This window comes from Papio anubis, chromosome 10 (assembly GCF_008728515.1).
Source record: "Papio anubis isolate 15944 chromosome 10, Panubis1.0, whole genome shotgun sequence".
NCBI classification, from domain to species: Eukaryota; Metazoa; Chordata; class Mammalia; order Primates; family Cercopithecidae; genus Papio; species Papio anubis.
Window position 1 is genome coordinate 111,588,833 of NC_044985.1, and position 143,061 is coordinate 111,731,893.

The window sequence follows — 143,061 nt, forward strand, 5'->3', positions numbered from 1 at the left end:
TGGGTCTAGTGGAGAACTCTTCCACTGCCTTAGGTTAGGGAGTCATATTACATTATCATCATTAGTACTATTATTTGACATTTGTTTTGCTGACTAGCTACTGCTGGTAGGTTTTTCTTCAACCATTCTGAGGCTCTATATTGAGTTATATTAGTACATCATCATGAAGAGCTAAAGGCAGGTAAGGATTATTTTCTGAACTGCAATATTGATTAAACCCACGGGAATGTATAAGATTCTTAGAAGAGTTGACATTAAATCAAGATGAAGATGAGGTTTGAGCCTTACTTAAAGACTGACATTTTCCGCTCTAACTGTGGACAGTACTGTAGCACTGTTATAGTATCTGATCTGAATGTTAGTCTAGCAATTCAGCGTCTTCTTCATGACAGCTGAACATCAACCATGCGATGGTATATGCATACCAGAGTGTGCCTGGCATCCCACTTCCTCCTCCTCCCCGTCCTCCTTGACTGGCTCTGGAAAGCAAATAGGGTATAACAATAGGAGTGCTGGAATGTTCCTGTGTGGGGCTGACCTTTGTATCGCTGTTATTCCTCTACTTTCAGATGCAAAAAAGATTAAGTTGAAACTGAATGAAAGTCTTTTCTGGGCCACAGGGCTGAGCTGCTTTTGCTCTTTGCAAATCCAAAGAATTTAACAGGATTTCTCCCTTTCTCAACTTCCTATCCCCTACCCTGACCTTTGCATCTTCCCAATATGAGGAAAAAGGAGGAAGTTTTCCTTGCGGGTTTTTTTTTTATGATGACATGATGGGGCCGGTTGATCAACGGGGAAAACCCCATGTGGTAACACACCTTCTGTGTACATTCCCAATTATTTGCTATAAATAGAGCCATCCCAGGCTGCTGGCAGAACACAACAGCGCTCCCGAAGCACTGGGTACCCAGCACTGAGCACATCTGTTCTTTGAGCTAAAAAACCATGTGCTGTAGCAAGAGTTTGCTCCTGGCTGCTTTGATGTCAGTGCTGCTACTCTACCTCTGCAGTGAATCAGAAGGTAAGTGTCGCTGTTTCTGCTAGCACAGCAGAAAGACTGTTTTCATTTTCCTTTAAGCCTTGAGCTCAACTGGGGGTCCCTAAGGGGTGGAAAACTGAAAGTACACAAGAGGGAGTGATGGAAGTTTTCAGCCCATTGTGGAGTGGAGGAGAGAAGAGTTACGGCTGCGGATCAGGCTTTCCTCTCTGCTGTCAGTCTCAGCAGATTGGGGGAGTGCTGGGCTCTTAGAGACCCCTAAACTTCAGGACAAAGCCAAAGTGCTGTTTCTGGGAGTGATACAAAGTGTGTGATGTTACCAGTAGATGGGGCTGTTTTGAAATGTAGCGAATACTCCCACGTCCCCAACTTTCTTACCTCCCAACTTAATAGTTTTGGGAAAGTTCAAAACTCATCCTTCAGGAGTAGATTATAATACCTGTCATCAACATTCCCACAAGGCCTGGGGGACATTGCTTACCAGCTTTGAAATAACATTAATCCCTTACCTGACAGCATGTTGTTATCTGACTAGGGAATGTCCAAGTATTGCTTTATTGCTCAATAGTCACACATCACTTTTAGCAACAGGTGCATTCCTGAAGATGCACATCGAATTTTTTTTTTTTTTTTTTTTTTTTGAGGCAGGATCTCACTTCATTACCCAGGCTGGAGTGCAGTGGCATGATTACTGCTCACTGCAGCCTCAACCTCCTGGAGTCAAGTGAACCTCCAGTCTCAGCCTCTTGAATAACAGGGACCATGGCCATGTGCCACACACCCGGCTAATTTTTTTACATTATTTTGTAGAGACAGGGTTTCACTATGTTGCCCAGGCTGATCTCGAACTCCTGAAGGCAAGCAATCTTTCCTCCTTGGCCTCCGAAAGTGCTGGGATTACAGGCGTGAGCCATTATGCCCAACCACGTGTTGAACTTTTATGAACAAAATTAAACATTCCTATTAGCTAACATGACAATTTCAAAGCATTTTCACTCCTATAAATCGTATTTTCCTTTGTAGCTCTATTTCTCAATACTTAGTAGCCAGATAATAGATTAAGATCTGCCAATTTATTCACTTTCTGCTTTTGGAAGTTTATCTACGTAAGGGTTCTTTCAAGCAGTAAGGAAGGGGGTGCTCATATTCTTGAATGATTATAGTGAACTGAAATGAAATATTGTCATTTTGTGTTTCTTACTAAAGATATCCCACTTACGAGAAGTCATGTGTTTCTCAATTGTATTATCGAACCAAAACTTCTCAGCACACAAACTGTTGTTTCAAATAACTGTAAACTATGTTAAATTGGTTCTCAACGACCTTATAAAGGTTTCGAAGACATTGAAACTCTTCCACTAAGTGGTTTATTCATCATATACATGAGATTCACTAGATTTTTCACAACTTAAGGTAGTTTTATAATACCAGTCACAGGATAAGTTTGTTCATGTGGACCCAATACCTTTCACTTTTTTTTAGCAGCAAGCAACTTTGACTGCTGTCTTCGATATACAGACCGTATCCTTCATCCTAAATTTATTGTGGGCTTCACACAGCAGCTGGCCAATGAAACCTGTGACATCAATGCTGTCATGTAAGTTATTAATTGATTTTAATTCAATTGTATCAGGAATACCTAGAAACTTCAGCTTTAAAAAATGTTTGCCTTTTTAGAGTTTCATTCAGAAATTACTGATGTTTTGAACATAGGATCTTATCTTAAAAAGAAAGAAATGATGTGGCAAAGATAGCTTTGTCTTAGTACATATCTACTTCAAAGTTCACTTTAAACAGGACTGGAATAAGGCAAAAACTTCCTTTTTTAAAAATTGTTTGGTCAAAAGGAACTAGTATAGGGCAAAAATCACTTTCTAAGGCTGTTAAAGTGATATGTTAGGAAAATATAGAAGATACATATTTTGACATGAGCATCTTCTACCAGAAAATGTTTGAGACCAAAAGTAAAATCTCAGACTAATTATACTATCACATATAATTTTCTTGATTTATATAGGATATTATATTTTAGAATTATAGAAGTTATTGATCAGATACATACATATTCTATGCAACCACCAATAGCAAAATTATATGACAATTCTGGGACTTTGTCTTCTGCCATTGTACTATTATTTGTTACATTGCAGAGAAAGGGAGAATCACTTTCATTTAGCAGTAATCTTCGTCAGAAGCATTTTTTTTTTTTTTTTGGCATTTTATTTTACCTCGTCAACTGAAGTGTTTAGTGTGTAATGAACTGGAATATAAAGTCTCCATTGTACGTTCTGTGAAAAACCCATTTAAAAGCTCATTAAACACAAATCAAATGTTCTGATTTTTCAGCTTTCACACAAAGAAAGGGTTATCTGTGTGCGCAAATCCAAAGCAGACCTGGGTGAAACTTATTGTACGTCGCCTCAGGTATGTTACACTGACATTTAGCCTCTGCAAAGGTTTGAGGAAAGAGGAGTATTCAAAGGGGTGGACCGTAGGTTTTCTGAGATTCTTTAGTCTAACTATTGTGGAATTTTTAAAGGGAAAATTTGAGTTGGACCACAAAAACAAAGAATGCATTTTTCCACTTGTAGATCATCATCGTTATTATTATTTTAATTTACTGATTTCTTATATGATGTATTAGATTTCTCTATGCATTTGATAGTTACTAGCTGCCTGATTCTTGTTGCAAAGATGCCTCTTATTTATATAATGTAAAGGCAATCCAGCATTTGGTTGTTTGTTAAAAATTGAAAAATAAACATTAGTTAAACAGAGATCAATGGTTCTGATTTACATTGACAATAACAGACAGTAACACTTTATCAACAGATGGAAGGCACCTAACACCAGTGTGCCATAGCCACTGAACTTGGAGACACAAGAAATGTGTACATATCCTGTTTCTGTCATTAATGAGCTGAGTTAGGTTGGGCAAGGGCCATCCTCTCTAAACCTCAGTTTCCTCATCTGAACTCTGAGCTGCTTGACATACTGAGTTGAGATTAAGGGCAGATGAAGCAACCTTTAGGTACCAAAGTCATTCCTCCCATGCAGTCACCTCGTCATTACTTACACTTTTCTTCTTTTTCATTTTACAGCAAAAAAATCAACAAGATGTAAAAACTGTGGCTTTTCTGGAATGGAATTGGACTTAGCCCAAGAACAGAAAGAACCTTGCTGGGGCTGGAGGTTTCACTTGCACATGATGGAGGGTTTAGTGCTTATCTAATTTGCGCCTCATTGGGACTTGTCCAATTAATGAAGTTGATTCATATTGCATCATAGTTTGCTTTGTTTAAGCATCACATTCAAGTTAAACTGTATTTTATGTTATTTATAGCTGTAGGTTTTCTGTGTTTAGCTATTTAATACTAATTTTCCATAAGCTATTTTGGTTTAGTGCAAAGTATAAAATTATGTTTGGGGGGAATAAGATTATATGGACTTTCTCGAGAGCAACAAGCTATTTTTTTAAAAAAACTATTTAACATTCTTTTGTTTATATTGTTCTGTCTCCTAAATTGTTGTAATTACATCATAAAATAAGAAAAATGTTAATAAGACAAATATTGAAAATAAAGAAAGAAACAAAAAGTTATTTTGCTGATTGAGTTATATATCATTTTTATGATGTGTATTGAAAACATTTCCAGGCACAGAAAATGTAAGAATTGTCTGAGAAATTACAGTTGCCACTAACTTCTAGTTGTTCCCTTTATCTCGGCCCCTCATGGCCCTGGATTTGATTTTACACGAATTATAATGGAACAGTTGTTCTATTTTTTCTTTAATTCAAAGTCATCCAGACTAAAAGTTGAAAAAGATCCTATGTCTGAAATTCATAACCCAATGTTTATTGATTTTTTAAAAACTGTTTAAAATAAGAAACCATGCCCACACACCTTTTGACTACAGGGACACAACAACCATTTAGAATATACCTTCAGGAATCACTTCTTCCATCCTTCCGTCACCAGCCAGGATCTCAGCATACGAACATTTCTCCCTTTAAAAGTCCTCCCAAGTCATCTTTAAGCAGTTTCTGAAAGGAAAGTGACTATTCAGAGAGTTCTTAGTGACTGCCTTGCTAACCAGAGGGGAGCCCCCAAACGTGTGAAACCTGGTAAGAGCCCAGCAATAGGATGAGAAGACTCGGAACCAGTAGTTAACTATCACTACATTCATGCACCAAGGTTCACAGAGTGCCTCGAATTCCAAAGAACACACGGGATCACTGGAGGCAGGCACACTGATGATATGATGCAAAATCAAGACACATAAATCCATAAAATAGGGCAGTGGTGGGTCATTTGACGTGGAGCCAAAAAAGAGTAAGTGGCTCAATTGTCCCCGAGGGCGTCTGCATCCTCAGGAACAGCAACACTGAATCATCAGGGAAAGTATGCTCAACATCCTGTGTGCTGATTCATCACACATACGTTCAGTATGTGCTGGGCACTGTGTCAAGTGCTACAGAGATGAAGTGACTTAAAACTTAGAAACTTACTGCTAGATAATTAAGGTTGAGCAATGTGGCGAGAGGCAGGAAGGAGTAAAGCAGCTCTTACAACACTGGGTGGCAAGCACTTTAATAAGGAAAGTCACCGGGCATCGTTCCTGAGGGTTTCCAGAAGAAGTACTATGCAGTTGAATCATAGTAAATAGCCAATATTTGATGTTTTTGACCTGAGAAGATGGCAATGTCACAAGATTCAGGCCAGTGCTTGTGGTATGAAGAATCAGTAGGAAGTAGCCAGTTGGAAAAGGGACAGCAGGGAGTGTTTGGAAATATCTGGGGGCATGTGTAGTTGTCACAATGTCTGAGGGTGGGTACAATAAGCACGCAGTGGGCAGGAGCCAGGGATGCTAAATCCACTGGAATGCACCGGATGATTCCGCACAATGAAGAATTGTGCCACCCCAAACGCCAGTGACGCCACCATTGAGCAATACTGGATGAAGAGGAGTATATGCAAGTGGGTGCAGGGGTGGAGTAGCTACAGATTAAGTAAAACTGTTATCTCAACTAAGTGTGGTGGTTTGGGCTTGACCATGCAGCACTGGGAAACCACTGTAAAGGTCAAAATAGATGTTGTCTCTGCATGGCAGAGGAAAGGGAGGTGGGGTGGATGGAAAGCAGAGGTACCGGAGACAGCTGCAATGAGGAGGCTGAGAAATGGTGAAACCTCAGTCAGAGCCACAGTCCAAAAAAAAAAAAAAAAAAAAAAAAGTGCAGAAGAAGTGGGATTGTGAAGCCTGGGACTCATCCCAGACACCCCTCCTCTCCTCCCCGTCAGTCACTGTTGGAACAGCACAGCCAAAGCTAGGCATTGCCAGGAGGCAGCACATCTGTCTCATTGCCAGAAGGCCTCAGCAGGTAAGGCTTGTGGAGTCAGGAAAGCAGCAAAGTTTGTTAGACTCTGAAGCTGTCTGAATCTTTTGAGGCCAGGACCACTAATAAATATTAAGTGAGTTTCTGAAGACTGAAAGCTCCAGGCTAGAATGCCAATTTACTAATCAACAAGGAAAGCATCCAAGTGTCAAGTATGTGGACATAAGCACACGGCTAAATTAAGGGAGCAAGCTACCTGACCAGTCAAACTGGAATCACAAAGCTGGTTTATTAAGCCTGGGATCAGAGAGCAGGGCCTTAGCTATGTAATTTGAATATTTAATGCTCTAGTTTTCACTGGATTAAATATGATCTTGGATGAGGGATGCCACTCCCGATTCACAGCTCTCTCTCTCTCTCTCTCTCTCTTTTTTTTTTCCATTTTGGAAAAAAGCTTTTCTATTTACTTTTTAATTGAAGTATAATTTACATGCAGTAAGATACACACAATTTTTTTTTTTTTTTGAGATGGAGTTTTGCTCTGTGATCCAGGCTGAAGTGCAGTGACATGATCTCGGCTCACTGCACTGCAACTTCTACCTCCCAAGGTTTAAGCAATTTTCCTGCCTCAGCCTCCTGAGTACCTGGGATTACAGGCGTCCACCACCAGACCCGGCTAACTTTCGTATTTTTAGTAGAGATAGGGTTTCTCCATGTTGGTCAGGCTGGTCTCGAAGTCCTGACGCCATGATCTGCCCACCTCAGCCTCCCAAAGTGTTGGGACTACAGGTGTGAGCCCCAACACCTGGCCCAGATACACAAATCCTAATTGGGCAGCTTAATAAATTTTTGCATATGCACCTACCTGGGAAACAACCCTGCCTCAACACAGCAGAGGAAGGCGCTCTCATGTTCACTTCCATTTGTACAACCTAAGGGTAACAGCTGTTCTGGCCTGTTTCACAATAGATTAATTTGCCTTTTCTTGATTTCATATATGTGGAACGATCCAGCATGTACTCTTTGGTTTTTGACTTCTTTTACTAGAATCTTCGGTCTCTGAACTTATTTTTAATGACATGTATAGTACATGAATTCACTCTCATACTTAGATTCAAGCAATAGTGATACGGTGAAGGTCTCCTTTAAACTTTCATCAAGCCCCTTGACTCTCTGAGGTGACACCACAGGATGCCTTTGGTCTCCCCTGGGCTAAGTAGCCCTTTCTGTTTGTACAGTCTTCTTGAGAACCACTGTTAGTTTATGCAAGAGTCTAGTCCTGTCTCCTAAATACACTCTAACGATCTGAATGATTCTGAGGTTTTTGCTCATATATTTTCCAAAAGACTCTTGTGTAAGACTGCTGATGCCTGGCCATAGCCATAGGCCCTATAAGTGGATTTCGCTTGCTGTGTTCTCAGAGTAGTCTCCAAGTTCTTCGGTGCCTCCCTGGTGCCTTCCATTAGTGTCATCTTAAGAGGTAAGTAAGATAATGATGGAATAATATCTTGGCCCTGGCAATCTGTAGGTCATTGGTAACTATAGGAGTATTCAGTGAGGTAGTGTAGGAGAGAGAATCCCAATGATAGTGGGTTGAAGAATGAATGGTGACAAGTAGTTTGGCAATGAAGGTAAGAGGAAATAAAAGCTAGAAGGAGAGCCTTTTATCTTTAGATGGAAAAGTATTGAAAGAGTCAGGGAGAGGAGAGAGAGAGAATGAGAGAGAGATTGAATATATTATAAAGAGTTGAAGATTCTAAAAGAGTAACAAATGGTACCTCAACTTCTCTCAAAAAGCAGAAGTGGTTTCCAGAACACAGTTCAGTTGAGTCATCTCTTCTTTTGGAACAAAATTCACTCAGGAGTAGGTGGGGAGAATTTTACAATTTGTGAAGGAAGAAGTTAACAGACTTTGAATTTGGTGGTCTTGCTTTTCTTGGTGAAAGACTAGTCACCTTTTGAGAGTGATGAGTGACTTTTGACATGAAAGGAGATGCTTTGAGATAGTCAGTAGAGGACACAGGGGTACACTCAAGGTTGTTCCACAGTGTTGGGGTTCACTGAAGTTGGAGATAACTAAGCTGCTGTGATTTCCATTGGCATGCACTAGGTGGCCTACTGCCGTTTGGGTGTAAGAATAGACAGTGGTGACTAATTGGACTAGTGTAGGCTCAGGCTTCGCATCTAGGCACAGTGCAAGGACAAGAGGGCGAGAGAGTCAATGATAGGGATACAGAGAGGGGTCAAAGTGCTGAACTATGCAGTTTAGACCAGAGACAGGAGATGAAGTCCAAAGGTATCTGAGACACTGGGAGAGTATGGGGAGGCCTCAGATAAAAAGCCTCAGTGTGGTCAAAGAGCAGGAGAATGGGAGGGCTGGAGGGGCTGGAGCAGCTCCAGGAGCCAAACTCCAAGCATGTGACTGTGGGTGTGCAACTCAAGTGGTGGGGTAGCAGGGTGATGATTGGAAGGCTACCAGGATGGATGAGTCATTCCCATTGATTTTCCCTCTACTTTTTCCTTAAAAAAAAAAAAAAAAATAGAGATGGGGTCTCACTACATTGCCCAGGTTGGTCTTAAACTCCTGGTCTCAAGTATCCTCCTGCCTCGGCCTCCCAAAGAGCTGGGATTACAGGCGTGAGCCACCAAGCCCTGCTTCCTTCCACTTTTTATTATGGAAAATACAAAAGTGGAGAGAATCATATAAAAAGCCCCCATGTATCTATCATCTGGATTCAACTGACTAATGGCCAATCTTGTTACACCTACACCACCCAACTCACTTCTTCCCATCTATCCCCCCTGGATTACTTTGAAGCAATTTCTAGACATTAAGTTATTTTGTTTATAAGTATTTCGCGCTCTCTCTCTCTCTCTCTCTATATATATATATATGAACTTTTAAAAACATACAATTTCACTCACATGGATTTAAAAATCAACACTAATTCTCTAATATCATCCAATGTCAAGTCAGGGTTCAAATTTCTCTGCTTGCTTTAAAAAAATAAAGTTGCTTTAAAAAACATTATTTGCATCCATCTTTTCTTTAAATGAAGATTTAAAGATGTAGATGAAGGTGTAAATGAAGATCCAAAAGAGGTCCACACACTTCATTTGTTTTGGCTTTTTTTTTTTTTTTTTTTTAACTTTTAATCTGAGAGCTCCTCACCACCAGCCCCATCTCCTTTCCTTTTCCTTTGCAATTTATGCTTCGGAGAAACCAAGACGTTTGTTCTGTGGTTTCCCACCTTGTGGGTTTTGTTAATTGCATTCCTGTGGTGTTATTTAGCATGTACTTCGACCCTACTTAGAAACAGAGGCTGGGTTGGATTGGAGTTTACTATGCAAGGGGATAAGGCTACTGAATAAGTGGCATTGTGCCACATGGTTACAAAGTTGTCCACACTGATGTCATCAACAGGAATGAAAGGGAACACTGAGCTGAAGAACTGATTAAGGCCAGTAACTGACAGCCAGAGGGAGGGGAAGTGGATGGTCTAATGACATCCATATGCTTCAAAGAAGATGATGGGAAAGGTATGTAGGAATGAGGAAGTGCCATCATGGAAGCACAAGAATGCTGGTCTCTACCTGGCCCTGTGGTGGGAGAGGAGTGGGACAGGAGCCGCTTCATCTTGAGAAGACCCCAGGGAGAAGTAGTGTTCTTGCCATAAACTCGGATTTCAGATGAAGCCAGGAGATGAAGAAGTGGAAGACGGAAGGACAGGGAAGTTGCTTTACAATAGAAAAAAGTTTCCATTGAAGGTCATGGGGGACATTGTGGAGTTGAGTTGGAGGCACAATGGAGAACTGGGATGGAAGCACGAGCAGTATGAGAAAGAAAAGATGAATGCAAAAATTTGGGTGATAATCATGTCATTAATAATATCTAGATTATTTAAGCATTTGTATGTTAATATCACTTGCTAAGATTGTCAATGTACCTCATTGGAATATGAGCTCTGAACTCTAATTTTATGCCTGTTCTTGGATAAAGAAACCGAGGGTCAGGAGAATTTAGAACCTTACTGAAGGTCACACAGTCTTTAAAGATACAGTGGAGTCTAGAGTTGTTCTCAGGGCTCCCTCCTGGCCTCTGGCATAAGGTGTTTTTGTGTCAAGGAGACAGCAGCACTTCCGGTGCCTGATGCTCAGCCCTGGGGCTGCTAATTTGCAATCTTCTTGTACATCTGTTTGCTCTACTATTCTAGAAGATACCATCAAAGTATTAGAGCACTTTAGATTTTTTGGGGGGGATCAAAAAGGCTTCTAAATAAAAAGTTTGTTTCTCCAAGGAGTAAGCTTCAATTGTGATGTGGACACCGTCTTCCCTAGCAGTGCCAGACATACCTCACACTGTTGTACTTTTCTTTCTTGCTACATCTCTTCACAGTTTATTGGATAAAAATAATGTTTTCCACTCGTTCACTCATTTGTTCCTTCAACCAAGAGATGTTTATTGAACACTTACTATGTGCCAGGTGCTGAGGTGGTCACTGGGGATAAACAGGATAACCTTGCTGCTTTCTTGTGCCTCATGGTTTAGAAGAGGGGACATACAACACATATCACCAAATAAATGTATGAAATAGGAGGACAGTAAAGTTGGGAAAAGGGACAGAGGGTGGGGATGCAGAACTTCATATCTGTGTAGAGCCTGACACCATTTCCTGCCTTTCTCTCAGAAACAAAGCCTCCATCTTCCCCTTGGCTTAGAAAGGACCCTGGATAGGGCAAGGAAGACAGGTCTGATTAAACCTGTCCAAGAGTGTAGTCTTCTTTTTTTTTTTTTTTTTTTTTTTTGAGATAAGAGTCTTGCTTCCATCAGCCAGACTGGAGTGCAGTTTCCAATCACTTTGTTATTTTTTCATTCTCCTTTACTGATTTGTCCTCTTTTGCCTGACCTTTAGACACCAAGCATATTTAGACTTCAAGCCTAAAGATTCTTCTCCTCTCACCTTACATTCTTTCCCTATAGAAATTCATCAGTACCATGGTGTTTTACAATTTATTTATTTATTTTTTTTCAGTTGAGATGGAGTCTCCTTCTGTCACCCAGGCTGGAGTGCAGTGGTGTGATCTTTGCTCACTGCAACCTCCACCTCCCAGGTTCAAACAATTCTCCTGCCTCAGCCTCCCAGTAGCTGGGATTACAGGCACACACCACCGTGTCTGGTTAATTTTTTGTATTTTTAGTAGAAATGGGGTTTCACCATGTTGGCCAGGCTGATCCCGAACTCCTGACCTCAAGTGATCCATCTGCCTTGGCTTCCCAAAGTGCTGGAATTACAGGCGTGCACCACTCTGCCTGGCCCAAGAGTGTAGTCTTAGTTTTTGGAGATAACATAGGTCCATGGAAGACTGTTGTACTAGGCCTTGCTTTACTCTGACTAAAAGGGTAGCTCATAGGTTAGAACCCCTAAGATTATAAAATTTTCTTCACTGAGCTTACCAGGTGTCAAGTCTCCGGCTGGGGCCAACTCAAGTTAAGAAAACTTGAATATGCATTCAAACTGTGATTTGGGGATTGCATTAGCACACAGCAGCACTGACATTCCTCGAGTCTGGTGATTCTTCGAATTTGTGTTCTTTCTGTGGCTCTGGCTCAGTTAAAACAAACAATGTCTAGGAATAAATACCCTACAACGATGTGGTTACAGAAAATGCTGCCCGTTCTCCAGAATGGTACAACACAATTTGTATTCCTCTCGTTGTTGACATCAAGGCACTTCTAGCAGGAAATGCTCACAAGTTTGAAAAGCTACTGTACATTTTATTTTTTTCATTTTTCTTGTTTCTGGTTCCCCCTCCCTTCACCTGAAAAACAATGATTTTAAGAGATTGTTACAATTCAATAATCTAAAATCTTAAATGTAGGTGAATTAAAGTTTAAATACTTAATTTGAAGAAATTCGCCTAATTTCCTCATCACCTAAATTCCAGGTGATGAGGAAAGTATTGAATGTAGATTCGTTCAGACTCAGGCCATAATGAGCTTAGTGCTTCAGAGGCTTAAATCCAGGGAAGAAAGACTTGCTTATTACTGAGAGTTGAAATTTAGAAGAAGATCCACGTATGTAAAGGACCTAGAGACTAAGGAGCCTAGAAGAGCAAATGGGGGCTAATGCTGGGTCCTTTGGGATTTATTGCATGTATTCATACACTTTCTGTTTTTTTGTTGGAGATGGAATCTCCCTCTGCTGCCCAGGCTAGAGTGCGGTGGCATGATTTCAGCTCACTGCAACCTCTGCCTCCCAGGTTCAAGCGATTCTCTTGCCTCAGTCTCCCAAGTAGCTGGGATTACAGGCATGTGCCACCCTGCCTGGCTAATTTTTGTATTTTTAGTACAGACAGGGTTTTGTCATGTTGGCCAGGCTGGTCTTGCATCCCGACCTCAAGTGATCCACCCACCTCGGTCTCCCAAAGTGGTGGGATTGCGGCTATGGACCACCTCGCCTGACCAATTTATTTCTAACATTGTTCACCAAAACCATGTTTTTACACATTCCTCTCTTTTCTTATGTGAATTATTCCAGGAATTTTCCCACATCAATCTTAGCCCCATTTTGGGGGTAGAACTGTTTATCGAGTAGCGTAGTCCTGGAAAAACTTCTGAATTAATGAACATCCCATCTCACCTGAATTATCTGGCAGCAATTGCTTCACATCTCAAGCCAAAGGGTGACACACGTCTTTCTCCCTGAAAAACACACAGGGCAGCCCCGCATCCCCCTGCACCGCCCTCTGTAACAGCAGAGGCTCTTTGTCCTGTTTTGCAGCAGTTTGGTGGCCTTCCCTGGGCATTCTGTCAAATGCAATTAGAAAGGACATGTGGTGTCTGTCTCCTTCAACGCAGCCAAATCTGAGGTCACAGTGCCTGCCTCCATCCTCTTGTCACCTCGTTTCTTGGCTTCCTGGGTTTGGCGTGTTGGGTGCGGTCCCATTTGGCCTGAATGCTGTTTCACTTGTTGAAATGATTCCATTTCCTAAGTTTCCACCCCTAGGGCTCCCGGGGCAGGGCTTGCCCTTGCCACTTGCCTCTTCCTGCCACCACCACTCTACTCAGCTTGGCAGAGTTGGCTTGTCTAGGCCTGACTTGACTCACCCCTCCTCCCTGCCCTACCCTAAAAATCAGCTGCACTTTCTCAGTTTGGTGCAACCTGCCTGCCAATGAGCCTGTGTGGGTGAAAATATCAGCTTGAAAAAAGGGGTGTTTTCCGTTTTGCCGCAAAAAGGGGTAAAAATCTTCTCCAACTGAAAACAAAAAAGAAACTCAACACAAAACCTAAATTCTGTATTTTATGCACTGTCTGTAGTAGGAATGCTATAGGAGTTAAGGGAAAGGCCATGAGTTCTACCTGGGGCTGGCAGGAGGCCTCCAGGAGCTGAGGGTGTAAGGATGCCTTGGGAGTTGTCAGGTGGGGAAATTGAGGCATGTGCATAGAAGCTCGTGTGTGCATGTGTGTATGCACTAGTGAGTATGTGTGTAGGCGCACAGGCCGCAAAAGTGGCTGGAGATGAGGGCGGAAGAGGCAGCTGCCACCTTGAGGAGATCAGGAGAGCTCAAGAAGGAACTCAAGTGGAGGATGACAGGAACTGAACTGGCTGACTCCTCTCTGAGGATGGCTTCCTGTGTTCTTGGTAGTTAATTTCATTTCTTGATTTCTGCTTTGCTTTAGTTTTTAATCTCACGCAGTTCTCTAGTTTCTCGATTCCTCCCTCTTCTTTCAGTTTATCCGCAGGCTTTGGTTCTTTCCCCAGCCAGCCTAAATCCCAGGATGTGACACCCAAACAATTCTCCTGTCAAAATCCTGGTCTCTTTGTTCCCTTGTGCCGCGCACATGCTGCTGTGCCACACTCATGCTGCTAACGCAGTTCACCCTTCATCCTCTTGATTTACATTTGGCTCACCATGGGAGCAGAACTCTGCTTTTTATGGTCTGGTCAGTTGCAAATTCATGGTGTTCCAAATCAGCTGGGCTTCCAGTATGCCTGTAAGTAAACAAAAATCGCGCCGGACAAAGTCAGACAGGCAAGGAACTTACAATAGGGTAGAAAGGCCGGTACTGTTGTCTGGACTCAATTCCACTGAAACAGAGGACAGAAGGGCTTTTCAGAGCTGGGGTAGGGTATGGTCGGCCCTCTGTGTTCGCTGATTGGCTTTACCAAAGGAAAAGTACGCTTTATCATATCTTTGTGATGGAGTTAGTTTTACAGCTCAGAGCAAGGCGGCTGCCCACAGAGGTTAGGTTCCCACACTACTGCAGAGCTGGGAGATAGGGCAGTACCTTCTTTCGTGATTACATTTCAAATAGACAGCCCTCAAGTCCTTGAGAAAGACGTTCTTGTGCTATAAAATGGACAGGAGGCTTTTCCAAAAATATACATCTCAAAGGCATAGAGAAATGATTCACAAAGACAAGTTTTCCAAAGTATTAATAGATGCTCTAAGGAGAGGGAGGCCAGGTGTAGAGGCAGGAAGAAGCCTGTCTAAAGTTGGTCAAGATGAGGGGAGCAGTAAGGCCCGCTGACCTTAGTCGCCTTTTAGCTGAACTTAGCAGCTTCTCCTTGGTGTCTACTCCAGGCTGGACTTGTCTGGAGCTGCCACGCTGCCCCCACATACACACAGCTCCTTACAGAGCTGTCTTGTTAGGGGGCCTCACTTCCTGCTTCTCAAGGAGCACAGAGGTCATGGACACGTGTCCTCGGGCTTCTCTCCTGACTTCCAAGCAGTGCCCGCTTAGATCTCCCTGAATGCTGGAGGGGCTACTCCCTTTAGCCCAAGGCCATACTGTCCTCTCCACCTGGGTTCCACCTCCTTTTCATCCTTCTCATTACCTTGCTCCAAACATTACCCTTTCTTTGTTTTTTCTTCAATATTTTTCATTACATGGCTTGCTCGCTCTTTCACTCTTTTCCTTCCTTCCTTCCTTTCTTCCTTCCTTCCTTCCTTCCTTCCTCTCTCCCTCCCTTCCTCTTTCTCTCTTTTATTTCTTCTTTCTTTCTTTTTCTTTTTCTTTCTTTCCTTCCTTCCTTCCTTCCTTCCTTCCTTCCTTCCTTCCTTCCTTCCTTCCTTCCTTCCTTTCCTTTCCTTTCCTTTTCTCTTCTTTTTTTTTTCCCTTCCTCTCTCTCTCCCTCCCTTCCTTCTCCCTCTCTCTCTGGACAAACTATGAGTATTTCCTCCCCAGACCTCTCCCTGAGGTTGAGACTTCTCTCTGTCTGTCTCTCTCTCTGTCTGTTGTCTACCAGTCCGTCTGTCTCTCTCCACTTACCAATCATTCAGGTTCAAAACCACAAAGTCATCTGGCTCCTTCCTCACCCTTAGTCTTCCACCCCCACCACTAGTCAGGCACTCACCTGGCTGGTTATGGTTGGAAACAGTTTTCCTCCCTACTCTTTGTTTCCATTCTCACTGCCCTCATCTTTCTGTGGCTTTCACCTCTGAAGAGGTTTTCTAGCCTTTTATCTCTTCTTATTTGAACATGTTTTGCCAAATCTATGCCACAATATTGATTTTATCATTCTCAGGATTCTAAATAACTTCTGTGTACCCATTACTCATCAAGTCCTCAGCTTGGGCTGCAGGGCTTTCCATGATCCAGTTCTTATCCCGCCTCTTAGAGTAATTTATGTGTTTCACATACTCCAGGCACGTTGGCTTCTTTACCATGGCGTGGGCATACTTTGCCATTTTCTGTCCACACATCTTCATACAGAACTTCACCAAGAATGCTGCCCAATCTCCATCTAGATTAAGCTCCAGCTTGAGTGGTTGCGCTCCTACGTGGACCACTCCCAGATCAGCCAAAGCTCCTCCCTCATTCCTCTGAGCGTCCGTAGCATGTTGCATTTCTCCCACTGATGGAGCTTGTGCCTTGTTCTCCCATGCGCTGTACTTCCTCCATGAGCTTTCTCTCCACAATGCTGTGGTTTTCTTTGGGTGAAGAACGTTGCATAGCTTCTACCTCTTTGCATTTCTTGCAGTGCCTAACACGAAGCCTTGCAGCTAGAACATGCTTTTGGGATGACTTGGAATGGCTAGAAAAACTACCTGATAATTCCCAGAGGAAACCAGTGCTCTAATACATAATTGGTAGAAGTATAATTCAGTAGGAATTTTCTGAAGACACGTTTTCAGGATGCATCAAAAGCCTTAAAAATATGTATCTATTTCACAGTACAGTATTTCTATTTCCTGTGAATTTATTCTAAGGAAATAACTGCATAAGAGCATAAATATGCTCATAACAGGGCTGGGTGTGGTGGCTCACGCCTGTAATCCCAGCACTGTGGGAGGCCAAGGTGGGTGGGTCACCTGAGGTCAGGAGTTTGAGACCAGCCTGGCCAACATGGTGAAACCCTGTTTCTACTAAAAATACAAAAATTAGCCAGGTATGGTGGTGGGCGCCTGTAATTCCAGCTACTCAGGAGGCTGAGGCAGGAGAATCGCTTGAAACTGGGAGGTGGAGGTTGCAGTGAGCCAAGATCACGCCATTGTGCTCGAGCTTTGGTGACAAGAGCAAAGCTCTGTCTCAAAATAAATAAATGAATAAATAAATAATACATATATACATACACACATACATAAAATAAAATAGTATTGTCTAAATTTTTGATGTAATGTCTAGACTTAATAAAATTCTAGGATGCCTAAAGAAATATTTTTGAATCTAAAGGACAGGAATGTTTCAATCTCAGAGAAAACTGAAGCACCAGGGACAGTTTTAACAAGGTACCACATGCCATTTCTCTTTCTTCATATCCTTTAATTAAAAAAAAATTTAGGCTTATCGTGGTGGCGTTAAAAGAAATTAGATGACTACCATTTCTATTAGCCCCTTGGGAGAAAAGTTTCTCCTATGTTTAGCAAGCCACCTGGCTTCATCTCTTAATTAGATTTTGTCCAGGGCTATAATCCTGATATAGTGTTTCTCCATATTGCTTGTTAAAAATAGAAATTTCTGGAGATTCTGACTTAGTAGGCATAGAGTCTAAGAAGCTATACTTCTACAAGTGCTAGGCTGATTCTCATGGTTAGGTGTGTTTGCTTTCTGGTCAAAGTTCATGAGAGAGAAAACAGGTCTGCTTATCTCTGTGAAGGTAAGGATCAGCCTGAAGAGGTCCTCTCTGGATGGATCCTTGAAGCTGGAAAGTTGATTAAGAGGGAGTTTGCAGGGAAAATGTCGTTTGCTTCCTCCAAGAACTGGCCTTCCTCATCTGAAGGACATGGGTGAGCTTTCTCTCTCTACACCATGGGACCAGGTCATTTCCCATTCCATCATGGTGCTGTGTTGATGGACATGTAAACCCTGGGGACCAGGAGGACAGGAGAGATAGTAGGTGGAACAAGCACCCAGGCTTACATGTTCAGCAAGAGGGGAGGTCCAGGTCCAAGTCCAGGTCAACTTGGCTGTAAAGTCCATGCCTTACGAATTCTGAGCAGAATGAGATCATCGGACCATTGGTAGCATTCCAGGTACACTGTAACATGCCCAGAATGTAAGCTCCCTGATAACAGAGACCCTGCTCACCACTCTATCCCAGGCTGGACAGAGTGTCTGTCACATGCTAAAAACTCTGTAAATATCTGACAAGTTAATGATCTTGAGGTCACTTGCCCAAATACAACACAATAAATACGTTTGATTTTCTTTATGTATTTCAAGTCGCTAAATTAAGTTTTTCCTTTCTTCTATGAGCTTATTGGCAATCACTGCAAATAAGGACTAGTGAGAATTGGTAGCATTGGGTCCACCTTTTACCCTAAACTCTGAGATCCTGATACTCTACTTATCAAATGCAGAGTCTATATGAAATTATTAACCGTGCACTTGCTTCTGAACAGGCCCAAATGGGTTTCAAAATGTATCTCATGTGTATTTATTTACTAATGTCAATTCTCCACCTTGAAAATCAGGTCAGAATATTTCTGCTATTGAATTAACAGTTAGCCATTCAGTCTTACAATTTTCAAAGAACTCAATGTAACTGATACCCAGAAGAGAGGTGAGGAATTGAAAGCAATCCGGGCACAGCTGTGGTCCACTTCTGCAACCAACAGAAAGCAGCACTCCCTCAGCGCTCTTGTCAGACTCAGAATATTAGAAGTGGATGGGTATTTATTCTCGATTATTTCTCAGGCTTTTAAAGGTGATGTTGGAGGAAAACTTTGCCCCTCTGCCTTCATTTTCTGATTCAAGTACCTTGTACACATTTCCACAATCACTTGCCTCTTTCAATATTGCAGATTTTGGTTACTTTTTTATTACTTTGCTTTTCTTGTTCATCTTTGAGCAACTCTCCAACTGTTTGCACATTAGTGCAGGATCAACAGAAGGGATTAGGTTAGGAAACACCTCAAGGTAAGATTTCAGGGAAAATTAAAAAATGATTAAGTAGGGTAGTGAACACAGTTTGGCATTTATTTGAAAAGCGTCCTATATGTCCCATTAAACACTGTGTTTGTCGTTCAACCAGCGACTCAGTAAAAGATCAAGGTGAAGGACCTCTGAATTCACTTTTTTTCAATTTCTTTTTTCTTTTCTTCTTTCTTTCTTTCTTTGTTTTCTTTCTCTTTTCTTTTTTTTTTTTTTCTTTTTTTTTTTTTTTGGCATAGTCTTGCTCTGTCACCCAGGCTGGAGAGCACTGGCACAATCTTACCTCATTGCAACCTCTGCCTCCCGGGTTCAAGCGATTCCTCCCTCTGCCTCCCAAGTAGTATTACAGGTGCCCACCACCACACCCGGTTGATTTTTATATTCTTAGTAGAGACGGGGTTTCACCATGTTGACCAGGCTGGTCTTGAGCTCCTGACTTCAGGCAATCCGCCCACCTTGGCCTCCCAAAGTGCTGGGATTACAGGCTTGAGCCACCGCGCCTGGCCCAATGTCATTATTTTCGGACTATGCTTTCTACTATAGGTTCCTGTTGTGAATAATTATCTTGAAGGTTGCTTCTAATCTTGTAATATCATGTTTCTGTGATATACTACTTTGAGATCTTGTTTTAGTATACTAGTAAAATCTGGAATGTGTTTTGAGCTATTAAAATATCTTTAAAGAGCTTAGTTGTATATCACATACTACTATAAGTTCATTATATATTTTGTAAAGTAAAATGTGGATTTTTAAGTCACAGTTTAGTCTGTGAATTTACTTTGTTATGTAGTTTTGAAAGAAGTGATTTCATTTTTTTTCTGCAAAGGTGGCTTTCCTTAGAAGACTGTCCCTGCCAGGCTAATAAATTACTGCAGATAATAATTTGTAATCTGTGGGAGGGGAAAATTGGGAAATAACAAAATGTTAGCCTTGAGAGTCTTGCATCAGATTGGGTTTCATGACATCTACGAGACTTGACGTCTTTAAGTCTTACGTATGAGTCCACGCACTTCCATGCTAAGTAGGTTGCATCATTATCACCTGGGGATTTAAAAATGTATTCCAGACTCCGCCTTGAGAGGATCTTATCCTATAGGTCTGGGATGGAGTCAGGAAATCTATTTTTTTCCCAAGTGTCTAAAGGTGGTTTGATGTTCCAGATTTTGGAATCCTTGCCCAAGTGTAAGTTCCTGTCATTTCAAAATATTATTATGATTGTTATTATTGTTATTTTGAGATGGAGTTTCACTCTTGTTGCTCTGGTTGAAGCACAATGGCACGATCTCAGCTCGCTGCAACCTCCGTCTCCCTGGTTCAAGAGATTCTTCTGCCTCAGCCTCCCAAGTAGCTGAGATTACAGGCACCCATCACCACGCCTGGCTAATTATTGTAGTTTCAGTAGCGATGGGTTTTCATCATGTTGGCCAGGCCTGTCTTGAGCTCCTGACTTCAGGTGATCTGCCTGCCTTGGTCTGCCAAAGTTCTGGGATTACAGGCATGAGCCTCCATGCCTGGCACAAAATATTATTTTTTTAAAAGATATTTATTTCTTAGATTCATAGAGCTTTATCAGAGTTCAGAGTGGAAAATGAAAATCACTGCGAGTAATTTAATCAAGAAGGGATTTAACACAGGAAATCTGGTCATAGAAAATTACTGGAAAGGCTGAAAGGATTGGTTCATAATTGGTCTTCTAGGAATAATTCTAGAAACAGAAAGAAGTGACCCCCCCTGGGAGCTATGCTGGAATTAAGAATATTGATTGGAGTCACCAACTGCTGTGCTGGCAATGTGACCACCACTTCACCCACACCTAGACTAGGAAGAAACTAGAGACTGGACCCCCCATAGCTACAATCCAGGGATTAGAAAGCCTCATCAAGAAGCTCTGACAGCTCATTACCCTTGAAGTTGGTGAAGGATATGGAATGCTTGCAGAAACACTTCATGATCTGCAAAGACTAGGAAAAAACGATATAAAGACGACCCTAGCCTGGCATAGTGGCTCATGCCTGTAATGCTAGCACTTTGAGAGGCTAAGGCAGGGAGATTGCTCGAGGCCAGGAGTTCCAGACCAGCCTGGAAAACAGAGGAAGACCCTGTCTCTACAAAAAAATTAAAAAATTAGGCTGGGTGCAGTGGCTCATGCCTGTAATCCCAGCACTTTGAGAAGCCAAGGCAAATGGATCGCTTGAGCTCAGGAGTTTGAGACCAGCCTGGGTAACGTGGTGAAACCCCATCTCTACACAAAATACAAAAATTAGCTGGGTGTGGTGGTGAATACCTGTAGTCCCAGCTACTTGGGAGGCTGAGATGGGAGGATCACTTGAGCCCAGGAGGTGGAGGTTGCAGTGAGCTGAGATCGTGTCACTGTACTCCAGCCTGGGTGACAGAGCAAGACCCTGTCTCAAAAAGTTAAAAAAAAATTAGCCAGGCATGGTGGTGCATGCCTATGGTCACAGCTTCTCGAGAGACTGAGATGGGAGGATCGCTTGAGCTTGGAAGGTTGAGGCTGCAATGAGCCATGGTCATGCCATTGCACTCTAGCCTGGGTGATAGAGCAAGATCCTCTCTCAAAAACAAGACGCTTCCTCATTTCTGCATTCCAAATCTTTTACTAGTTCATCTAATAGGCAGACCCCATCCACATCCAGCACTTTAGCTGAAAGGCAGTTTGCAAAAACGTTGCTTTTAACTTTCTAACCTCTCCAGTTAGAAAAAAAGACTGGAAGTTGAGTGAGCCAATCTATGATATCCATCACACTGAGAGAGCAAAGAAAGCTTTGGTACAAAAGGCGTTTTTATGGGTCAGGTGTGGTGGCTCACGCCTGTAATCCTAGCACTTTGGGAGACCAAGTGGGTGGATCACTTGAGGTCAGGAGTTCGAGAAAAGCCTGGCCAACGTGGTGAAACCCCATTTCTACTAAAAACACAAAAATTAGCTGGTAGTGGGCACCTGTAATCCCAGCTACTCGGGAGGCTGATGCAGGAGAATCGCTTGAACCCAGGAGGTGGAGGTTGCAGTGAGCCGAGATTGTGCCACTGCACTCCAGCCTGGGCAACAGAGCAAGACTCTGTCTCAAAAAAAAAAAAAAAAAAAAGGGGAGGGGGCGTTTTTATGAAGAAGAGCAAGTCATTTTTTGGCTGTTGTGGAGAATGTGAATGGGGTATGTCAGGAGTCTTTCGAAAGAAGTTAGGATTTGATCCTAAACCATCAAAGGAAGAACAACATGATCAGATCTTTTGTTTGAAAACGAATTTTGGCAGCAAGTCGTAGGATAGATTAGAAAAGACCAGCACTGGAAGCCAGATACCCTGGTGTTACTCATGGTGAACAGAACCCTGGTTTTGTTTACTTTATTCAAATATTTCATAATTTTATTTTAAATTCATTTTGATTTGATACTGTCCTATTTTCAAAACACACTCTCCGTTATGAGCTTATAAAAGATGATCTTATTCATTGCTCTCCTTTTTGTTAAAACATTTTATTATGAAAGATTTTCAGATGTACAAATAAATTGAAAGGCTGGTACGGTGAGCACCAGGCACCCACCCACTAGTTTCAACACTTGTTTACTATATTGTTCTCTCGTTCTTGCTCAGTCTCTCTCGTCTGAATTTTTCAGCTGAAGTATTCCAAGTAATTTGCAGACACAATGCAATCTCACCTCTAAGAATTTAGCATGGGTATCCTAAAGAAATTCTCATCCATCATCAATGTCAATATCACACCTCATAAAGTTACCAATCATTCTCTAATACATCTATTGTCCAATCCACATTACAATTCCCTGAATTGTGTTCCACATGTCTTTTTCGGCTGTTTTTTCTCCCTTCCAAATTAGGTTCTAATAAAGGTTTACACCTTGCTAGTTAAATATTTTTTAATTTAATAAATTTTTTTCTTTTTTTTTTTTTTTTTTCTGTAGAGATGGAGTTTCGTCATGTTACCCAGGCTGGTCTCAAACTCCTGGGCTCAAGCAATCCTTCCTCCTCTGGCTCCCAAAGTGCTGGGATTACAGGCGTGAGTCACTGTGCTTGGCCAGTTACACCTCTTTTAATCTAGAAATTTACAGGTTTCTCTAGTTATCTTAAAAAAAAAAAAAAGTCAACTTTTTTTTTTTTTTTTTGAGACCAAGTTGAGCTCTGTCGGCCAGTGGCATGATCTCAGCTCACTGCAGTCTCTGTCTTGCGGGTACAAGCCATTCTCCTGCCTCAGCCTCCCGAGTAGCTGGGATTACAGGTGAGCACCACCATGCCTCGATACTTTTGGTAGAGATGGGGTTTCACCATGTCGGCCAGGATGGTCTCGAACTCCTGACCTCAAGTGATTCACCTCCCTCGGCCTCCCAAAGTGCTGGAACTCACAGGCACGAGCCACTATGCCCAGCCCATGTTGACTTTTTGAAGAGATATGTGGGTCAGGTATGGTGGCTCATGCCTATAATCCCTGTGCTTTAAGAGGCCAAAGCAGGAGGATTGCTTGAAGCTTGTTCAAGACCAGCCTGGGCAACATAGTGAGATTCCTGTCTCTACAAAAAAAAAAAAAAATTAGAAAAAGAATTATTTGTTACATTTTACATTCTGCATTTGGTGGTTGCTTCTTTTAATTTAATATTTTCTCTGACCTCTACATTTTCTTCAAACTGAAAGTTAAGTCTAAAAGCTGAGGAAATTTAGGTAAAATTGACATAATTTTATAGGTGACATTTGGATTACATGCCTCACTTCACAAGGCAAATAATGGTAGTTTGTTGCATAATTAGTGAAGCTAATTTGATCACTAGGTGAGCATCGCAGGATGCCAGCCATACCTCTCCATTGTAAGGGAGGGATTCCCTATGCAAATAGTAAATAATCCATGGGGTGACATTTTGATATATGCCAATATCCTGTTCCCCATTATGGTTTTGAATAGTAATATTTTTAAATCCATGGATGATCCTTGCCTGAATCAATTACTTCTTTGGTGGTTTAAAAAAATCTCTTATTCCTTCTGCATTGATTAGCTAAAATTCCTTTGTAAAGAAGAGCTTTTCCTCAGTCCCTGAGGATAGAGTTAGAAAAATGTAACAATTTTTCAGAGTAAGCATTTGATGTGACAGCAAATGTATGTTTCCCTTCCTCTTTCTATATGGTATGGGTTTTTATTTATTCAAAGTTTTGCAATCACTTACTGTTGTGGAGCCCATGTTAACCCATGTCACTCACACCCTACCTCCCCCTTCCTTACACCTTATAGAAAAATGAACTTCAGATGGATTAAAGACTCAAACGTAAGTTAGGGTTAGGATTAGAGTTAGGGTTAGGGTTAGGGTTGGTGGAGCCCATGTTAACCCAAATGTAGCTCCTGTGCCCTTTTGACATGTGCCCACTAGTCTTTGAGCATTCGTGGCTTTCTGTCTCAGAAAGAGCAAGATGTCTCAGGCTTGCCTTTGGCCTTCTCTACCTCAGACCTGGAATCAGCTATTTCTCCAAGAAGCCATAGTTATGTTGTGGGTGGCGGGTGATGGCACATCGAAACCAAAATCTAAATTCTAAGGTACTTATTGCAAACAGGTGTTATAACTCCTAATATTATCCATAAGGGAAGAACTAGGAAATATATTGGAAAATGTGTTAGTTTATATTGATATTTCCAAACATTTAATGTTACAGAGTTTTTACTTAATTTCTTGGATTTTAGTTTTACACTGATTGATTTGCATATGTTGAACCAGCCTTGCATTCCAGGGATGAAGCAGACTTGACCATGGTAGATAAGCTTTCGGATGTGCTGCTGGATTTGGTTTGCCAGTATTTTATTGAGGATTTTTGCATTGATGTTTGTCACAGATATTGGCCAGAAATTTTCTTTTTTGTTGTATCTCTGCCAAGTTTCAGTATCAGGATGATGCTGGCCTCATAAAAAGAGTTAGGAAGGAGTCCCTCTTTTTCTATTATTTGGAATAGTTTCAGAAGGAATGGTACCAGCTCCTCTTTGTACCTCTGATAGAATTCGGCTGTGAATCCATCTGGTCCTAGGCATTTTTTGGTTGGTATACTGTTAATTACTGCCTCAATTTCAGTACTTGTTATTGGTCTAATCAGGGATTTGACTTCTTCCAGAATTAGTCTTGGGAGAGTGTATGTGTCCAGGAATTTATCCATTTCTTCTAGATTTTCTAGTTTTTTTGTGTAGAAGTGTTTATAGTATTATCTGATGGTAGTTTGTATTTGTGTGGGATCAGTGGTGATATCCCCTTTATCATTATTTATTGTGTCTATTTGATTCTTTTCTCTCTTCTTCTTTATTAGTCTGGCTAGTAGTGGTCTATCTATTTTGTTAATCTTTTCAAAAAATCAGCTCCTGAATTCATCGATTTTTTCAAAGGGTTTTCCATGTTTCTATCTCCTTCAGTCCTGCTCTGATCTTAGTTATTTCTTGTTTTCTGCTAGCTTTTGAATTTGTTTGATCTTGCTTCTCTAGTTCTTTTAATTGTAATGTTAGGGTGTTGATTTTAGATCTTTCACGCTTTATCCTGTGGGCACTTAGTGCTATAAATTTCCCTCTAAACACTGCTTTAGCTGTGTACCAGAGATTCTTGTACATTGTGTCTTTGTTCTAATTGGTTTCAAAGAACTTATTTATTTCTGCCTTAATTTCGTTATTTATCCAGTAGTTATTCAGAAGCAGGTTGTTCAGTTGTCATGTAGTTGTGTGGTTTTGAGTTTCTTAATCCTGAGTTCTAATTTGATTGCTCTGTGGTCCGAGAGACTGTTTGTTATGATTTCCATTATTTTGCATTTGCTGAGGAGTGTTTTACTTCCCATTATGTGGTCAATTTTAGAATAAGTGCAATGTGTTGCCAAGAAAAATTTATATTCTGTTGATTTGGGGTGTAGAGTTCTATAGATGTCTATTACATCTGCTTGGTCCAGAGCTGAGTTCAAGTCCTGAATATCCTTGTTAATTTTCTGTCTCATTGATCTGTCTAATATTGACAGTGGGGTGTTAAAATCTCCCACTTTTATTGTGTGGGAGTCTAAGTCTCTTTGTAGGCCTCTAAGAACTTGCTTTATGAATCTGGGTGCTCCTGTATTGGGTACATATATATATTATGATAGTTAGCTCTATTTGTTTCATTGATCCCTTTACCATTATGTAATGCCCTTCTTTATCTGTTTTGATCTTTGTTGATTTAAAGTCTGTTTTATCAGAGACTAGGATTGCAGCTCCTGCTTTTTTTTGCTTTCCATTTGCTTGGTAAATATTCCTCCATCCCCTTATTTTGAGCCTATGTGCGTCTTTGCACGTGAGATCGGTCTCCTGAATACAGCACACTGATGGGTCTTGACTCTTTATCCAGTTTGCCACTCCATGTCTTTTAATTGGGGCATTTAGCCTGTTTACATTTAAGGTTAATATTGTTATGTGGGAATTTGATCCTGTTATTATGGTTCTAGCTGATTATTTTGCCTGTTAGTTGATGCGGTTTCTTCATAGTTGTGATGGTCTTTACAATTTGGTATGTTTTTGCAGTGGCTGGTGCCGGTTTTTCCTTTATATATTTAGTGCTTCCTTAAGGAGCTCTTGTAAGGCAGGCCTGGTGGTGACAAAAATCTTTCAGCATTTGCTTGTCTGTAAATGATTTTATTTCTCCTTTGCTTATGAAGCTTAGTTTGGCTGGATATGAAATTCTGGGTTGGAAATTCTTTTCTTTAAGAATGTTGAATATTGGCCCCCACTCTCTTCTGGCTTGTAGGATTTCTCCAGAGAGATCCACTGTTAGTCCGATGGGCTTCCCTTTGTGGGTAACCTGACCTTTCTCTCTGGGTGCCCTTAATATTTTTTCCTTCATTTCAACCTTGGTGAATCTGACAATTACGTGTCTTGGAGTTGCTCTTCTCAAGGAGTATCTCTGTGGTGTTCTCTGTATTTCCTGAATTTGAATGTTGGCTTGTTTTGCTAGACTGAGGAAATTCTCATGGATAATATCCTGAAGAGTATTTTCCAGCTGGGTTCCATTCTCCCCGTCTCTGTCAGGTACACCAATCAAACGTAGGTTTGATCTTTTCACATAGTCCCATATTTCTTGGAGGCTTTGTTCGTTCCTTTTCATTCTTTTTTCTCTAATCTTGTCTTCATGCTTTATTTCATTAAGTTGATCTTCAATCTCTGATATCCTTTATTTTGCTTGATCGATTCAGCTTTTGATACTCGTATATGCTTCACGAAGTTCTCATGCTGTGTTTTTCAGCTCCATCAGGTCATTTATGTACTTCTCTAAACTGGTTATTCTAGTTAGCAATTCCTCTTACCTTTTTTCAAGGTTCTTAGCTTCCTTGCATTGTGATAGAATATGCTCCTTTAGCTCAGAGTAGTTTGTTATTACCCACCTTCTGAAGCCTACTTCTGTCAATTCATCAGTCTCATTCTCTGTCCAATTTTGTTCCCTTGCTGGCAAGGAGTTGTGATCCTTTGGAGAAGAAGAGGCGTTCTGGTTTTTTGGAATTTTCAGTCTTTTTGCACTGGTTTTTCCTCATCTTCGTGGATTTATCTACCTTTGATCTTTGATCTTGGTGACCTTTGAATGGGGATTTTGAGTGGATGTCCTTTTTGTTGGTGTTGATGCTATTCCTTTCTGTTTGTTAGTTTTCCTTCTAACAGTCAGGCCCCTCTGCTGCAGGTCTGCTGGAGTTTGCTGGAGGTCCACTCCAGACCCTGTTTGCCTAAGGTATCACCAGCAGAGGCTGCAGAATGCAAAGATTGCCGTCTGTTCCTTCCTCTGGAAACTTCTTCCCAGAATGGCACCCATCAGATGCCAGCCGGAGCTCTCTTATATGAGTTGTCTGTTGACCCCTGCTGGGAGCTGTCTCCCAGTCAGGAGGCATGTGGGTCAGGGACCCACTTGAGGAGACAGTCTATCCCTTATCAGAGCTCAAGCACTGTGCTGGGAGATCCACTGCTCTCTTCAGAGCCAGCAGGCAGGAACGTTTAAGTATGCTGAAGCTGTGCCCACAGCTGACCCTTCTCCCAGGTGCTCTGTCCCTGGGAGATAGGAGTTTTATCTATAAGCCCCTGACTGGGGCTGCTGCCTTTCTTTCAGAGATGCCCTACCAGACAGGAGGAATCTAGAGAGGCAGTCTGGCTACAGAGACTTTGCGGAGCTGTGGTGGGCTCTGCCCAGTCTGAACTTCCCAGAGGCTTTGTTTTCACTGTGAGGGGAAAACTGCCTACTCAAGTCTCAGTAGTGGTGGACGCCCCTCCCCCCGCCAAGCTCGAGTGTCCCAAGTTGACCTCAGACTGCTGTGCTGGCAGCAAGAATTTCAAGCCAGTGGATCTTAGCTTGCTGGGCTCTGTGGTGCTGCGATCCACTGAGCAAGACAACTGGGTTCCCTGGCTTCAGCTCCCTCTCCAGGGGAGTAAATGATTCTGTCTCACTGGCATTCCAGGCACAACTGGGGTACGAAAACAAACCCCTGCAGCTAGCTTGGTGTCTGCCCAAAGGGCAGCCCAATTATGCAATTGAAACCCAGGGCCCTGGTGGTGTAGGCATACAAGGAAATATCCTGGTCTGCAAGTTGTGAAGACTATGGGAAAAGCTTAGTATCGGGGTGGAATGCACCATTTCTCATGGCACAGTCCCTCAGGGCCTGCTTTGGCAAGGAGAGGGAGTTCCCTGACCCCTTGCACTTCCTGGGTGAGGCAATGCCCCACCCTGCTTTGGCTTGCCCTCTGTGGGCTATGCCCACTGTCTAATAAGTCCCAATGAGATGAACTGGGTGCCTCAGTTGGAAATGCAGAAATAACCCACCTTCTGTGTTGATCTCACTGGGAGCTGCAGACCAGAGCTGTTCCTATTCGGCCATCTTGCTGTCCACCCTGTCCCACTAAGTTATTACAAAGCATTGTGTTAAAAAAATGACTTTAAATAACTTTTTTTCTCTATGGTATAGTATCATTGTGACAAATAATCAGGTTCACTTCTTTCCTTTTCACTTTAATTTTTGATTTGTTTTCCTAACATTTTATTGTATAAATTTTAAAATGTAAAACATATAGAAATATTGAAACAGTTGTACAGTGAACATACCCCCCCACTAACCAGACACTGTGATTAATATATGTAATCCCAATTTGCTTCATCTCCTAATTCTATCTATCATCAACCCAACATAGTTTTTGAAAAAGTTCAAAATAAGTTGCGGACATAGTGTTCTCTACCTCTCCCTATTTCAAACTACTTATCATTAATTATGGTTCAATATTTGTTTATCATGCTTAAGGTAATTAACCTAAAATGCAATGCACAAATCTTAAGTGTACCATTCCATCAATTTTGACAAATGCCTACACTTGTCAAAGTGCAAATCCAAGCCCCAAAGATACATGGTGTTATCGTCACCCTAGAAAGTTCTCTCACACCTTTTTTCATCAATAGTTAACAACTATCCCAAAGGCAAACATTGTTATTAATTTTTCCACTGTAGATTAGTTCTAAAACTTGATATAAATGGAATCACACAGTGATATGGTTTGGATCTGTGTCCCTACCAAATCTCACATCAAATTCTAATCCCCAATGTTGAAGGTGAGGCCTGGTGGGAGGTGGTTGAATTATGGGGGTGGATTTCTCATGAGTGGTTTAGCACCATCTTCTAGGTGTCGTTCTCATAATAGTGAGTGAATTCTCCTGAGATCTGGTTGTTAAAACATGTGCAGCACCTCCTGCCTTGCTCTCTTGTTCCTGCTCCTGCCATGTAAGACGTGCCTTTCCCCTCTTCGCCTTCTGCCACAACTGTAAGGTTCCTGAAGCCTCCTGAGAAGCTGAGCAGATGTCAACATCATGGTTCCTATATAGCCTGTGGAACGATAAGCCAAGTAAGCCTCTTTTATTTATAAATTACTCAATCTCAAGTATTTCTTTATATCAATGCAAGAACCAACTAAAACATACAGTATGTGATTTCTTTCACTTGGCGTGATTTTTTAGATTCATCTATGTTGTAACATGTATTAATAGCCCATTTTGTTTATTTCTTTTTTTTTAGCAATGCTACTAACTGAATGGTGTATTTCCTATTTTATTGTTGAGTAGTGGAGTAGTGGTTCATTGTATATATATACCACAGTTTGTTCATTCATTCACCTGTTGATGGGCATCCATGCTATTTTCAGTTTTGGATTATTATGAATAAAGCTGTTGTTGACAAATAAAAAGCTGAACTTTGTAAAATATTTGAAGAGGTTTATTCTGAGCCAAATATATAAGACCATGGCTCAGAACACAGCCTTAAGAGGTCCTGAGAACATGACCTCAAGGTGTTGGGCTACCACTTAGTTTTATGTCTTTTAGGGAGACAGAAGTTACAGGCAAAAATGTAAATCAATACATGTAAGATATACATTGATTTGGCCCAGAAAGGTGGGATATCTTGAAGAGGGTAGCCATGGGTCATAGGAAGAGTCAATGATTTTCTGAGTGACAATTGGTTGAAAAGGTTAAGTTTTGCCTAAAAAGTTGAAGTTAGCAGAAAGAAATGCTTGAGTTAAGATAAGGGGGAAGCCAAGGTTCTTGTTATGTAGATGAAGCCACCACGTAGCAGGCTTCAGAGAGAATAGATGATAACTATCTCTTATTAGACCTTAAAAGGTGTCAGTCTCTTAGTTAAGTCTCTCCTGACTAAGGAAAAGACCTGGAAAGGGAAGAGAATTCTCTACAAAATGCAAATTTTCCCCATAAAAGATGGCTTTGCAGGGCCATTTCAATACATATCAAATAAATATATTTTGGGATGAAATACTTTGATTTCCTTCAGGACCTGCTATACTTCATGTGATGCTATATCAGGGGTAGGTTGGAGTACAGTATCTCATTACTACAAAGAGTTTGTTTTGTCAGTCTTAGGATCTCTGTTTTAATATTAATGCTGGTCAATTTTGCCTAAACTTCAACAAGATGGGATATAACGAGGCATGTTTGACCTCTCCCTTCCCCTCATAGCCTGAAATAGTTTTTAGGTTTTCTTTAGGATCCCCTTGGCCAATCAGGAGAGAGGATCCATTTAGTCAGATGGGAGGCTTAGAATTTCATTTTTGTTTCACACTGTTACGAACACGCTTGTACAAATATTTTTGTAGACATATATTTTTATTTCTCTTGGGTACATTAGAGGTGGAATTGCTGGGTTGGGGGTAAATATATGTTTAGTTTTATAAGAAAGCAATGGACCTTTTTCCTAAATGGTTATAACGTTTCAAATTCCCACCAACCATACATAGGTGTTCCAGTTACTCCACATACTTGCCAACATTTAGTACTGTTGTTTTTAAATGTTTTAAAGCCATTTTGGTAAATGCGTAGTGCATTTTTTGTTTAATTTCTGGAGTATGTAAAACATTATTGAAACCATGTTTGTAAAAATTATGACAATGAGAAAAATATGACCTAGGACAATTATGACAGTGAAAGAGGTCTGACCTAACTGACCCTATCTTACCTTTAACCTCAGAGCTGCCCTTGTTCATTCCTGGGCATAGGCTGAGCTAACTACAGGAGGAATTTAGTTTATAGTTTAACTTTAAAACAAAGATGGTAATAGTCCTTCCCCAAAACAAAGCCCTTTCTTGCTTGGGGAAAAGACTGCCTTTGTAAAACTAACAAATTAGCCACAAGTTTAGAAATTATGGCCCAGGAGTCATGCAGCCAGAGGCCACCAGATTCCTAACCTCATCAATTGCTCCTGTAGATAACATCACTATTGTAAGACCTAAGACAATTGGTGTTCAAAGTATTTTTATGACTGCATTCTGATGAACCAGCTGCTGCCACCCAGAATGGTAAACTGGCTCATCTGGTCTTGTGCCTCCAACCCAGGAACTGACTCAAAGCAAGAGGATGGCTTTCTATGATTTCATCCCTGGCCCAACCAATCAGCATTCCCCATTCCTTAGCCTCTGTTTGCCAAACTATCTTTAAAAACTTCCTAGCTTCTATTCCATGTGTGGTGGAGCATGCCTGCTGTCCTAACACTTTGGGAGGCCAAAGCGGGGTGGATCACTTGAGCTCAGGAGTTTGAGACAAGCCTGGGAAACATGGTGAAACCCCATGTCTACAAAAAATACAAAAATTAGCCAGACGTGGTGGCATGCATCTGTAGTCCCAGCTACTTGGGAGGCTGGAGTGGAAGGATTGCTTGCACCCAAGAGGTTGAGGTTGCAGTGAGCGTGATCATGCCACTGGACTCCAGTCTGGGAGACAGAGCAAGACCCTGTCTGGAAAACAAAACAAAACAAAACAAAAAACAATAAAAAATTTTTTAAAAACCTGGCCTCTGAATTTTCAGGAGGCTGAACTTAGTAATAATAAAACTCTGGTCTCCTGTTTAGCCGGCTCAGTGTGTATTAAACTCTCTACTGCAATTCTCTTGTCTTGATAAATTGATTCTATCTGGGCAAGAAGAAACCACAAGGTGGTTACATTGTGATCTTTCTATGATTAAAATGAAAGTTTTACTTTCTCATTATTTCTGGGCCTTAGTATCAATCACTCAATCACATAAACTAAAGCCTGCATGTGATTTTGGATATTATCTAATTTATCTAATTTTACAAGTGAAGAAATTGGTGCTCAGGGAATTTTCAAGTACACATCAAGAAGGCTACAGCTTAGGAAACCTCTTAGCCCCAGCTCATTGCTCTTTCTACTCAGCAAAGTCCCTGTCATTTGATGATATGTTTTCCCCCTTTGCTGATGACAACCTCTTTTTGCAAAAAGTTCTTTATTTCTGACTTCAAAGAAACAATATGTCTGACTGGGGGGCAAATGTGATTTTTTTTTTTTTTTTTTTTTTTTGAATCAGGGTCTTGCGCTGTCACCCAGGCTGGTGGTGTGTGATGGTGTGATCATAGCTCACTGCAGCCTTGACCACCTGGGCTCAAGTAATCCTCCTACCTCAGCCTCCTGAATAGCTGGGAACAAAGCCATACACCACCACCCCTGGTGGTTAACTTTTCTATTTTTTGTAGATACAGTATCTCTCTATGTTGTCCAGGCTTCTGTTGAACTTCTGGCCTCAAGCAATCCTCTTGCCTCAGCCTCCCAAAATGCTAGGATTACAGGTGTGAGTCACTATGCCAAATCAAATGAAATTTTTTTTTTTTTTTGAGATGGAGTCTCGCTCTGTCACCCAGGCTAGAGTGCAGTGACATGATCTCAACTCACTGCAACCTCTGCCTCCCAGGTTCAAGCAATTCTCCTGCCTCAGCCTCCTGAGTAGCTGGGACTACAGGTGCACACCACCATGCCCATGCCCAGCTAATTTTTTTGTATTTTTAGTAGAGACAAGGTTTCACCATGTTGGCCGGGCTGGTCTTGAACTCCTGACCTCAAGAGATCTACCTGCCTCAGCCTCCCAAAGTGCTGAGATTACAGGGGTGAGCCACTGTGCCCGGCCCTAAAATACAATCATTTTGAATAAAGTTTTAATCTTTTTTTTTTGTTCTATTGATTGATGACTGTAACTCTCTAATAAGGATTTATCCATCATTTAGGAAATGACTTGATGAAGTTGGTAGGGACTGATAATTGGATAAGATGAAGCCCCGGGGGGTTCTTCCTTTCTGTGTCTCAAACATTATTTTTTGAAGTGTAACAGTTTACACAAATTTTCTAATGACTAATATTCTCTTTTCTTATCAACTTGTTAAAAGTTCTTTATAAAGGGAAATAATTTCTCTCATAGACTTGTGTTCTATTTGAAGAACATTTTCAAATGTACATTGTTTTAAGGAAAAAATTTTAAAGGTCGAAGAGATTTAAAGATGAGAATTTTAAGCTACCTTATCACAGAGACCCTAACCAAATGGCATTTAAAAAAAAGTAGAGCATTACCTCGGACACTCAATTAACATCTGAATTAAGGGAAACATTCACTTCTAGGTGGGGAAATTTTTATTAGCAAAACTTCACTGACATTTAAGAAAAAATCCTGGAACATGTGTTTCAGGATTTCTGTGCATGAAGTTTCAGCTTTCTGAAAGCTTTTTTGTGCATGAAGCTTTCTGTGCATGAAGCTTTCTGTGCATGAAGTTCACTTCATCTCATTCCTAGTAAATGATCTCCAGAAAAGTATGAAGATACAATGCTAGGTGCGTCCAAATGTATCTTCTTTGACATCTTTTAATAAAAATCCATACATAATGACTTGTAATTTTACAACATTTACTAGGCATCTATTTACTTATTAGAGGTGAACGTTTAAGGATATGTTCCATGAGAAACATAGCAATACAGGCCAGGCATAGTGACTGACACCTTTAATCCCAGCACTTTGGGAGGCCAAGGCGAGTGGATCACCCAAGGTCAGGAGTTCGAGACCAGCCTGGCCAGTATGGTGAAATCTTGTTTCTACTAAAAATACAAAAAAGTAGCCGGGCGTAGTGGCAAGTGCCTGGAATTCTAGGTACTCGGGAGACTGAGGCAGGAGAATTGCTTGAACCCGGAGGTAGAGGTTGCAGTGAGCTGAGATTGCGACATTGCACTTGAGCCTGGGCAACAAGAGTAAAACTCCATCTCAAAAAAAAAAAAAAAAAAAAAATTTCCAGAGTTGATGTTTTTCACATTCTCTTGACCATAAATCTCCCTAAGATGGATCCTTGGAAAATTTTAGACTTGGACTAAGTCTATAATGATTCATAAACATAAGGGAATTTTATAAAATAATAACGAATGAGAGCATCTTCTACATGCCAGTCAATCTGGTAGGTCTGGGCATATAGAGACGGAGAATACCGTGTCTGCCCATCAATTGAGCAAGGGTTTTGGCAAGGCCATGGAGCAAAAGGAATTCCCAGACACTGCTGCTGAGAAAGAAAACTGTGGTAACCCCACTGGAAAATAGTTTGTCTTAAACATTTTTTTTCATGACACAGTCTCACTTTGTTCCCAAGCTGGAGTCCAGCAGTGTGATCATAGCTCACTGAAGCCTCAAACTCTTGGGCTCAAGTGATCCTTCTACCTTAGCCTCCCAAGTTGCTGGGACTATAGGCACATGCCACCACGCCTGGCTAATTTTTTTCTTTTTATTATTTTTAGAGACAGGATCTTACTATGTTGGCCAGGCTGGTCTCGAACTACTGGGCTGAAGCAATCATCTCATTTTGGCTTCCCAAAGTGCTGGGATTACAGGTGTGAGCCACTGTGCCTGGCCCAGTGTGGCATTTTCTACTAAAGCTGAACACGTGTATACTCCTTGAGTCAGCAGTTCTTTCTCATACATGCCCGTGAGTAAACATGTATACATGTGCCAGGATTCTTGTAAAAGAATGGTTTCAGAAGCATTGTTTATTGTAGCTCCAAACTGGGCCATCAACTTTAAAATGAATAAATAAATTGTAGGACATCACAAGCAATGGAAATCTAGACAGAAGAGAAAATAAACTGCAGCTGAATGCAATAACATCCTGGAATCTTAAACATGGTATCTAGTGAAAGGAAGATGACAAGAGAGAACACTCACAAGGTGACGCTATTTCTTTAAAATTCAACACCAGGAAAAATTAAACTTTACTTTTAAGCGTGCATACAAAGGTAGTGAAACGATAAAGAAAAGTGAAGAAGTGATTATCAGAAGGGCAAGGACAGTAGTTATTTCCAGGAGCATGTGAGCAGGGTATGGCTGAAACAAAACACATGAGGTTTCAGGGAGTGCTGATTTGCACGCAGGTTCACAGATTTTCAAAACGTAATGATTTAATATACTGTATATTTATTTCATGCGTTCTTCCATATGTTGCTATAACTGAAAAATTTTTTAAAAGATCAAATTTACAATCCCACCTTGAATTTAGAGTGATAATGAGGTTAAATGAGATTTGGCCAGCAGGGCTAGGAAGGTGAGAATAAGTCCTCACTCCGTGGATCAGTCTTGGAGGGAAAGAAGGAAATTAGCAGAGAAGGAAGGAGCTTTCTAGGCAGAGGCAAGACTCACACTAAAGTCTTCTTTGCCTATTTCACCCCTTTGGCGCTGCAATTCTTCCCTCTAGTCTGGCACTCCAGGTGAGTGTGAGGGTTTAAGAAATGGGGCCCCCAAGGCAGGTCAGAGGCCAGAATATGTCCTGTTCATGTTTAGATTTACTAGAGACTTTTTGGAAGCAAGAACATTTTTGTTATGAAGTAAAAAGGAATATCTAAGATATCTTTCCTTCTCCCTTAAAACAAGGAAATACAAACCAATGGAAAAACCAAGGAAGATGTAAAGAAAAGAAGAGAAAACGAAGGAAAACTTGAGAAAATTCAGGCACAGATACAAAGGGGAAGAGAGAGAAGGGAATGAGTCAGGAGGGAAATAGAGAAAAGAGATTAAAGACATAAGAAGATAAAAGTATAGGGAAGCGTTGCACTGCAAAAGGGAAGAAATAAACAAAGAAGACATTGGAAGCTGTGTTCTTAAGATCTCTCTTAGATGAAAAAGGGGAGAGATAAATGAGAGAAAAGTAAAAAAGTTTTAGCAGAAAAAAAGAGAAATGATCAGAAATGTTTAATAGAAACATAAAAATTAGAAGTTCATGGGGCAAAAATAAAATGTGGCTTATTTTTATTTCTCTTTCTTAAAAGAGCAAACATTTGCAGGAAATCAAAAGGGCTCGAATTTCAAAGATCAACAGAACCAAGTGATGGGAAAAATCTTTGTTAAGAGAAACAAGAATGGCATAAGAGGAATCTTAATAGTTTGATCATTTAAAGAGGCTAAGGTAAATACTCAAGCGAAAGAACCAAAAACTATGTAAGAGTTATGATGCCAGAGAAAATAAGGAAGAAGAAAAAAGATAAACACTGTTAGGTTTTCTAACTTGCAAGTCTCTCTCCCTCTTACTCTGCTAAGAGTAAAAGAAAAGGCGGAAAGAAGAGATGAAAAATACCACAAAGCCACCCCTTTTGGGTCATTCCAACTCATTAAAACAGGGAAAAACCAACTATTGCAGAAAGGAATGGTGAGCCTGGTAAAAGGTGGGAGGAGGATGGGAAAATGCAAGAAGAGGGTTGCTAAAGTTATGAGTTCATTTTCCCTCGCCCCCTCAGGGTACCATACTCACTCAGCTGGAATGGCAAGTTTCACTCCAGCAAATGAAGCAGCAAGGAAGTGACTTCATAAAAATCTTCCTCTGCTCTAGGGTAATGTGAGCCTTTCACGATTTAACTCAGTCTACCACATCTTGACCTAGTTGAAAACTGGGTCAGACTATTTTTCTTGAACGGAAGCCTAAAAACCACCCTACCTTAAATGAATTTCTATTTTTGCACTATTTTCTATATTCAGTTTCTCTTTTACCTTTTTGGAGATGCTAACAAAAATTACTCAAGCCAGTTAAAGACCCTGGACTCAGAATCCATAGACAGAGGAAAAGGAATCAGGGATTTCACAGGGAAGTCGGAAGACTTGCTTCGGACCTCCTCCTGGTGCGGCCCTGGGTGTTTATTTAAGTGACAATCAGCCCATTTCAGTCATGACTTTCCTCCCTCTCTGAGCAATTATTGAGGCACAGATGAACTCTATTTTGGCTCAAAGAGTTTGTAAACCAAAAATAAAATTGCAAGGCCCCGCCCACCATCTGAATGGACCCCTCTTCTCGGACAAGGGCATTCCAAAGTTGGTTCAGCCCATGATGGGAAGGGAGGATTGGACTTGCCTCATTACACCCTCCTCCCTTTTGGATTTCAGGAAAAGCCAACCAGCATTAACATCGACACAGACCTTAAAGTCTGGTAAGAAACACTTACAGTCTATTCTCTTGGAAGACTGCTACTTGGAGGCTTCATCTGCATGATAAAACTTTGATCTTCACAACCGCTTATTGTCCTAAACCAGACACTCGTTTCTATTGATTCCAGGTCTTTAGATAGTAACTCTTTCAACCAATTCTCAATCAGAAAAATTTTAAATCTACCTATAACCTCGAAGCCCCACTGCTTCGAGTTATCCCGGCTTTCCAGACTGAATCGATGTACATCTTACATGTATTGGATGAATGTCTCCTGTCTCCCTTGAATCTATAAAACCAGGCTGTGCCTCGACCACCTTGGGCACAAGTTCTCAAGATCTCCTGAGGGCCATGTCACAGATCATTGGTCCCTCATATTTGGCTCAGAGTAAATCTCTTCAGATATTTTAGAGTTTGCCTCTTTTCCTCAGCAATTTCTATGAGGCATGGAAGAAAGGTGTCAGGAGTTGGGGAAGAGAAGAATGAGGAATAAATGAGGCTGCCCACTTGGGTTAGGGGCAGGGACTTCCAGGACACATTGAGGAGTTTGGGAGGCTGATAAAGAGAGGGGCAATATGATTAAAGCAGATTAGAAGAAACATGTGGCTGGTGGAGGGATGTAAGAGAAACCTGGCTAGAGTGGGAAGCAAATTGATTCTTGATGAGTAAATGCATCCTGGCTAGGACCATAAATATTCCCTAGAGCACGATTACTCATGATCTTTTCCCCATCTGGCTGGTTGGAATAGGTATAATCCCTAAGGAAACATGCCAGATAAAATAAAATAGAGGATGCCTCATTAACTTCAAATTTCAGATAAAAAACATATATATTTTTTAGTGCTATTATGTCCCAGGCAATATTTGGAGCCCACTTAAAAACAAACAAACAAACAAACAAAAACCATGTACTGTCTAGCTGAAATTCAAAGCTGCTGGGGTGTCCTGTATTCGATTTGCTAAATCTGGCAACTCTATCCCCAGGGCAATCTTGGCAGTCATGAGAAAGTAGAACCCAAAGATGTTGCTGGATCTCAGAGCTGCAAGAGAAGTGCACAGGAAGGCTGCCTAGATGTTAGGACTTCTGACTTCCAAAACTATAAAAGAATACATTTGTATTTTAAGCCATTAAAATGTGGTAGTGTGGTACAGTGACAATAGGAAACTAACACATAATCTAACACATTTTTTCCTTTTTCTGTTTCTTTGTCTACCCCATAGATAGAGACAATGCTACACTTGGAAAGCAGAACCTTTTTGTTCATTTTCAGAAAAGAAAACTGAGGACATAATTAGTATTTTCATTTGTAGAGTAATTCTCAGCATTCTTTCCTTGACGCTATCTATACACTTTCTTATATTTCTCTTCCTCTTCATCTAATTCTCTCCCTCTTCCCAATTCTTTCTATTCCTGTTTCCATTGCTTTTCTTTTCTCTATCAATTACCCAACCATCATCATCCATCCATCCATCCATCTATCCATCCATCCATCCATCCATCCAACATCCTCTTCCATGCTTTGTTTTCATATTTCATGTAAAAGAGTACTTTTCAAGTTCACTCATATCCACTTTCCCAAAATACTTGACACATTTTGTCCTTCATCCTTCCTTTCATTATGTTGTGTCACTAGTTATAAATCCATTTGAGTAAAGAAACTTTCCTTTTATAAATACAATACCGGCCAGGTGCAGTGGCTCACACCTGTAATCCCAGCACTTTGGGAGGCTGAGGCGAGAGGAACACAAGGTCAAGAGATCAAGACCAACCTGGCCATCATGGTGAAATCTCTTCTCTACTAAAAATACAAAAATTACCTGGGCATGGTGGTACGCATCTGTAGTCCCAGCTACTCGAGAGACTGAGGCAGGAGAATCGCTTGAACCCGGGAGGCGGAGGTTGCAGTGATCCGAGATTGTGCCAGTGCACTCCAGCCTGGTGACAGAGTGGGACTCCATTTCAAACAAACAAACAAGCAACAACAAAAAATGCAATACCTCCGGTTTGGGTGTCAAATTTCAGCATGGGTCTGGGGCACTTGTTTAAAAGCCAGTATTTGGGAGATAATCATTTTGTAGGTCTGCGTGGGGTTCAGGTGTTTGTACATTGGTTAAGTATTTTGAAAAGTGATATGCAGAGACCACCTGTTTGCAAGACTCTGGGATTTCACAGATTGGTTTTTAAAAAGTTGTGGGGGATGCAGAGCAGAGGGCTGTTTACTAACATACAGTTCCCAGTTCTTTATCAGAGCAAAGTCATTACAAACCAATGAAAAAGCAAATGTGCCACCATTTCACTAAAGAAAGGACATTTTAACACCATAAATATGGGAAGAACAATTTTGCTATAATGAAAAATGTATCTTAAGAAAGCCCAGGAGGTAAACTTATGTTGATATATAAATTTTTAAAGAGACTATATTAAGGAATTCAGATATTTTACCTTACTTGGGCTTATTTTTTGTTTCTTTGTACAAGCTTGTCAATTTGCACATATATATTTGGTGCAGCGTGAAATGAAGTGACAATATCCTACTTCTTCCTGGATTTCATTTTTATCAGTTATTGTTAAAAATCTGTTCCCGCATGCATATGTTGGCAGAAATAGAAACAACTTTCTTAAAGCTATTTCATTCAATCCAAAATATTGTGAATAAAGATGAAGAAGGAACCCCATGGTTTCAGCCATTTCTCCTGCTTTTCCTCATTCTCAGTAAAGATGAAAGCTGCTCTGGTTGGTGATCTGCCTGATTAGCAGGGAGAACAGCCAGGGCTGGCCCCAAGGAGCTTAGGGTTGAACATCTGAGGCCAGAAAAGAGAAGCCTGGCAGAAGAAACCTCATCCTAGGTAGATACCACACCATTGACTTCTGTTAGGGAGCCACTGTTTTTTTTTTTTTTTTTTTTTATGTTTGGAAAATGTGATGAAAACTTGCCAGCCAGTGGTTCTCTGGAGCATATCAGAATTGAAGCAGGGTTTTTCTCAACCCCTTCATCAGACTTGCAACAGGGGTGACCCATTTATTTGGCCTGTCGTGCTCAACCTCTCGTGGGAGGAAGCACATGAGCGAGTGAGTGTAGGATCTGGCTGGCCACTTTGGGCGCTGGAAGGAGCAGACTTCATGTGGGCCCCGCAGTGGTACCCAGGTGGGTGTTCCTGCAACCCTAAAGCCCCAGAGGGCATGTTATAATGCTCTCATCGCTCCACCAGTGACAGCAAAGGGCCATTGTGATGGCTTTTTTTGGTTTCCTGCACTAGATGGGTACCAAGCTCTCGTCTGGCATCCAAGGAGAATGAGGCCGCATGGCCACCTGAAGGATGGTGAAAGTGGAGAATTTTATTTAGCGATGAAAATGGGTCTCAGCAGAGAGGGAAGCTGGAGATGGGGCAGGACAGACCAATAATCTCCTGAAGTCCAAAGTTAAGCCATCTCTCCTCTGAAGTCCAGCTGTCCCTCTGAAGCCAAGTAACCTCTCTCCAGTCAAGTCACTTCTCTCTTTCTACCGACTGAGTCTGGGGTCTTTATAGGCACAGGATCGGGGGTGGCACAGGCTCTAGGTAGTTTTGGAAAGGGCAATGTTTGATTGATAAAAAGACATTATTCAGAAAGAACCAATTGGGAGAGAGCAGGCAAAAAGGGATAGAAGTTCTCAGTTTGGGCAGTGGGTTTCAGGCTTTTCGACTCGAAGGTGGAGTTTCAGTGGGGTCCTGCCCCTGTCTGCCTAGAATTTATCTGCCTCCTGCCTCTATCCAAATCACCTGTATTGCTTTTAAAACAGTTACTTGATCCTAACTCAGACCTATAGGGTCTGAGTTTCTGGGAGGTTTGGCATGGGTAGTTTATTTTTCTTAGACCACACAAGTGACCTGATGCTCACCTTTGTTAAGAATCTTGCCATGCATGCATCAGTGGTTCTCACCCCTGGCTGCCTGTTACGTTTACTGGGAGAAGTGCCTGGGCCTTACTCAGGAATGCTTTGCATCGGAATATCTGGTTGGGGATGATGGGGCTGGACATCAGTGGTTTCTAAAAGCTCCCCACATGACTCTACTTTGCACCTGGGGTAAAGAATTTCAGGGGAAAGACATTTGGATTCACATAATTGTGCATACAGTTTCAGGAGCTCAGTGTAAGGAACCCTGCACATGACAGTTTGAAGCCAGTCTTTAGTGTGACTGAATAAATCACAGGGCTTCCTCAGGAGGCAGACCCAGGACAAGCACTGTGATACTAACTAATGCTTCCTGAGGACTTTCTGGGTCCCCGGCCCCATTTGAGGGGTTTCCACTTATTGCTATATCTCTCAGGAATTCAAGAAGCTCAGCATTTTTATTATCCTCATTTTACAGGAGACGGAATGAAGGTCAAATCAATTGTCTGGATTCATGCCCCTGAGTAATGATGTAACCTGGCTCAGCACTTGTTCCCTTAACCAGAATTATGGGCAGGAGGAAGAAGAGCTTGGCTGGGAAAGGATTTGGAGGGGATTGTTGAGAAGGGAAGTTAACAGAGAAGCCCCCAGCATGCTGGCAAGTAAGGGTGAGTCAGCTTTGCTAAGTGCAGAAACTGAAGGAAAGGCACTTGGGAACACCCCTGGGCGGGAAGGAGAGTTGGTGCACGAAGTTTGTTTGATCAAAGACAAACTTCCTTGTCCTATTTCAAACATTTCCCAGAGCTTTGTACCCAGAGGAGAGGATGAAGACTGTTTTTCAGTGTGAGGCATGAGGCATGTAAACTGTAAAGTGCCCTTCAGTGGTGAGCTCTTCTTATTACCATGCGACCGCTCAAAGAAAAGTAATTTGAATTGAAGGTATAGTATTATACCTGCAGTCTCTAGAATGAAGGCAGTCATGGCCCCTTTCCTTTGTATTGTTCCAACCACACCAAGAGAAGCAGCCATGCTTTGAAAGGAGAAAAGAAGATCAGGAAAATGCTCTTAGAGGATGGAGTCATAAAGACGAGGGCATTGGAAACTGTGGTGTGAGGAACCAGTGGGGATTCGAGGTGATCTTGAAGGCCACATAAAGCTGGCTTCCGCTGGGCTGTCCTATAGAAGAGAAGTTAGATATGCCAGATACAGTTCCAAGGGCTAAACTGGTAGGCAGAGGCAGGAGGTTTTATCCTATTAGAAGAAAGCTATCTATCTCCAACTGTCTTGAGAAGAGTATTGTTTGTTACCAGAAAGAACCAAGATACGGTGAACAATAGCTTCAAAGAGAGTGTATCTTTCAAGGTCTTTGTAACTAACATTCAGTAGTTCTATGATGATTCCTCAACCTCACTCAGTTACGGAACAAGAGTTTATTGGCGTTGTGCTGAACTTGAGTGATGCAGTGGTGAATTCGTTGACTTGGCAAGTAAAGGAGACAGAGAAATAAACAACTCCATTCCTACACTTATTCCAAGACCTAGGTGTTGAGTTCAGATTCTTTAGCACTGTGTTTCCTATTTACATTTTATTTTATTTTTTGAGACAGGATCTGGCTTTGTCACCCAGGCTGGAGTGCAATGGCACCATCTTGGCCACTGAAATCCTGCCTCCTGGGCTCAAATGATCCTCCCACCTCAGCCTCCCAAGTAGCTGGGACCACAGACGTGCACCACCACGCTCAGTTAATTTTTGTATTTTTTGTAGATATGTGTTTTTTCCATGCTCCCCAGGCTGGTCTTAAGCACCTGGGTTCAAACAATCCTCCCTCCTCGGCCTCCCAAAGTGCTGGAATTACAGGCATGAGCCACTGTGCCCAGCCTTCTATTTATATTTTAGAGTTTTCTCTCTCTCTCTTTTATTTTTGTGTCCCTCTTTCTTTACATTTAATATCTTCTTTTCCTCTTCTGTAGCCATCTGTCTCTTAGTTGTTTTTCCTTGTATTTCCTATTCTTTCACTTACTCCATCCCTATTACCATTAATATGTGGGTGTACTCTATCCTATATATCTAAATATCTGCTCATTGTTTCTATATTCCTGGTTACAATAGAAAAATCAAGTTAGTATAGTCTTCAAATATTTAAGCATCACACATAGCTTTCACCAAACCCATGACATATTTCAATAAAAGAGAAAATAATCCCTTCTCTCCTCCAAACCTGTTCTCTGAAAGGGGAACTTCTTTCCTCCACCTTAGTCATGGGAAGTACTGAGAAGTTTATACCAGAAATGATATCTAACACTGTATATTTTGTTACTGGATAATGAATAGCTTTCTTGTTCTGCCTAGGGTTATCAGGTGCCAAACATTTCTAGAACAGTAGCCTCAGTAGGACAGCCAACCCTGACACTTCATTGTTTAAAAAGTGGGGGTTTCCACTGTGAAGAAACAATTTGAAGTTTTATTCTTTTCATATCTATAGGTTAAATCATGCGTGAATTTGGATAATAAGCATTTCAATATAGTTCTGCTTTACCGTGAAAGTAGAGAGCATGTAACAACATATTTTAGGAACATTAACATTAACTTGAAGAATACTAAAAAAATAAAAATAAAAATACAATTCCTGTAGGCAATAGCACTTTCTGCTTCAAGAGAGAAATAAATCAAGATAGTAGTGGAAGCAGAAGGCTGCATATGAACACAGTTCTGTTACCTGTAAACGATGTGTAGGTACGTTTAACCGTATGTTTAAACAGTGATATAGTCCAGAAGTTTTAATATGATATTGGCCCTGTATTCTAAAGGAGGCTTTTGCCCAGATAACTTTCTACCTCCAAAAATAAATCAGACCCCAGTGAGGGTAAGATTTTCTCTGGCTTTATGCCCTGCTAGATAATAGAAATTCTTTTCTTATCATTCCTGTAATGTTGCACACTTTTTGCTCATTGTATCGCTGAAAAAGATATGGCCAGTTGCCTGACTGCCAAAGAGATTATCAATTGTTAAGGGATAGGGAAATGACATTTCATGATTTGTGCCAGGTACTTTACAAGGTGGTTTATACTTATTTCTTGGGATAATTCTACTAGGTACAGATAAACATTTGACACATGGGGTACCGAGGCTTGGCTCTGAGAAGGTCAGTACATTGCCTACATTCTCATAGGGATTAGGTAGCAGAGTAGGAATCGAACTCCCGCCTTTCTGACCCTAACCCCTCCCTTTTTTTTTTTTTTTTTTTTAGTAGAGATGGGGTTTCACCATGTTGGCCAGGCTGGTCTCAAACTCCTGACCTCAAGTGATCCACTTGCCTTGGCCTCCCAGAGTACTGGGATTACAGGCGTGAGCCACCACTCCCGGCCTCCTAACACTCTTGAACTTTTCATCACGGCTAAGAACATGGCCCAGATTTGGGCTCAAACACCCTGCTCCCATCCTTTCTCACAGCTCAGAGAGGGCTCGGGTGGCAAGGTCACATAAAAAACTTGAGCTGGAAGGATGCCTCAGAAATGTAGTCTTTGGTTTCTCAGCATCCAGCTTGCAGTGGAGCCAAGTCCAAGGGGGTTGGGATGGAGCTGATGAAGCCAAAGTCCAATTCTTGCCATAGACCAAACCTTTGACCACTTGACACCCATGTGTCCCCATCTTCCCACACTTAAACTTTCAAACCACAACAGCAACAAAAAATGCTCTCACGATGGCAATAAAACCATTCCTCATGCAAATGAGAATACTTTTTTCCCAAAGCAGGGACCGCAAATGTCATCAGTTGCAGGGTTCATCTCTGGGAGTTAGTCCTTCTTTCTTTTGTTTAACCACAATCCTGTATGGTTTTATGATAACCTGTGGACAAAATTATGAAGTTAACACCCACCAAAGAGCCTTATGTAAAATTGTGTTGCAGGACTTTTCCTTAGTTCAGCTAAAGATGGGGTTCTTCCTCCCACGGCCATGAAAATGCAGGCTCGCAGACAATTTGAATGGTGAGTAAGACAAGAGTTTTATGGCCGGGCACGGTGGCTCATGCCTGTAATCCCATTACTTTGGGAGGCTGAGGTGGGTGGATCACTTGAGGACAGGAGTTCAAGACCAGCCTGGCCAACAGACTGTCTGTATCTCTACTAAAAATAGAAAAATTAGCTGGCGATGAGGGCGGGTGCCTGCAATCCCAGCTACTTGGGAGGCTGAGGCAGGATAATCACTTGAACCTGGGAGGCGGAGGTTGCTGTGAGCCAAGATCAAGCCATTACACTCCAGCCTGGGCGACAGAGCGAGACTCCATCTCAAAAAACAAACAAACAAACAAACAAACAAAACACCAAAAACCCAGGGTTTTAGTGGGTAAAAAAGTTAGAAAATATGGAAATAGGAACTCTCAGCTAGGCCAGGGTCCCTGTTAGAGCACTTCCTGCCTAGCCATTCGAATCCCAGGTTCCACACAGGAAAAGGAGGGGCAGGCTCCTCCCTGCTGCAAATGGCATGAACTTGTGTGGCTCCTTCCAGTGTGTAGGCCGGTTGGAGAGGTTGGACTCCCTCCCACCTGGCTGTCTCAATGGCAGAAAAATGGGAGAGAGAGAAAAACATGACACAGTGTGGAAAGAAGAAAAAAGTTTGCTATAACAATGAACAGTGTTCATTTCCGCAACTGACCATGAGGTTTATTTGGTATTTATTGTGTCCATTTCTTACTCCGCTGCCAATTCTGTGTTCTCTTTGCCTTGAGCAGGCTAGAGTCTTTATTTAGGGGGGTCATCCAAACCTTCCTTTGTGAACGGCATGAACCCTAGGAAGGTCCTTGTCATGTTGGTTCCCATGGTCTTCCATTGACTTTTACCACCCTGACATGACAAAATTTCTGGGTTTGAGGAATATTCTCCCATCAACGGCATGATTTAACAGGAACTCAATTTCCCCTTGATAATCAGTCTACTCTTCTCAGCCAATGTGGTAAATCCCTCCTCCTCTCCCCGCCCCCCCTTTTTTTTTTTGGCCTGTTTATTCAGGGACAAAAGGAACCTGAAATGGCCAAAGGGTAGTTTTCAGTTATGGGAACACGGGTGTGTCTAATGGTGGAACAATTTTGTTCTTGCGATCTCAGACGTCTAAACAAGCAGAATCACAGTCAAATAGATCATGATCAAACTTTTTTGAGTAAATCACTGGGTGGAATGTGAAGAGATGCCGCTCACATCCCCACCCTTGGCATCCAGAACAACGTGTTCTGACCATAGGAGAGACAGCACCCAAGATGGTCAGGTGCTGGTTCAGAACCAAAAAACCACATCAAGAACAACACACCCCAACCTAACAAATGTTGCTTTTCTTTTCTTTCTTTTTTTTTTTGAGATGGAGTCTCAGCTCTGTCGCCCAGGCTGGAGTGCAGGGGCACGGCCTCAGCTCACTGCAACCTCCACCTCCTGGGTTCATGCCATTCTCCTGCCTCAGCCTCCAGAGTAGCTGGGATTACTGATGTGCACCACCACGCCCAGCTAATTTTTGTGTTTTTGTAGAGATGGGGTTTTGCAATGTTGATCAGGCTGGTCTTGAACTCCTGACCTCAAGTGATCCACCTGCTTCAGCCTCCCAAGGTGCTGGGATTACAGGTATGAGCCACCACACCCGGCCAAGTGTTGCTTTTCCACTCGGCCCTGGAGCTGAGTGTTCTATAGGCCAGTTGCTCAGGCAAGGTATGTGGTAAGAGAAGAGACCCATTTGACTGCCTTGATTCTTGTGAGAAACAATATTGTTTGGATACCAGGATGATGGACAACGCAGATTGTGTTGCAGGAGGGAGCACAGTAGGCAGACACAGAAAATTCTTTTTTTTTTTTTTTTTTTTTTTTTTTGAGACAGAGTCTCGCTCTGTCGCTCAGGCTGGAGTGCAGTGGCGCGATTTCAGCTCACTGCCAGCTCTGCCTCCCGGGTTCATGCCATTCTCCTGGCTCAGCCTCCTGAGTAGCTGGGACTACAGGCACCTGCCCCCATGTCCAGCTAATTTTTTATAATTTTAGTAGAGATGGGATTTCACCGTGTTAGCCAGGATGGTCTCGATCTCCTGACCTTGTGATCTGCCCGCCTCGGCCTCCCAAAGTGCTGGGATTACAGGTGTGGACCACCGCGCCCAGCCAGATATGGCAAATTCTTATCTAGCATAAGTCTTTTTCACTGTGGGCAATTTTCTGTCCCCTTAGTGATGAGCAGTTCCAACATGATCAACCTTCTGCTGGGTGTCAGCCTGGTTCTCCAGGGATGGGAGAAGAATGGGCTGCAAGGTTGATTGCTGCTGCAGGCAATTTAGATACGTAGCACAGCAATTGGCAAGCCAGCCCAGCAGCAACAGATAGGCCAGCCTTGGTGACAAGGAATCCTCTATGGGCCGTGCCTTACCTTTATACCTGCCTCTTACACCACTTTATTCATGAACCCATTGAGCATAAACTGGGGTTGCTGGGGAGGAGGCTGACTGACAGCCAGTGTGGATTTTTTTTTTTTTTTTTTTGATACAGGGTCTCATTTTGTCGCTCAGGCTGGATTGCAGTGGCACGATCTCAGCTTACTGCAACCGCTGCCTCCTGGGTTCAAGCGCTTCTCCTGCCTCAGCCTTCTGAGTAGCTTGATTACAGGCATATGCCACCATGCCTGGCTAATTTTTGCATTTTTAGTAGAGACAGGGTTTTGGCATGTTGGCCAGGCTGGTCTTGAACTCCTGACCTCCTTGAACTCCTGACCTGCCTTGGCCTCCTAAAGTGCTGGGATTGCAGAGGTGACCCACTGATCCCAGTCTCTAATCACTTCTTTTACTAATTAATGATTGGGTAGGACTCAGTGGTAGTTTCAACTAAAGTGATCGAAACAGGAAGTACGTTTTCCAAATCATTAGTGGGTGAGAACAGATTCTGAGCAGAATTTTCAGGTGGGCCTGCCAAAACAACACTGCAGAACTGTTCAACTAGGTCTGTGGCCGACTCTGCTGTGATCAGGGAGCAGGGAACTGGGACGCCAGCACACAGCTGACGGCTGTGGGACCACAATCTCGCTGGCATTCCGAATGGCCTGCACATGGCTTGTCACCATCCATGATGCTAGAGCCTAGCCGTGGAGAGCTCTGTTAGAGCTGCTGCACAAGGAAACAGGCTACCCCCATGATGACCGGGCCGAGCTTGCCTGCGGCAGCTCTGGCTCTACCTGCCAACGTTGCTTCTGCTTCCAGATGGCACGGGCATCACCTGGGTGCCGCCTGCTTGATGGGAATCAGGCCCCACGTGGAACCTGGGCTGTGAAGCTGTCTGGGGTCTCCAGCAGGCACCAGGCCCACTGGCAGGGGAATGAAACAGAACTGAGTGAGCCAACCCACCAAATCTGCCAATGTGGCCGTGTCAGAGTTCTGGAAATAAAAGGACTTAGCTGATTAAATATGAGGAAAAGGGAAAGGGATGTTCAGGAGGGCTTTGAAGAAGAAAGAGCTGGTTTAGGAAAAGAAAGGGCTACGTGTGTGGAGGTGGAGACAGAAATGTGGAACTAAAACATAAGAGAGAGAGAGAGAAAAAAAAAAAAAGACAGAAAGGCGGGAAAAAGCGAAAGGAGCTTCGAGACAAAAGGGAGTGCCAACAGAGTCCGAGAAAGAAAGAGGAGGTGGAGAGGATCTGGAATCCCCCTTTGGGAGAGTAGCCAAGGTTTGCGCAGCTACACCTTCTCCTCGTTACCTACTACTGTTGCTCTTTGGAGATGCTGAGCAGTCTGTGAGATTTATGTCCTGAGAACAAAGATAACAGTGGCAGTAACAAGCATAAAACCATAGGCTTCAAAAGTTTTTATCGTTGTAAGTATTTCCTGTATATATTTCCATTGAACACAAGAAATAAGGACAAGCTGATCTTCCCCTTTCTGCTTTAAAATGTGACTTTTCAGCAAGCACATATTCAGTTCAGTTGACACACACAAAGTCAAAATCCTGGCTGAGAGGCATTCAAGCTATTATCATCTTGGAATTTGCTAGACATTACAGGAAGTCCTGCAGGGACCGTGTGGTGTTGAGCCAGCACAGACACACCTCAGAGAAGCAGCGGTATAAACAGTTCTGTATTTGTAAAAGGCAGTAAGAAAATAATTTAAAAAGTAAAAAATTTAGACCAAGGCAAGTAAAGTTGGCTAAACAAAGAACTATTGCAAAATGGCCACAAACAGAGAGGGCGTATCAAGCTGTGCTCTTCTCTCAAAGCCTCAGTTTGTCATCTGTAAAATAGGAACAATGGTCCTAACTGGGTAGAGTTTTTGTGAAGATTGAAGCAGATGATTTGGGTGATACAATTAACCCAGAGCCTGGTACAAAGTAAGCATTCAATAAATGTTAATTATGATCACTGTTACCATCGCTAGCATGTTTGTGTGTCATGGCAAGGAGCAAGCGAGCTTGCTTGCTTGCTTTCTTTTCTTTTCTTTCTCTTTCTTTCTTTCTTTCTTTCTTTCTTTCTTTCTTTCTTTCTTTCTTTCTTTCTTTCTTTCTTTCTTTCTTTCTTTCTCTCTCTCTCTCTTTCTTTCTTTCTTTCTCTTTCTTTCTTTCTCTCCTTCCTTCCTTCCTTCCTTCCTTCCTTCCTTCCTTCCTTCCTTCCTTCCTTCCTTCCTTCTCTCTCTTTCTCTCTTTCTTCCTTTCCTTTCTTTCTTGGAGTCTCACTCTGTTGCCCAGGCTGGAGTACAGTGCAGTGTAATTTTGGCTTACTGCAACCTCTGCCTCCTGGGTTCAAGCGATGCTCCTGCCTCAGTCTCCCAAGTAGCTGGGATTATGAGGCATCCCACCGCCACACTCATTCATTTTGTATTTTAGTAGACACAGTGTTTCACCCATGTTGCCAGGCTGGTCTCAAACTCCTGACCTCATGTGATCTGCCCGCCTCTGTCTCCCAAAATGCTGGAGGTACAGGCGTGAGCTACCGCGCCCAGCCAAGTTATTTCAAAGATAATTTTGAGGTAGCTAAAGGAAGGAGTTTGCTCAATATGTAGGCTCTTTTGTCTGGCAAAGGCTCTGGCCTCGCTCCCTCCTCCCTCCCTCCCTCCCTCACCTCCCTCCCTTCCTTCCTTCCTTCCTTCCTTCCTTCCTCTTTCTTTTCTGAGTATGTTGTTTTATTTATTGCTTATTTTATTATAAAAAGTTTTATTTTTATTATTTGTAAAATTTTGTGGGTACATAGTAGGTATATATATTTACAGGGTACATGAGATATTTTGACAGCATTCAATGCGAAATAAGCACATTTTAGATGTCTCTGAGGATTGGAAAAAAAAGCACATCATGGAGAATGGGTTATCCATCCCCTCAAGCATTTATCTTTTGAGTTACAAACAACCCAATTACATTATTTAAGTTATTTTTAGATATACAATTACGTTATTATTGACTGTAGTCACCCTGCGGAAAGAATGTAAATGCGCTTATAAAACAGGTGTACACTGCTGCCCCCTACTGGCAGTGATCCATTTAGCAGATAAATAACCTTGACCGAATTGCAACAGTCCCTCGATGTGATATTTTATTTGAAATAGACGGTTAGATATATTTTGCATATCAACATGTATTCCAGAGTCAAACAATTTAGTGATAGATGTGGTTAATTTCTTTATGATAATGTTCAAAGAAAAAAGATTTTAGGTGCTAGAAATTGGGTATACGGCATACTGTATATGTTTTACATCATTTGTTTCATAAAATAGCCCAATAAGGCAGATAGTATTATTATCCCCCTTTTGATTTAAGCAAATCGAGGTTCTAAAAGGGACTCTGCTAGTAAGTGGCAGAACTGGCATTCAAACGTCAGGATCCTCTGACTCACATTTGTGTCCTTTCTAGGCCATCAGGCCTCCCTAAAGAGGACGAACTCATTAGCAACATCAGAAGTCTGACTCTTGGCAGGTGTGATGTCATTACCCAATACACCATCTTTCCCCACTTCTTTTTCATTGAAAAACAACTTGCAGGTAAGTACACCAGAGGAGAGTATAAGCTCATGAGGAGTGTGGAGAGGTGAAGGTGTTTTGTGAGCAGGCCTAGTCTAGCAGGTGTTTGCAAGGATCAGCTGCTCCCTGCGCACCTGTGCGGGGCTGGGTGGCCCACTGGGCAGTCTGAGTAGCTCTCAAAGCCCTGCCAGTGAGTGGGGCAAAGCCTGGCCCTTGCTCAGCTTGGGTCTCCTGGCCTCGGGAATGCCCCCATTAGGTCTGGAGGTCCTGGCAGTGTGAAGGAACACCTCCAACCCAGAGCTGATGCCTTTTCATAATCTGCCCAAAGGCATGGCTTGTGCTAGCGGTGGCACCATAAAAAGCATGACAGGATGTCTTTACCTGTCTGCATGAAATTCACAAGCCTAACCAGGGCCTTTTTCTCTGGCAAGGCAGAGGGCACCAGCGATCTGATTCCAGTCAATCCCCAGTGCCACTACCACCAGCATATTTAGAGAATGGCTCATTTAACTGGGTAGAAGGGAGAAGGAGGGAGACAATTAGTCACAGTTGGAGGTAGTCACGGTTGGAGGTAGAAGGGCAGGAGAGAACTTCTTTGGAATGTTGGGATCCGAGAACAGAGATAAATGATGCCAAACTTCTTTGAGGTGATCCTGGAAATCCAGCAAGTCTCACAAAGCAGCTTTCATGCATTGCAGAAAGGCGTGGGCATTGAGTGGAAATGGCAGCCTGATGCAGGCTGGAGCGAGACGACTAATTTATCTGTCAAACTGGCAAGTTTAGGTATTTAGAAGTTCACTGGACCCCAGAGTGGGACATGGAAGTCACCAAGAACTATAGGTTCTTTAGAGGATCCAGGGCCAAGAGGAGAGACTCCAGAAGTGGCACACAGCAGACTGTCCTCTGGGGACTGAAACAGGGTGCGGTGACATTTCAGCAAGTTGCTGCAGTGAGGTGGTAGGAGGCACCCTGACAAGCTGAGGAGGGCATTGTAATGCAAGTGGGAGCATAGAACCAATGACAACCAAGGCTGATAATTTCAGACCTTTTCTCCATAATTTCGCAAAGGGCTGTTGTATCAGATCCTTCGGGAGTTTAGAATAAACCCTGTAAGAGGAAGAAAAATCAAATAAACAACACCGAATAGAATGCAGTTTTCAACACAAAATGAAAGAACCATCACTAGGGTCCCGTGAGTTTACTTGAAAGTGGCCAGATGCAGTTGTTGGCATAAGGATTGGAGGCAGGCATCGTATGGTAGGGACATCTTGGAGTGCGTGATGTGAACTCCACACCCAGCACACACTGTTGCAGAAAATCGAATTGAGCATGTGGGCAAGGTGATTCTCGCTGGGTGAGGCTTTAGAACAGCTGACGTGGGAGGCTCACTGGGTGGCAGGAACGACAAGAATCAGAGCCAGAGCAGGAATAAGTGAGTCGTGGTGTGTGAGCGCTGAATGGAATGAGTGAAAATCATTTGCAGTTGAGTAACTGAGGATTAGAAGGACAAATGATTTGCTTAAAGTTCATTGATGAAAGGGTAGGATTAGAACTTCTGTCTTCCAAAGAGCAACCCACTGTTTCATACCTTTCCACCTTTATCTTTTTGTGAAAACACACAGACACACAGAGAGCACAAGATCATGGAACCACAGAAATGAAAGGAAAATTTTATCTAGTCCTGTCTGTCAGACGACTTAGAATCGTGTTTTAAAATCATCTTGGCAACTGGTCAAATGGCCTCGGCTAGAACATTTTCAGTGCTGGGAAATTCTCATACTTTTGGACACAGCTTAGTCTATTCATTCATTACTGGACAAACTGGCAGGAGTTCTTTATGGGGAGCCAACATCTGCCTCCATGAATCTAACTCTCTTAGCCCTGCCCTCTAGTTTCACACATAATCAGTGACTTCCTCTTCCAGATCATAATGAAAATCACTCACTAATTAAGGATCTATGGTGTGCCAGGCACAAAGGGTGGCATTATGCCCACCCCAGGGTCTCTGGTTCATGTTCCAGATATCCCTGGTCTTTCTGCACCTGTGTCGTTCTTCTCTGGACTATCTCTAGCTTGGTAAGGTATAGAATCCATTCTTCCCTTCTAGATCCTCTAGGGCATTTGTTTAAGAAGGTAAATCTATATGGGTCCAAAGAGAAAGTAGTTATGTTTTAAAAAATGTAAACTAATTTTAATATTTAAACCAAGTATACTAACACTAATTGACATAATTAGCAAGGTATACTTGTCAAGGATCACACAAAAGATTCCAAATTGCAATTGGAGCAACTGTTGACCTAGATTATCAACTGAAATGGATATGATATGTACATACCCTTTCCTCAGTTTCAAACAAATTTAGCATAATCAGGCTTATTTATTACTATCATCACCGTCCCTAATTCTTACAGAATGTTTCAAGTGAATCAGGCTTATAGTGACAACTCTATGAATTGAACACCATGATCATTTCTAGCTCTTTGAATCTGAGATTTAAAAAAAGACTTGTTGAGTTCCAGCTCTGCCATTTTCTTGCTGTATAACCTTGGCCAGTTGCTTAACTTCTCTGAAACTCAACTCTGTGAATTGGATACCATGATCATTTCTAGCTTTTTGATGAGGAAACTAAAGCCCAGAGAGGTGATGGACCTTGGCCAAGATCCCATGTCTAGAAAATGGTAGGCTTCAAGTCAGGCATTCTGCTCTAATGCCTCAGTGGCAAAGCTGTTTTATCAGCTGTGCTGGCTGTTTATCAGCCTGCCATGTACTGGCATTGACCCATCAGTGAATGTAAATTTGGTCACATCTAGAGGTCTGTCTCCCATTGACCTACAATCATTTCTTTCTTTCTTTCCTTTTTTTTTTTTTTTAGATGAAGTTTCGCCCTTGTCACCCATGCTGGAGTACAATGGCGTGATCTCAGCTCACTGTAACCTCCACCTCCTGGGTTCAAACGATTCTCCTGCCTCAGTCTCCCAAGTAGCTGAGATTACAGGCACATACCACCACACCCAGCTTATGTTGTATTTTTAGTAGAGACAAGGTTCCACCATATAGGTCAGGCTGGTCTCGAACTCCTGACCTCAGGTGATCCATTGCCTCGGCCTCTCAAAGTGCTGGGATTACAGGCGTGAGCCACTGCGCCTGGCAACCTACAATCATTTCAAACTCACCCGAAGTCTGATTCTTTCTGTGAATAACTCCCTTGCAATATTTTTCAGAATTAGATCTATAAGAGCAGCATGGCTGGTGCTAGCAGGTCCTTAAACATATTTATTGAATGATACAATTAGTGGCCCTGGCCCTGTCAGTTTTCAAGTCCCAGGTAAGATCAGATGCTTTTGAGTCCTGCTGTGGGGATGGAGGCAGGCAGACGAAGAGGGTAGATGGCGATGTCTGGTCCATAGGCCTCCACCCTGATGCAGTTCCTCTGCGCTGGGGCCTGCTGTGATGAGGCTACCTTTAAACCCTGTGCACAGCAGACTGCTCCTGCCTGGCTATGAGCATCTGTGTCTTTTTTTTCTAGGAGAGGATTGCATCTCTCTTTTTATGTGCTACTCTCGGTGAGGCCCCCAACAGCAGTGATGCAGTCATCTCATTGATGTCAGCTTTCTCCAGGAGAAGCTGAGCCAAATGGAATCCACCAAGCCTAGCCGCAGCCGGAACTCTTCCTCCCTTACCTTGCCCAGCCCCAAAAATATAGACTCTGGATCCCCCAGACTGACTCCTTCCTCCCTCTCTCCTCCTCCTCCTTCTCTCTCTCTCTGTAAATATAAATACATGTATGTATAGATATACTACATCCATATAGATATGTATGTATAGATATACTACATCCATATAGTTTATCTATGCTATATAGATATACTAGAGTGCAGTGGTGTGATCTCAACTCACTGTAACCACCAACTCCTAGGCTCAAGCCATCCTCCTGAGTAGCTGGGACTACAGATAAGTGCCACCACACTGGGCTAATTTTTGTAGTTTTTGTAGATACCAGGTTTCGCCCTGTTGCCCATGCTGGTCTCAAACTCCTGAGCTCACGCAATCTTCTTGCCTTGGCCTCCCAAAGCGCTGTGATTACAGGCATGAGCCGCCACACCCACCATACATATTTTGATTTTAGAGACTACATCCCTCCCCAACTCCCACCCTCCCAGGTACCTTCGGATTCCTCCCTCAGCCTGATGTCCACTGTCCTCTCTCAGTGCATTGGAACATCTGAAACCCAATTATGTAGAGAATTCCAGCTTCTTCCCACATTGTTTCTGGGTCTCATTTACATTGGAGCATGTGACTGAACAACAAGTTTACTGTTCCTGACAATCAAGGAAGACTGCCCGGAATACACAGAAATACCTGATCATGGGAGACGAAGCCCAATTTCACTTGCTTCATTCTGTCCAAGTCAGTGTAACCTATTAAGCTGGCACAGTGGCTCTCAAGCTTTCCTGGTGATTAGAATCACCAGGAAAGCACATTTAAACATGGGTTGTTGGACCTTACCATCAGTGTTTCTGATTCAGTAGGTTGGAACTCGGGGGAGGTGAGAGTGTACATTGCTAATGAATTCTTAGGTGATACTGACCCTGCTGGTTTGGGGACCATACTTGGATAACTGAAACCCAGAGTGACTTCACTGTGTTAGACTGGATTGGCTTAGCAGATTAAAATTACTGCTATTCATTATTTAGTTTCTGGTTGTTCAAGGCAAGTCCTGGTGGGAATGTCTTAGTTCAGGCTTCCATAACAAGTACCACTGACTGGGTGACTCAAAAACTACAGAAACTTCTTCCTCACAGTTCTGGAGACTGGAAGTCTGAGATCAGGGTGCCAGCATGCCCCTTTACTTTGAAATAAATCAGTATGCTTTTCCTAAGAACAAGGACATTCTCTTACATAACCAGTACAATGATCAAAGTCAAGAAACTTAACATCGATATAACACGATTATCTAAACCACAATCCCTATTCAGAGTTCATCCATTGTCTCAATGATGTCTTTTGTAAGTACTTATTATTCTGGTTCAGGATCTATCATCACTCAGTGCATTTAGTCATCCTCTTTAGATTTATTTAATCTCAAATATTTCTTCAGACTTTTCTTTCCTTGACTGTCAACGATTATTTTGTACAATTTCCTCAATTTGGTTTACTCTGATGTTTCCTTATGATTTGAGTCAAGTAATTCATTTTGGGCAGGAATTCCAGAGAATTGCTGCTTTTTTTTTTTTCTTCAGAGTCTTGCTCTATTGCCAGGCTGGAGTGCAGTGGCATGATCTCGGCCCATTGCAACCTCTGACTCCCTGGTATAAGCGATTCTCCTGCCTCAGCCTCCCGAGTAGCTGAGTTTACAGGCACGCGCCACCACGCCCAGCTAATTTTTGTATTTTTAGTAGAGATGGGATTTCACCATGTTGGCCAGGATGGTCTGGATCTCCTGACCTCGTGATCCGCCCACCTTGGCTTCCCCAAGTGCTGCGATTATAGGCGTGAGCCACCGCACCTGGCCTTGCTGTGTTCTCTTCAGTGCATTGTAATATCAGGTAATATATGTCAGTTCATCCCACTATTGGTAATGTCATCCCTGACTCAAGTGCTCTCTCCCTCAGCCTCCTGAGTAGCTGGGACTGTAGGGGCGCACACCACACCCAGCTAATTAATTTTTTTCTAGAGACTAGATCTTGCCTTGTTGCCCAGGCTGGTCTTGAACTCCTGGGTTCAAGCAATCCTCCTAACTTGGCCTCCCAAAGTGCTGGGATTATAGGTAAGAGCCACCATGCCCCGCCCAAAGATGGCATTTTAAATGGCATGAGCACAAGCAATAAATAGGCGACCAAAATCTACCAAAGACTTTCTCATTTCTATAGAACAAACTCTTTGCCCCTCCCTCCATGTGTCCTTCCGGAGTGTCTTAATGGCTAGGAGAAAGTTTGAGCTGGAAGAGAGCTTGGATTTCATATGGTTTGCTGTTTTCCAAGTATGGGATGCTTACTACTGGCGAGAAAAAGATGATTTTTCTTTTTTTTTAAATGTGTTGCATGTTTATATTAGGTTAAATTGTGTCACTTAGTAGCAAAGGCTTTGCCATCTCAATGATCTTTTCAATCTTCTGAACACATCAAGTAGGAAGGCTCAGTTGGGTGCTATTCCATCTTGTAGCCTGTCTTAACTATCTCAAACAGTTGCTAATTTCCCTCCCTCCCTCCCTCCCTCCCCGCCTCCCTCCCTCCCCGCCTCCCTCCCTTCCCCTCCCTCTCCCCTCCCTCCCTCCCTCCTTCCTTCTTTCCTTCCTTCCCTTCCTTCCTTCCTTCCTTCCTTCCTTCCTTCCTTCCTTCCTTCCTTCCTTCCTTCCTTCGTTTACAAAGAAAGGAATGGTTTTGGGTTCAGAGTCTTTGTGGCAGTATATAGTAATTAGTATATAGTAATATAGTAATATATAGTAGTATAGAGTAATTCAATGCCTTTAGATCAATATATTTTCTATTTTTACTGTGCATACACATATATACAATGTATTTTAAGGTGAGCACGCAATATGTAGTTTTATCACTTGGTTTACAACTAAATATATTGTGAACATTTTCTATAACAGTTAAAAGAATTGCATAGCTTGGAGGAGACATAATTTATTAAGCAATCTTGTTGGGGACATTGAGGCATAATTTTATTTTTATAAGGAGACTTCATTCTTTTTACAACACCTTTGAGAAAAAAATGGGAGTCCTTGTCTCATATAGCTTTCTATAGACGATGGAAACTTGCCCTTCCATTTAGCCTTTTAATTTGCTTCTCTACACCCACCTAATCACCATCAAGTAACCCATTTTATGTTTTCCAACTTCTCTCTCCCATTTGCTTCCTCTTTCCTACCCAGTCTCCCTGCATACATGCAGATGAACTTCCATTCCTTCAACCCTCTGTTTCCTCTCCTTAAAGAGGCTTTCTTTCCTTTTAAAGAGACTATTTTAATTGATTTTTATCAACTCTACTCAAAACTGTATCCTGAGGTCCACATTAGGATTAGTCTTTAATAATCTGGAGATATAATTCAATTGTTTAAAATAACATTTTAAGAAGACCTTGGTAGAATTATATGTATCAAGAAACACTGGACTTAGGCACAATGGAGATATGGCTGACTTCCTTTTGACAAAAGAAGTAGTCTTTGTGGGGAGGGCAGGGCAAAGAGGTAAGAAGTAGTTGGCATTATAAGGAAATGTTAGAGACCATTTTGGAAATGTATTCATTATTTTAAGGCAACTAACAAATGATCATCTTTCAGTTAGGACGTTGTAGCAGCAGCCTTTACTGGTCATGAAATTTGCATGATATCTAAAATCGTATTTCTGGAAATAGGTCAATGGCAATTAATAGTAACTTTGTGTAGAAAGGCAGATGCCAACTAGCATAAAAGTTGTACATGCAGACGGTGGTAGTTCTGGAGTCCTGGAAGCCATGAGATGCTCATCCATCACAAGGCCAGCACAGCCAGGTAGAAATGCCTGAAGAAAGCAGCAGAGCTGGCTGTGCCAGCATTTACACATGGAACACTTCTTGGACAGCCGGTGTCATGGGGCACAGACCCACAGTTCTCTTTGCATATGTCGTGCTCACAGTTCCATCCATAGAAGGAGTGGGGGGCAGGCACAAAAGGACCCCAGCATGCAGGTTCCCCCATTCAGGCAGCAGGTTCTGTTTAGCTCCTTACTGTCCTGTATCCCCACGGGGGGCACAAGCTGGGAAGACGGAGGACAGATTGCAGGCTCCTCCTAGGGCCGAATGCTGTCATCTCTGAAGGCCAGGTCTCCCTGAGAGGGATGCACAAGTTCCTGATGGCCCAGCCCTTAACGACCAATTCAACACCTTTAAAAAATTGCCTTTACTTTTACGGTTACTGGCTGTTTACTGAACATTTCATATAATTTTAAATTTAGAAATGAAAACTTCACAGGTGGAATTGAATTTCATATAATTTTCAGTAAACAGCCAGTAACCGTAAAAGTAAAGGTAATTTTTAAAATTACATTTTACAAAGTGAAGTAAAATAAGTGAGTCAATCTAGAGACATTTTAAGAACTTAAAGAAAACTTAGGTATGGATCTCTGGAAGAGGTAAGGCGAGATATGGCTCATAGTTGTGCAGATAACACAGGAATTACTTAAGTTTGGGAAATTCCGATTTAGGCCAAATTTCTTAAAGGAAATTGACAAGCTGACTGGCTGACTCTTTCTCTCCACAGGTTTCCTGATGGAAACGTGGCAGGCAAACAACGATGCTGGCAAGAAATAGGACAGGCCGCATGAAGGCCTGGAGAGTTTTAAGCCCAGGTTGAGAGTACAGGTGCAGGCTTTCTGGTGTAGGTTCCGACGCACCTGCCTTCAATTTCTGCCTCTACTATCCATTTAGGCTGTGACCTCTGGTAGTTCTCCACTTTCTCTAATGCTCAGTTACTTCATCCTTAAGAAGTGGTACATAACTCACACCTTGTTCGGATTATATGAGTATATGTGCATACAGCGTTTAGTGCAACGTATGGCACAGAGTCAAGAAACGCAGGAGATTAAGTTGAGGTCATTTTTCTTTTGGGAGGACAAGGACAGGGCACGGGCTGGGGCTCTGAGTGGTAACCAGCGCGGGCTTTTCCTCCTGCCCTTCCTTTTGGGAAACGAATGTGCTAAAATAGTGCATGCAGCCCAGGCTCTGGCCTAGGCCGTCGGTTCCCGGCCATGTTTAGCTCCTCTGAGGTCGCCCTTAGTGAGAACACGAGGTGCCCCCACCCCGTTCACTCTAGACACCTCCAGAACACTCGCCTCCCGAGCACTGGAGCCCCGGGACACCCGCAACGGCCAGCGGAGACCGATTTCCCGGCTCTGCGTCCCAGGACCGCTTGGGGCAACCTGCGCATGCGCGCCCGCGTCCCTCTGCTGTTAGCCGTTTCCATGGCTACGAAGCCCATCAGCCGGGGATAGGAGAGCAAGAAAATGAAGCTCAAGAGTTTCCTGCTCCGGTATTATCCGCCAGGTACGCGCCAACCCGGCCCATCAGCCCCACGTGGGACCCTGGGCTCCCAGACTGGGAGGGTTTGGGGCGGAGGAGGGCACGGGGACTGAGGGGCGGCGGGGTCCCCAGGTGGGACAGGAAGTCGGGCACTTCCCAACCTGTGCCCCTCATTCCTTCAGATGCTGGACTCTTCCTCAAAACATTAACAATTACTCTTTTAGGAATTTAAAGAGTTTAGCTTGACTGTGCATATCAGTCCTTCTGAATTTATTGAGTGCCTAATGCTTACACGCTTTGTGCTCTGTGCTATGAACCTTTAACGAAGTTCATAGTCCTTGATTTCAATGAGTGAAGTAATTATGGAATAAATTACTTAACTATTACTTAGTAACATAAGCAATACATTAATTACCTAATCCTTGCCTAACTCTAATTTTAGGTGAGGACATGTTCACCTTTAAAGAATAAGTGACACCCATTGATCACCCAGCTTGTTAGGGACAGAAATGGAAGTGGAATTCTTGGGTTCTATTTCGGAACTCATTTTCTAAATTAGAAACATCTGCAAACAAACAAACAACCAAACAAAAAAATTTGCAACACATGCCACAAGGCAGAAGATAACCAAATACACTTGCCCAATGAAGTTTGGATAGAAGTGTCATAAAGATTTCAAAGGAGGGTAAGATACTTTGGACCTGTTTGGTTTAGCATAGCTTTATGAGGGATGGGACTTGAATTTAAGGTTGAATGTCTCACTTTTCCCAGCAACATATCCAACATCTCCGATGAGGTATCACACAGAGATCTCATGATTTCTTTTTTCCAGTCCCATCCCAATCCTGCTGCTTCCTCACACTGTGCCCTGCCAGTAGAAGGCATCATCACCCAGCCTGTTTTTTGCCAGAAACCTAGGTGGTCACTTTTTGTTTCTCTCTTGTGATCATTAATTCCACCCCACCCCCACCCCCACCCCCGCATTGCTTTATCCATTCTGCCAGCTCTAAGTCCAAAATATTCTGTGAATCCATCAGATTATCCCTCTTTCCATAGCACAGATTTCTTGGTCTAACATCCCTTCCAGCTGCCAGCCTAGTCCAACCCTCCATTCCAGCCACCATTCCCTCTGGCTGGGCCATTCCAGTGGCTTTTCAACTAGATTCCTGGTTTTCTCCCTCATCTCTTACAATCCATCTGCCGCTAGGAGCCAGTGGAATCTGAATTCAAGATCTCCAATAGTTTCCTACCATGCTGAGAATACAATCCGCACCCTGTGGGACTTGGCTTATCCTGCACTGTTAACTTCTAAAACTTCACTTGTGTACCCTCACTGTACTTCCAACTTCTTTAGCTTGTTCTTCTAAGACTTAAGAGAGGGTCTTTTACTCATTTGTTTTGTGGACCCAGCTTTCCCTAGAGCTAGGAAAAGCTGCTTCCTTTTCTTTATTCAGTTTCGATTGATGTCAGCCACCTGAAGAGACTTTCCCACCTATTTGAAGTAGCCTGTGCTGATTTTACTCTACGCCATAAAGTGCTTAAAAATTACATTTGTCAGCATCCAAAACTCTACTTGTTATGTTTCAAATGTCTGCCTCTTTCTCATTTAATGTAAACTTTGTGAGAACTAAGATCTTAGTGGTTTTTTTTTTATCATTGTAGCATCCCCAGCTTCTAGAAGAGATTTGGGGACACAGGAGATCAGGAATGTTTGTTGAATGAATGTATGGATAAATGGATGTGTTTGATGACAGGTCAGGTATGGAAATTACTGAGAATAAATACTGAAAATCTTAAGGGATGCTGCTTCTGCCTCCCTGGAAGACCAATCCTGGACAGCTACTTTCTCCAATGGCAAGTTGACATTTGTAGAAAACACACTCATTTTCTCCATCATAGAATTCCAGTTAAAATAACATGAGAAAGATATATATATATATATATGAGAGTGTCTAGAGAAATTTATTTTATGTAATTAAGTAATTTATTTAATTTTTGAGACAGAGATTTGCTCTGTCACCCAGGTTGGAGTGCAGTGGCACAATCTTGGCTCACTGTAACCTCCACCTCCTGGATTCAAACGATTCTCATCCCTCAGCCTCCCAGGTAGCTGAAATCACAGGTGTGCACCACCATGCCCAGATAATTTTTGTATTTTTAGTAGAGACGGGGTTTCACCATGTTGGTCAGCCTGGTCTTGAATTCCTAACCTCAAGTTATCCACCTGTCTTGGCCTCCCAAAGTGCTGGGATTACCGGTGTGACCCACTGCACCAGGCTGAGAGTATCTACAAAATTTAAAATAGGCATAGGTATATAGTATATAGAAAATTTTAAATTAAGACTAATATTCTGTTTCCTTTAAGTATTCCATAATTTTCTTTTGGCTCTTTTTGCCCATAGGCCTGTGCTGGTTCCCATAGGTGTACCAATAAATGAAGTTCTTGCTTTCATCCCTTTGTTGTGGAGCGTAGGTTAAGAATGTGGGCTCTGGGTTCAGAATAACTGATTCTCAACATATACCATAATAAAAAAAAAAAAAAAAACAACTTGGGCAATTTGTTTTATTCTATCAAAGCGTGGGTGCATGGTGACAACAGCACCACTTCACAGGTCTACTAGACCCTTCCAGATGCTTATCTTATTTGATTCTTTCTCTTCAGAGTAAAGAAACCTTTTTGGAAGAATATTCTCCCCAAGTGCTGTCCTCCCTTCCTATCATGCTTTCACCCTCATTGCCCCACTGAAACTGCCCACTCCAAGATCTCCAATGACATTCCCATTGCTAATCCACTGGCCAAGCCACAGTCCTTGCCTGCCTTGACCTGACAGCAGCATTCGACCCATTTGACCGCTCTGCTTTTCTTTGGCTTCCAGGACACATACTCTATTTTCCTTCCTGTCTCACTGTCACTTCTTCTGGGTCCATCTTGTTGGTTCCTCTTCTTCTTTTTGATTATTTAATGTTGGAGTGCCCCAGAGCCCCAAACTTGGATTTCCCTTTTCTATCTACGCTCATACACTAGCCAATCTCATCCATTCTCAAGGCTTAAAAACTATCCTGAAGCTGGGCGTAGTGGCTCACGTCTGTAATCCCAGCATTTTGGGAGGCTGAGGTTGGCAGATCACCTGAGGTCAGGAGTTTGAGACCAGCCTGCCCAACATGGTGAAACCCCATCTCTACTAAAAATACAACACAATTAGCCAGGTGTGGTGGTGCGGGTCTGTAATCCCAGCGACTCAGGAGGCTGAGGCAGGAGAATTGCTTGAACCTGGGAGGTGGAGGTTGCAGTGAGCCAAGATTGCACCAGTGCACTCCAGCCTGGGTGCCAGAGCGAGACTCTGTCTCAAAAAAACAAAAAACAAACCATCCCACATAGTCCTGAGTACCTAACTGCCCACCCGACACATTCATTTGAATGTCCACCATACATCTCAGATGGGGGTCTCCCATGGTCTCCCCCATCTCAGCAAATTGCAGCTCCATTTCTCCACTTGCTCATGTCAGACATTTTGGACTCTTCCTTGTCTCCTCTCTCTCACCTCCACATCCACTAACAGATCTTGCTGGTCCTGCCCTCAAAATATATGCAGAATTCAACAATTTCTCCTACCTGACTGGTACCATTCTTTTCAGCTTGAAAGCTTCCTTCCACCTTTGCCCCTCTTCAGTCTATATGGCAATGGGGTCATTCTGTTAGAGCATAAATATGACCATGTCACTCTTCTGCTCCAGCCCTCCAGTGGCTTCGCAGCTCGCTTAAAGTAAAAGGGCCGTGATCCCCAAGGCCCTGCAAAATCTCACCCCCTGTTGCTTCCCTGACCTCACCACTTTCAACTTTTCCCTCCAGCAACACTCCTCTCCTTGGTGTTCCTTGAATGGGGCAGAGGTGTTCCCACCCAGGGTCTGCAGTTGCTGTTCTTTCTGCCTTGAATAACCTACCCTTGGACATTTGTATCGCTAGTGCCCCAACTTTTTAAACTCTTTCCTCAACAGTGTGTAAAGTGAAGACTTAGATGACTCCTTTCTGAACATTTCTATCTTCTTCCCATGATATTTCACAGCCCCTTTCCCTGGTTTGTCTTTTCTCCTTGGGGCTATCTTTTTCCAACTCATCATTATTTTACTCATTTATTTTGCTTACTGAGAATAAAAGATTGATGAAGGTAGAAACTTTGTCTATTTTGTTTACTCCTTATCTCTAGCACCCAGAGGAGAGCCTGGTGCATAAAATGACATTAATGTTTTTGTTGAATAAGGGAGTTTAATGAGATGATGTGTGTTAAGCAGAATGCCTCAAACTCTTCTTGAAATGTGAAAGGGCCAGATAAGCGATCTTTGATCTACTTCAGCTCTAAAAGCCTAGGATTCTTTTTTTTTCTTTTTTTTTTTTTTTTTTAGATCTGCCTTCTGGCTTCATGCCAAACTCCTGCCTCAGCCTCCCAAGTAGCTGGGACTACAGGCACCCACCACTACGCCTGGCTAATTTTTTTTTTTTTTTTTTTGTATTTTTAGTAGAGACGGGGTTTCTCCATGTTAGCCAGGATGGTCTGGATCTCCTGACCTCATGATCTGCCCACCTTGGCCTCCCAAAGTGCTGGGATTACAGGCATGAGCCACCGGGCCCGGCCAAGCCTAGGATTCTTGTAGCGATCTTAGGCTCACATAATTCTCTTGACTCATGCTTGCGACTATTGCCTTAATGCCTATCTTGTAATGAGGTCATATTACTTAGCGTGCTTGACATTTAATTTCTGAATTCCAATCTTTGGTGAGCCAAATCATACGCAAGTTTCCAAGATACTACTGAATAGAAGGTGGGTGTTTCAATAATAGCATTATCAGATAGGAAAAAATCGTTCCACTGAATCATTCCCGTGTTACCTTTATCCCTTCTGCATATGGAGCAGTTTTGTTTTGCCTCCCAATCCTCTAATTTTCTCCCTCCCACTTTCTTTTGGATAACGTATAGGTCAGGGGCATTGTCTTGCTGCTATCTACTGAATTATCCCTCTCCCTACCTACACTCCCAAAGGGTAAATGTACATGCCAGTAACATGGCTAACCAAACATGGGACATTCCTTTCCATCTTGGTCACATTTATTAATTCATAAGCTCTTTGCTTTGGGAAAAGTGGGTGTTGACTATGTGCTTTTCAGCTGACTCAGTTGTGACAATTTTTGTATTTTGTTTATTGTGTGAAGTCCATAGTTCTTTGACCAGGAGAAGGAATTAAGTCAACATTAACTAATCTAGTTAACATTCTGAACACTTTAAGGATTTCTGTTGATTGAATATATAATCTAAGTAAAGAATACTAGTATCATTTGAAGCATGCCCTTTTAATGTATTGAAGAATTTGAGGAATAGAAGCTTCGTTACCTAAGTGTTTTGGGAATTAGATTTGTTGAATAATGCACAATCAAGGGAAAATCAAGATTATTAAGATACGATGGGAAACAATCACTGAAGAAAAGCATGTATTTCTGGCAGCATCTTTGTTTATTTTAATTTTTAATTTTTATTTTTGAGACACAGTTTTGCTCTGTCACCCAGGCTGGAATACAGTGGCACAATCTTGGCTTACTGCAACCTCTACCTCTGTCTCCCGAGTAGCTGAGATTACAGGCATGTGCCATCATACCCAACTAATTTTAGTATTTTAAGTAGATACGTGGTTTTACCATGTTGGCCAGGCTGGTCTCAAACCCCTGACCTCAAGTGATGCACCTGCCTTGGCCTCCGAAAGTGCTGGGATTATAGGCGTGAGCCACTACTCCCAGACTCTTTGTTTTCTGTTTTTATTCTTCATGACACATATCACAGCCTTTTGCTCATATTGGAGCTCACTAATCGTGAGAGGGATGAACATATTGCCTAGATCAAAATTCCACAACGTTTTTGGCACTAGGGACTGGTTTCGTGGAAGACAATTTTTCCACAGACCAGGGGTATGGTTGCGGGATGAAACGATCCCACCTGAGATCGTCAGGCATTAGTTAGATTCGCATAAAGAGTGTGCAACCTGGATCCCTGTATGCACACTTCACAATAGGATTCGTGCTGCTATGGGAGTCTAATGCTCTGCGGATCTGATAGGAGGCTGAACGAGCTCAGGCGGTAATGCTCGCTCGCCGGCTGCTCACCTCCTGCTGTGTGGCCCGGGTCCTAATAGGCCACAGACTGGTACTGGTCCACGGCCCAGTAGGGTGGGGGGACCCCTGGCCTAGAGGTTTTGTCACAGTGAAGCAGTCAAATGTACATGTTTAAATTTTGTACTTTATTTTCTAGATCTATTTGTACAGCATCCCAAAGAATTTTTAGTAGTCAGCTTAAAGACTTTGAACTTTTTTACAAACAAGTAGTGAATAAAGAAAGCAGACATTTGTTAACTTATCTGCTAAAATGTTAAAAATGCATTTCCTTAGGGTATTAGATCATACTCTGTGTACTGCCAGGTGCTAATTCTTTCCAACCTTTCTCTGCGTTACAGATTATTATTATATTGCTTATTCATTGTGTACATCATTTATTTATGCAAGCATTTATTTCCTCAATAATTAATAGCACATATTAAATACCCTCATATATAATGCAAAAAATCTAAAATTATAGTACAGAAAGAAACACTCCCTTGATGATAATGGTGTCTTGCATTGATACAGACTTTGTATGTTTAAAGTATGTATCTTTCTTGAATTTTCAAATAGCTTTGTAGCAATCTTGATCTTCAAGGATTTATCTTCTGATAATGCTGATCAACTGGGCATGGTGGTGCATGCCTTCAATCCCAGCATTTTGAGAGACTGAGGCGGGAGGATGGCTTGAGCCCAGGAGTTGAAGACCGGCCTGAGAAACATAGTGAGATCTTGTTTCTACAAAAAATTAAAAAATTAGCTGGGCATAGCGGCATGTGCCTGTAGTCCTAGCTACTCAAGAAGATGCGGCAGGAGAATGGCATGGGTCCCCAGGAGTTCGGGGCTACAGTGAGTGTTGATTGTACTACTGCACTGCAGCCTGGGTAACAGAGCAAGACTCAGACTCTAACAAAATGAAAAAGAAAAGATGTCGATCCCTATCATTTTTTCTATTTTCTTATTTTTCTCTTACTTTTTAAATTTAAATTTATTTCTATTTATTTATTTATTTATTTTTGCCTAGGCTGGAGTGCAATGGCACAATCTCAGCTCATTCAACATCTGCCTCCTGGGTTCAAACGAGTCTCGTGCCTCAGTTTCCCAAGTTGCTGGAATTACAGGCATGCCACCACACCTGGCTAATTTTTTCCATTTTTTAGTACAGACAGGGTTTCACCATGTTGGCCAGGCTTGTCTTGGAATCCTGTCCTCAAGTGATCTGCCTGCCTCGGCCTCCCAAAGTGCTGGAATTACAGGCATGAGCCACCGCGCCTGGCTTCTCTTACTTTAATAAAATATTTGTGTATAGCCAAATAATGGAAAATGCATCAAGGAATAGCTAAGATCAGCCTCATCCCCCTGAAGATGCGATCATGACTTGAAAGGAGCCACCTGACATGTTAGAGTGCCCGTGTCTTCAAGCTGCTGATGTTGAATATTATCAGTCTTTGTGATCTTTGCTAATTTGATGGGTAAAATTTATGTCTATTCTGTTTTGTATTTTTTCTTAATAATGAAGTTAGGGATTTTTTGTTTTGGTTTGTTTATTGACCATTTTCTGTCTTTGTAAATTGACTGCTCCTGACTTTTGTCCAATTTTCTTTTTAAAAATCATTTTTGGAGTTCTTTATATTAAGTTTTTAAAGCTTTGTGTTTATGGTTCAAACTTCTTTGCTGATTATTATTTGCCTTTAACTTTGTGGCATCTTTTATTGTACAGAAGCTTACAATTTATTTTAGACAAATTTGTCAATTTTTTCTTTTATAGCTATTGTATTTCATGTACTTACAAAGGTGATTACAGACACTAAGAGACAAATACATTGTATTATCTAGAATATTTTATATTTTATTTTTAATATTAAAATTTGTAATCAACCTGGAATATTTTTGTACATTGTATGTGGCAGAAATCTATTTTATTAAGTTTTCAAAAAATCCAACTGATTATTACATCATTTATTGACCAATACATTCTTTCTCTATTAATTTGAAATATTATCACATCATTTATTGAACAATACCTTCTTTCTCTATTAACTTGAAATATACTTTCATTATATTTTTAAATTTTGATGCATAGATGATCAAAATTGATGATTATTATACTGATCTAATTTTGTATCAAAAGCACACTTTATTTTTTTATAGTTCATTGTAATATCCGATCGAGTAAATTTTCACATTTCAAAAAGTAAAATCATTTTAATTACATTAACTTCATAAATTTGACATCTTTACAGCATTGGGTTTTCTCATCCAGAAATATGTCTCCTCATTTATCACAATTTTCTTTTACATTCAATAGTACATTTAGGACTTGCACATTTCTTGTTAATTCTATATTTGGATATTCAGTAATTTTCTTTGCAATTATAAGTGTGATCTTGCCATTAACTGCATCTGCAATGGGTACAGTATCTCTTTCTTATCTTCTTCTAGTCTTAGCTTTTTGTATTCTATTCATCTTTTGTAAGCACCTTAAATCTTTTTTATAACATGTGGCATACAGTTAGGTTTAAAAATATTTTAACAATGCTATAATGTCCATATTTTGCTGAAAAGTTTAATGTGACATGAACAGTCTTTTTTTTTTTTTTCACTCTAAGGAAATAAGTACTGGTTGACTCTCCACAGAATCTTTCTTTTTTTCTTTTTAAGTTTGCTTTTGAGAGTAGAGTTTGGTTTCAGGTCTTTGGTACAAAGGAACTACTTCTTGGGGGGAAAAAACCAAAACAAAATTATGCCAAACTATCCTCTAAGTAGCATTTGCTTGCTGTGTTGTAGTATTCTGGACAATTTCTTGAGTCATTATAAGCATTTTGCATTATTTTTCTGTTCTAAAATCTTGCCATTCGTTACACAACAGCTGCTTGGATTTCCTGTTTAGGTTTCAGCACATCCGTGCAGCAAGACAGGGTTGAGAAACATTCCTTCCGAGAGATCATAGCTGTGCAGCTGAGTGGGTAGTGATGTCCGACTCTGAGGTAGAAACTCCAGAGGAGAAGCAGTGTTGAAGGAGAAGATCCTGAACTCTTTGAGGTGGTAGGGAGACATCTATGTATCTGGAACTCAGAGGAGATATAGACTGGAGATTTGCGATTAATAGTTAGCATGTTGATGGTAATTAAAGTCATGGTACCGATGAATGTATATAGGGAAAGAATGTAAGGTGAGAAGAGAAGAATCTGTAGACCTGAAGTTTAAAGATGCTTAGTGTTTAAAGGTCAGGCAAAAGAGGACAAAGGAGAACAAAAAATAACAAAGTGATTGGAAAAAGAGAAAGAAGAGATTTTATAAAAAACCTAAAGAGGATATATTTGAGGAAGGAGGATATATTGTTTATAGCATTAATTATTTCTGAAAGGCCACATGTTATAAGGACAGAGAATGTCAAATGCATTAAGCAATTTAAGGACGGTCTTCCTGTCATCTACCAGTTAGTTCAGGTATTCAACAAGCACTGCTAGAGCATTTTGAAAGATCATGAAGACACTGGATAAGGGCAGGCACTTTTGATAGAGAAATGGAATCCAGAGAGGAATCTGAGTGTGTTGCTTGTACTTGAACCTAAACAAAAATCACAGGCCTGCTGTGCTTAAATCATGACTTGCCCTGAGAAGGATCTTTTTGGGAATATAGGGAAGCATAGGACATGGATATGCTTCCTTCTTCAAGATGTTACAATCTCACTGGAAAGAGAAGGCATAAATGCAATTTAAGTAATACAAGGTGACCATGTAGGATATGCCCCAAGGTAGCATTTGATTAACAGCTAGAAAATAAGCACTGTTCATTAAGACTTTATTCCAGGTGCTTTATATACATCTTATTTAATCTCAACGAGCAAACTGTAGGTTCATAGATGAGAAAATTGACATTTGCTAGATCATGGCAGAAGTAAGGGGTTGAGGATCTATCTGATGCCAAGTATACACTTTTCAACTCTGCCATGTTCTTTTTCTTTTCTTTTCTTTTTCTTTTCTTTCTTTCTTTTTTTTTTTTTTTTGAGACAGAGTTTGACTCTGTCACCCAGGCTGGAGTGCAGTGGTGTGATCTTGGCTCACTGAAACCTCCGCCTCCTGGGTTCAAGCGATTCTCCTTCCTCAGTCTCCCAAGTAGCTGGGATTACAGGCGCCTGCCATCGTGCCCAGCTAGTTTCTGTATTTTTATTAGAGATGGGGTTTCAGCATGTTGGCCAGGCTGGTCTCAAACTCCTGACCTCAAGTGATCTGCCCACTTGGCCTCCCAAAGTGCTAGGATTACAGGTGTGAGCCACTGCACCTGGCCTCTGCCACATTCTTTCTTAATGGCTCAGAGCTTTTGAAAAGTAAATAGAGTGTTTTGGCAACATTTCCTATTTTCCCTTGATCTGAAATACTGCTGGAATTATATCTGTTATACCAAACTATGGTCTATAGCAGTGATTCTCAAACTGTGGAGGACTCCCGGGCACCCTTGAACACTTTCAGCAGGGTCTCAAGGTCAAACTTATTTTTCCTAGTAACAATAAGATGTTACTTCCTTTTCTACACTGTGCTGACGTTGTCACTAATGGTGCAGAAGCAATGGAAGGTGAAACTGCTGGTGCCTTACTACAAATCAAGGTAGTGACACCAAACTCTAAGAGTGGTCACTGTATTTATTCTTCACTGACACACACTCACAATAGGAAAAAACAAAACAAAACAAAATTCCCAACAGAACAACCTAGTTTTGCTTGAGGATTTCCTTGATGAAGCAGTGAAAATTATTAATATAGCAAAACATTAACATGGGAGTGCATGTATTTTGAGTATTCCAGGTGATCAAATAGGAAGTACTAAGAAAGCACTTCTGCTCTAGTGTGAAGTCTGATAGATGTTGATATGGTTAGGCTTTGTGTCCTCACCCAAATCTCATCTTGAGTTATAATTCCCACAATCCCCACATGTCAAGGGAGAGACCAGGTGGAGGTAATTGGATCAAGGGGAGGTTCCCCGATGCTGTTCTCATGATAGTGAGTGAGTTCTCACGAGATCTGATGGTTTTATAATTGGTAGTTCCTCCTGCATTCATTCTCTTCCTGCCACCTTGTGAAGAAGGTGCCTTGCTTCCTCTTTTCCTTCCACCATGATTGTAAGTTTCCTGAGGCCTCCCCAGCCATGAGGAACGGTGAGTCAGTTAAACCTCTTTCTTTTATAAATTACCCAGTCTTGGGAAGTTCTTTATAGCAATATAAAAACAAACTAATACAGTTGTCTTAAGGAAAATGTAGGTGGTCACTTGAGTTCCGAGATGAGCCAACATTTTTTCATGGAAAAGCATTTTTACTTGAAAGACTGAGAAACAACATGGTTTTCAGACTCAGACATTTGGTAGACGTGTTCTTGAAAATGAAGAATGGGAGCCCACAACTTTCAAGCAAAAATACCAGCATTTCTTGCTAGTGATATATTTTAGCTTTCAGGCAAAAAGTATAAGTTCAGAAAACTTTTGTTTACCACCATAATCTTGACAGCTTACCAACAGTAAGAGTTTTCTTATGATAAAAATTGGTAGTGACAGTGGCAAATGTTACTTTTGATATTGTGTGATGAAATATGTCAACAGTTACAAGATATGCATAACTTAGTAGATCAGTATTTTTCAAATGTTCGGTGCACGATTATGCATGGATCATGCATGAATAAAAGATCCATTGAAAGTGTGAAATAGACCAATGGGGTTTAATACAAGTATATGGAAAAGTTCACTAACATGGTTTCAGATTCTATATCGCAACTAATTTTAAGAAGTTACCATTTGTTGAGTTTTAATATAATATAAAAAATGTTCACAATGATATAAAAGGGCAATTATAATACTCCTTCATTTTCAACTACGAATCAGTGTCTGAATACATTCTTTTCTTATACTTTTCTAAAATATTTAACAGCAGCTTGAATGCAGAAGCAGAGATGAGAATCCAGTGTCTTAAGCCAGATATTAGAGATTTGCGAAAGTATAAAACAGTGCTACTCTTCTTACTCTTTTTAGGGTCATGAAAATATAGTTATTTTTACAAAAATTTTATAAAAAGAACATGCTATGAATTATTGTTATTTTACTTAATACATATTTAAAAATTTCTCAATTTTAGTTTTTAATAATGGAAAAAACCCAAAAACTCTCTGGTGTCCTAAATAATTTTTGAGTGTAAGGTGATCCTGAAGCCAAATTTTTGAGATGTACTAGTTTATATCCACAGACAGAGGTAGTAGAATTAAAGTGGTTAGGAGGCTCTGTCCAGTTTTTATTAGTGCTGGGCTGTTCAGATGGAATATATTCTATGGATCCATCTTCAAGTTCACGGATTCTATTCTCTGTCATCTCTACTTTTGAACTCACTTAGCAAGTTTTTTTCTTTTTTTAAAATTAATTTATTTTTTTTATTATACTTTATATTCTAGGGTGCATGTGCACAACGTGCAGGTTTGTTACATATGTATACATGTGCCATGTTGGTGTGCTGCACCTATTAACTCGTCATTTATATTAGGTATATCTCCTAATGCTATCCCTCCCCCCTCCCCCCACCACTTAGCAAGTTTTTTATTTTTGTTATCATATTTTTCAGTTCTATAATCCTCATTTGGCTTAATAAATATTTCCTGGGATTTTCCATTTTTTCATTTGTTTCAAGTTAAATTGTAAATGATTATTGAAGGATTTTTATAATATCTTCTTTAAAGTCCTCGTCAGATGATTCCAACCTCTGATTCATCTTGGTATTGGTGTTTGTTGATTGTCCTTGGTATAATAGATGATTTTCAAAAAATTGGCATGGTGGTTCATGCCTGTAATCCCAGCACTTTGGGAAGCCGAGGCGGGCAGATCACCCGAGGTTGGGAATTCGAGACCAGCCTGACCAACATGAAGAAACCCTGTCTCTATTAAAAATACAAAATTAGCCGGGCATGGTGGCGGGCGCCTGTAATCGCCAGCTACTAGGGAGGCTGAGGCAGGAGATTCGCTTGAACCTGGAAGGTGGAGGTTGCGGTGAGCCGAGATTGTGCCATTGCACTCCAGCCTAGGCAACAAGAGCAAAACTCCGTCTCAAAAAAAAAAAAGGCCGGGCGCGGTGGCTCACGCCTGTAATCCCAGCACTTTGGGAGGCCGAGGCGGGCGGATCACAAGGTCAGGAGATCGAGACCACGGTGAAACCCCGTCTCTACTAAAAATACAAAAAATTAGCCGGGCGCGGTTGTGGGCGCCTGTAGTCCCAGCTACTCGGGAGGCTGAGGCAGGAGAATGGCGTGAACCCGGGAGGTGGAGCTTGCAGTGAGCCGAGATCGCGCCACTGCACTCCAGCCTGGGCGACAGAGCGAGACTCCGTCTCAAAAAAAAAAAAAAAAAAAAAAAAAAAAAAAAAAAAAAAAAAAAAAATTGTATCCTAGACATTTTGATTATTACAGGGATCCTTGATCCTGTCTAAACCTTCTAATTTGGCGAAATCTGCTTAGATTTGGCATATGTGTTCTTGGGCTACTTTTGCGGGCGTTAGTTCCAATGGTGTCGGTGTAGTTTCCTAGGCCCTTGCAACGTTACTGTCCTTTGTTTTTTCGGGTACTGCTGAGGCTCCTGCTCAGTCACTGCTGGCGCCACCTGCAGGGGGCAGAAGGTACTTCCCTAGTAGACCTGGGGTCACTGAGTGATCTTCGTGGTCACTTTGTGGCCTGATTGTGCTGCTGGCTGGAAGACAGGGAGACGCAGAGCTTTGCTAAGGCTGCCTCAGTGCCTAGTTGTGGAGTGAGGTCTGAGACATCCCTGGATGTCACTGTTGCCCCTTTTGCAAGTGGAGAGGACCATCCATCAAAGGTCTGGCTGTGGAGCGGGGTCTGGGAGGTCCCAGGACTTTCTTGATGGGGCTGCAGCCAGATCCGACTGCCTGCTGGGGCCCAGCATGTGCAATGGGAACTGGACCAGCTCCAAGCTTCCACTACGGGATCAAACTGCTTGCAGGGGCCTCATTTGTGGGGCAAGGATTAGGGCCCTCTTGTCCTAGTTTTGGGGTGTGGTGTGCAGTGATAAAAAGAAAATCCAGGAATCTCACCATGTAGTCATTCCTCAAGCCCTGAAACCCATAGCCAGTCTACCTTCTTCCATTCGTCTTTCTATTATTTTATCATTGTCTGCTGGACAATTTCAAGGGTATTTAGTTAAATTTAGAGGGAAGGACCAGGGAAAAGTGTGTCTACATGATCTTGTTTTAGAACTAGATATCACTGCTTATGTTTTGTTAAAAAATTAAAAATTTAAAACATAAAAATGGAAAAAACTGGCAATGTAGGTTAACTTTTGACATAGGTGGTCATCGTAAGTGTTTTTATAACATGTTTGTTTATTTCTATAGGAATTATGTTGGAATATGAAAAACATGGAGAATTAAAGACGAAGTCGATAGATTTGCTTGATCTTGGTCCCAGGTGAGTTAGCTGTAGGATTCAACAAGTAAATGTTCACTGGGAAAGCCTTGACACAGAGTGATGTGTGGATGAACTGCATAAACTGCAGATAATACATTGTTTTTAAAAAATTGTTCTTCTGTGGTGTATCAGTTTCTGTTTGTTTCAGGGAGTTGTACCTGAGGCTCTTGCTGAATGAAGAGGAAGTGGGAAAAGGGTCATCGCTCTTTTCTTTTTTCTAAGGTCTTAAAAAAATAAATCTTTTAGTTTATAATTTTAGAGAGGCTGTGAAGGTAGAGTTTCCACACCCCATTTCCCCTGATGTTAACATCTTAGATTAGTGAGGTACATTTATTAGGATTAATGAACCAGTGTGATACATAATTATTAGCTAAGGCTCACTTTATTCAGTTTTTCTTAGTTTTTCCCTAATTCCTTACTTCTGTTCCAGGATTCCATCCAGAGTCCCACATGACATTTAGCCATCATGTGTCCTTAAGCTTCCCTAAGCTGTGACTGTTTTTCAGACTTCCCTTATTTTTGCTGACCTTTACTTTCTTCTTTTTTTTTTTTTTGAGACAGAATTTTGCTCTTGTTGCCCAGTCTGGAGTGCAGTGGCATGATCTCGGCTCACTACATCCTCTGCCTCCTGAGTTCAAGCGATTCTCTGCGCCCAGCCAGTGACCTTTACATTTTTGAGAAGTACTTGTTACTGAGTTTTAAGAATATTACTGAGCCTGTTATTTTCTTATTAAATACTTCTTTGGGCTGACTGCATATGTTCCTCCTCATTAATTGCCATGGGGCAAAAACAAGGAGCCCTAATCGCTATTACTGAAGCTTGATATGAGCCCAGAGGAAACCCTTGTGATGTAATAATGCCCAGAGTTCATTCTCTTTAGGAAGTCTAATGCAAATAGCTGGGCATGGTTGCTCACACTTGTAATTTCAGCACCTTAGGAAGCCGAGGCAGCACAGTCACCTGAGGTCAGGAGTTCGAGACCAACCTGGCCAACATGGGGAAAACCTGTCTCTACTAAAAATACAAAAATTAGCCAGGCATGGTGGCGCATGCCCGTAGTCCCAGCTCTTCAGGAGGCTGAGGGAGGAGAATCGCTTGAACCCAAGAGGCAGAGGTTGCAGTGAGCTGAGATCGTGCCACTGTACTCCAACCTAGGTGACAAAGTGAGACTCTGTCTTCAAAAAAAAAAAAAAAAAAAAGAAAGAAATCTCATACAAAACTCCACTTCAAGGCCAAGGCCAACTGTGGTGGCTCACACCTGTAATCCCAGCACCTTGGGAGACCAAGGCAGGAGGATCACTTCAGGCTAGGAGTTTGAGACCAGCCCAGGCAACACAAAATAGCAGGACCCTGTCTTTGTAAACAAACAAACAAACAAACAAAAATCCTACTTCAAGAGAGAGTCAGACTAGTGATTATCCTGTGAGAGCCTAAGTTCAGATAAGGTGAAAATAATCTCAATGGGTGAAAATTGCAAAAGAAACAAAACAAAAATGTTGTGTTTTAGGTTTGTGGCCTGAGACTGTAAGCAAAAGGACCTGTCTGATATGGGCTACTCTCTAGTTTTATAATGAGTCCACTTGGCACCATAGCTGATGAGACAGGGGCTCTCTCAATCCTGGAGCTGCTGCCACTTGAGAGGTTTGATGATTCTGGGAACACTTGTCTAGGGTGGGGATGGGGCATGGCTCAGAGGATGGTGGTCTATGTAGGGTCCAAGTCTTATTTCAGGTGCTTGGCACAAAAAAGGTAGTCAATTGATTTTTTTTTTTAAAGTCAAAGAATAAACAGTGGCACAGATAGTGTCATTGAATACAACAGTCTTTGTTATTTTCAGGAACAGTGAGGCCTAATATCAAACCCAACCTGTAATTTTTATAAATGGAACATGTTACTGATTTGTGTGATTATGCTAGCATGCAGAAAGTTTCTTTGTTAGACATTTGTTTATTTAGTCAGCAATTATGTACATGTGCCTTCAACATATATTTAAGAATCTAATCTGGGTTAGATTCTATAAGAGGCTATAAAGGTATTAATCATAACCCCTAGACTTGATAGGCTTTTTGTCTAGTTTGAGAAACAACTTGTGCAGCATCGGATATCACACAAGTGGTACAGATAAGCTTCTATATGAGAGAATAACCTCCAGCTAGACAGTCCGCAAAACCACAGATTTTTATATTTTAAAAGTACGAATTATTAGGTGATTTCAAAAAGGACTTGTGGGCTCTGATTCCAGGCACTCAACACTTTGAAGGGCTTCATATTAGCTATAGTCACTCAATCGTGCTATGCTTTCCTGAGGAGATGTAAGGCATTAGCCACTCATAAACATGACCTTTTGGTGATAGGAGAAAGTAAATAAATGTCTCAGAAAAGTATGAATTTTATTTCTAGTTTTTGCAAGAATCTGGAAGTATTGTGCCTATGAAAACACTGGCACCGTAGATGACATGCTGGAATTATTGCATGAAAATCCTACAGAGTTGGAGTGTTTAGGTTATCTGGTTAATTTGGATCTTGCAAGGAAATCTGTTTTTATACAAGTGATTAAAAACTTTTCAAAGGAGCATTTTTACCCTTTTAATTCTTGTGAAATTAATTATCATTTTGACGATGGAATATCTCAGGGTTTATCCAAGTCATTATTATGGACGGTCCCTGGTTCATTTTTGTTCAAAATATTCACTCTTACGCTAATAGATTATGTTTCTTGAGAGCTGGGACCATATCTTTTACACACCCAGTGCTAAACCAATAGTACCAACTCAATAAATGTCAATTGAATGAGCAGGTTCCTAGCTCAGTGCCTTGCACAAAACTGGAGCTTAATGTTTGTTGATGGGGTGAAGAGGGGGATATTTATCAGGGGCCACATTCATGGGAAGTGGATACTGAGACAGAGGTGGGTGAGTCAAAGGTTTATTGGGCAGTGACACTTGTGACAGTCCAGGGCATGAAGCAGAAGCAGTATCAGGCAGGAGGAGCCATCTGACCTCGATGAAGGAGGCGGGACAACAGAATCTCTGCCAATCTGGAGGAGCTCAGGAGCAAGACTTGCCAGCTAGAGGAGTGCCTCATAGGGAGAAAAGGCCAGGCTCTTGCTCTGCCCCTGCTCAGCGGTGGATGGAGAGCCCCAAGAGAAGAGGCAGCCCTGGCCTGGAATGCCAAGGTGCAGCCTGAAAGAGCTGCAGCTAGAAGCTGTCAGGCAACAAAGCTCCAAGCCTGACGCTGGGCCTGAGTTCTTTCTTAAAGGTGGGGGAACCTGCATAGTGCATCTTCTAGACACGTGTGTGACGGGACTTGTAAAATGGCTCTCTTTTGGATGCTTCATGGTGTATATACATTGAAACCTTTTTTGAACGAATATTATTCTGCACCAGCAACATTTTCAGAATGTCTGTGAATTATTTGAATACTAGAGGAAATTTGAATCTATCTATATATTTTTCAGCCCAGTTATCTTTCAGGGAAATAATATTTTAGTCCATAATAAATATTAATATTAGTCTTATGATTCTTTAAATTTATGGGTTAGGCATTTTTCTCTTTTCCTAAAAATATTTTAAATCAGATCTTTCTGAACCTCAGTTTCTTCATCTCTAAAATAATTACGATAAAAGCATTATACTAGCAAATTGTTACAGGATTAAATAAGAGAACATGTGTAAAGTGAAAAGTATGATGCTGGGAACATTCAATACATGTTCATTCAAAAGAGACAGGAAAGAAGGAAAAAGAGCTCATGTTCAGAACTAGTACGGACTAGGCCTTCCTAGGTGTCTTCATTCGTTTTGTGCTGCTGTAACAAAAAAGACCTGAGACGGGATTATTTATTTCTCACAGTTCTGTCTTGGAAATCCAAGATCAAGGCCCCTACAGGTTTGGTGTCTGGTGAGGGCAGCACTCTGCTTCCAGGATGGCATCTTGATGCTGTGTCTTCACATGGCAGAGGGCAGAAGGGCAAAAGGGATGAACTCTCTTTGTCAAGCCTTGTTATCAGGGCATCTAATCCCATTCAGGAGGGCTCCACCATTGTGACTTAATTACCTATTCAGGCCCCACCTCTTAATGCTGTGACATTGGTGAACATGTTTCAGCATGAATTTTAGAGGGGACACAAACATTCAAACCACAACACTAGGTGAGAACATTAGACTCTTGGCACAGCCTCCGTGAAATAAGCTTTAGCTTTGGAAAAATGTGTTTTAGAAATTCCAAGCTTCTTGCTTTCCTGCCATCATCTATTTACTGATTTATGTGATCCCCCGCTCCCCCCGATATCTCTTGGGAAAGATAATGATGTTTTTGACATTTTATAAGTGTGCTTCGTGAAACAATACAATCAATTCTTCATGTAATAAAGATATATGCAAATTTTGACATAAAATAAAAGAAACTTTTGTTTGGGTGAATTTCAGTACTGATGTCAGTGCTTTAGTAGAAGAAATCCAGAAGGCAGAACCTCTAATCACAGCTTCACGAACAGAGCAAGTCAAACTTTTGATACAGAGATTACAAGAGAAACTTGGCCAGCACAGCAATCACACATTCTATCTTTTTAAGGTAATGGATTTACAAAAATATCAGATAGAAGAATTTCAGTGAAATGATTGATATTTTATTTATTTTTCTTTCCCTAAAAATATTTTTCCATGAAAAATGCATGTCAGTGATTGACTGTAGTGCCTCACATGTTTGCTAAGATTGTCCCAATAATTATTTGTTAAATGAATGAGTGAAATCCAAAACACTTATTTCTTGAGAGATTAAATAAAGATTTCAGCTCCTCATGTAATGATAAATTTAAAGGGTTATTATTATTAAGATACTTTTAAGTTATGGAATAAGTAAAGCTTTTTTCTAGTTAAAGTAACATTAAGAAGTTGTGTTTTATGACAAATCAACATTTCATATTTTCTGCTTTCATGTGAACTAAACCATATTTCAGTAAATTATTTATTTGTATGACATATAATTTTAATGTGATGTAAATATGCTTTATAAATAGTTTTTTTGATGATTAAATGTAGCAAATATAGTCATTTAGTACTTCAAGAAAAGCTTTTAATTTTCCTTTGTCATTATCTTAGAATTACTTCATATTACACTGCTTTTATCTTTTATGATTTAAATATAATTATGATAATAAAATATAATTATTAGTTATATACTCACCTGATACAAAATATCCAGGCATTTGCTTCTGGAAGAAGAAATTATAGTCGTGTAACATTTCTTTGTCCAGCAGGTGGCACTGTTTAATTTCAAATATGAGCTATATAACAAGCATGTCTCATAATTTATTCTCCAAAGGGAATATTTTTGATAGTGAAAGTACATGCTATTAATGGTAACATTTTGGTAACAGACGTAACTTGGACTGTCCCAGCCCAGCCAATCACTCTTAATAGACTGTCCAATCTATGTATATGCGTTCAACAAATATTCATGTAACATTCACTGTGTGTTAGATGTTGTAGGGATTGAAAGATAAAGAAGACATATTCTGACTCTAAAGGAGCTCCAGGATTCATAAAGTAATAATACATTGTCAAATCTTTATTGAAACATATTTAGTGTATTGCCTATATACCCAGTCTATACATATGTACAAACCACATGCCATATGTAAAAGAAAATGTTACCAATTAGTGCCATCAATAAGATACCACATAGCACTAATTGGTAACACTTAGTGCTATCAATAAGATGCCACATAGCACTGTCTAAAGGTAAATCTGATGTATAATTAAGACAAAATTGAATGTCTTCATTGGTTTGAAGTTATAACTAACAAATTAAATTTAATTTGGCTTGAGTCTAAAAAATGGTGTTTTCTTTCACTGAAGGTTCTCAAAGCACATATATTGCCACTGACTAATGTTGCACTTAACAAATCCGGCTCATGGTAAGATTCTCTTTTTGTATCTAATTTTTAGCAATGAAACAAATTTCTGTGTTTATCAAAGATTCCAGTTTGCTAAGTACATAATACATTCATTTCTCTGATTTCAGTACCCTCTTGGATATTGAGAAGAAATATAAGCCCTTTCTCCCACTATTCTAATCCGAGTTTTCTGTCATATTCGTGCCACAGTGATTGGGAGGCATATTGGATTCTCAGCCAATGTAGCTTGTGAAGAACTCAACTCAGGAATGAGTCGGGCAGGGTGGCCTCATATCTAACTTGATTGGTTGTGATCAGTCTATTCAGAGCAGGCGTTTTCCATCTAGGTCAGTAATTTGGGGTATGGCGAACAGCAGCTTCAAGTCTCTATTGAGAGCATGGCTGTGATCAGCTTGGGAGCTGACGTGCTTGGTAGCAGAGATGAGGGAGAAGCCTCCTCTTGACCTACAGACATAAAATAAACATAAAATAGACATACAATAAGCAGTTTGCTAGGGCTTCCATAATAAAGTAGCACAAACTGAGTGGCTTACACAACCAAAATTTATTGTGTCACAGTTGTGGAGGTTAGAGGTCAGAGGTCAAGGTGTCATCAGGGTCAGGTCCTTCTGAGGCCATGGGAAAGAAGCTGTTCCACAGTTCCTGTAGCTTCTGGTGGTTTGCCGGCCATCTTTGATGTGGAGAAGCAGCACCCTGAGCTCTGCTCTGATCTTCACATGGTTTTCTCTGTGCGTGTCCGTGTCTATATGGCCCGTTCTTATATGCACGTATTGAATTAGGGCCCACCCTACTGCGGCATGATCTCATCCTAATTTAACTAACTCTTTTTTTTTTTTTGAGAGAGAGTTTCACTCTTGTTGCTTAGGCTGGAGTGCAATGGCGTGATCTTGGTTCACTGCAACCTCCAGCTGCCAGGTTCAAACGATTCTCCTGCCTCAGCCTCCTGAGTAGCTGGGATTACAGGAGCCTGCCACCATGCCCAGCTAATTTCTTGTATTTTTAGCAGGGATGGAGTTTCTCCATGTTGGTCAGGCTGGTCTCGAACACCTGACCTCAGGTGATCTGCCCGCCTTGGCCTCCCAAAGCACTGGGATTACAGGCGTGAGCCACCGCGCCCGGCCCTAACTTAACTGTTAATAATTATATCTGTAATAACCTTATTTCCAAATAAATTCATATTCTAAGGTTCTGGGGGATTAGGACTTCAACATATAAATTTAGAGGGCTTATATTTCAACCCATAAAATTTAGAGGGCTTATATTTCTATAGTATATATGTGTATAGTTGCAAATGTGAGTTTGCATCTATCCAAAGGTAGAGAAAGTCTGTGGGAGAAGATGGTAGAAGGAAAATACCTAGGTAGAAAGAAAATACCTTGTCTTGTCAACCTGCCTGTTTAGTTGAGTTTTGCTATTAGACTTTTCTTCACCTTTTCTTATTACCACTTGACATTCAGACTGGCTTTTCAATGTTGTGGATTGTTTTCTGTGCTAGGGAAATATATTTTTGTTATACTTTTGAAGCAATATTTTGATTTCAGAGATATTTTAAAAAGAAAGTCTCTTTCCTAATTGAATATTGAAGGAATGATTAAGATGCTGCTATTATACATTATACTCGACTCACTATTCCTGTAGGAAAATGTTAAAGGAACCATTCATTTATTAAACAGAATATAGGCCAGGTGTGGTTGTGCACACCTGTAATCCCAGCACTTTGGGAGGCCGAGGCGGGCAGATCACGAGGTCAGGAGTTGGAGACCAGCCTGGCCAACATGGTGAAACCCCATCTCTACTAAAAATAAAAATAAAAATTAGACAGGCGTGGTGGTGTGTCTCTAATTCCAGCTATTCAGGAGGCTGAGGCAGGAAAATTGCTTGAACTCGGGAGGTAGAGGTTGCAGTGAGCTGAGATCGCGCCACTGCACTCCAGCCTGGGCAATAGAGCAAGACTCTGTCTCGGGGGTGGGGTGAGGGTGGGGGTGGAACAACGGAATATATCACAATTTAGATATTGTTCTCAATTTAACTTTTTATTCTGCACACATGATTTCCATTGTAAAAAGCATAATAGGCCAGGCATGGTATGTCACACCTGTAACCCCAGCACTTTGGGAGGCTGAGACAGGCGGGTCACCTGAGGTCAGTAGTTCAAGAGCAGCCTGGCCAACATGGCGAAACCCCATCTCTACTAAAAACAGACACAAAAATATAGCCAGGCATGGTGGCGGGTACCTGTCATCCCAGCTACTCAGGAGGCTGATGCAGGAGAATCGCTTGAACCTGGGAGGCGGAGGTTGCAGTGAGCCGAGATCATGCCATTGCACTCCAGCCTGAATGACAGAGCGAGACTCCCTCTCAAACAAACAAACAAACAAACAAACAGCATAATAAATAGAGTTATTATCCTGCAGGTAAAACATGAAGTGTTTATTAACACTCTGCCATTCTTCTCTGCAACACGTTTATATTCCTTGTGTTAGCTTTATCACAGGAAGCTACGATCGGACGTGCAAGCTCTGGGACACTGCGTCTGGAGAGGAGCTGAATACCCTGGAGGGCCACAGGAATGTGGTTTATGCCATAGCATTCAACAATCCTTACGGGTGTGTTCATCCTTTCACATATTTGTTCATTAATTCATTTATTCATCCCTCCATCTGCTTGGGGAGAAAGGGAAGCAGACAAAAGGTCTAAATTGACTGAGTGCTTGGTATGTGCTTTGGAAGCCTTTTAAATACCTCCTTCAATGCTTAAAGCGGTCTTTGGGTTACCTGTCACTATCCTCATACAGAATACAAGGTTTAAGGCCAGGCGCGGTGGCTCATGCCTGTAATCCCAGTAATCTGGGAGGCCGAGGCGGTGGGTCACTTGAGCTCAGGAGTTTGAGACCAGACTGGCCAACATGGTGAAACCCCATCTCTACTAAAAATTCAAAAATTAGCTGGGCTAATGTATGTACTATATGGTGGCGCATGCCTGTAGTCCCAGCTACTTGGGAGGCTGAGGCAGGAGAATCATTTGAACCCAGGAGGCGGAGGTTGCAGTGAGCTTAGATTGCAACACTGCACTCCAGCCTGGGCAACAGAGTGAGACTCTGACAAAAAAAAAAAAAAAAAAAAAAAAAGAATACAAGGTTCAAGTATGCTTCCAAGGACCGCATGGTAGTAAAGAGGAGAGCTGGAATTCATGCTCAGCCAAGACTTGACCCTCAACCCTTGGAAGTTCTGTCAGGCACTGCATATTGATGTTCACGGCCCTGGGCTCGTCCCTCTGGGGGAATGTGACATACACACACAGCATGGTTTACTTCATTTAGAAGTTAATTTACAGTCTTGCCAGGCAGGAAAAAAAGGTGTGTGGCAACATGCCAACATGCTAAATAACAGTACCAAGTACAACAGAAGTATTTTTAAACCAACCTCTAGATAATTGACAGGAGATTACCCAGTGTCCTCTATTCTTCCTCACGACACACTGCTGATTCCCACGGCACCCTGAGCATCTGTAGCAGTGAAGATACCCACTGGAATGGGCATTCTCCTCCCACTGGTTAGGTTCTAAACTGATCAAGAGTTAGTTGTATTTGTCGACCAATGTGCTTATGTTGGTTGTGCTTTCAATTGTAATTGTGTACCATAATGTGTAATTTAACTAAATATTACATAAACTAATAAAATATGAGTGGAAAAGAAACCTGGTCTTTTCTAGGGAAGCACAGATAAGGCAAATCTTGGCAAAATTGTTTCACAACTAAATGAAGTTGTGGATGAGATCAATGTTCAGTTGGAAAGCATACTGTCAAAATCTAGAAAACTTCTGCACTCAGATTGTTCTGCACGTATGTTTAAGTTCTTTAAGTTCTCATTCCATTTGCAAGAAAAGAAAACTAGATATTGTAGAGGTTTGATAACATTTCTGAAAGACAAATGGTGAACTCCACTTCGCTGACACATAATCAAAGAGAGACAGTGCCCTCTTGTGAAAAGATTGGCAAATGAATATATATTTATATCTAGTGGAGTATACATTTTTTAGACAAGCATGTATGTTTTCATGATTGCACCTGCTAAATGAATTTTTCCATAGATGAAGCTGGTTCTATAAATGTGGCTCATTTACTATAGTGTTATGATGACTAGAACAAAACAGTAAATGATTTAACAATTAAGAGGAGAGGTCACTGTGATTTCTCCTGGTGAGAGTCTTTAGAGATGGTGTGAGCTGAAAGCGGAAGCCAGAAGGACGAAGGTGGTGAGCAGTGGAGAGGACGCATGGAGCAAAGAGACCTCAGCAGCTCAGTGTTTCAAGGAGGGGATTCATCAGGCACACTCAGTGGCCAGTCTCTGCAGCAAGCATTTCATGTTGAGAAACAGAAGTGTGTGAGGTCAGAGCATTCAGTGGAGTTTAAACTCTGTCCTGTAGGACTGAGTTGCCATCAAGGGTTTAGGAACAAAAAGTGGAACAATGAAAGTGATGTTTTAAATGGAAGGATAGCTCTGGCAGAGAGAAGAGGTCAGAGGGTTTGAATGTGAGAAGAAACAGGACACAAGGAGGTCATTTAGGATGCAGATGCGACAATACACTCGTGTTAAAGTAATACACTCATTGCCTGGGTAGGGGCAGAAAGAATAGAGGAATTTCATAAAAATTTGATATACTTAGAATAGATATTTTATACTATAGTTTAAAAACTTGTTATCTAGGTTGCCCATATCATATCTGTAAAAAATGTAATACCCTTTCAAAACATGTTAATTGTGATGGCACCAAACTTAAATTGGTACATTAAAATGATTAAACATTCCAATTAAGTTTTAGAAAGTTTAACTTTGATCTATGCATTTTTATATTCCAGAGAATGACAGTTTTTATAATACCTTATTACACCAGCTTATGAAAAGATAAAGATTTTATTGAAATTATAAATGACACTATTTTACTTCTGGTATAATTCCTACTTTCATTGCAATGCTATTTAAAGGGTATTCTCTATAAAATAACGCCATATCCTTTAGTAGTCTACTTAACAAACGTGATGTGTTTGGGTGTCTGTCTATCTGAGAATGATGTTTTCTCTTGTTGGAGAGGTGAGGGATACTTTTTGACCCTTCAACTGAATTCTACCAAGAGCCCCTGATGAAAAACCCCCTTGTCCAATCAGTTATCCTCGCCTGATGATTCATGTATGCGTGAATGCAGTGTTTCTCATTGCACTTTGGGGTCATTGGGGTTTCAGTAGCCATGAATTCAACACAATCACCAAAGAATAAGAGGGAGTGTGTGTGTGTGTGTGTGTGTTTATTCGAGAGAGAGAGAGAATAAAAAAACTTCAACCAAATTTACTGTTTATCTGCTTTATACCTTAGGGCAGGTGTAAGCTTTGATTCAATGCAGTAATTCTCAAACACATTGACATGAGACATATTGTTGCGGGAAGTCAGGGACCCCGAACGGAGGGACGGGCTGAAGCCGCAGCAGCAGAACATAAATTGTGAAGATTTCATGGACATTTATTAGTTCTCCAAATTAATACTTTTATAATTTCTTACACCTGTCTTTACTGTAATCTCTGAACATAAATTGTGAAGATTTCATGGACACTTATCACTTCCCCAGTGAATATCCTTGTGATTTCCTATGCCTGTCTTTACTTTAATCTCTTAATCCTGTCATTTTCTTTGTAAGCTGAGGAGGATGAACGTCGCCTCAGGACCCTGTGATTGTGTCAACTGCACAAATTGTTTGTAGAGCATGTGTGTTTGAATATGAAATTTGGGTATGTTTAAAAAAGAACAGGATAACAGCGATGTTCAGGGAACGAGAGAGGTAACTTTGAACTGGCTGCCAGTGAGCCAGACGGAAACAGCTATATTCCTCCTCTTTCATAAGCAAATAGGAGAAATATCGCTGAATTCTTTTTCTCAGCAAGGAACATCCCTGAGAAAGAGAATGGGCCCTGAAGCTAGGCTTATAGACGGGCCCCTTTTTAAGGCGTCCCGTTTTTTATGGTTGAAGCCGATGGGATGAAATAAGCCCCGGTCTCCTATAGCGCTCCCAGGATTACTAGGATGGGAAAATTCCCACCTGATAAATTGTGGTCAGACAGGTTATCTGCTCTCAAACCCTGTTTCCTGATAAGATGTTATCAATGACAATGCATGCCCGAAACTTCATTAGCAATTTTAATTTCACCTCATCTGGTGGTCCTGTGATCTCGCCCTGCCTCCCTTTGCTTTGTGATATTTTCTTACCTTGTGAAGTATGTGATCTCTGTGACCCACACCCTATTCATGCACTCCCTCCCGTTTTGAAAATTGCTAATAAAAACTTTCTGGTTTTATGGCTCGGGGAACATCATGGATCCTGCCGACATGTGATGTCTCCCCTGGACACCCAGCTTTAAATTTCTCTCTCTTGTGCTCTTTCCCTTGATTTCTCTACCCAGCCGAGACACTTAGGAAATAGAAGAGAACCCACGTTAAACATCGGGAGTAGGTTCTCCCAATAAGATATCTTCTATAACGTGGTGTCGTATGGATATAGAGAAGAGTTGGTGATAGAATAGATATCAGTCAAGAAACAACAGCAACTCCAGACTCATATGTTTGAGGGGCAGGAAGGGTGAAAAAAAATTGAGGGAACTGATAAAGAATGTACATAATGAGAGCTCATCTCTCCAAAAAAATAAAAAATATTAGCCAAGCATGGTGACATGTACCTGTAGTCCCAGCTACTCAGGAGGCTGTGGTGGGAGGATTGCTTGAGCTCTGGAGGCTGAGGTTGCAGTGAGCTGAGATCATACCACTGAATTCCAGCCTGGGCAACAGAATAAAATTCTGTCTCAAAAAAAGAAAAAAAAAAAAAAAGTGCAAGGCTTTGAGCTTGTCTTGAGCACATATTGGAAGACATCAGCAGCTGAAGTAAAATGCCCTGGGCTGGATGCCAGAGGAGAAAGCCTGGTCAGATACGCTGTTAGGAAGCTTTGGGTGGGTGAGTGTTTGCCAGTACAAGCTGCCCTTCGATCATTGACAAAGAGGGTGCCACTTTGCTTTAGTCTGAGAGACCACATAGACACTACAGAAATATGGGTGTCCTAGGACAAGGGAGAGAATCAAGGCTTCAGTGTTAGTCTGGATAAATATAAATTTCTAGTCTGCTTTAGGATATATGTGTTGGTGAGATCTCTTACACTTTGGGAAAATGAACTTGTGCTGTAAATGATAATCCAATTGAGTGAACATCTTGAAGAGCTGGTATAAAAGACAGATGTAAGCCAGGGTTAAAAGGAAAGGTTTTAATTCCAGGATCAAAGGCCAAACAGGGTAATCTACTCTTGCTTGTTGGATGTTGACTACAGCCCTGCCCCTCAGTCAATGTGAGAAGCCTCTTAGTTGAAAGTCACTGAAGTCTTTGTATTTCTTTTCTAATCCCTCTTACAACTGGAATAATATAGGCATTATTTCCTTAAGAGGACAAGCACTGTCTAAATTCTCAAAACCTTATTAACCCATATTTTTAATGGGATTTATCTTTTTTCATTTTTCTTTTACATTCAATGTTATTCTTTTCCATATATTTATTAACAGAATTTTTCTGTTTACACAGTTCATACTATACTTATTTATTATACTTATTTATATATACTTACTTATATATATTTATTTTAATTTGTAAGTAATTTTCTAAACTAAACCTTTTGCTACATTCATTAAACTCGTTTTAAAAATTGTTATAATCCCTGTAAACTGGTTCAACCATTGTGGAAAACAGTATGGCGATTCCTCAAGGACCTAGAATTAGAAATACCATATGACCCAGCCATCCCACTACTGGGTATATACCCAAAGGATTATAAATCATGCTGCTATAAAGACACATGCACACGTATGTTTACTGCGGCACTATTCACAATAGCAAAGACTTGGAATCAATCCAAATGTCCATCAGTGACAGACTGGATTAAGATAATGTGGCACATATACACCATGGAATACTATGCAGCCATAAAAAAGGATGAGTTCGTGTCCTTTGTAGGGACATGGATGCAGCTGGAAACCATCATTCTCGCAAACTATCACAAGAACAGAAAACCAAACACCGCATGTTCTCACTCATAGGTGGGAACTGAACAATGAGATCACTTGGACTCTGGAAGGGGAACATCACACACCGGGGCCTATCATGGGGATGGGGGAGGGGGAAGGGATGGCATTGGGAGTTATACCTGATGTAAATGACGAGTTGATGGGTGCTGACGAGTTGATGTGTGCAGCACACCAACATGGCACAAGTATACATATGTAACAAACCTGCACGTTGTGCACATGTACCCTAGAACTTAAAGTATAATAATAAAAAAAAATTGTTATAATCCCAAACAAACATACCTATAACTTTAAAATCTTTAAAATTAAATGGGTAAATTGATACCACTCAAAAATTAGACTTTTATTATCCACTGAAACAAATTTAAGATTGCTTATAGCTTTAGAAGTGAAGTAAATATTTTACTCATGTGTTAACATCTCTTATCTTAGTTCAGTTTATTATATAATGTGTCTTTTTTTTTTTAATATTCCACATTTCTTTTAAATCTTAGTGACAAAATTGCCACTGGGTCCTTTGATAAAACTTGCAAACTCTGGAGTGTAGAAACAGGAAAATGTTACCATACCTTCAGGGGTCATACAGCAGAAATAGTGAGTATATTGAACAATTTATTATTATATTTTATGTTACTGTTTCTTTTTAGGATTCTATTATAAAAGTAGTGGGGCTACTTTTATAATTAGTTTTCAAATTCTACCCCATGTTTTTAGTCTGCCTATATTTATATGGTGGTACCAATACAATTTAAAAATTACTCTAGTTAATATCTTGCAGATTCTATAAAGAATTGTACCCTGTATCGACTAAGTAGACATGTAATATGATACATTTATAAATATAATAACCAATCTTACTTTTTCTTTTTCATTGACTTTTCTTTAAAGTACTGACTCAATGAGGGTCAATTAAGTGATAAAAACAGTTTTTAATATAATTTTTGTTTTGTTTTGTTTTGTTTTGTTTGAGACGGAGTCTCGCTCTGCCGCCCAGGCTGGAGTGCTGTGGCCAGATCTCAGCTCACTGCAAGCTCCGCCTCCCGGGTTCCCGCCATTCTCCTGCCTCAGCCTCCCAAGTAGCTGGGACTACAGACACCCGCCACCTTGCCTGGCTAGTTTTTTGTATTTTTTAGTAGAGACGGGGTTTCACCTTGTTAGCCAGGATGGTCTCGATCTCCTGACCTCGTGATCCACCCGTCTCGGCCTCCCAAAGTGCTGGGATTACAGGCTTGAGCCACCGCGCCCAGCCTTAATATAATTTTTAAACTACTATATGAAATATTTAGGCTGATTGTTCTCTGTGTATCACTGGAGCCCAAATATGCATGAATAGTCTGATACTTGAAACAGCTTTCACTATTGGGAAGCCCTTTTCCTTGACCAATTCTGAGATGTATCTTATAACAATTAGTGCAATAATTGGCATTCCGTAAGAACAGATGACAGCTCTTAAAAATAAACAGGCTGCTGCTCTTAATGATTAGTAATACCTTAAATGTTTTTAATCAAAGATTTAAATAAGGAAAAATTGATCTGATTTTAACAAATCCCCAAGTTATGTTTTGGCCTGTTAGTGGGGATCACCCCTTTCCCTCCATTTCTGGCCTTCATTAGGTAGAATGATTCTTTAGATATTTAACTCACTTCCCTTGTTGTACTTTGAAGTTACTCTTAAGTGGATAATACCAGAAGAGAATCCACAAATAGAAGGTACCCAATGCAGTAGTGGTATAAAAATAATAGAGACTTTTAAGGGTCAAAGAGAGAACAGGCTAAAGCAGGAAGCAGAATATAACCACTTCTCCCATAATTGTCAGTAGGGAAATATAGCTCAGTACTTTTTGAATTGAACAGAGACATAAAAAGAATGTGCTAATAACTATTATTAGATGAAGAGGGGAAATTGATAACAAAGAGTGATAGATCTTTTAACCTCAATATTCACTGGAAAAAAAGATACCTGCTGTGAACCAGAAAAAGCAAACAAGAACATACAGGGGTGGAGGGAGGAAAAGCAAGCCACGACGGCGACAACTTTTGTGAATAGTTGGTGACAGCCAATCTGCCAGCAGTGTTCAAGTTCTAGCACCCACACCCACCCCTGGAACTGAGGAACAAGATACTTAGGACAGACTGTAGAATGCTTGGAAATATTTCTTGAGGATAAGGAAGTTACCTGTAGGTGGGAAAGGGTCCTGTATCCTGCTAATTTATGTACACCTTAAACAAAACAAGAACAAAAGCAGTCTGCTTATGTTAGAAGTAAAATTCATTTACACTCATCCTAAACATTCATGGTGTATTAATCCACCAATAACTCATGCTCTGTTGAAGGTACTTTGCTAGTGACTGGGAATACTGCAGTGAAACATAACTGACCCTTTGACAGCTCTTGCTGTTTGAGAGGCACTGTCCTAAGCCCCTTTACATAAACAGGTATTAGCTTAGTTGTGCCTCATAGCAACCCTAAGAGGAAGGTATTTCCCCATTTTACAGAGTAGGGTACTGAGGCATTGAAAGCTCAAGTAACTTGCCCAAAGTCAAAGAAAAATATAGTGCATGTCCTTAGAGTGTGACCATTTTCCCACACTCTTTTAGATTCTGGGAAATATTTTCTTTATAAATAATTCCTAGGGAGACGTTCATCTTTTTCAGTCAACATTCATCCAATAAATATTTATTAAATATTGACTATGTGTGGAACCCTGGCCTACATGCTTAGGGTACCTGAGAGAATCTGACACAGTTCTTACTATTTAATAGAAGGAGTGAAAGCATCAATGGATAAGTTCAAAGATGTGTTGTAAGTGTCAGAAGTGGATGGGGATTTCAGTGTGGACACAGAGGGAGCAGTGTGGCCTCCTGAGCCAGGGAAAGGTGTTCAGGAAAGACTTTCCAGAGGGGTGGCATGTGCATTCCAGGCAGAGCGAGCAGTCCTGGCAAATGCTGAGAAGTGGTGTGTGTCTGAAACTCAGGTGGCTCTGTGTGATCAGAGCAGAACTTCCTAACCCTCCACGTGGTGCCATGTGCAGAATATGCAAATGTAGATTTGCAGCACACTGAGGGGAGCTGCCTGCTGTGCATGGCCAGAGGTGATGGGCAAGGATCCCTGCTGCTGCCCAGCTGCCTGGGTTAGCAGTGTCCATACCTTAGCACACCTATAGCCCATTCAAATTCAGATCACAGGGTGTGAGCAATTAAAGTAGGAGAGGCAGGTAAGGGCCATATTATGCAGGAGGTTATATACTATGCTAAGGAATTGGATTTTATTTTGCAGGTAATGCCACACTATTGAGACTTTTTGGCTAGGAGATGGTATGATCATCTGTGCTCTTTGGAAAAATTATTTTTGTGCAGTGTGAAAAAGAAATGGGAGGGTGGTAAGATCAGCGTTATCGGCCAGTTGGGGATCTTGCTGCAATCCAAGTGAAAAATGATGAAGGCGTGTTGTAAAGATAGATGAAGAGAACGTGAGTAGAACCTGGTTACTAAGTAGTTATGAGGCATAAAAGAAAAGGGGAACCCAGGATGGATTCCCTGATTTTGTGCTTGCATGATGGGCAGTGCCATTCACCAATTCTGTGCATGAAAGAGGAGGAACAGGTTTGCATCGATATGACTTTTGTGTCTTAGTTGATATAAGCTGCCTGTGTGATAGCCAAACAGAGGCATCCATTTAGCAGTTGGCTCTTTGGGGCTGGAACTGAGCAGTGAGGTCTGGGAAAGAGACTTGAATGCATGAGTCACTGGTATCCGAGTGGCGGTAGAAACCAACGAGCAATTGAAATTGCCCAGAGGAAAGGGTAGAGTGTGGAGAGGAGACTGACAGAACCTTGGGAGGATGGAGAAGAGAGAACTTCAAATGATACAAAAAGAAAAAAGAAAAACAAGAAGAAAGAGAGGGAAACTAGAGAACAAAGGAGTCAGTGCTGCAGATGTCAGGGAGGTTAAGTGGGATGACTGACCAAACCTGGATTGGACTTTTAGCCAGAGTGGTTTCAGAAGAGTTGAAGAGTGAGCAGAAGATGGACAAAAATGATGGTAGACTGTTTCCCAAGAAATTTGGTTGTAAAGGCGGAAGAAGGGTAGCTAAGAGGGGTACATAAGGTCAAGGTAGGATTTACTCAAACATATTTACAGGTCACTGAAAAGCATCTAGTCTAGAGGGAAGGAAAACTAGTGGACGCATCTCCCATAGTTGTGCAGGGAAGGGGTCTTAGAATAGGTGGAAGGATCCCTCTGCATCTGAGACTGAAGGGAAGGAAAGTAAGATCCAAGTGGGGAAGTTCCTACCTGACAGGAGAGTTTTCTTGGGGAAGTGGTAGGAGGCCAGCTTGTCTGTTGAGGAGGGGTGAGGATGGAAGTAGAGGCAGGAGTGGGGAATGGGAGAATGTATGGAGCCAGAGGCATCCCTACAAAGTAGGGAATGGTGCTGAGGACTCTGTTGAGGACAGAGGCATAAATGAGCAATACCAGTAACTTTCTGTGCAGTTCTCTTAAGCTACCTTGGCTGGGTGATGAGGCAGAGAGGCAGATGATTGGATAAAATCCTTACCTGATAAAAGTTAATGTTAGGAGTTTGTACGAAAGGTACATTAGATAGATAGGGACTAAGAGTGTCGAGGATACTGGCAGGAGTGATGCTTCCAGGGTGTCAGTTGAATGGGGAGGATGGACCAGGAGAAAAGGCAGATGTCTCAATGAGATGAAAGAGCTTCTAGGGGAGGGGAGTGGGAGGGGAAATTGTGACCCTGGATTGGTGAATTGGTGGTGAATTTTCTAGAGAAGATAATACCAATGTCCATGGTGTGGCCATGGGAGAGACTACTGAAGAGTCGTCTGGGGCATGGGTCTGGGGGAACTGGATGGATTGTCCATGTGAAGGACACCTAAGAGTTGGCATTGAGACTACAAGCCAGTAGTCTCTTGATGAGTGAGGGGCCATGATTGGAAGGACTGTGGTGACAGCAGCAAGGAGAAGGAGAACCAGATAGCACGGATCTTAAAGGAGGTGGGCTTCACTTTTGTTCTTGTTCTTCTGTGGTCTGGAAGTGGCAAAGGGAGCCAGTGCCCCTCCAAGCCTGAGCTGGGTGCTGTGGGAGAACAAGCAGCCTCTTTTCAAGAGGAGGACTCTGAAAGACTCAACCTGGGGATAGCAGGTCACACATATGTGGTGTTTTGTACAAAGAATTAGGCTGAATCTGGTAAGGTAATTGCATCTGGAAAATTTTCTGTGTATAATGAACACTTTGAAACTCTATCTTCCTAAAATTTCTCCCATTTCATGTAATTTAGGTGTGTTTATCATTTAACCCTCAAAGCACATTGGTGGCGACTGGAAGTATGGACACAACAGCCAAATTGTGGAACATTCAGAATGGCGAGGAAGTTTGCACCTTAAGAGTATGTCAATAATGTTAATGAGCCTGTTATTTGTGTGAATTCTTATTTGTGTTTTTGTTACAAAATGAGCTCTAAGTTGGATGTTGTTGAGTTGCTGGTTTTCAGACTGTAGTGGTGAAAGAGTATTCCTACTGGTTTCCGGCTATTCCAAAAGACTTGGGTGGAGGTGCTGGGGAAGTCCAAGGAGCTTTTTATTTTGTCTAACTTTAGTCTGCAAAACATATCAACTATAGCTCAGAACCCATCACCATCTCTCTGGCTAAAAGGAAAGCAGGTGGAGGCTGGCACTTTTGCAAGAGGCAGAACTGGAGAACCATGCCAAGAGAACCTTTAAAGCGATGGCTGTGAGCACACTCTCCTCTGCCCGCTGCTCTTTGAACCATCCTTATCACAAAGTCTGAAATGAGAGAGGGGCAAGTGACCAGAGGGAGAAGGTCAAAGGGCTGTGCCCACAGAGTGAGTGCTGGTGGGGTGTGCTCTTGTGTGTCACCACCATGCGCTCAGCACCTCCCAGTGACCTGCCACCCTCCCCTTCCTCCTGCCCTCCCCTTCTTCCCAGCTTCCCCTTCCTCCCGCCCTCCCCTTCCTCCCGCCCTCCCCTTCCTCCCACTCCAGCCCAAGTCACCGCAACAAAAATAGGGTGACCCTATGTTGTAATCAGTGGAAACAGCTGGATGGGAAATTCAGTTTCCTTGTCCTTTCAAAACTATAAATACATTTTTAAAAACATGATTCGTTTCCTCAGAAAGCTTTTTCTAAGAAAGTTGAAACATGGACCGAGAAAGAAAAAATTCTCCATTTAAAAATAACAGTAATGGCTTTTCTTTCTTAAATCTGAGCATCTAGCATTATTAGTATAAGTATACTCTTTCTGTTCTCAGTTCTTTTTTTTTTTTTTTTTAAAACAACAACAGCAACATTACTATCTCTTCTTTCAGGCAAATGTGCAGGGAAAGGCCCCGTTAATGCTGCACTTTCAACTAAAATGACTCCTTTTACAGACTGCCTAAGAGCACTCGAAGGGAGGGGTCCTGCTCGGCACACCTGTCTGCCCCGGAGAGTGCATTTGTTTTGCGTACTTAGAATTCTAATATTCAACTACATGCATTTTTGTCCTTTGAAATCTATCAGAAATATCCAGTTATAAATCAACTTTTCCATTTCTTTGTATTATTTAAAAATATAATTATGTGAATTTACTAAAATAGTGGAGGAATCATGGGCTATACGTACTCCACCCAGGATCCCCTTATCGGAGTTCCAGAGTCTGCTGTACAGAGGGGTTTCTTCCCATTGTCTCACAGTTTGATTCACTGACACTAGACAGTAACCAGCTGAAAGTCAGGGCAAAGGCAGGAATTTATCAATCGATTTCATGTCAAGTTATCCTAATAATTGCCTTTTTAAAAGTAATTAGTTTTATTCCATACACTGTTTACTTTTGCACACCATGCGTTATTAGCCCATGTAGTCCCCAGCTCTGTAGTGTTTCCGAGACAATGTAAAGGACGCCCTCTAGTTTCCCCAAACACAACCTCTTTCTTTTGTTTTTAATCAACATTATTAGGTTAAATGAACTAGCTGTGTGTAAGTCACTAATTTTAGTAAACTCACAGGATTGTGTAGCTAAAACCTAGTTTTCAAACCTTTCCATCACCCCAAAAAGAACCCTGTGCCCACATGCAGACACTCCCCATCCTCACCCCAGCCAACTGCTGACCTCCCTTCCTAGAGCTCGGCCTTCTCCAGCATTTCCTTTTAGACTATGATATTGTACACTTGCAGAAATTGTTTTATCTGCCGGTATACTTGACGGTATCTGCTCTTTTTCTAGGGACATTCCGCCGAAATCATCTCGTTGTCATTTAACACCTCAGGAGACAGAATCATCACGGGGTCTTTTGATCATACAGTTGTAGTGTGGGACGCTGATACTGGAAGGTAATTCTTAGTTCTTAAGCATTGTTTTAATCTGGATCAGGGGGTTCAGAAAACCCTCTGTTATTTATTAGCTTAAGCTGCTCTCTATTAACTCTGCTTTGGGTTCCATAAAAATAGTACATATTGAAAATGTAAATTAATTCATTCTTTAATGATATTTCTGATTCACAAAATATGTGCATTCTTGGAATTCTGAGCAAATAATGACAAACAGCAACATAAAAGGAGAATGTTAGCAATAGTCTAGTTACATAGCTACTATTTATTCCAGGGATAATCAAATTTCAATGGCTTGTCATTATGTTAGGCATGAATATCATGTATAAATAAAACTCTTAGTTAATTTCCCAAATTTAATTTAGTCCAAGAACTTCAACTTCCTTCCTAATGACTTTTGGTCCTAGTTGCTAGGAAGTTAACTAAATTAGCATATTTGTGTTGGAAAACTACTCTTGGATTTGTCTGTGATTTAATAGAGGGGCTAATTATCAGGGTTGCCGACCAAGATGTATGCAACAAGAAATGACAGAGAAAGAAGGACCTTTCAGTTACTTGACATGTGGTTTCTGAACAACCAGGGTGCACTCGACTGGTGTAAGAATACTTCTTACGGCTTTTACTATTTGTTACCCATTTCTTTTTGAAATGTTGCCTTAAGTAGCATTATTTTGATAGTTTAAAATCCAAGTACATTTTTGTTGAAATGATATTATTTATTTATTTATTTATTTATTTGAGACGGAGTCTTGCTCTGTCGCCCAGGCTGGAGTGCAGTGGCGCGATCTCAGCTCACTGCAAGCTCTGCCTCCCGGGTTCACGCCATTCTCCTGCTTCAGCCTCCCGAGTAGCTGGGACTGCAGGCGCCCGCCGCCATGCCTGGAGAATTAGTATTTTTAGTAGAGGTGGGGTTTCACCGTGTTAGCAAGAATGGTCTTGAACTCCTGATCTTGTGGATCCACAGCCTCAGCCTCCCAAAGTGCTGGGATTACAGGCGTGAACCACTGCGCCCGGCCGAAATGAAATTATTAGTAGTTTCTTTTTGAGCACTAGTAAAGCCGTATTTGTTTTGTCATCAAATATATTATTTTATAAAAACCAAAATTTAGATTAGCTTACACAGATGGGCTTGGCCTCGTTATTCATGTGCATATACTGAAGTAAGATATCTTTCACTAATTTTAATTATTTTTGTGTTGTAGGAAGGTAAATATCTTAATTGGTCATTGTGCTGAGATTAGCAGTGCCTTATTCAACTGGGATTGCTCTCTAATATTAACTGGCTCTATGGACAAAACCTGCATGGTGAGCTAAATAAATAAATATCTTTGCTTTATATTGTGTCTATACTCTTTACTGTGTCAGATATCCATTGTAACATTAACAAATTTCAAAGGTGATATAAAATTAAGATATTAATTTACAAATAATAATTGGTAATTATTTAAATTTCAAGTTTTGGATTTTCCAGATTTGAAGGAATTGTGATGTAGTAAAGCAATTTGAATTTCTTCAAGTATATTAAATATCTTATTTGAGAAGGCATTTTATTTTTATTTAATACCCCACTTTTCATTTATAGAACTTCAATTAGTAGAGTGACTGTCAAGGAGCCTCAAACACAATGTTTCTTTGTCCCTAAGTTTCTATACTTAAAAAATGGTTACTAAGAGATTATACTATGGAATTATCATTTGTTTATGTGACAAATATATTACAATTTTATAATGTACTTTTCATTTTCCGACATTGTCGTTTTATATGAAGCTCCTAATCATTTGATATCCTTCCTACAAAAAGAGCAAAACTCTTCTCCAACCAGTAAAGCATACACGTTGAGATATTTTTTCTTTCTTTAATGTAGTGGCAGATTCTAAATGTCTGACTTTGGTTTTCTCTGTGACTAGGGTGTGCCTTCCTTGATGGTTGGCTGTGGTCTCTGGTCATGAATCAAAGTAAATCTAACCGAACATGCGAGAATTACAGAAGTAATTTTTGCACAGTTACTTAACCAGCCCTAAGCATGTCATGAAGACCACTGGCCATCTTCACACTTGAGACAGAAAGTCATAGTCTTTTTTTTTTTTTTTTTTTGTTTCTTTTAATTGTAGCTGTGGGATGCTGCAAATGGCAAATGTGTGGCAACCTTAACAGGCCATGATGATGAAATACTAGACAGCTGCTTTGATTACACTGGAAAACTTATTGCAACTGCTTCAGCTGATGGTAGGTGATCTGTTCATACTTTTAATTTTTGGAGAGATTTATGCTTTGCTTGATGACCATGCATGATTCTACACTATGAGTCATTTCTTTGATGACCAGCTATGATTAAAAACCATGTCTCATCTCTGTGGTGACCATGTATGGCACAATAGTATGTCTATATCATATAGCTGATAACCACATGTAATGTTATACAATGTCTGTGTCACCTGCTAGACAACCAGGTATATGAGGTCTTTGTCATCTTCTTAATATCTGTATATGATGCTATATTCTGAGTCATCTCCATGATTATTAGTATTATTATTATTTTGAGATGGAGTCTCACTCTATTGCCCAGGATGGAGTGCAGTGGCGTGATCTCAGCTCAACGCAACCTCCGCCTCCCAGGTTTGAGCAATTTTCCTGCCTCAGCCTCCCGAGTAGCTGGGAATACAGGCATGTACCATCATGCCTGGCTAATTTTTGTATTTTTAGTAGAGACGGGGTTTCTCCATGTTGGCCACACTGGTCCTGTGGTCGAACTCCTGACCTCAGGTGATCCACCTGCCTTGCCCTCCCAAAGTGCTGGGATTACAGGCATGAGCCACCGCACCCGGCTTCCCTGATTATTATGTATGATGTTACCCTACGTTGGCCTTGTCAACTTAATTGCCATCAATGGTGTTATAATCTCCCTTATAACCACATGTGCTGTTCCACTGTGTCTACCACATTTTTGTGATAAGCATACATGATGCTATGCTATATACTGTCTCTTTGATTACCACTGTGATTCTACACTATGAGTCATCTTATTGATAACCATACATGGTGCTATCCTAGGTGTGCTTCAATCCTGTGACAGTCACATGTGATACTACACTATATCTGTCATCTCCCTGTGGCTCACATGTGACATGATATTGTGTCTGTCTTATCGCCCAAGGATCATGTTTATTTCTACACTGTATCTGCATCATCTTGTTGAAAGTTGATTATGCTACACTGTGTTTTCAGCTACTCCTTTAAAATCACATTTGATGCTGGGCCATATCTACATCATATCCTTGATAATCATATATGATGCAAAACCTTGAGTCATCTTGCTGACAAATATGTATGATACTAACTCTGTGTCCACATCATGTCATTGAAGCCACATGCAATGCTATACGACGTCTTTATTCTCTCAGTGACAACCATCTGTATGGGCGTACTATGCATGCATCATGTCCTGGGTAACATTTTATGATACTGAACAACAAGTCATTCCCATGACAAACATATATGATGCTGTATTATGTGTCATCTCTTTGACAACCACATGTGATGATTCATTGTGTCTGCACTATTTCCCTGGCAAGTATTTATGATGCGACTCTATGTCTGCAGCATATTCCTGACAAACACGTGTTAACACTATACAACTTCTACATTATCTCCCTGACAATTTCCTATTTTACACTAAACTATGTCTACACCATATCCTTGGTAACCACATGGTACTATACTATGTCTCCATAATCCTATGTCTCCTTGGCAAGCATACGTGATGCTATACTAAGTCTATGTTATATCATGGCATCACATACCATGTGTGATGCTATTCTATGAGGCATAGAATATGAAGTATGAACTATGTGTCATCTTCCTGAAGACACAGGTGATGCTAAACTACATCAATACCATCTACCTGATGATCACGTATGAAGCTACACCAAGTCTATGTTATCCGTCTGATGACCACATATGATGCTATATTTTATCTATGTCATGTATCTGACTACTATGTTTTAATTTACACTGTTTGTTATCCTCTTTATAATAATGTATGATAGTATACTATATCTTTATCCTATTCTTTATAACCATGTATGATACTGTTCCATATCTTAGTATTTCTTAGAAATCCATGTATGATGCTATAGTATTTATACCTCATTGCCCTGACCAACATGGTCTGCAGGGTCCACTATATCACATCGCCACCTTTAGAAAGGTGGTGATATTTTATGTATATATCCTATTGGTTCTGTTTTGTACATATGTATATATCCTATTGGTTCTGTTTTATACATATATCCTATTATATTTTATATATATATCCTATTGGTTCTGTTTTATCTTATATATAATTTTATATATTTTATATATTTATATATTAAATATATTTATATATTTTTATATATTATATATTTATATGTATTATACTATATTTACTCTATGTATAATTCTGTTTATACTATATATAAATATAAAACCAATAGTATATAAATACACACACACATATAGTATGTAACCAATATTATATAAGTATACACACACACATATTTATATATGAAGGCTGAGAAATCTTGCGATATGCCATCTGCAAGCTGGAGAATCAGGAAAATCAGTGGTGTAATTCAGTCCAAGTCTGAAAACCGAAAAACTTGGGAAACCAATGGTGTAACTCTTAGTCTGAGGCCAAAAACTTGAGAGAACTGAGGAGGGCACTGGTGTCAGTCTTGGAGTCTGAGGATCTGAGAACCAGGAGCTCTGATGACCGAGGGCCAGAGAAGATGAAGATGGATGTCCCAGCTCCAGAAGAGAGAAGAATTTCATCCTTCCTCCACCTTTTGTTGTATCTAGGTCCTCAATGGATTGGATGATACCTGCCCACATTGGTGAGGGTGGCTCTTCTTTACTCAGTCTAACACCCTCACAGACACACCCAGAAATAATGTTTTACCAACTACCTGGGTATCCCTTAACACAGTCAAGTTGATGCATAAAATTAACCATCGCAATGCCACACTGTGTCTGTGTATAACCTGTTACCCACATATGACACTATACCATATGTGCATCATCTCCCTGATAACCAAATACATTGTCATGATGTTTCTGAGGTATCCCAAAGCATGTGTTACGCCTACCTTATTCTTTGGTAGTCATATATGATGTTGTACTATGATAATTTCCTAGATGATCATGTATGATGCTATATAATATATGCATCATGGCCAGGTGTGGTGGCTTATGCCTGTAATTTCAATACTTTGGGAGGCCAAGGTGGGAGGATCGCTTGAGGCCAGGAGTTTGAGGCCAGCCTGGGCAACATAGGGAGACCCCATCACTACAAAATATTAAAACAAAATTAGCCAGGTGTGGTGGCATGCACCTGTAGAACTAACTACTCAGTAAGCTGAGGAAAATAACTTGAGCCTAGGAGTTCAGGGTTACAGTGAACTATGATTATGCCTCTACACTCCAGTCTGAGTGATAGAGCAAGACCCTGTCTCCTTGATGAATATATTCGTTGATGAACACACACACACACGCACACACACACACACACCCCTCATATTCTAGACAGCCATATGTGGTGTTACATTATTTGAAATATATTGGATAACGATGTGTTATATTATTGCTATATCGCCCCTTTAATAACCCCATAAGATGCTATAATATGTTACTTTATACTATTTCTGCATCATATTCGTAATAACCATTTATTACACTAGGCTACAATTAATCTCCAGGACAAACATATATGATACTACACTATGTCTGTGCCATTTGGAAAACAGGGTATGATGATACAATATTTTTGTGTTACTTTCCTGACCACTTAATTTATGATGCTGCAATATGTCTGCTTCATTTTCATGATAAGCACCTGTGACATTACAACATATCTGTGTCAAATCCATGGTATCTTCATATGACACAAAATTATATGTCATCACCCAGATACCTTTTTTTTCTGCATCCAATCATCCATGAGACCCCGATGCCTTGTACGGCACTATGCTATGTGTCATCTCCCTGATAATGTATGACACCGCCCTATGTCTGCATTATCTCTCTGACAACCTAAGTAAGCTTATACTACTTTTTGAGCCATATCCTTGACAATTGTATATGAAGCTATACTATGTCTCATCATGTTCTTGACAATGGAAGAAACTATGCTATGCTTGCATATATTTAAGAATCATGTATAATTTTATATATATGTGTGTATATATACAAACATGTATATACATACATGTATATATACATACATGTTTGTATATATACACATGTATATACATATATACATGTGTATATGTATACCCATACATATATATGTATATATACACACATACATACTATGTGTATATATACATATATATACGAATATATATCATATATATAATATATATGTTATATATACACGCATATATATAACATTATACATGATTATATATTATGTGTATATATATTACATTCCGAGATATTGGGAATTAGAACTTCAACATATGAATTTTAAAAGAACACAATTCAGCATACAATATCACATATGACATACTGTGTATTTGCTTCTTCTGCCTGAAGACTGAATATTATTTTATGTTTTTATAATCTTCTTGAAGCGACTTAAATTACACTGTAACTTCATCATGCCCTTTGCAAAGGACTGTGCTACACCTTATGGGTGACACAGCCTAGTTATTTAAGGATGATGCTACAATATATTTACTTTGTCTCCCTGATGATCATTTTATTTGTAAGAAAGTGTTTTCATCCTCTCCTTGGCAACAACTTATAATTCTCCACTATGTCTGTGTCATTGCCTTGATAACCACATGTACTCTTTCTGTATCATCTTTCTGACTACCACATATGATGCTGTATAACATATGTCTTGTATCCCTGATAGCCACATGTGATGCTGTCTTATCTCTTACCTCTCTGTAGGACCTTTATGAGATTACACTATGTCTACGTCATCTCCCTGATGGCCACAAATGGCAGCTGCATTACATGTGTGCCATCTCCCTGACCACATATGCCCCTATGCTGTCTGATTCATCTTTCTCATGACCATATATCCTGCTTCACTATGTGTAGATCCTTTCATGACAACAGTTTTTGGCTCTGTGCCGTGTCTGTGTGTGTCTATGTGTCCATACTGTGCTACACTATGCTCTGCTCTGCTATGCCATATCATACCATACCATACTATACTGACTTATGTGTACACATTGTCTTTTTTGGAACCAAGTATAATGTTACATTCTGTCTCATCTCCATGGTCAACATGTATGATGTTATGCGATATTGAGGTCATCTTCTTTCTCTTTTTCTTTTTTCTTTGAGACAGAGTCTCGCTCTGTTGCCCAGGCTGGAGTGCAGTGGCATGATCTTGGCTCACTGCAACCTCCACCTCCCAGGTTCAAGCGATTCTCCTGCCTCAGCCTCCCGAGTTATGTCACGTTCTTGGTAATCATGTGTGATGTTATCCAATGTGTTATCTCTTTGATCACTGCATGTGATGCTAAACTATGCCTGTGTCATCTGCTGTCAACAATATGTTATGCTACATACTGTGTTCCTTATCTTCTTGATGATCATATATAATGCTGCACTGTCTGGTATGTCTGTTTCATATCACTGGAGGCCTGGACATTGCTACATCATCTCAGTGATGACCACCTATTGCGCTTCATTTGTATTCTTCATTTCCTTGAAAACAGAAATGTTTTCCTAAGTCTGTGTCACCTTGTTGAAAACCACACCTAAGCTATACTGCTGTCATCCCCTACCTGTTAATCATGTAGGATGGTATATTCTGGGTTATCTCCTTGGTGATCATATAAAAGGCTGCCAAGTGTCTGCAATGATAAACATGCTAATTGTGGACTGTGCTCTCATATGTTTGCATCTATGTGTCTTAGACAACTATGTATGCTACAATATCACTCCAAATATCCTTGGCAACCATATGTGATGCCACATTTTGGGTCCTATCACTGATGGTCATGTTTGGTGCCCCAAGACATCTGCATCATCTCTGACCGCTATGTGTTGTACAATATTATCACTGCGTATAGCATCCTAAATGCTACAAAGGAGCGTGTAACATTTGACAAGCATGTATATTGCTAAACTATTTCTCTGTCATCTCCTTTACAATCGCAATCATGTATGAGTCTGTACTATATCTGAATCATCTCCTAGATAACAAAGTGACATGCAATTTTAGGATTCATCTTTCAGAACCACACATGAGAAGATCATCTTCTTGATGATGATTTGTGACACTGTCCTTTGCTTGGGTCTTGGTATCACCACATATTGTGTTAAAACACGACTGCATGATATCATTCATATCCACATGTGATGTTATACTATGTGTACTTCATTTCCTTAAAAACTATAGATGATATTATACTAAGTTATCGCCTTTATAACCATGTGTTATACCTCCCTATTTCTGAGTTATCACCTTGATAACCACACGTGACATTATACTGTCCCTTTCATCATGGGTAATGTTTTTGTCCTTGGTAACCACATATGATGCCTGCTGTTTATACGGACCAGCTCCTTTGTGATATTTATGATGCCATAATATAGGTTATTTCCATAAGGAAAACCTACAGTGCTACATTTGTGTAAATCATCTCCTTGATATTCATGTATAATGGTATCCTATGTGCCATTTTAAAATTACCATATGTGATGGTACTCTACGTGTACATCATCCCACTGATAACCATGTGATACTGTAAGTGTGTCATCTCCTTGGAACTAGGTATGGTTCTAAAATCAATCTTTGTAGAGTCCTTGTACACCACATATATCCCTGCACTATGCGTATGTCATGCTCTTGATGGCCACTAGTATGCTACAGTGTCTCTGTCATCTCCCTGATCATCATGTATGACATTACAACATGTCTACACCTTCTGCCAGAAGATAGTCATCCTATCTATCTATCTATCTATCTATCTATCTATCTATCTATCTATCTACCTACCTATCTACCTACCTATCTACCTATCTATCTATCTATCTATCTATCTATCTATCTATCTATCTATCTATCTATCTATCTACCTATCTATCTATCTATCTATCTATCTATCTATCTATCTGTCTATCTATCTATCTATCTGTCTATCTATCTATCTATCTGATCTATTGAGAGAGTCATCTCTCTCTCTCTCTCTCTCTACATTAGGTCTACTCATGTTCCTAAAGGCCTTTATAATGCAACAATATTTCTGTGGCATTTCTTTGATAAACACATAGTACCTTACATCACATCTGTGTCTACCTCATTTACTTTATAACCATGAGTGACACTGTACTATGTCTGCACCACCTCCTTGATAAACAAATATGGTGCTATACTGCATCTTCATCATCTTTATAACCATGTATGATCTTGGAACCTGGTCTTTTCCCTGATCCCGTACTGAGGATTATCCTATATTTTGGGTCATTTCTCTGACCATAATGTATGATGCTACAATATGTCTACATCATAAACTTGATAACCATGGATGGTGCTGTAATACTACATGCACCATCTCTTTGATAACCACAAACGATGCTCTACTATGTGTACCACATCTCCTTTACAATCATTGATGATCTATTTTATTTGTCACCACTTTGATTACTACTTATGATTCGACACTGAGCCATCATGTTGATATCCATATATGATGCCACTCTCTGTCATCTCTTTGAAAACCATGTATGATGTTACACTCTGTGGACCTTACATCCAAGAAGACTACATATGATGTTACACTAGATTATGTCATCTCCCTTATCCCGCCATTTGGCATTATATTGTCTGTCTTCCTCATCTCACTGATGATCACTTATGAGGATACATGATGTCTGCTTCACTGTCTGCATTAATATGTATTGTGCTACATCTTATCAGAGTCATCACCTTGAAAACCACCCACGATGCTACATGTTTTCATCACCATCTTGAAATTTATGCTGGATTCAATACAATATCTGTTTTAGATAATGTTGCACTAATGTTGCACCTTTGCCAATCACATGATATGTTTGCGTCATTGATAATCATATATAATTCTAGGCTATAGCCCACCATGACAACCACGTATAATGCTATACTATGTCTGTATCACCTTTTAACATACTATATATGTTGTTACATTATGACTTTTTCACCTCCTTGAGAGCCATGTATGATACTGCTGTACTATGGCTAAACTCCCTGATGACAGTGATGCTACATAATGTCTGTATCATACCCTTGACAAAAACATGTGGTGCCACACTCTGTCTGCATCATAATTTTATTAAGTATGTGTTATGGTATAGTATTACTGCAGCACACTTTGACAAATATATGATGCTCTGCTTTAATTCATGTCGCGTAGTGAAGTGAACTATATTTGCATTCTTTACTTGATGACAATATATGATGCTATATTATGATTTTATCATTTCCACAATATTCTCAAATGACAATCTATTATGGGTCATCTTTTTGATGGTAACGTATGGTGTTACTCTATGTATGTGTCATCAAGTTAAGTACCATGTATATGCTATTCTATATTTGCCTCTTTCTCTTGATATCCATAAAGTATGCTAATTTATGGGTCAGTTTCCTGATGACCATGTTTGATGCTGGAAGATGTCTGCATTATCTCTTTGAACATCAAGTGGGATTAATACTATAACTATGTCGTTTCTGCGATGACCCTGTGTGGTGCTAAACTATTTATGTGTTGCCCCCTTGACAATAACCTCTGATAATCATCTCCCTGAGAATGATGTGTGAAGCTGTAACATACCCCGTCTGTAGTAAATCCTGTGATACTAGACTCTATGTGGGTCTTCTTAATAACACTGAATATACGTACTATGTTTCATCTCACTACTCCCAGTTATTATACTACAATATAATTGCCTCCGTCAACCATATGCAATGCTATCTTATGTGTCATATCCTTAATAGCCATATATAATGCTACACTATATCTACTTCCTCTTCTTGATAACCACATGCAATGTTATACTATTGTCTATATCATGTCCTTGAAAACTCCTTATAATATTATGCTGTAGTTCATCTCATTTAGGACAGTTTATAATGCTACAATGTTTGTGCCATCACCTTGAAAGTTACATATGATTATACATTATTTCTGCATATTTTCACTATAGCTATTTTATCAGTCACATATTTCTAATAAACATCTGTGACATTTAAACCTTTGTGATTTCTCTGACAACCATGTATGATGCAACATTATGTCTTCGTTGTCTTACTGAGACCCTGTATGACTATTACCCTGAAAATAATATACTGCTACACTATATCTAATATGTAATTATCTCCTTGACAACCACTTACGGTTACATACCATGTCTGCATTGTTTTTAACAGCAATACATGAATTTGTACTACGTTTCCATCAATTTTAAAATAACTATGCATGATATTATGAGTAATCTCACTGATGACAGTATTTGAGGCTGCAAGATATCTGTGTTATCACCTTGACAACTATATATGGTGCCACACTATATGTGCAGAATCTGCTTGAGAAGTACATATGATGCTGTTATGACTGCATTATCTCTTTGATAACTATGTATGATGTTTAAACCAAGGTTGTTCTCTTTGATAGTCACATATTATGAATGTCAATGTGCATGTCATCTACTTGAAAACCAAGTATGATGCTATACTATTTCTCTCTCACCTCCTTGATAACCTTGTAGAGTGCCATACTATTCTGCATCATCTTCTGGACAATTACACATGATAATCATGGATATGTGTCATATCCATGATGGCCATGTATACTATGTTATTTGGGTATCATCTTTTATAGTCCACATACGACCCTACACGATGTCTCCATTATTTTCTTGATGATCATATGTGATGCTACACTATGTCTTTTTCATCTACTTGAACTTGACAATGATCACACGTCAGGCTATACTATGTCTGCATCATCTCCTTTAAATCCTCATGTAATGTACAGCATGTCTGCATGAACATTCGGACTCCTGTGTAGGTACTACTATACATCCGGATCATCTTATTGATGATCATGTATGATGCTACACTGGGTATGTGTCAGCTCCGTAATTCTGACCTATGTCTGTATAATCTCCTTGTCAACAATGTATGACACTACACTATATCTGCATTATCTCCTTGATAACCACATTTGACCCTACAGTACGTTTATGTCATCTCTCTGACCACATGTGACACTAAACTATGTCTGTGTCATCTCTGTCATGGCCATGCATGACATTACTCTATGTCTACATCTGTGTTGACTACATATGACACCATATTATATCTGTGTCACCCCCTGTGATATGTGTCATGCTGAATTATGACCATGTCATTGCTTGGCAATCATATATGAGAATACATTGTGTCTACACTATCGTCTCTTTGACAGGCACATATTTCTGTCTGATTCCTCTGATGACTACATTCCTCTGATTCTTCCGATTCCTCTGATGACTACATGTGGTGACTCGACATCATGTCTGCATAAACTCCTTGACAGCCATTTAAGAGATTCTGGAAGTTCATCCATTCACTAATGGACAATTTAAGTTGTTTTTATATCTTGGCTACTGTGACTAATACTGCGATGAGCATGAGGGTGGAGATACCTCTTCAAGTTACTGATTTTATTTTCTTTGGATATGTACCCAGTAGAGGGATTGCTGGATTGTATGGTAGCTCTATTTTAATTTTTTTTGAGGAGCCTTCATACTGTTTTCCATAATGGCTGTATCAATTAGCATTCCCACTAGCAACATTCAAGGGTTTCTTTTTCTCTACACGTTTGCTACCATTTTAAAATCCCTTGTCTTTTTGACAATAACCATCCTAAGTGCAGGTGATATTTCATCGTGGTTTTGATATGCATTTCTCTAATGATTAGTGGAAGGAGCACCTTTTCATATGTACCTGTTGGCCATTAATATGTCTTCTTTGGAAAAATCTATTCAGGTTCTTTGCCCATTTTTATTTTTTGCTATTGAGTTGTGTGAACTACATTTAGGATGTTAACCCCTTATTACATATGTGATTTACAAACATTTTCTCCCATTTCATGGGTTGCCTTTTCATTTTTAAAATTATTTTCTTGGCTGTGCAGTAGCCTTTACTTTCATGTGGTCCCACTTGTTTATTTTTGCTTTTGTTGCCTGTGCTTTTGGTGTCATGTCCAAAAAGTCATTGCCAAGACCAATGTCAAGCTGCCTTTTATATTGTCTTCTAGAAGTTATACAGCTTCGTATCTTGTGTTTGTCTTTAATTTATTTAGGGTTAATTTTTGTAAATAGTGTAATATTCTTCAGCATGTGGATATCCAATTTTGCTAGCACCATTTATTAAAGAGATTTTTCTTTCTCCATTGTGTATTTTTGATGCCTTTGTTAAAGATTAGTTGACCATATATGTGTGAGTTTATTTTTAGGCTTTCTATTGGTCTATGTGTCTGTTTTTATGCCAGTACTATTTTGATTACTATAGCTTCGTAGTATAGCCAAGATATGGTAACAACCAAAGTGTTCATTGACAGATAAATGGATAAATAAATGTGAGATATATATATATATATATATATATATATATATATATAATACTTTTATTTTCACCATAAAAGAAGAAAACATTGCCATTTGTGACAATATGGATGAACCTGGAGGATTTAAGTGAAATAAACCAGACACAAAAGGACAAAATACTGTATGATATACTTTGACGTGGAATCTAAAAAAGTTGAACTCATGCAGATAGACTAGGAGGGTGACTACCAGGGGTCAAGGGGTGGGAAAAATGGGGAGATATTGGTCAAAGGGCACAAACTTAGGTTATGAGAGGAACAGGTTCTGGGGTCTCAAGTATAGCATGGGTGGTGGTGGATGTGCTAATTAACTCAATTTTGATGTCATTACACAATATATTTGTGTATAAAATCATCATGTTGTACAATTTGAATATATATAATTTTTATTTGTCAAAAACAAACATTTTAAAAAAGTACTTACAAGAATTTTTTTTTTAGACAGCAGTTCTTCTCTTTTATTCAATATAATGATTGTATAACTACATTCCCTGTATGCCTCAAAATCTCTTATAAAGGTCAATATTTGCTGGATAGACAAACTTGGAGTTGCAGAACTTAGATATGTGATTTGCTGGCTGAGGGGTTATGAGCAAGGTTTTTATTTTTATTTATTTATTTATTTATTTTTAAATTTGAGTTCTAGAATACATGTGCAGAACGTGCAGGTTTGTTACATGGGTATACATGTGCCATGGTGGTTTGCTGCACCTATCAATCCTAGGTTTTAAGCCCTGCATACATTAGGTATTTGTCCTAATGCTTTCTCTCCCCTTTCTCCTCTTGCCCCTACCCCCAGACAGACCCTGGTGTGTGATGTTCCCCTCCCTGTGTCCATGTGTTCTCATTATTCACCTACCACTTATGAGTGAGAACATGCAGTGTTTGGTTTTCTGTTCCTGCGTTAGTCTGCTGAGAATAATGGCTTCCAGCTTCATCCATGTCTCTGCAAAGGACATGAACTCATTCTTTTTTATGGCTGCAAGGAAAGTTTTGGATACAAAAATTCTGGCAAAAATGGAAACATCTTGTGACTAACATACTTTTAAGCAGTCACATATCCTTTATGTTATAATCAGGTGTAGAATTTTATTGGTGATTTATTGTAATTACACAGTATTTCATTGTCTCCTTCAAAATTACATTTGCATGCTTGCTGTCTTACTCGCTAGGACTTTTCAAAGGTGATCCCTTGCTCATACATATAAGTCTTCCTTATACCCTAGAATGTAAATGTCCTGAGGCTGAAGAATTTTATTTTTTTAAATAACTATTTACTTTTTAAAAATCTTCTCATAGATCCTGGCTTTTAATAACCATATCTTAAGTGTAATTAATCCACCCCTCTCATTTTAAATATCATTATTGATAGAAATAATTTACTCAATCATATGTATCAAAATATCTACTTTGTGCCAGAATTGTTTTAGGAATATGGGATATTTGAGTGAACAAAAGAGATAGGGATCCCTGCCTTCATGGAGTTACATTGTGAAGGGAGAGGCAGACAATATGTAACACCATACTCGTATCTTATATAGAATGCTAGATTACATGGAATGTTTGACTGCATGGAATGTTAGAAGTTGGTTCACACTAAGGGGGGATAAAAAAGGTAGAATTAAAGAATCAGGATTCTTAGGGTGAATGAGAATAAAATCAAGCCAATTCTAGTTTTATATTCTCTATAATCTGGTATTTGCTCTGGCCGTGATTCTATTCTTCCCTTGTTTGATAAAACATTGCTTTGAAAATATCTTTTTTTTTTTCCCCTTTTGCATGCTTTGTAAACTTCTTCTCATTCTAGGAATGAGAAGTCTTTCTAGGAAGTCTTGATGTTTAGAATGATCTTTTTTTATTTATCTCTGGTCTTTGCTCCTAATTCCCTTCTTAAAATTTAGATCTCATCTAATAGTTAGCTGTGCAGCAACATCTATCTATGTATCTATCTATCTGTCTATCTATCTATCTACTTTTTCTTCTTCATTGGAATTATTCTGAAGGCTGGTTCCAATGACCTTCATTGGAATTATTCTGAAGGCTGAATTATTCTGAAGGCTGCTTTGCTTTCTCATTTGGAGGAGTTTATTTACTTTCAAAAAAACAGATAGTTGTATCCCTATCTGTAAAAAAATTACAGTGTTTCAGGCCATATTATTTCTGAGTTTTCTGAAGTTTAGAAATATAGTTTTATAAAATTTAAGGTGTAGATTTATGCAGGACATTCTCTTTCTTGTTATTGACTCTGAAACCAAATTGGTCACTTCCCTTTGAGGCTTTTGAAATGTCCAACTGAATTTCAAGTTATATGTTTTTAAATTACATTAATTCTAAAATGGCAAGTTTTATCATTTTTGTACTTTCTCATGAAGTTGACATTGTCAGAAAGGCAAGTAAAAAATTTATTACAATATTTTACTTTTCTCTGGATGCAAATCAAGTACCTACAATTTTGTATCCTTGCTATATTTTACTACTATGTAAAGCTATAATTAGATATTTAAAAAAGCAATCTTCATCTGGCAAGGCAAATTATAACTTTTCTTCTAACAAAAATTTTACTACTCATGTTTTTCTTTTTCAATACTTATTTATTTAACTTATTCATCCTTTACTTATAAGGAAATGTCCATAGTACTTACTCCATCCATTTCTCCATCCATCCATCATCCATCCATCCATCCATCCATCCATCCATCCATCCATCCATCATCCATCCATCCACTCATCCATCCATCATCTGTCCATCATCCATTCATCCATCCATCCATCCATCCATCCGTCCATCCATCCATCATCCATCCATCCATCTATCCATCCATCCATCATCCATCCATCCATCCATCCATCCATCATCCATCCATCCATCCATCCATCCATCCTACAGCTATTTATTGAATGGCTACTATAGGCTTGGCACTTTTGGCTGCTGGAGGCAGAGCAGGAACAAAGTGTTCGATTAGGTTTTTCTGTGGAAAAGGGTTTTTGAAGCCTGTTTTTTTCCCTGTTGAGTAGCGGCTGATGCTTCCTCTTGGGATGTTCCTTGCACACCTTGCAGAAACTCAGACTCCCACCTAGTGTATCATGCTGGTCTTGCTGCTTATTTCATCACCTGCCTCTTGAAACTTGCTCTAATTCCTCTTTTTCTCTTAAAGGTTTTTCTTTCTGGATTCCTGTTTCTTGCTCTCTTTTCTACCTTGGAATACATTATTTCTTCTAATAAGCTCAGGGCTACAGGGGAGCTCCCTCTCGCCCTCTCCTGCAGTGGCACCAGCAGGCATTTAGAGTATTAAGTATCCGGCTCTCACCACTGGCAAGAAGATGAACTTAGCACAGAGCTTGTGTGTCAGGGGGATAGATATTTATACAATGCAGGGTCTTTTATCCAAAGTTCTGTATTTAAGATGAATTTATATATATCCCCACCCCTCTCAAAAAGGAACAGCAAGAATTTTCAGTGCTGCCACAAGAAAATGCATTGCCAAACTGGAAGGCCATGAAGGTGAAATTTCAAAGGTGAGTTGCTTTCTCATTTGGAGGAGTTTATTTACTTTCAAAAAATAAAGAGCAGGGCATGGGTGCAGTGCCTTATACCTATAATCCCAGCACTTTGAGAAGAAGAGGTGAGAAGATTGCTTGAGGCCAGGAGTTCAAGACCAACCTGGGCAACGTAAGGATACCACATCTCTACTAAAAAACAAAAAAAGTCAGCTGCGCATGGTGTCACACACCTGTAGTCCCACCTACTCTGGAGGTTGAGGCAGGAGGATCGCTTGAGCCCAGGAGGTCAAGGCTGTAGTGAGATGTGATTGCACCATTGCATTCCAGCCTGGGTGACAGAGCAAGACCCTATCTCGAATTAAAAAAGCAAAAAGCGCATGCTCATTATGAATAGGTCTACTGGAACTGAAGTACTAAAATTTGTTCAATTGTCTCATTTTTTTTTTCTAGAAATCACTCACCTAAAGACTTTATTTTTAACTGTGCCCTCAAATTTAGCGTAATAATGATTTCTAAAACCTCTTAAAAAGTATGGAGCAACATTCTCTTCCACTCTCAGCAAAAGATTTAGTTAGCTGAAAATACTTAATACAGCAATTTAAGGAGTGTGTAAAGTGCTTTTCCTGGTTCCAATAAACACATAAGTTTATGTTGTGCAAAAAATATGCTGTGCAGCAAGTGTGAAGTGTTCTGTAAGTTAGATGCAATTGAGGAAGTAGTTCCTGGAAATACGTAACACCTAAAATATAAAATTATCCACTTTGAAACTACAAAGCTGTATCTTAGGATTTGTATAAACTTCCCCCAAAAGATCATTCACAGAGCAGGCCCACCTAGTCAGTGATCTGAAGTTTAGATGTGTCATCAGAACTTTGTAGATTAGACTAGGACTTGGTGGCTCTCACCTCCCAGCTCAGCCTAATCCCTTGGTTCCCTGTCTGAGATCAGCTGTGTTCCTGCTTTGTAAAATTTCAGCTTGATGATTTTAGGTTTCTGAAGGCTCCATCTAGACCCTGGAACTCTGCCTCATGCTGTGCTCTCGGCTCTTCTGCCTCTGCACCCGCAGCTTGTGATCATTGCCCTCTGGCTGGTCAGTGGAGGTCTCCAGGGCATGCAGACTATGGCCTCTTCATAAGCTGGGAGGCTTATGGATAGCAGGAGGGGATGGAAAAGTGGGGTGTGGGTGTGGGAGGCAGGACGAGGAGGAAGCCTGGCCCACATTTCTGAGTGTCTGACTAGGTAGCTATTGATACATCTGGTGTGTCCCCTCCACAAGTAAACATCTATTTTCATGAATGAGTGACTATAAAGAATTCTCTAGTGCTATTTTATTAAATTTTATCCTTTTTAAGTGAACATATTATTGAATTGGCATCTGGTAAGGGCATTTCTATGGGGTACAAAGCTGAAGTATTCAGTCATTCAGCAAACATTTTTAGAGAGTGTCCACTATGCTGGGCATTGCACAGCCACTGGTAACACAGTGATAAAAACAGAAATGGCCCTGCCCTCCTCAAACCTTCATTGACGAGATGGCCCGAATCACTGTCTTCCGGTGGTAAGAGAGGGATGTAAGCATGATGCCCAAAGGAATGCAGGACTAACAGGTTCCTCTGATGGTCACTCAGATACCAACTGGCCACACCTGGCACATGGGAGGCACAGAAGGTTATTTATGGAAAATGCTATACTTGGGGTGGCAGTAGATGAGAACTTCCTTTCTTGTAGGTTCTAACATTCACTTATTCTGTGGCACAGATTAGAGAAGGATCTGTGTGCTTTTTTAAATTTATTTATTTAAATTTATTATTATTATTTTTATTTATTATTATTCTTTTTTTGAGATGGAGTCTTGCTCTGTCGCCCAGACTAGAGTGCAGTGGCATGATCTCGGCTCACTGCAACCTCGACCTCCCGGGTTCAAGCGATTCTCCTGCCTCAGCCTCCCCAGTAGCTGGAATTATAGGTGTGCGCCACCACGCCTGGCTAATTTTTGTGTTTTAAGTAGAGATGGGGTTTCGCCATGTTGGTCAGGCAGTCTTGAACTCCTGGCCTCAGGTGATCCACCTGACTCGGCCTCCCAAAGTGCTAGGATTACAGGCCTGAGCCACCGCCCCCAGCCTGGATCTGTGTGCTTTTGACCACAAAGACGACACCAGGGTTTGGCTATGAAGGATCCTGACTCGTGTGTTCATCCACACCAGGGCCCTGCATCTTTGCATGGAGAAGGGCATCATGCATCTTTGGAAAGAAGCTGGGTGGGGAATACTCAAATTATATGGATGCTTTGGTCTTTATGCTTAAAAATGTGTGGAGTAGGCAATTTTCTCTCTGTATTTTAATTTCCATGTATTAATCCCTGCAATATTTTTTTTCCATCATGAAGAAATTGTTCTATGCAAGAATAAATACCAGACTAGGAAGGTGACATGTGCTTAGTAATGTCCTCTTTTTGCTGATAAGAAATGTGTTTGGAACCGTTACACAAAGCTGTGATCATTTTTCTTTCTTTTTTGCAGATTTCTTTCAACCCTCAAGGGAACCGTCTTCTAACTGGCAGCTCTGATAAAACGGCTAGAATCTGGGATGCTCAGACTGGCCAGTGCCTCCAGGTTCTTGAGGGGCACACTGATGAAATCTTTTCATGTACTTTCAACTATAAAGGCAACATAGTCATTACAGGTATGGAAGACATCAACACCATAGACTCATTTTTTCTTGATTGGCTGTTAGAGGTTCCAAGCTGAATACTAACAGGAGTTCATCCCCATTCCTTACCTCTTTTCTACAGTCACTAGCTCATCTTGGCCTGCCCTCATATTTTCATTATTTAATTTTAGTTTTATGAGGACCTGCAGGAGTGAGCTCTGCCATTGACTATAGTAAGTCTTTGTGAACTTTGAATTTTATTTGCTCTAGATAAGGTAATAATTTATCTAGATTTAGTAACCTTACTGGTTACTAAATTTTCCCAGGTGTTGTGTATCAATTGAATGGTTGATATTTAGTCAGCCAGGCGCATTGGCTCATGCCAGCAGTGTCAGTGCTTTGAGAGGCTGAGGCAGAAAGAATGCTTGAGGCCAGCCTGGGCAACATAGTGAGACCCTGTCTCTACAAAAAATAGAGCATTAGCTGGGCATGGTGGCATGCACCTGTAGTCCCAGCTGCTCAGGAGGCTGAGGCTGGAGGAGCACTTGAGCCAAGGAGTTGGAGGCTTCGATGATCTATGATCGTGCCACTGTACTCCAGTCTGGGTGACAGAGTAAGACCCTGTCTCAAGAAAAAAATTCAGTTTATGGCAGTAAGTGTTAGTAACCAAAACAAGTCAGGATCAAAATTCTCCCTAGTTGGCTTTACAGCCCATTAGAGATTTATTCTTTGAGCAGAGTTGTTTTCTCCCCTGCTAAAGCGCTGATGTTTGGGGGGAAAAGAACATGTATTAACCATTTTTCAACCATTAACAGTTTATGGTGAATTAATAATATTAGCAACTTTTCATAAGAAAAGGGTAGCTTAGATTGTGGAAGGGGGAGAAAAATGACAAGATGATGGTATCATGTTAGTGCAGTGGCTCGAGGGGAGGCCTTGGCAGGGAACGGGTGCCACAGTGGTGTGGAGCAGGGTGCCCTAAGTGAGCACGGAAGACCGGATCTGCCTACGTACCAGTGATTCTCATTGTGTTGAGCAAATTTAAAAATTACTGGTCTAATAAGTTAAATGCCACAGGCCCAAGGTTGGCTTTACATATTGGCTAATTAGGTGGTTTCCTAGTCAGGTAACTTCAGGGGTGCTGAGAATTATCTCCCCTTACCACTTAGAATGCCTCCCCAGTCTACTTAATCATGGACAGTTTCCAAAATCACAGGGCTTATGATCTTCAGAATCTTCAGGCTTATGATTTTCAAGTGTTAACTAAAATGTAGGTACTTCGAAAACACTGGGAAAATAAGCCATAGATTTTTGTTGTCAACACAATATCAAATCCTTCTCCTTGATGAGAAAAGAGGTGAGGGGCTATGATGGAGGGCACAGGGCGCTCCTGCAGGGAATGAGAAAGAAGGAAGACCAGCCTTTCCTAGTCCACATGGCCTCATGTGAGGCTGGCTCTGCAGCACCTCTTCTCTCAACCAGTTTTCACAGAGGACCCTGGAGGGTTTAGCAAAAGAAATTTTGTTGTTGTGCCTTGCTTTGGTGCCGGCACATACATTCCTGAGTGCTTCTAAGATGCCACTGAGTAATTTAGTGTATCCCAAAGCACCAAAGTGCTTAACGTTGGCTCACTAGACAACAGAGTTTATTAGAATGGGGTGACACTTCTGTCTTGCCATCAATAGAGCAACCACTTTATTTGAAAGAGTCTACTCTATTTTCTGGGTGGACGCCAGTGTGATTAACTGCAGGCATTTTGTAGTGGGCTGCCTGAGGCTGGGTTTAGAATCACAAAGAAAATGGCAGAAAAGTAGCTGGCATGGTCTTTAGATTTTTTAAAACATGAAGTGTCGTTTTGTGAGATACGGTTTTTATAGGCTTTCCTAGTTCCTAAGGCACTCACACTTCTTATACTGATGTTATTTGCCTAGCCCCTGAAGGTGAGAAAACCAGTAGTGCCCACTGATGATGATAAAACCCCCCTAAAATTTTAAAAAGTTCCAGAGTGGTATGTCCTGCCTCCTCCTAAGCTTATCACCCAAACCCGGAGATATTCAAAGTTACTGTATTTCCACTGAGCAGTGATGTTTGAGGGGACAGCAGAGGGAATGGCTGAGGTGGCTGCATTCTCAAGTTCTCTCCCATTCTAAGAAGCCATGAATCTTGCCAGTGTAAGTAAGCAGGATGTGTACCTGCTTAATTTACAACTAACTGGTATCGTGGGGAAAAAAAAAAAATCACTACTTCAAAGGTGCCTGAGCTGCTCAGAGACTCTGCAGCTAGGTGCGGAGTACCTAGTCCATTTAGCACATTGCTAATTACCGATGGCCCAGAAAAGGTCAACTTGTAGAAAGAGAGAATGAGGTGAATGAAATGAAGAAAAAAATAACTCTGTGAAATCTGTTTTATTAGGCAGCAAGGATAATACCTGTAGGATATGGCGTTGACTGAACGAAGCTGGTCAGTGAGCAACCTTGCTAGCAACGGTAATCCAGAACTGGAACTTCACAGACAGCAGCTCATTTAATATTTCTTACACTTTCTCTTTTTCTACAAGTCAACTATTTATACAACTGTCCTTTATTTCATGGATATGACCATTAAACATGACAAAGTTATGCCACTCCAATATTATTATTTGATGGAAATGGCAAGACACAGCATAATGTTTGGCTAATGCCACCAGTTATTTCCATTGTGTTTGTTTTTTAAAAGCATTATGATACTGAAAAAGGAAACCAGAGTAACTTAACAACGTGTCTCCTGGATTTTACTTTGAAGCCTATTGTTATAATTTCTGTTGAATAAAGTGTTTGGAGGAAATTCCTTGTACATCTGTATTTATGATGTATGTTTTTAGGGTGAAGTAAGGGAAATAATGTGGATCTTATTTAATAGCAAATATCTTCTGTATTGATACGTTGAAAAAAATGTTGGCAGGTTTATTTCTAAGGAAAAGTTAAACAGAATATTCAGACTATTGCATTTGAAAATCTGGGTGGGGCCAGGTGCCATGGCTCACACCTGTAATCCCAGTGCCTTAGGAGGCCGAGGCAGGTGGATCACTTGAGGTCACAAGTTCAAGACCAGCCTGGCCAACAGGGTGAAACCCCATCTCTACCAAAAATACAAAAAAAAAAAAAAAAAAAAAGAAAAAAATTAGGCAGGCGTGGCAGTGGGTGCCTGTAGTCCCAGCTACTCGGAAGATTGGAGCAGAAGAATTGCTTGAACCCAGGAGGCAGAGGTTTCAGTAAGCCGAAATCGTGCCACTACACTCCAGGCTGGGTGACAGAGCGAGACGCCATCTCACACACACACTAAATAAATAAATAAATAAATAAGTAAATAAATACAATCTGGGTGGAAAACAATTGAAGCATGAGAGAAAATGATCAAATGCCAACCTTAGTACTGCTGGAATATTTTTAAATGTTTTTTAAAAGCTTGGTTTATGTAAAAGTACCCAAATGCATATTAAAATTAACATTAAAAGAAAAGCACAAGCATTAATAAGGCCTGAATCTGAAGCAAGAGAATGCCTGAAAATCTTATAAAATTATTTTTCAAAAAGAGCTTCATTGATAATCAATATATAAAATAATGCATATATTTAATGTATACATTTTCATGAGTTTGAACATATATGACGCCATCATTAAAATCAAGGTACTAAATATACTCATCATCTTCAACTATTTCCTTGTGTTGTTTTGTGTTTTTTGTTGTTTATTGGTACGAGCACTTTACATGAGCTCTATCCTTTTAGCATATTTCAAGCTGTATAATACTTTATTGTCAACTATGGGTACTGTGGTTTACAGCAGACCCCCAGAACGTGTTCTAGAACTCATTTTCTTAATAATGCGAATAATACCAGTATGGCTGAGTGCTTACCATGTGCCAGTAGTGCCCAACCACTTCATGTAGAATATCTCATTTAATCTTCCTAGCAACGGTTACAAAGTAGATACAAGCCCTGATTTAAAAACGAGGAAACTGAGTCCCTGAGAAGTTAAGTAATTTGCCAAGGGCATCTGGATATTAGGTGGTGATGCTGGTTTTAGAGAGGTGAGGAAGGTACAGAAGCAAAGTTTGAAGCTAGCAGAGGTTGGTACATGAAGTTTAAGAAACTGCTTCCATACATAAAAGTGCAAGGTGAGCAGCAAATGCTGTAGAAAGTTATCCAGAAGGTCTAGCTAAGATCATTAATGAAGGTGGCTACATTAAATAGAAGAGTTTCAATGTAAATGAAACATCCTTTCATTAGAACAAAATGCCATTTAGGACTTTCATAGCTAGAGAGGAGAGGTCAGTGCCTCACTTCAAAGCTTTAAAGGATAGGGCTGATTCTCTTGCTAGGGGATAAGACAATTGGTGACTTTAGTTGAGGCAGTCCTCATGTACCATTCCTGAAATCCTAAGGCCCTTAAGAATTAGGTTAAATGAACTCTGTCTGTGCCCTGTAAATGGAAAAACAAAGCCCGGATGACAGCACTTCTGTTTATAGCATAGTTTACTGAATATTTTAAGTCTACTGTTGAGACCCACTGCTCAGAAATAAAAAAGATTTTTTTTTTTCAAAAATATTACTACTCATTGACAATTCACCTGGTCATCCAAGAGCTCTGTTGGAGATGAATGAGAGGATTAGTTTTGTTTTCATGCTTGCTAACACAATATTCATTCTGTAGCCTATAGATCAAGGAGTAATTTTGACTCTCAAGTCTAATTATTTAAGAAGTACATTTTGTAAGGCTATACCTGCCATAAATTGTGATTCCTCTGATGGATCTTGGTGAAGTAGATTGAAAACTTTCTAAAAGGGTTTTACCATTCTAGTTGCCATTAACAACATTCATGATTCATCCTGAATGATGAATCATTTTGAGGAGGTCAAAACATCAACATTAACAAGGGTTTAGTACAAGTTGATTTCAGTCCTCATGGATGACTGAGGGGTTCAAGAGATGTGGTTCAAAATAGCAAAAGAACTAGAACTAGAATTAGAAGGTGTGACTGAAATGCTACAATGGCACAATAAAACTTCAGTGGATGAGGAGTTGCCTCTTATGGATATACAGAGTGGTTTCTTGAGATGGAATCTACTCCTGGTGAAGATGCTGTGAACATTGTTGAAATGACAACAAAGGATTTAGAATATTATATAAACTTAGTTGATAAAGCAGCAGCAGGGTTTGAGAGAATTGACTTCAATTTTAAAAGAAGTTTACTGGGGTAAAATGCTATCAAACAGCATCACATGCTACAGAGAAGTCTTTCATGAAAGGCAGAGTCAATTGATGCAGCAACCTTTATTGCCATCTTATTTTAAGAAACTGCCACAGGCATCTGAACTGAACCTGCAATATCTCCAAGGTCTGCCTGCATCTGTATTGTACCTCTGCATACCTGCATTCATTGCAGCATTATTCACAATTGTCAGGATATGGAAACAACCTCCTAAGTGTTCACTGATGAACATATGAATAAATAAAATGTGATATATATGAGATAGAGATATATACATATATGTGTATTAGATTTTCTTACATTACATTGTCAGATAAAGAGATATATACATATATATTACATTTTCTTTATTGATATAGACATATATGTATCACTATATCCATATAGATATATAGATATCACATATTCTTTATCCATCATCCATCCATGCATGCTTAGGTGGTTTCCATGTCTTGGTTATTGTGAATAATGCTGCGGTGAACATGGGAGTTCACACACCTCTTTGAGATACTGATTTTATTTCCTTTGGATATATATCTAGAAGTGGGATTGCTGGATCATATGGTAGTTGTATTTTCAATTCTTTGAGGTTCTTTCATACTATTTTCCATAATGACTGCACCATAACTCCTTATCTTACATATGGTTTGCAAATATTTTCTCCCATTCTATGGTTGCCTTTTATTTCTGTTGATTATTTTCTTATTTGTGCAGAATATTTTTAGTTTGATGTAATCTTATTTGCTTCTTTTTTTTTTTTCTTTTACTGCTGGTGCTTTTCCTGTCATGACAAAAAAAAAAAAAAAAAAAAAGAAAAAGAAATATTTGCCACAACCAACTCTGTGGAGCTCTCCCCCTATGTTTCCTTCTAGGATTTTTTATAGTTTCAGGTCTTATATTTAAATCTCTAATCCATTTTGAGTTGATTCTTGAGTATGATGTAAGATAAGGATCCAATTTCATTTGTTCTTATGTGGATATCCAGTTTTTTCAGCATCATTTATTAAAGAGACTATCATTTTCCCATTGTGGTTACTTCTTTTAAAACTCCAAAGAAATAGAAGCAGACGCTGACTCTTGCCTATCTAACTCTTTGATTGCTTTAGGGAAGGGTGATACTGTTTTGTTACATTATTCAAAAGAGTTGGCCAATGTATGGTAGTGGAGATCCAATGTCCCATAGACCAATTTAGATGGAGGAAGGCCTTGGCCAGAAAATGGCTTATTTCGCTAGTTTTTATATGTTGAGGAAGTCTTTCTTAATATTTATTACGATTTTCAGATATTCCAACCTACTTAAAATAAGTGTTTGATTACTTACAGTCATAAGAAAAGTGATAATATGCCCACTTTATTTTCATTTGCCGGAAAAGGCATTGAAGAGTTGTAGTGCGGTATGTGTGGGGTCTGGAAGTCAGATTGCCTGCTTGTGGATTCTGATTCCAACTCTTAATCACTAGGCAAGTTACCTGACCAGTTTACTTGCTGTGTCTCAGTTTCCTTACTGTGTCTCAGTTTCCTTACTTAAAAAGTGATAACAATAGTTCTCTTCTTTAGGATTAGGAATACCTGGCACAGGCTGGGTGCAGTGGCTCATACCTGCAATCCCAGCATTGTGGGAGGCTGAGGCAGGAGGATCACTTGAGCCCACGAGTTTGAGACCAGCCTGGGCAACAAAGTGAGACCCTATTTCAAAAAAAAAAAAAAAACAGGAATACCTGGCACATAATAAACATAGTAATCAACATTTACTATTATTATTATTATTATTGTTTGAGACAGGGTCTTACTCTCTTGCCCAGGCTGGAGTGCAGTGGTGTAATCTGTAACCTCTGCCCCCAGAGCTTAAGCAATCCTCCCACCTCAGCCTCCCAAATAGCTGGGACTAGAGGCACATGCCCCCACACCCGGCTAATTTTTTGTTACTTTTTGTAGAGATGAGGGCTTCCAATGTTGCCCAGGATGGTCTCAAACTCCTGGGCTCAAGCAATCTGCCCACCTCAGCCTCCCAGATTGCTAGGATTACAGGTGTGAGCCCCTGTACTGGCCAACATTTACTACTATTTTTATGAACAAAACCTTAGTCATCTTATTTAAACACATTTCTCCAGAAAGAACATGGTATTACTTCCTCAGAAATCATACTTGAGATATAACTGACTTTAATGTGTTATAGGTATAGTAAGGAGAATTATCTAGATCAATTTTTTATCAATTAGAAATAAAATTTAAGGTTCTTTAGAGTATTATCCTTTTAAAAGTTCTGTATTGAACAGAGGAACTGAGAAGTAAATCATCAATGTAGACCATTATGATCTAATCCATCTTCTTCATATGTTTAGATTTCTTATGAGTCTATGAAAGAGGATTATTCTTATAAAAAGAAATAGTTTCTAACAGCTCATATATAAAAATATATTAGCTCATGATTTAGCATAATTCCCATTTTAAAATTAAAACAAATGCACTTTTGAACTAAACAATGCTTTTTATACATGTGTGTTTCACATTGCCATTTAAAAACATATCAATCATCTTTAAATTACAAGTAAATTTATCTTCTATATTTTCACTGCTAGTGTTACTCTAAAACAACTTATTTTTTTAAGTTTCCAAAGGAGTAAAATTTGAAGTTAAAGAAAAAACTGTTATCTTACCAAGATTACTTCATATTTTGCTGAATTCAAATTTGCTGTTGTCTTGGTTAGAAATGCTTTGGTTGTAAGTAACAGAATACTTGCCATGATTAAATACCACGATTAATACCATGATTAAACCAAAGTTAGTCCCAAAGGTGGCTAGGCAATGGCATGAGGACTCAAGGACCCAGAGTTTGGTGACTTTCCACTTTTCTATGGTTAGCATGTTGGCTTCTGTCCTCCTGAGTAACCTTCCTGCTTGCAAGATTGAGGACACAGCTTTATTAGCTTAAGCATCTTGCCATCTATTTTAATCTCATCAAGGCTAAAAGAGAACTACTTACTCCCCTCCCTATTCCTTCCATTTTCTGTATCATCTCAGCAATGCTATTTCTGCTAACAATAGACTTGTCATTCCCTTTTTTCCTTTATTTTCTCTATCCGCCAAATCATAAAGATTTCCCTCAATTAAAAAATCCTAGTTACCCAGTCTTACTCCATTTTAATCTAGAATCTAGAATCTCATTATCACCCTGGCACTAGAAACTGAAATAATCCTCTAGCTAATTGTCCTAGCTTCCTCCTGCCCTATCAGGCTACTTCTTTCTAATATAAACAGAAAACATTCCAAATATCTGTATATTTTATATTTTACAAGACTTTTGCATTAACTAGTTCATTTAATAATAGGAACAAAGTAGGAATTATTAGAGCCTTAATTTAAGCTGACAATGCATGTTTAGGAGTTGGTATAACTTTGAGTCTTTTAACGCTTTTTACTACCTGCCCCCACCTTCTTCTCCTTGCCTTTCCTCTGAAACACCCTGGTCTATGTAAGAGATTCCTAGGATGAACATCGATTCAACATATGAAGGGGAAGTGATACAGTTGTGGATGCTGCACATCAGAGCAAAACCATCAGTTTCTCTCTAGTCCGAATTTTTCTCCTGTGCTTTGTAGTTTCAGGTTTTATTACTTAGAAGCTTAAAAATGAGTTTATGGGTACTTGTGGGCATGCAAACAATAGGAATTCCGGAAAGGCTCTATGGCAGCTGTAAAGACCATGAAGGTGAAGGTTGCTCTTCGTCTTACCTTTTGGGAAATGTTGGATGGATTGCTTTGAAAAAAGTTGCCTTTGCTGTTATTTTCTTGGGACTATAGGATCTCAATCAAGTAATCACCACAACAGGCCAGATGTTCATGTATTTCTCTTAACAACGAAGCGAATACGTTTCACTGCTCTCACTAATGAAAACTAGAAAATGTTGCTGTTTTAGAAGTGCATAACTTTGCACACTTTTGTTAGTTCTCTTATCTCAGCAGGTGGCAGTGTTCATCTTTCAGCAGATAAGTAAACACTTGCTTCTTTTCTTGCAGCTACACATGAAGAATATAGAGTAGGCTTTGTATTGTGTCCCTGACAGATCAGGTTTATGGGTGAATACATAACAATGCTCAGATTGTGGTATAAACTTAGGACCACACTGGCAGATTGGGGCAAATGACATATCTTCTTAATCCTGATGCACTGTAGAGACATCTTCTATTCTATTTGTGAGGACATAGACCAATAAGGTGAGTAAGTGATAGTTCTATTTTTCTTTGCAGGCCCCTCTGTTGAAAGCCATATTATGATCATTTATCTTACAGGACTGCTGTTCAAATTAAAGCATGAGAACACCCTGGGAAATATTTTACCCTTAATATATATTTTTTAAAGTATTTGATGAATTCCCTCTAATTTTTCTTATAAAAATTCTTTATCATCTCAAGTACTGGGAGGAGAATTTTAAGATTTGTCAATTGCTTTTAATGATATTTACATCTTCCTCCTCATGAACAATGATTTGCATTGCTGTGCAGAATGGAGGAGGCTTCTTAACCTACTTAGAGGTTTAGAGATTTGCAAAGGGGAAAAGTTGCTATAAAGCTGGATTGATTCAGAGTCATGACTACCACGTGTGATCCAGGGAATTCAACACTCAATTATGTCTTTTAGTGTTAGTATCTGATCAGAGTATGACATGGATTATTTTTGTTTTAATAAAGTTTACTGTGTTTTCAGTGGATTGAGTGTCTAATAATTGTAAGTACTTTGAATTTGATTACTTTTGCATGATTATAAACCTAAAGGGTCAAACTGATTTGTGTTTGGTTGTCAAAGACTAAAGTAAGTCTGAGACCAGATAGGGAAATCATCTGCTGTCACTTGCGTTTCAGCAGGAGATCAGAGGTTCAGAGGGGAATCCATTTTATTGAGTAAAAAGAGGAAATGTGAGGCAGCCACTCATTAGCAAGCGTTCTGTGAAGATAGGGAGCTTTGGAAGTCGGGAGACTTTCTAACTGGTCTTCAGGTACATTTGGCAGTTTCTTTAAGGATTGCTCAATGCTATGGATGGAAGGTTTTCTGTGGTGGCTGTTTCCTGGAATAAGTGGAGGTCAAGGGTGCTTTGTTGACATCAAGCTGTCATAATGGTTTTTATTTGAGAGGAGGGGTGGCTGCCATGACAGCCCGTTTCTCATGAGTGGCAGTATTTTGGTGATTGAAAATATGGACTCTGGAATCAGAATGCCTGTTTTAATATCCTGCTCCACCACTTTGTGGTTCTGAGACCTTGAGAATTCTGTTTGTGACTCAGTTTTCTCACCTACAAAATGACCTTCCCTTTCTCCATTGAGAATGTGCCACTTTGAGGCTGGAATCAGTTCTGTCTGTGTGACGGGAAGGAAGATCTTGCATGCACTGCCCTTCCTGCAAAGTGCAAGGGCAGCTCCTCTGCCTTTCTGAAGACCGTTCATTGCTGCTGTAGCAGAGCCTTTCTCTCTCCAGTGTGCTTCTGAGTCACTCAGGTTTTACTGAGTCCCTTGGGGAAAGCAGGTGGTCTATATTTAGAATAGCGTTAGCGGCTTTCCCAAGCATTTGAGCTAATACTTAGCGAGTATTAATCCAAACCTTTTTGTAGCATTGGCTATATGTACATTTCAGATAATCTCTTGCTATCTATAAGATCTTCCTCTTAGGGTTGGTTTGAAAGAAGAGGATAAAAATAGGAGAATGTGAATATATACATCTCTCTATATATCTGAAAGCGAGTTTCTTTAGAGGGAAGTGTTGATTGCTGCAAAATATACATTATAACATTCAAAGATAATTTATTTGTAAATGAATTGTAAATAATTATTTCAATTTTGAAGGTTAAATGAGTGAAGTATGTCATCTCAGGTGCTCATATAGCTAGCTATCTAAAGAAGTTCAAGTTTCCCATTCTTTTTTTTTTTTTTTTGAACAGAGCGAGACTTTGTCGCCCAGGCTGGAGTGCAGTGGCGCGATCTCAGCTCACTGCAAGCTCCGCCTCCCGGGTTCACGCCATTCTCCTGCCTCAGCCTCCCGAGTAGCTGGGACTACAGGCGCCCGCCACCTCGCCCAGCTAGTTTTTTGTATTTTTTTAGTAGAGACGGGGTTTCACTGTGCTAGCCAGGATGGTCTCGATCTCCTGACCTCGTGATCCGCCCGCCTCGGCCTCCCAAAGTGCTGGGATTACAGGCTTGAGCCACCGCGCCCGGCCAGTTTCCCATTCTTATATTCCCAGGCATCTGTGAGCTGACCCTAATCTGCATTTCTGACTGCATCTTTCCTGCTCCTGTATATCCCAGATGGTATAGGTTGAGTTGTGTCCCTCCTAAAATTCATCTGTTGGAGTCCTAATGCCCAATACCTCAAAATGTAATTATTAGAAGATAGGGTCTTTAAAGAGGTAATTAAGTTAAAATGAGACCACAGGGGATGGGGGGCGGTCCTAATGCAATATGACTGGTATTCTTTTTTTTTTTTTTTTTAATCCATTCCCTCAAGCATTTATTTATTTATTTTACTTTACGTTCTGGGATACATGTGCTGAACATGCAGGTTTGTTACATAGGTATACATGTGCCATGGTGGTTTGCTGCACCTATCAACCTGTCATCTAGGTTTTAAGTCCCACATGCGTTAGGTATTTGTTCTAATGATCTCCCTCCCCTTTCCCCCACCCCCTCCGACAGGCCTTGGTGTGTGATGTTCCCCTCCCTGTGTCCATGTGTTCTCATTGTTCAACTCCCACTTATGAGCCAAAACATGCAGTGTTTGGTTTTCTGTTCCTGTGTTACTGTGCTGAGAATGATGGTTTCCAGCTTCGTCCATGTCCCTGCAAAGGACATGAACTCATTCTTTTTTATGGCTGCATAGTATTCCATGGTATATATATGCTATATTTTCTTTATTCAATGACTGGCATTCTTATAAGAAAAGAAAGAAACACGAGGCAGGCAAATGGCCAGAGGAAAGAGCATGTGAGGACACAGCGGGAAGGTGCCATCTGCCAGCCAGGGAGAGAGATCTCAGAAGAAACCATACCTGGGCGCACCTTGATCTTGGACTTCTAGCCTCCAAAACTGGGATTAAACAAGTTGTTTAAGCCACACAGTCTGGTATTTTGTTATGGTAGCCCTAGTAAACTAATACAGCAGATAGACTGCTCACTAGGTCTCAAAAATGTGCCATGCTTTCCTTTCTCTGTGATTTTACTTTTACCTAACTACTCTAAAATTCCTTTTCCTATCCCCACAACTGGACAATCTTACCCCCTCACATTTTAGAATTTACTCCAGATATCATTATTTTCTTGTACTCTTTTTTGAGTCTCTCCCACCGACTCTTGCCCTCCACACTGGGAAAGATAGGCTTCCCAAATTCCACTCATGCATGCCTATTAATTATCCTCCTCTTGCAAATGTAGACTAGGGTTTTCAGAACTTGGGGTGGAGATGGAAAAGGTGAAGGAACCGTGGGTCATTGGAGGTAATTGTGGTTTGTTTTTAGAGTGAAAGAGGCTTACATCTGACTGAGAAGATGGTCCTAGGGGAAAGAGAAATGAAGAATCAGAAGAAAATTGTTATTTGCTGATGCCAGTTGCTTAAGGCAGAAGAGGAGGGGTGAAACAGCAGACAGAGGGGGGAGGCTGACATTATAAGGAGGAACAACTCCTGTTCGGAGACCGGAGGAGAGGATGTGAGGAAGACAATGGTCTTGCTAAATTTTCTTAGTTTTTATTTCTAAAATCATTAAGAGCATGAGCTCCAGAGTGTGAGACAAACTCACTCACTCGTCCAAACCCAAAGGATGGACTCAGAGATCTGGAGGTGAGGCCAGAAATGAAGATTAGGATCAGCTCACAGGTGCCAGGAGACTTTTAATGAGGATCTTGCAAGATCAGGTGTCTGATAGGCAGGTACACCCAGCACAGTTTCCACAAGCAATTTAACCTCTAGAGCGCAGGTCCCTCCCGTGGCTCCCCGTAGGCTGAGTACTATGGGGTCACAATCTTCCCGGATGTCACCTATTAATTGTTGTGCAGGGTCTTCAGGTGTTTTTTTTTTTTTTTTTTTTTTTTTTTTCAGGGTCCTCTTGCTGCATTTTGTTGCAGCCCACAATGCATTGCAATCCTAGTTAGCTCAGGGGCTCTTCAAGTATTTGATTTATGACCTAAGTAGCTGGGCAGGCTGATAACAGATAAAACAAGCTATTTTGCAGGCTAGTAAACTTTCATCTTAGACTAAACTTCTTTGGTTTGGGTAAAGGCAACTAAGTTGGTGGGGGGAGGGGGAGGCTGACAAGCAGGCATCGGCTATCCAAGGAGGGGCCTAGTATACTCTGTTTCTTCTGTAGTTTGCTGACCTAAGCCGATTCAAGGCACTTTGTCTTGGAAATGGACCACTGTATACATTATTTCATTCAGGAGCCAGACTCCTGAATCCCTCTATCCTTTATGCTGGATCTGTGACTTGGATGGCTTTTTATTTGATTCAGTGTTAGTGTTTCCATGTGTACAATGGGTACAAATCCTCACTATCACCAAAGGATAAAATGGATAACACATGTAAGTTACTTAGTATGGAACCCAACGAAAACAATCATTTTTTTTTAATCACTCTTGTCAATATCCTCCAGCTGAACACCAACAGGAACAGGACTATAGTTGAATGAATTTGGTTGATGATGCCTTGCAGAGAAAATGCACTCCCTGGGAAACCATGGAATGTCTCAGAGAATTTTAGAGATAATTTATTATAGGATGTGAGCTTGTGTTAGGTTGGGTTTAGGGACTTCGCTCTTTGCTCTATATTGGATGCTATCAGGAAGTGAGGATAATTTTGCATGATGGGGTACTTCATAAATTATCCATAGGGATAGCAGACTAGAGCAAGGCTAACGTAATTGGTAAAGGAGCAGCTGTCACTCATATCAGCCAAGAGAGGGGGTTGTTTCATCATTTTTGTGGCTTGGACAATGCTCACATTCTGTCCGTTCGGACATGACTCTAGCGTGGTCTTGCTTTTGGTCTTGGTCTCCATCATGATCACAGAGTAGCCTTGTTTATGTTGATGTTCTGTGAAGTTGTGTTCAACTGGAAAACACTGAGACCTGGCTCTGAGTATCAGCCCAGTAGCAACACCAAGACCTGAATAATGAATGCCTGATGACTTTGCTTTCTGGTGATGTCTGCTGAGAATGAGGTGTTTAAAGATGGAGATGGACATTGGCAATTTTTTTTTTTTTTTTTTTTGTGGGGAGAATAGTCACTGAAGAGAATCATAAAGGGCTGATGGGCAGCATCAGAGGTGCAGCCAAAGTTGGAGGTGATGGAGTAACTGTAGCGATCAGCATTCTGATTGGGCTAGGCTGTGCAGCACTGGTGTGGAGAAGGCACAACCTAACACTGGCCCTGGGCTGGGGGTTTACAAAGAGATCAGGACAAAGGACAGGAGTTCAGACTTGAAAGTGCCAGGGAGCACAGATCTGTTGGTTGCTTGTGAGGAATGGGCTATTCCACGAATAAAGACAGAATATGAGAGAAGACTAACCACCAAGAAAAGAGGAGACTAGATATCTTTTAGAGAGTGTTCTGAGCTGAAGCCCTGCTGGGTGACGGGAAGATTATTGTCTGTAAAGAGCCTAGGCCATTGGAAATAAGGAGGTTGGGGAAAAATGGAAAGTCTTGCAAGAAGGCCCAGGCAAGTAGACTTTGAATTCTCCTTGGGACTCTTTGGATTTGTCAAACATCCAGGTTTTTCCAAGACAGGATGCGGGTGAAGTGACAAGTACTTTTATCTCTGGGATCATCACCTTTTCCTGTTAGGATGGATAACATTTTCTCATATTCCATTTAAAAAATCTATTCCACCTCAAGTCCCTTTTAGCACTGCTTTAGCAGTTTGCTGTGTGGACTGTAAAGCAGCTTTGCTGCTGCCCCAGTGTTTCACAGAGATGTTTATGATGGAACACTTTGTTTTTAACTCATCTCCCCAGGGCTGTGGCACAAGTTCATGGAGAGATGAGGTCAGGAAAAATCTGGCTAGTATACATCCACAGTGTTCACAACAGTCCGCCTCTCTGTCAGGGACTCATTGTCTTTGGAATAAGCCTCATAGAACCTGGAGGCTGCTGCTGGACCTCAGTCATGTCCAGAAAGACTTGCAACCTCAGGAGTGTTCTTGTCCCTTTTCATTCTGGTCCCACCACCAGGAGACAAAGCTTCTCTTCTTACTTGGAGCTTCTCCAAAATGTAGCATGTTAGAATTCTCTAAATACTGAATTAATTGATTGATTGATGGAGTAAATACATGAATGAATTAATACTAATATGGCATTGAATTTCAAACTCAGCTTTATGGAGCCTCAGGTATTTTTTAAAGCTCAGTGAGTGAGGAGCTGAGTACACTGAATCCTGTCTTCCACGTTGTACTTTAGCCAGTGGAGTGCCATTAAAAACACTTTGTTTTCGTCTTTGATTTTAGCCTCCAAGTAAAATGCATTTGAAGAAAAAAATTTTGAATCTTGAGATAGAGAGATAGTTAAATAGATAAATAGCAAGAAACAACTGGCTGAAAGAATGAAGTTCTGCATTTAATTGTGCAACATCTGGTCATGATCTATTCTTCCACATTTGTTTTCCCTCACTTGCTCACATGAATTCTTTGTTTATTTATTTTGTACGATGTGTCCAGATATGTCCTTTCTAATCTCTACACTTTTGTTCCCCCACTCTCTATCCTTTAACCCCAGGTCATATTATAAACCTTCCCTGATCTCCATGGCCAGATGTGCTTATTCCTTATGCTGAATTCTGATAGCATTTATTATGGCTCAAGGCCCACCCTTTATGTTGCATGTTTTGCCTCTTCAACCAGATTGTTCCTCCTTCCCTTCCCTTCCCTTCCCTTCCCTTCCCTTCCCTTCCTGTTTTGGTCTTTGGTCTAGATGGAATACTCTCAGGAAGTGAGAATAATTTTATATTATTGGGGATCTTCATAAAATTATCCATAGAGAAAGCAAACTAGAGCAAGGTTAAAGTTGTAATTGGTAAAGGAGCAGCTATCTCTCAAACCAGCCAGGAGAGGGGGCTGTTTAGTCATTTTTGTGGCTTGGACAATGGTCATGTTCTATCTGTTCAGATGGCTGTATGGTGATTTTTTTTGTTTTGTTTTGTCTTTTGTCTTGGCCCACATCACGATCACAGAGTAGCCTTGTTTGTGTTGATGTTCACTGGGTGCCTGTTATGGGCCAGACATGTTGCTAGGCACTGGGATTCATAAAAAGGAAGACAGACACCTCTCCCTCACGGTTTACAATTTATTGAGGGTGGTGGACTATATCAGTCGAGGTTCAGACAATGAACAGAGTAAGTAGAAAACATAAAGAGATTTACTGTAAGGAATTGTCTTCCAGGCTTATGAGGCTGACTAGGTAAGTCTGAAATTCTTAGGGAAGGCCATCAGGATAAGTGTCAGCTGAAACTTTTGTCCACAGGAGGAATATTTCATTCTCCTGAGAAGCTTTTATTATTCTCTTTAGGTCTTTCAGCTGAGTGAATCAGGGCCATTCAGACTATGTAAGATAATTGCCGTTACCTAAAGTCGGTTGATTATGGATTGTAATCACCTCTACAAAATACCTTCATAAGACCCAGTACAGTGGCTCACGCCTATAATCACAACATTTTGGGAGGCCGAGGTGGGAGAATTGCTTGAACCCAAGAGTTGGAGACCAGCCTGGGCAACATAACAAGACCCTATCTTTACCAAAAATTAAAACAAAATACCTTCATAGCAACACATAGATTAGTGTTTGATTGAATAACTGGGGACTGTAGCTTAGCCAGGTTGACACACAACTGACCATCACAGGGAAAAATATTTTAAAAATTATTTTAAAAATCATAATATGTTTCAGGAAAGAGAAATGCATTTCTTTTAAAAATTCATTTATTATGCTTTCATTTGTTTTTTTAAATTTTTTATTTCCATAGGTTTTGGGGGAACAGGTGGTATTTGGTGGTATAAGTTCTTCAATGGTGATTTGTGAGATTTTGGTGCACTCATCACCTGAGCAGTATACACTGAACCCAATTTGTAGTCTTTTATCACTTACCCCCTCCCACACTTTCCTCAAAGCCCATTGTATCATTGTTATGCATTTGCATCCTTATAGCTTAGCTCCCACATATCAGTGAGAACACACGATATTTGGTTTTCCATTGCTGAGTTACTTCACTTAGAATAATAGTCTCCAGTTCCATCCAGGTTGCTGCAAATGCCATTAATTCACTTCATTTTATTACTGAGTAGTATTCCATTGTATATATAGGACAATTTCTTTATCCACTTGTTGACTGATGGGCATTTGGGCTGGTTCCATATTTTGCAATTACGAATTGTGCGCTATAAACATGAGTGTGCAATTAATGACTTCTTTTCCTCTGGATAGACATAGGGGGATTTCTGGATCAAATGGTAGTTCTACTTTTAGTTCTTTAAGGGATCTCCACATTGTTTTCCATAGTGGTTGTACTAGTTTACATTCCCAACAGCAGTGTAGAAGTGTTCCCTTTTAACCACAACCATGCCAACATCGATTATTTTTTAATTTTTTGATTACGGCCATTCTTGTAGGAGTAAGGTGGTATTTTATTGTGGTTTTGATTTGCATTTCCCTGATCGTTAGTGATGCTGAGCATTTTTTCATATGTTTCTTGGCTGTTTGTGTATCTTCTTTTGAGAATTGTTTATCCATGTCCTTAGTCCACTTTTTCATGGAACTGTTTGGTTTTTTTCTTGCTGATTTGTTTGAGTTCCTTGTTGATTCTGGATATTAGTTCTTTTTTGGATGTATAGATTGTGAAGATTTTCTCCCATTCTGTGGGTTGTCTGTTCACTATACTGACTGTTCCTTTTGCTGTGCAGAAGCTCTTTAGTTTAATTAAGTCCCACCTATTTATCTTTGTTTTTGTTGCACTTGCTTTTTGGTTCTTGGTCATGAAGCCTAAGCCAATGTCTAGAAGGATTTTTCTGATGTTACCTTCTATAATTTTTATTGTTTCAGGTCTTAGATTTAAGTTCTTGATCTGTCTTGAGTTGATTTTTGTATAAGGTGAGTGACAAGAATCTAGTTTCATTCTTCTACGTGTGTCTTGCCAATTATTCCAGCATCATTTGTTGAACACGGTGTCCTTTCCCCACTTTATGTTTTTGCTTGCTTTATCAAAGATCAGTTGACTGTAAGTATTTGGGTTTATTTCTGGGTTTTCTATTCTGTTCCATTGGTCTGTGTGCCTACTATTATATCAGTGCCATGCTGTTTGGTGACTATGGGCTTATAGTATAGTTTGAAATCAGTTAATGTGATGCTTCCAGATTTGTTCTTTTTGTAAGTCTTGTTTTGGCTATGCAGGCTCATTGTGGTTCCATATGAATTTTAGGATGTTTTTTCTAGTTCTGTGAAGAATGATGGTGGTATTTTGATGGGAATTGCATTGAATTGGTAGACTGCTTTTGGCAGTATGGTCATTTTCACAATATTGATTCTACCCATCCATGAGCATGGGATGTGTTTTCATTTGCTTGTGTTGTCCATGATTTATTTCAGCCATGTTTTGTAGTTTTCCTTGTGGAGGTCTTTCACCTCCTTGGTTAGGCATATTCCAAAGTATTTTATTTTTTTGCAGCTATTGTAAAAGAGATTGAGTTCTTGATTTTGTTCTCAGCTTGGTCACTGTTGGTGTATAGCAGAGCTACTGATTTGCATACATTAATTTTGATGAATTAGTTTTATGAAACTTGATGAATTAGTTTCATCAGTTCTGGGAGCTTTTTGGAGATGTCTTTAGGGTTTTCTAGGTATATAATCATATCATCAGGAAACAGTGACAGTTTGACTTCCTCTTTACCAATGTGAATATCCTTTACTTCTTTCTCTTGTCTGTTGGCTCTCGCTAGGACTTCCGGTACCATGTTGAATAGAAGTGGTGAGAGTGGACATCCTTGTCTTGTGTCAGTTCTCAGAGGGAATGTTTTCAACTTTCCCCCATTCAATATTATGTTTGCTGTGGGTTTGTCATAGATGGATTTTATTACATTATACATTACAGAGGTATGTCCCTTGTATGCTGATTTTGCTGAGGGTTTTAATCATAAAGGGATGCTGGATTTTGTCAAATATTTTTCTGCATCTATCAAGATGATCATGTGAGTTTTAGTTTTAGTTCTGTACATGTGGTGTATTAAATTTATTTGTTACACTGCATCCCTGGTAAGAAACTCACTTAATCATAGTGGATTATCTTTTTGATATGCTATTGGATTTGCTTAGCTAGTATTTTGTTAAGGATATTTGCATCTATGTTCATCAGGGATATTGGTCTGTAGTTTTCTTTTTTGGTTATGTCCTTTCCTGGTTTTGGTAATAGGGTGATACTGTCTTCATAGAATGAATTGGGGAGGGTTCCCTCTTTCTCTATCTTGTGGAATAGTATTAATAAGATTTGTACCAATTCTTCTTTGCATAGCTCTTCTTTGTGTGGCTTTGAAGGTTGCTTTAGAGTTGATTTTCAATTTTATTCCACTGTTGTGTGACAGAGTACTTGATATAATTTCAATTTTCTTAAATTTATTAGACTTGTCTTGTGGCCTATCCTATGGTCTATCTTGGAGAAAGTTCCATGCACTAATGAATAGAATGTGCATTCTGAGGTTGTTGGGTAGAAGGTTCTGTAAATATCTGTTAAGTTCGTTTGTTCTAGGGTATAGCGTAAATCTATTGCTTTTTATTGACTTTGTGTCTTGATGACCTGTCTAGTGCTGTTAGTGTGGTCTTGAAGTTCCCCACCATTACTGTGTTGCTATCTCATTTCTTTTCTTTTCTTTTTTTTTTTGAAATGGAGTTTCACTCTTATCACCCAGGCTGGAGCGCAATGGCGGGATCTCGGCTCACTGCAAACTCCGCCTTCCAGGTTCAAGCGATTCTCCTGCCTCAGTCTCCTGAGTAGCTGGGATTACAGGCATGCACCACCACGTCTGGCTAATTTTGTATTTTTAGTAGAGACAGGGTTTCTCCATATTGGTCAGGCTGATCTCAAACTCCTGACATTAGGTGATCCACCCACCTTGGCCTCCCAAAGTGCTGGGATTACAGGCGTGAGCCACCTTGCCAAGCACTATCTCATTTCTTAAGTCTAGTAGAAATTGTTTTATAAATTTGGGAGCTCCAGTCTTAGGTGCATATGTATTTAGGATTGTGATATTCTCCTGTGGGACAAGGCCTTTTGTCATTGTATAATGGCCCTCTTTGTCCTTTTTAACTGCTGTTGCTTTAAAGTTTGTTTTGTCTGACATAAAAATAGTTACTTCTGCTTGCTTTTGGTGTCCATTTTCATTAATGTCTTCTTTTCACCCTTTTACTTTAAGTTTATTTGAGTCCTTATGTGTTAGATGAGTCTCTTGAAGGCAGCAGATACTTGGTTGGTGAATTCTTATCCATTGAGCAATTCTGTGTTTTGTAAGTGGCGCATTTAGGTCATTTACATTCAACATTAGTATTGAGATGTGAGGTACTATTCCATTCATCATGCTATTTGTTACTTGAATGTCTTGTTTTTTTTTGTTGTTGTTGTTGTTTATTTGTTGTATTTTTGTTTTATAGGTCCTGTGAGATTCATGCTTTAAAGAGGTTCTGTTTTCATGTGCTTCCAGAATTTGTTTCAAGATTTAGAGCTCCTTTTAGCAGTTCTTGTAGTGGTGGCTTGGTAGTGGTGAATTCTCTCAGCATTTGTTTGTCTGAAAAAGACTGTATCTTTCCTTCATTTATGAAGCTTGGTTTTGCTGGGTACAAAATCATTGGCTGATGATTGTTTTTGTTAAAGGAGACTGAAGATAGGGCCCCAGTCCCTTCTAGCTTGTAGGGTTTCTGCTGAGAAATCTGCTGTTAATCAGATAGGTTTTCCTTTATAGGTTACCTGATGCTTTGCCTCATAGTTCTTAAGATTCTTTCCTCTGTCTTGACTTTAGATAACCTGATGACAGTGTGCCTAGGCGATGATCTTTTTGTGATGAATTTCCCATGTGTTCTTTGAGCTTCTTATATTTGGATATCTAGAGCTCTAGCAAGGCTGGGGAAAGTTTTTTTGATTATGCCCCCAAATATAGTTTCCAAACTTTTAAATTTCCTCAGGAATGCTGATCTTTCTCAGGAATGCCAATTATTATCAGATTTGGTCATTTAACATAGTCCCAAATTTCTTGGGGGTTTCTTCATTTTTAAAATGATCTTTTCTTGTCTTTGTTGGATTGGGTTATTTCAAAAACCTTGTCTTTGATCTCTGAAGTTCTCTCTTCTGCTTGTTCAGTTCTATTGCTGAGACTCTCCAGTACATTTTGCATTTCTCTAAGTGTGTCCTTTATTTCCTGAAGTTGTGATTGCTTTTTATTTATGCTATCTGTTTCACTGAAGATTTCTCCCCTCATATCTTGTATCATTTATTTGATTTCCTTAAGTTGGACTTCACCTTTCTCTGGTGCCTGCTTGAATAGCTTAATAATTGACCTTCTGAGTTCTTTTTCTGGCAATTCAGAGTTTTCTTCTTGGTTTGGATCCAGTCTTAGGTGCATATATATTTAGGACTGTTGGTGAGCTAGTGTTACTTTTTGGGGTGTTAAAGGACCTTCTTTTGTCATATTACCAGAATTGTTTTCCTGGTTCCTTCTCATTCAGGTAGGCTATGTCAGAGGGGAGATCTGGAGCTCAAGGCTGCTGTTCAGACTCCTTTGTGCCACGGGGTACTCCCTTGATGTAATACTCTCCCCCTTTTCCTAGGGATGTGGCTTCCTGAGAACTAAACTGTAGTGACTGTTATTTCTCTTCTGAATCTAGCCAGCAAGCAGGGCTACCAGGCTCTGGGCTGGTACTGGGGGGTGTCTGCACAGATTCCTGTGAGGTGAACTGTGTTCAGTTCTCTCAGCTGTGGATACTAGCACAGTATTTGAGCTGTCTCCTGGGCCCTGCAGGAGCAATCCACTTCCTTCAAAGGGTCTGTGGATTCTCTCAGCTTTTCTGGTGTATGCCTGCATTTAGTTTTTGGAGCAAAAGTCCACAATGCTAGTCTCCACATTCTGCTCTGTCCATCCAGAGTGGGAGCTGCAATTTAGTCCTGCCTCCTATCTGCCATTTTTTTTCAGTCACCTGTCAGTTGAGAAATGTATTTCTACTTTCCTTTGGATAACTGAAAGCTAACTAAAGTTAAATTTAATTTTTAATTTAATGTTTAATATTAAGACAACTTAAAAGACTTATCCCAGGAGCTTAATGCAATTATTAAAGTCATTGAATCTGAAACTAGGGAACTTTGAAAAATACCAATGCCTAGGCTCCACTGTGGACCAATTAAATCAGAATCTCTGACAATTAGGGCCCTGACCTTGGTATTTTGAAAATGTTCCCCAGGTGATTCTGAGATAGCCAACGTTGAGAATAAATGCTCTAAATATATTTGAAACCAAAAGTTTTCCTGTTTTATACATGTTTTGATAATGAAATGATCATTCCATCATCTTTGGAAATAAACGCCTTCATAAGTTGGAAATAACTAATTATTTCAGTAAAAATAAATGTATGTTATCAAAGCCATGGAGACACTTGATATCATCTTCCTAGACTGTAAGCACATGGAGGGCAGGTACTATGTGTTACTTAGACATTCATTAGGATAGGCAATGTTGTGCTATAGAAACAAACAAACACAAAATACACAAATTGCTCCCCTCTCAATTCTTAGATGATTAATAAAACAGAAGTTTATTTCTGACTTCTGTAAAGTAAGTCTGCTGTGACTCTAGGTGACTCTTCAGGGCACCATTTCTCTGTGGATGACTCATGTGCCGCTCCACATCAGCATATGGTCTCAGGATCACTGAGACAAGGGAAGAGAGGTTGTAGAGTTCAGAATTGACAACTGACACATGACACTTCTGTTCAGTTTTTTTGGTCACCTGACCATACATAACTTAAAAAAAAGGGGGGAAAGGGCTGTGCACAGTGGCTCATGCCTGTAATCCCAAAACTTTGGGATGTCAAGGTGGGAAGATCACTTGAGTCCAGGAGTTCAAGACCAGTCTGGGCAACATAGTGAGACCCTGTCTCTACCAAAAAAATAAAATAAAATAAAAAAATTAGTGAGGCAGGTGGCATGTGCCTGTAGTCTTAGCTATTCAGGAGGCTGAGGGGTGAGGATTACATGGGCACAGGAGTTTGAGCCTGCAATGAGCTATGATTGTGCCACTGTAATCCAATCTGGGCAACAGAGTGAGACCCTGTCTCTATAAAAAAGGTGGGGAGGAATGTAATCCTTTGAGTATGTGGAAGTTGAAGAAAACTAGATATTGATGAACTTTAGTAATATCTAGTCTGTTTGGCTTTATATTTCTGCACTTCCCCCAATAACTGTCATAGCATCAGAACTTACTAGATATTCAGGAATCCATGGTAAGTTATCTCTCTCTTATCCTTACAGGATATGTTCCAATCACCAGTGGATGCCTGAAACCTATACATATAACGTTGATCCCTATATATACTATGTTTTTTCTGTACATGCATGTCTATGATGAAGTTTAATTTATAAATTAGGCACTGTATGAGACTAACAATGATAATTAATAATAAAATAGAACAGTTAGAACAGCTATCACAATACACTGTAATAAAAATTATGTGAATGTGATCTCTCTTTTCCCTCAGCTACTGACTGAGGGCAGGTAGTGTCTATAGCCACGTGCAGGTCAAAGGGATGATTCACTTCCCAAATGGGACAGAGTGGGATGGCATAAGATTTCATCATGCTACTCAGAATGGAAAGCAATTAAAAATATATGCATTGTTTATTTCTGGAACTTTTTACTGATTATTTTTGGACCACAGTTGACCTTGGGTAACAAAACTACAGAAAGTGAAATTGTGGATAAGGGGCAACTACGGCACCACATTTTCTTCACTGTTGGAGATTATGCATCATTGTGTGTGTTCATGCACATGTGTGCATGTATATTTTTCTCTCCATGCAGGTGCATCTCAGCATACTGACTCTGCGAGTCTATAGCTCTGCAGATTTGTTACCACTGGGAGTGGAAGAGCAGAGCTGGGATCCCCATACCTATAGCTGGGAGATCCAAGGTGACCTCAATCACAATGATAGTGCCACTGAAGAGCAGCTCCCTTGACACCACAGACACTCCAACTACTCATTGATCCTCACTCATGTTTTCAGACTTTTCTCATTTACACTCAATAAAAAAGCAAATAGAACTTCCAGAGTGTTTGAATAACTGGGGATGATAGCCTCACCAAGTAGACATATAAAACTGACCCAACTTGGGAAGAACAGTGAACACATTATTCAAAAATATCACAATAAGTTTCAGGAAGGAGACGAATCATTCTATTTTCTATAGTTAAAAACCATCATTTTGCCACAAACCCAGATAAGTTCTGTCGTGAGTCAGTAATGTGGTTCCTGGATTGCTCCCCTGGTCAGATACATACCACTGGCTAGTGCTGTGCCTGCATCCCCAGATCTGCATAGCTCTGGAGAATGGTGACTTGACTAGAAAGGGAAGGACAGGCTGTCCGGAGGTCAAGTCTTCTCAAGAATCTTGCCAGTGACCTGACAAGCCTCTGCACTTCCCAACGCCAGCTGTTCAGGTGTCACTACCTCAAAAGGAAGGTTCACTTGACAGAGACTTCCACAGGACAAACTCACCAGAAACCCTCCTTCCTGAGACAAATTAGAATGAGAACATTTTTATAGTAGAGAGAAAATGAGGACAGACTCATATTTATTCAGACACTAAATTTTCACTGGAAACACCGTTTGTATTTACGTTTTATAAAATCCCCAGTTGAAAAATTAGATTGTGATCCGAGTTGTTCCAGCCATATTGTAAAAATTGTTTAATAACTAAACTGAGTACCAAATAATCATTTTTCCTTAATAATCACACCCACATTGACAGGTCTGGTATATCTTTTTTAGAAGAATTGATTTTTTTTTTTTTTTTTTGAGACAGAGTCTCACTCTGTCACCCAGGCTGGAGTACGGTGTGCTATCTTGCCTCATTGAAATCTCCGCCTCCCAGGTTCAAGCTGTTCTCCTGCCTCAACCTCCAAGTACCTGGGATTACAGGCGCCCACCACCACGCCTGGCTAATTTTCATATTTTCAGTAGAGATGGGGTTTCTCCATATTGGTCAGGCTGATCTTGAACTCCTGACCTCAAGTGATCTGCACACCTTGGTCTCCCAAAGTGCTGGGATTACAGGCATGAGTCACTGCGCCCAGCCAGAATTGATTTGACTTTAAAGCAAAAACATCTGTTTCAAAACTACATTTATTCAAGTTAAGTAAATTTGTTAATTCTTGTGTCAACTCAGTATGATTAACATCAAATTAATAAAGTGAAAATGTCAGTTCTTTAGTCACACCAGCCACATTGTGGGTACTCAATAACCATATGTCACCAGTGGCCACTATTTTGGACAGCATGGATATAGAAGATAAAATACTGCTTCTGCATAATGCAGTCACATGTATTTACAGCTGTAAACTCTAGCCACATCAAGACAATGGCCAAGGTCAGGGCAGTGAATAGCATTTGCTTTTCCTCTACCTAGCTTGTAAGTCTTATACTTTATGGGCATATTTGTAATCACCTGATGTATTCTTGCCTGCTGCACAGATAAACCCAATTCACTGAGACAGTGTGATTACAGTAAAGAAAGAGTTTAGGCCAGGTGCAGTGGCTCATGCATGCCTGTAATCCCAGCACTTTGGGAGGTCAAGGTGGGTAGATCACAAGGTCAGGAGATCGAGACCAGCCTGGTCAATATGGTGAAACATCGTCTCTACTAAAAATACAAAAATTAGCCAGGTGTGGTGGCACGTGCCTGTAGTCCCAGCTACTCGGGAGGCTGAGTAAGAAGAATTGCTTGAACCCAGGAAGCAGAGGTTGCAGTGAGCTGAGATCGTGCTACTGAACTCCAGCCTGGGTGACAAAGTGAGACTCTGCCTCAAAAAAAAAAAAAGTTTAATTAACTTAAGGCTGGTCAAGCAGAAAGGCTAGATTTATTACTCAAATCAGTCTCCCTGAGAACTCAGAGGCTAGGCTTTTATGATTTGGTGGGTAAGGGGCTGCTGATTGGTTGGTGGTGAAATTATTGGGGTATGAAAAATGGTCCTTGTGTACTGAGTCTGCCTCTGGGTAGAGGCGGGCACAGTACCAGCTGAGTCACGAGTCACAGGTCTGGGTGGGGTCAATCAGTTGCCAGACTGCAAAAATCTGAAAAATAATCTCAAAAGACTAACTTTAAGTTCGTAATAGTGATGTTATCTATAGGAGCAATTGAGGAAGTCACAAATCTTGTGACCTCTGGCCATGACTCCTGAGCGAAAAGGGATTATAGAAACTATGCTTGACCAGGCATGGTGGCTCATGCTTGTAATCCCAGCACATTGGGTGGCTGAGGCAGCAGGATCAATTCAGCCCAAGAGTTCAAGACCAGCCTGGGAAACATAACGAGATCCCATCTGTTAAAAACAAAAAACAAAAAACAAAAAACAAAAAAAAAAAAAGGAAGAAAGAAAGAAAAGAGGAGAAAAATAAAGGAAGAAAAGGAAACTACACTGACATTTTAGCAAAATTCAGGCCCCTCCAAAAATCCTAATCTTACAGCTTTTCATTAGTAAGGAGGGATTAGGTTTAGGGAGGGACTATTATCATCCTTGCTTCAAAATTAAATTATA

General features: G+C 40.5%; 2 protein-coding genes and 1 pseudogene across 5 annotated transcripts; 2 read left to right on the top strand and 1 right to left on the bottom strand.

The window, feature by feature from the left end:
* Positions 1-799: 799 nt before the first annotated feature.
* Positions 800-4,603, top strand: CCL20 (C-C motif chemokine ligand 20). Of its 2 annotated transcripts, none has more exons than XM_003908034.3 (4): positions 800-1,021; positions 2,480-2,594; positions 3,344-3,421; positions 4,099-4,603. In XM_003908034.3, the coding sequence occupies exons 1-4, from the start codon at positions 946-948 to the stop codon at positions 4,118-4,120; spliced, it is 291 nt and encodes a 96-aa protein (XP_003908083.1). In that variant the 5' UTR covers positions 800-945; the 3' UTR covers positions 4,121-4,603. The 2 variants fall into 2 exon arrangements, with proteins under 2 accessions (XP_003908083.1, XP_009181506.1); XM_009183242.3 differs by having other exon boundaries at positions 2,483-2,594.
* A 53,277-nt stretch (positions 4,604-57,880) lies between these two features.
* On the bottom strand, positions 57,881-60,227 carry LOC101004727 (annotated as a pseudogene).
* On the top strand, positions 59,636-118,836 carry DAW1 (dynein assembly factor with WD repeats 1). 3 transcript variants are annotated; one of them, XM_017947042.2, is made up of 14 exons: positions 60,219-60,307; positions 60,726-60,968; positions 74,796-74,868; positions 79,294-79,438; positions 80,725-80,783; positions 83,267-83,389; positions 89,386-89,485; positions 94,187-94,294; positions 96,129-96,235; positions 97,435-97,537; positions 98,344-98,458; positions 113,303-113,379; positions 115,884-116,046; positions 118,426-118,836. In XM_017947042.2, the coding sequence occupies exons 3-14, from the start codon at positions 74,801-74,803 to the stop codon at positions 118,458-118,460; spliced, it is 1,203 nt and encodes a 400-aa protein (XP_017802531.1). In that variant the 5' UTR covers positions 60,219-60,307; positions 60,726-60,968; positions 74,796-74,800; the 3' UTR covers positions 118,461-118,836. The 3 variants fall into 3 exon arrangements, with proteins under 3 accessions (XP_009181507.2, XP_017802531.1, XP_031507420.1); XM_009183243.4 differs by lacking the exon at positions 60,726-60,968 and having other exon boundaries at positions 59,636-60,307; XM_031651560.1 differs by lacking the exons at positions 60,219-60,307; positions 60,726-60,968 and adding an exon at positions 71,557-71,575.
* The last annotated feature ends 24,225 nt before the right edge of the window (positions 118,837-143,061 follow it).

Excerpts from the sequence above, each read along its gene's own strand:
- CCL20 (XM_003908034.3), top strand. The coding sequence starts at position 946 with ATGTGCTGTAGCAAGAGTTTGCTCCTGGCTGCTTTGATGTCAGTGCTG. Across the intron at positions 2,595-3,343 it reads TGTGACATCAATGCTGTCAT|CTTTCACACAAAGAAAGGGT; the intron begins GTAAGTTATTAA and ends CTGATTTTTCAG. Across the intron at positions 3,422-4,098 it reads CTTATTGTACGTCGCCTCAG|CAAAAAAATCAACAAGATGT; the intron begins GTATGTTACACT and ends TTCATTTTACAG.
- DAW1 (XM_009183243.4), top strand. The coding sequence starts at position 60,268 with ATGAAGCTCAAGAGTTTCCTGCTCCGGTATTATCCGCCAG. Across the intron at positions 79,439-80,724 it reads ACACATTCTATCTTTTTAAG|GTTCTCAAAGCACATATATT; the intron begins GTAATGGATTTA and ends CTTTCACTGAAG. Across the intron at positions 94,295-96,128 it reads AGGAAGTTTGCACCTTAAGA|GGACATTCCGCCGAAATCAT; the intron begins GTATGTCAATAA and ends CTCTTTTTCTAG.